Source organism: Polyodon spathula, chromosome 18, assembly GCF_017654505.1.
Source record: "Polyodon spathula isolate WHYD16114869_AA chromosome 18, ASM1765450v1, whole genome shotgun sequence".
Classification (NCBI taxonomy): domain Eukaryota; kingdom Metazoa; phylum Chordata; class Actinopteri; order Acipenseriformes; family Polyodontidae; genus Polyodon; species Polyodon spathula.
The window spans coordinates 20,100,030-20,242,805 of NC_054551.1; the positions used below are offsets into that span (position 1 = coordinate 20,100,030).

The 142,776-nt window shown below is 36.1% G+C and overlaps 1 protein-coding gene across 5 annotated transcripts; it reads right to left on the reverse strand.

Moving 5' to 3' along the window:
- Nucleotides 1-49,845: 49,845 nt before the first annotated feature.
- Nucleotides 49,846-120,749, reverse strand: adgrl2a (adhesion G protein-coupled receptor L2a). 5 transcript variants are annotated; one of them, XM_041277289.1, is made up of 24 exons: nt 120,270-120,742; nt 100,727-100,940; nt 87,602-87,711; nt 80,420-81,220; nt 75,454-75,750; nt 75,149-75,252; nt 74,367-74,552; nt 73,631-73,669; nt 71,622-71,805; nt 70,418-70,543; nt 69,558-69,763; nt 68,928-69,101; nt 67,980-68,189; nt 66,919-67,139; nt 66,215-66,281; nt 62,850-62,941; nt 60,759-60,803; nt 60,365-60,391; nt 59,709-59,877; nt 57,145-57,273; nt 56,901-56,997; nt 55,197-55,325; nt 54,329-54,346; nt 49,846-51,830 (listed from the first exon to the last, which is right to left on the reverse strand). In XM_041277289.1, exons 1-24 carry the CDS (start codon nt 120,343-120,345, stop codon nt 51,076-51,078), a joined length of 4,476 nt encoding a protein of 1,491 aa, XP_041133223.1. In that variant the 5' UTR covers nt 120,346-120,742; the 3' UTR covers nt 49,846-51,075. The 5 variants fall into 5 exon arrangements, with proteins under 5 accessions (XP_041133223.1, XP_041133218.1, XP_041133219.1 ...); XM_041277287.1 differs by lacking the exons at nt 54,329-54,346; nt 55,197-55,325; nt 60,365-60,391; nt 60,759-60,803 and adding an exon at nt 52,560-52,612 and having other exon boundaries at nt 51,742-51,830; nt 120,270-120,749; XM_041277286.1 differs by lacking the exons at nt 49,846-51,830; nt 60,365-60,391; nt 60,759-60,803 and having other exon boundaries at nt 53,881-54,346; nt 120,270-120,749.
- Between the last annotated feature and the right edge of the window lie 22,027 nt (nt 120,750-142,776).

The following is a 142,776-nucleotide window of genomic DNA, read 5'->3' on the forward strand; positions in this document are numbered from 1 at the left end:
GGTATTAAATTAAGAATACCACAGGAATCTTTCATTACTTTTTTTAATACCAATTACTTTAGTTGTAGACCACAGCATTGTATTGTCTACTAGATGTTTACTAGACTGTACCACTGATTTCATTAGCAAACTGTTGCAAGTCTCTTTTTTTTGGCAGTGAGACAAGAGCAGTGTGCGGTAGAAGTGAAATAATTAAACGGAACATTTAAATCAAGCAAAATTATTTAAGATTTGTTCACACAAAACAGAAGCAGGTGTAGTCATGGCAGCAGATACCACTAATCTAACAATTTCAAGCAATAGAAAAAGTAATGATAATAAAGAAAGAGCTTGCTCTTCAGAACCATCTGGCTAATAGTACAGCACAGTCGTAAAGGTTGTTATTTTTATGTTCGTAATGAATGCAGAATTATCATAGTTTGTGTTATTTTAAATATTAAGTTATCTAGCTAAGAAACTATTTTATAAAATACTCACATCGGCTAATGTGTAGGCATGTTTAATAACATTTTATAAGCACATACACTACTTAGATCTGTTCTAAACTTAGTCCGATTAGCTTTCCCCCCTACAAACACTAAAATCCTGCTATTAGTTCAGCCTCCCAGATCACAAAACTTCCTATTTTTTCTATCCTCACGCTGGTGTCTACTCGTAAATTCCTATTGATGTCCAATTAAACAATTCATCCTTCAGCTGTGGTCACACATGTTTACAGAAAATAACTGACTTTTATATAGTACAATAGATTTACATTAACAATATTCAAAGTACACATTATTAAAAGTAAACACTATAAGGGTTAGGTATTAGCATAGCCCTGGTACGCTGTGTTTCAGAACTCCCTTTATTTAGGTTATTAAAATGACCCAGTGCTGTGACTCTGAGCCACCAGACTCCTGTTATCTGCTCTGCATTGGTTAAAGAAAACATTCCTCCCCAATAGCTGTCTATACAACAGGTAAGCATAAATGACACAGATGCATGTGACTGTTACGGTATAAATAATCCTAAGTGGGGGCCGTTCAGAGCAGATTTAGGTAGTGACTGATTGCTCAAATTACTGGTCAAATAATATACATAAAGGGTACTTTTAGGACTGATTGTTGCTTGACTAGGAAAACAAATACAGGTTGCTACTATTCAATTTTTTTTTTGTCAAATCGACGATTAATATCGAGGCTTATTTCAGAAATAATTTATTGTTTTCTTTTTATTTGGCTGAAATCGACCTTTATACTTTAAAAAAATACTTTTTATGACATTAAAAACATCTCATTTAGTGAAACCCCTTTATCATTTTCAACATGCAACAAAAATAAGGTTACCAACATTGTAATTGAAAAATGTTTGGTCACAGCTGAGCTATACATTTAAAAATGGTCTCAAATAAACCATAGTAAATGCAATATTATAAAAGTGTATTACACAGACCTTTATAGCATAAATTTACAAGTAAAAATAATATGCACAGAACAAAACATTAGATAGCTGAAACTTATTATTTGGAGTCTGAGCTCCCCCTCTCCTGCTTCAGCACAGTCGGACTCAGAGTCACTGGAAGGCAAGGCAGACGGGCCCGCTTCGTCCTGACAGAGAGACTTCAGTCGTCGGCCAGGGTATGGTGCACAATATTCATTAAGTGTTTTTCTCTTGTGCCCCATTTTCAAATCAAACTAGTAACTGTCACCGTATACCTAAAGCAAAAGCTGATGTACACCTTAACCAGCTAATTTCAAAGTAGGCGCTTTGAATGACAGGCACTGCAGCTGGCAAATGAGAGCATTCTAGCACTGCTACAGTCAACAAGATCTGTCAGAACAGGGTGAAACTACAGTACTAACACACCACTGAGATGATTGACAGCCACCCCCCAGCCATTCAGAGAGGAATGGAGACGGGACAGACAGCAAATATAAAAACTACACAAACTAGAGAGGATTTCTAAATGATTATTTTTGGTAAGAAAATAAAAAGTAATGAGTGGTTTTGCCAATGTTTATCGTATATTAATTTATTTCAAACTCGTTTAACAAGCTTTATCGATTAATATTGGAAATAGTAGCAATATATATATATATATATATATATATATATATATATATATATATATATATATATATATATATATAGATATAGATATATACATTTTAGCAGTTCAAAACAGTATTGCAGCAGTAAATACATTTAAAATATTTACATTACAATAAGTGGCTAAAGATCTGGAACACATGTAAATCCTGACTAATTAAGCCAATAACTGGTTCAATTAAGTAACTGAGAAATTGGTTGGAATGAAAGCCAGACGACCCTGTGGCTCGCTAGGACCAGGGTTAGAGACCCTTGCAATAAGACATGTCATGTAGAATGACTTTAGTACTAAAATACATAGCTAGGCAGCACTGGCACTTCCAGTCCAGATCTTTGTTCCAACCATATCCTTAATTATTAAATGCAATCCCTGTCCGGCTCTAATGTACTTAATAATTGATTTGATATGTATTAAACCTGATCCGGAGTTGTATATCTCAGCTATAGTGTGTTGCTTTTAATTTAAGCTTTTAAAAATTCCCAATCCCATTGGAACATTGTACCATATACTTTGAATGTCCATATTGTGCTTATGGTATTTCATAGTTCCCAATAAAGTATAATTAAAGTAATATGCTCACTATTTTCACTGTCACTGCTTTACGTACACAGTAACCAAGGACGAATCATGTGCAATATCAACATATGCATTTAGATAGTGATTGGGAGAAAAAGATACTAATGAATCAGTTGCTGTTATTGTAAAGTTAAACTTAGAGAGAAAATTCTACTACTAATGAAACATTTTTATCAGTGTTTTATCAGTTGCCATGCTGATGAAATACATTTCTCCTTGGTTATTAATATAAAAGGATTTCAGGGTTTATTTTATATTGGTTTTGACAGATATAATTAGGGTTCTTCCTTTTTGTGTATTAATTTTTTCAGTATTTCCTGAGAATTTTTCTGTGTTTATTTTTGCAATGAAAACCCGGGAGAAAATCAGTGGAAAAATCTGTATTTATAATTCTCAACAATGATATAATGAATGCAGCCTCTCTCTTTCATTTTACAGTGCTTTGATACATTAACCAGTGAGCAGTAAATAAGTTGAAAACTTGCAGAAGTAAAAATGTGTGGCATGGCTGCAGCTCCTTGTCGCAAACCCACATCACATGCCAGACTCATAATTCATAACATAGGGCAGATACTTCAGATTCAATGAATCATTTCATCCTAAGATATTACCATTAGATCAGGTGTGTAGTCTTTTGCAATGCAATTCAGTTTTATAATTGGTAGGAGAGGAAAATGGTGCTGTGATGCCCAGGGCTACATCTCACATCTTCTCCATAGCTAGCGCCATTCTTGCAGGCTGCAGGAAAAACAGGAGCTGCAAAACTGTCAGAAAAATCTTTGCTTAGTATCTTGCACTTTTCAACTTTTATACAACTGCTTTGTAAATTATCTCACTGTTTTAAGCTTGCTTTTTTAACAAACAAAATGTTTACATGCATTGGCTTGTTTAATAACAGAAACAGGCCTACTAAAAATCTCTCAATCAACCAAAAAATCTGCTGCTGGTAAACTTTACTGATATGTTTTCCAACACATCTAAATATTTGAGTTGTGTTGCTCAATTGGTCTAAATAAGGGACTTACAAAAAGCACTGCTATAATTACCAAAAACAGTAAAGAACATGTGTTACTTAGTACTTCCTAACTATGCAGAAATATCTAAATGTATCATCTCAAGGGAAAGGAAACCACCTTGCTTATTCTGAGGCCTACTTCTGTGTTCAGAAATGTTCAGGCCTCATCCAAATAAATCCTCTGTGATTTACATCACCAAGCAATGAAAGAGGCCTGGTGCCACCACAGTTACATGTCATCCTTGATGACCCTGGAAGCCTTCTAAGACCATCGATTTGAGTGACACAGTGTATAGTTAAGAGGAACACGCTTCTGTCAGCACCCAGTCTCCTGGCAGTTGTGGGAAAGTGATATAGCTGACATTGGTGCCAAAGACTTATGAACTGCAGTACATGGAATACATTTTTAAATAGCTTGAGGCCTACATAAATACCTTTTGTATGGAACAAGTCACACTAAAATTGACTTTTGCCTTTAATTTCAAAAGTGATTTTCTGTCTGTACGCTGCCTAAATACTTTTGTAATGCACTGTAATTACCTGTGCTGTGAGTACTTTGTACTGGAATTGTGTTTATATGTGAAGTACTTCACTGGTCTCCTCAGCAATGCTCAATGAATAGTGTTCCATTTTTCACAATTTTTTTTTCAAGGATTTTTAGGGGAGTGCTATTGTGAAAAATACACTCAATACTTTCTGGTTTAAATAACTATAATGACTGGTAAAGTAGTAAGTTTATGTTATTTAACATTGGGTACTTAATAAATACATAAAATAAATAAAAGGCTTGTACTCTAACTTTAGTTTTGGATTTTGCATTTAGTTACATGCTGCAATAGACACAAAAAAAGAAGAGGCAGAGGTCGCCCTGCTCTGTTTTTGTTTTTATTCACAATACTGTTAATGCCCTTCTTTTTGGCATAATTATTTTCATCATATTACAGGAAATGTAGAGCAAATATAGCGACCCATGGACTTGCACACGTGTGTATAGAAAAAGCAAGGGGGTGTGTATATTTTTTTTCCATTGGTTTCTTCTCAGTTAACAATAAACTCCAAAACTTATTCAATATTATATATAACAATAAGCAGCAAAAAAGGGAAGCAAACCAGAGATTTCAGCCTGATTTTTTTACAATAATAAGCCAGATTTTACTGACATTTTAGAAAGACATTTTTGTAAAATACTACATAAAATGTAGAATTTGATGTTTGGATTTCAAATATTATCAACAACACTGTGGATTGAGTGCTTTATGGTGATTAGAAACTGGTAAACAATGGCTTTATTATTATTTTTTTTATTTTAAATATCTAGTTTTCAATGTTTTGCTTTCCCTTCGTATTGCTTTTTAAATAAATTATACTGTAATACAAGCATTTTGGTGTTTTAATAAAACAATAATTCAAAGGAAAAAAAAAAACTTCTTAAAAGGAATAATGCTAAACTTTAAACAAAAATGGTTAAAGGAATAAATTACTGTGAAAATGATGCGTCACTGTTATAAAACTTACTAGGCAATTTCACTGCCTTCATGTTTTATAAACAGTAAACTTGCATTATAAGGACACATCAATAATACAGTCATCAAAATGCATGACAAATTTTAAAATCATATGCATCTCTTCAAGAAATGTAATATAATTACATGCTTTGTTTTGATTCAGTGAAATAATTGGGTATGCTAATGCAGACAGCTCTGTCAGACTGCATACAGAGCATTAAGCAGAAAACTCGGTTTTAGATTCGTATTCATTTGATTTTACTAACATATTACATGAACCACAAAAAAGACAGCACTCTTACCACTAAAGTAATTTCTGAGATGTCCTGCAATTAACTACTACCCTTAATGTTATCATGGAAGGCATTGCCACAGAAGGAATCTTAAAAATTGCAGTCTGGCATAAAATGAAGTAACATTTAAATCAAAGGGAACATAGAACATGTGTAAATAATCAAGTCTCCAGAAAGAATTGCAGCGTGCATTTATCAGATATTAAACTGATATGGTATTGGTCTAGCTTTGATAATCCTCCAAGATGCAGGGTACTTGCTGCTTTCATGCCAACAGTCCCTATATGGTCGGGACAGTCCCATTTTAATAGCAAATGTCCTATATCCCGATGCATAGGAAGAAAGTCCTGATATTTACCTATAAAAAACTAAAATATTTATTCTCCAGGGCAGAGTTAGTGAAAACCACCACATGCTGTGCTCTTTGTGTGGCTAATATATCTGCTGATCACTAACTTATGCAAAGGTAAGAACACTTCATTATGTCTGTTTTTACTGTCATGATGGCCATGTGGTGCCGAGTTGGGGGTACGTCTATTATATGATGATGTTTTTTGTGTATGACCCCTCCTATGTGTATGATGCATATGACCCACCCCTCACCCCCCCAGGGACGAGCAGTTTCCAAATGTTGACAAGTATGCTTGCTGGCTGGTGCATTTTCCGCATTCCTAGATTTCCGGACAGACAAATTCAATTTCAAATAGCATTTAATCATTCAATGATAACAGACTTTCTCCAACACTCCAAACGGTCTGTGTTCACATTTAAATCTGCCAAAAATATGTTTGACAATATTTTCACTATTTACTCTTATAACCATACCAAGCTCCAATGCTGGAATGCAAAATGTTTCCTTAAAAAAAAAAAAACTATTATATTATGCTGCACCATAATCAAGGCCTATAAAATTGCACTGATGCTAGGGCCTCCTATATATGAGAACTTATTTTCTAATGGTCCTTTTCACACATTAAAGTCTTATTGGGTGCATCTGTAACTACTCTTTGCATGCAATGATTCTGTAATCATTATCAAACAGCCTAGTATCAACTGATATGATTTCTAAAGGGTATGTCATGCCATGCACATCAATGCACTGCACATAATTCCTGACCCGAACCCTGGTTCCCTGAAAGAGAAGACGACCACGAACATACTTATGGGATATGCCTGCCATAGGTAGGTATTCACTGAGCATTTTATATCAGAGCTGCCAATAGGCCCCTTCGCAGAGACCATTTTCTCTTTTGCATCAAGCCCGTGAGGGCGACCGATGCAACCTATATGGTTGGTGGTTGTCTTCTCTTTCAGGGAACCAGGGTTAGGGTAAGTAACCTAATGCTCCCTTTCAATTCGAAGACGACCACCAACATACTTATGGAAAGTATACTACAGCAGCTGCGAGGGAGAAGTAACAGCAGAATGTGAGGGATGCATCAGAACTGCATAACCCAAGGGTTAGCAGTGCGAGCTTGCAACTTCAAGGACCTTCGTGCCTAATGAAGGCAAGGAAGGATCTACCACATTAAGGCGGTAGAACCTGCAGAAAGTAAGCGGCATAGCCCCGATAGCCGCAGTACAAATATCGGACAGCGAGGCCCCTCTGAAGAGTGCCCAAGATGTATCCAATCCTCTGGTAGAGTGTGTGGCTACCTGCTCAGGTGGGGGCAAGCCGGCATTGTCATACACAGTTGAGACTGTGTCCATATTCCAGTATGACAGTCACTTCTTCGAGAGGGCCTGTCATAGGGTCTGTATAATGTGACAGACAAAGAGCTGGTCAGAATGATGCAGTTTTCTTGTCCTATCCACACAACACCTCAATGCCCATACCAGGCAGAGGAAGTTCAATCTCCTATCCTTCTCCGAGGAAAATGGAGGAGGATGGAAAGACTCCAGTTCCACAGACTGTTTAATGTAGAAGGCTGTGATCACCTTAAGGAAGAAAGCAGGGTTTGTACATAGTGACACCCTGCTTCCATCATCCCAAATGTGCATTCAGGAGCTGTGCACCGACAGTACCTGTACCTCACTGACCAGCTTTGCGGAGGTGATAGCCAAGAGGAAGGCTGTCTACACAGACAGATACTTCAACTCTATGGAATGTATGGGCTCAAGCAGGGCCTTCTTGAGATCCCCCAGTACAATATCAAGGCTTCAGGGAGAACATCCCTCTGTGGAGGGCGTAATCGCCAAGCACCCTTGAGAAAATGGTTTGCCAAGAAATGCGCACCCAGAGATACAGAATCAATGGGGGCATGGAACACAGAAATGGTCGCCACACACACCTTCAATGTAGAAGCTGACCTACCGGCTTCCAGCAGTTCTTATAAAAACTGCAAGATAACTGGCATAGGGAAATATACTGAGTCATGACCTCTAGTCAGACACCAGTTCTGAAAATATCTCCACTTATAGGCATATAACGACCCAGTGGAGCCTGCCCTAGTGTTGCCCAGCCTCGCCAGATGCTCTTTTACAATCATTGTGTGGGCCACTTCTACCTCTCATGCTTGCATCAACCAGTCGTCGAGGTAGTTCAATACTGTGATCCCCTGCAACTGCAAGAGGGCTAGGATAGTGTCCACACACTTTGAAAACCTACAAGGAGCTAAGGAGAGGCTGAACGGCACAACGGAAAACTCGTAAATGCTCCCCTGAAAGGTGAAGTGGAGGTACTTCCTATGCACGTGATGAATGGGAAGTACGCCTCCCATAAGTCCATGGTGGTAAACTAGTCGCCAGGCCGGACGGATTGGAAAATGTGACGGTGAGTCAGCATTTGGAACTTCCTCTCCTTTAGAAACTCATTGAGAAGTGTACCTGAAAGGAGGCGTAACTCGGAAGCCTCTGGAAAAGGGAGCAGGGCTTCTCAAGTATGCCATACATATAGGCAATCAGGATAACTGCTGTGTTCGCTAGGTGGGTCACCTGTGCCTTTACTGCATAAGCCTGCTTCAGGTGTGTCTCCGGGACCCTGCACTGTGGGTTTGGGCACGCAAGGTCCTTAGGTAACTGGCGGATCCTTGAACAAGGCCGCAAAGGTAGAATCTACTACAGGAAAACCCACCAGGTCCAGCTTCTCCGCACCTTCCAAGGAAGCAAACGGGGTCACTTGCTTCAGCACACATGACTCAGCTGCTGTTGTCCAAGGGACCTGCAAAAAAGTTGCAGTGTGTGCCATCAGTGCTGACATGGAGCTCGAAAGCGGGGGCACACTAAGCAACCTCGGAACTAGGCTCTGCCTCAGCAGAGAGCGCAGACTCCTTGCCTTCCTCCATCTTGGGGTGAAAGAGCAATCACCGCAAGAGGCACGCTATCGAAAGCAGATAATTAAAGTACAGATAATTCCCATTTACCCTGAGCTCCCCTGGGGGAGATAGGAGCTGGTACTGAAGCAGGCAATGGCGCAGCTGGAGCTGTGACCGGAGCAGCAGGAGCCTGCTGCCACGTCAATAACTCCAGGACCTGGGCCATCCATGCCTTGAGGTCCATTATGTCCCTTGTCTGCTTCGAGCACTTAACCTGCTTAGTTTGTGTAGATGGGGAGCGGCTACGAGGGGTTGACAACCAAAACTGTGTGCAGGGAATGTCCTGTGAGGGTCACGGGACAATTGGAGGAGCAGGGGGACTGGGGCCACCAGTGCCGCTGACGGCTCGGCCCCAGGGATGGAGCCTCCGCCTCTGTGGCCCTAGCCAGCCTATTGCAGAGCACCCGGGGCTGAAAAGCCACGCAAATGTCTCAATAAGTCTCATTCCTGGGTGCCAAATTGGCGTGCTTGACACCCAAACACCTCGCACACAGAGAGTGCACATACTCCTGGGGCATGTTCGCCATGCAGGACATGCAAGCATGGAACCACGTGTTTCCGTCACTTTTCAATACCGGCAGGTATTTTAGCCTTAGGCGCCGCACAATGCAGCTTGAGCACCGCATGCACCGAGGTACCAAAGCATCGAGGGCACTGAGACACTAGGTACCACATGCACCAAGTACCGCGTGTACCTAGTACCGAGGGCGCTATGCACACTGAAGTACTAGACATCATTCGTACTAAGCACCGTACACACTGAGTGTACCAAGTAGCGTGCGAGTAGCGTGCGCAGCGAGCACCATGCGCACCGAGTGTACCGAGTACCTTGCGCACCAAGTATCGTGTGCTCTGAGTGCACCGAGCACCATGTGTCGCGAGTGTACTGAGCACCGAGGGCACTATGCGCACCAAAGCGATACACACACCGAGGCACTAAGTACCAAGGCCTGAGCATCCACCGAGGTACCAAAGCACCAGGGGGCAGCTAATGTAGCGGTGCCTACCCTGACCACGTGTAGTCACACACCTGGTCAGCGCACATCATACACCAGGGAGATACACAGGCTGACCTCGGTAGGCGTCACCCCACAGAGGGACCTATCGGCAGCTCTGTTATAAAATGCTCAGTGAATACCTACCTCTGGCAGGCATATCCCATAAGTATGTTGGTAGTTGTCTTCAAATTGAAAGGAAACTAAAAAAAAAACTGCTGTTAAAAAAGGGCTTGTTAAACAGAAAAGTCTTTGTTGTATTTTTTTTAGAATGAGAGCCCATTTCTGATGTAATTAGGTAGGCACTTAGTTTCAAGGTCAAGGGGCATGACAACTGCTAGCTACCAGATGATTGAAGTCCAAACTTTGGAACTGCCAGTAATTTGTAAGAAGACAGCAACCCTCATCCAGGAACTACAGCGTGCCTTATATGTTAAGAACATTATCTAACAATACTTTCAAGATCACACTGGTAACCAGTTGCATAGCACAATATTCAGATGGTTAACCTGGATGACTAGTATTTGTTTGCACTGTGTCAGTTGTGTTCTTGACTGATTTAAAGCAGCAAATGAAACATTTAAAGAAGACCAGCAAAGCGGGAATTGCAGTAAACCACCTTGTAAGTAATAATGAGTATTAACTTTTTAGCTTCAGAGTAACCCAAACATATGCCTGAGGAGGTAGAAGGAAAGTCTAGAATTAGCTGCTAATGGTGTGACATGAGAGTTGAGGGTCCATTACGACATCTCTGGTTTGAACACAGCATACTGCAATGTCTGACATTAAGATTGATGCATATGGGGTGGATCAACTTCTACTGGCGGTGTTTAGATTCAACCACCAGCACCTTGGTATTATCAGGATGTCAGACAGTTCTTAAACATACAGGTATGAATGTCAGCTAATCACTCAGACAACAGCACCCGTTTTGCCTGTGGTGGTTCATTTCATCATGTTCCATATGATGGGTTTGCTACCATTGTAGTTTAGCAGTCAGTTTGATTTCACCTTTGCTTTATAAATGTGGAAATGGTATTGGTTCAACAAACTAACAGTCAACTCTGATTGTAAACTGAAAGTGTTTCTGCAGTCTAGAAACAATCACAGTTAGATATTTGGAAAGGCGTTTTTAAAAAAAAAAGTATTCCATTTGACATAATTTACTAACTTAAAATACTGTTTGTGTGAATGAATAGTATGAATAGGTTTTGATTTGTAATACAAATGTAGCTCCTAACAAGCATACCCCTGCCTTCCACACTAGTACACATTTTGCTCCTATAGCATCAATACATAAGAACATAATACCATGAAAACATAAGAACATAAGAACATAAGAAAGTTTACAAACGATCATTCCAGCCATTCGGCCCATCTTGCTCGTTTGGTTGTTAGCAGCTTATTGATCCCAGAATCTCATCAAGCAGCTTCTTGAAGGATCCCAGGGTGTCAGCTTCAATAACATTACTGGGGAGTTAATTCCAGACCCATTCGGTTCTCTATGTAAAAAAGTGCATCCTATTTTCTGTCTTTAATGCCCCTTTGTCTAATCTCCATTTGTAACCCCTGGTCCTTGTTTCTTTTTTCAGGTCGAAAAAGTCTCTTGCGTCGACATTGTCAATACCTTTTAGAATTTTGAATGCTTGAATTAGGTCGCTGCTTAGTCTTCTTTGTTCAAGACTGAATAGATTCAATTCTTTTAGCCTGTCTGCATATGACATGCCCTTTAAACCCAGAATAATTCTGGTCACTCTCCTTTGCACTCTTTCAAGAGCAGCAATATCCTTTTTGTAGCGAGGTGACCAGAACTGAACACAATATTCAAGAAGAGGTCTTACTAATGCATTGTACAGTTTTAACATTACTTCCCTTGATTTAAATTCAACACTTTTCACAATGTAGCCTTTTTTATAGCTTTCCCACATTGTCTAGACAAAGACATTTCTGAGTCAACAAAAACTCCTAGGTCTTTTTCATAGATTCCTTCTTTAATTTTAGTATCTCCCATATGATATTTATAATGCACATTTTTATTTCCTGCATGCAGTACCTTACACTTTTCTCTATTAAATGTCATTTGCCATGTGTCTGCCCAGTTCTGAATCTCGTCTAGATCATTTTGAATGACCTTTGCTGCTGCAACAGTGTTTGCCACTCCTCCTATTTTTGTGTTGTCTGCGAATTTAAGTTTGCTTACTATACCAGAATCTAAGTCATTAATGTAGATTAGGAATAGCAGAGGACCCAATACTGATCCCTGTGGTACTTCACTGGTTACCACACTCCATTCTGAGGTTTCTCCTCTAATCAGTACTTTCTGTTTTCTACATGTTAACCACTCCCTAATCCATGTACATGTGTTTCCTTGAATCCCTACTGCATTCAGTTTGAGAATTAATCTTTTATGCGGGACTTTGTCAAAAGCTTTCTGGAAATCTAAATAAACCATGCTTTGCAATTATCCATTATCGATGTTGCATCCTCAAAAAAATAAACCAGGTTAGTTAGACATGATCTCCCTTTCCTAAAACCATGTTGACTGTCTCCCAGGATACTGTTACCATATAGGTAATTTTCCATTTTGGATCTTATTATAGTTTCCATAAGTTTGCATATAATATATACAATATGTACAACCCCTGTGTCAAGAGACTGTTGCATGATCTTGGTTAGCGGTTTGTAAATAACTTCTTTCATTTCTTTGAGTACTATTGGGAGGATCTCATCCGACCCAGGGGATTTGTTTATTTTAAGAGCCCCTAGTCCCTTTAACACTTCTGCCTCAGTTATGCTAAAGTTATTTAAAACTGGATAGGAACTGGTTGACATGTGGGGCATGTTGTCCGTATAGGTTCTTGTTAAGACAGTACATCTGTATAATGTCACTGCTGACAACAGTCAGTGAAAGAGTCAGTGAATTATTACAAATAAATAAATAAATTCATGGGGCATGAGCTGGGGGTGTAAGGATAGGGCAGAAGAAGCAGAAAGGAGAAGTTAGTATGGCAGATGTCGGCTAGAAAGGACTGGACTTAGGATAGAGGAGCAGGCGAGGCCCTGACTCTAGGGGCAGACCAGCAGAGCCGGTCATGGAAATTAGGATAGAAAGTGGTCGCTGACTGAGGGCGACAATGCCAACACATCCCAGGGGCAAAGGACCCAGCAACTGAAACAGGATAGAAAGATGGTCACTGGCTGAGGGCGACGATGCCGACACATCCCAGGGGCAGAGGACCCAGCAACCGAAACAGGATAGAAAGATGGTCACTGACTGAGGGAGGCGATGCCGACACAATCCAGGGGCAAAGGACCCAGCAACCGAAACAGGATAGAAAGATGGACGCTGACTGAGGGCGATGATGCCGACACATCTCAGGGTCAAAGGACCCAGCGACTGGAGATAGGATACAAAAGTGGTCTCTGACTGAGGGCGGCGATGCCAACACAACCCAGGGGCAAAGGACCCAGCAACCGAAAACACATACAAGGGTTATGACTCGGGGAGCCGCCCCTCGGGAGGAAGACTGTCCTGGAAGACCGGGACATGAAAAGAGATAGAGAGAGAGAAGTACCCAGCATCTGAGACTTCTGTAAAGGGGAGCTCGTTAAACCCCCAATTGATTGAGTCGTCACGCTGCCTGGGACCTGAAATAAGGATAAGGCATAGAGGTTAATACGGAACTCGAGCACAGAGTAGCCACGTCCTGAAAATAAGGCAGAGTATAGAACAGAGCCTCGAGTGAGGTAAGATAAGCGCAGGAGCTGCAAAAGGACAGAGTGTGGCCGAGTGTCCGCTCTGGCTCACAGGGTGAGGACCCCCCTGAAGGTAATGGAGATGGATGCCTAGCCCTGAGGTCGGGGAAGTGAGACTCACTTGCCCCCCAGAGACGACTGATGCGAAGACATGTATGAGAAGGAGGAGAAGGGGAGGAGGAGGAAAACGAAACCCTTGACAGCAAAGGTGCAAGTGATCCGGTCTTAAATAGAAAATAGGTACTAATTGACATGAAATTAGAAGCCCCCTGCTGCACGGCCCCCGAACTACGCTGGCTAACATATAAATAAATGTAATTTGGATCAGATTACCCAAGTCCTTGTGAAGTAAAACATAACTAATATTTATTTTCAGCTAACATATTTTATCATATTTGAACTCTAACCTGACATGTGCTATAGGTTAAGTCGTACAGTTCCACATATAAATGAAGCTATATTGAAGTGATAGCAAAGCTTCTAGACACTAGTTTTATCTCTGCTAAAACAAGTAGAACTTCTGTGGCTTCTCTCTTGTATCACACAAACTGTCAGGTGAGCGGAACTCCTTTGATCTTTGCTTTAGTGTACATGATTCAGGTATCATGGGGAAACATAATCTGTTGCACAAACAGAAACCAAAGCTCCATGAGCTTTGAAAAAGATGCTGTTTTTGCTTTTTGAGAGGCTTACAATGAAAACACAGATTTGTCCAGAAGTTTCTCCTCATTCTTGCGTGGAAATGAATGACTGAACCAATGGTGTTGTTCGTCAGAGATTAGGAATTATGTTAGTTGGGAATAAATACTTTAATCTTCATTACCACGTGTAGTCTGGAGGTTCCCAGACAATGTGGTCATTTGTGTGGTGATGTCAGCCCTCTCATGTGACTGTAGCATTATTTACTGACAATTTAAAGACTTCATTTATTTTAAACTGTTATCCATGGAAAATGTCAGTGCTCATTTTGGTTATATTGAGTTATCGAGGGATAATTGAGCTAGAACATGTGATACAAAGAACTCAAATACCGGGCAAGGAGCTTGCAAATTAGGAGCAGGGAGCTAATTACTAGGATCATGGAACAAGCAAATTCAATTTTAAGAACTCTGTATGGGGAAGAAAGAAAAATGACTGTTAAAAACGGAATACTGTATTTCATTTTTTTTAAATGAAATAAATACATAGTGTGTTAAACTGAAGACCTATTAAAACAGAAAAACGATAGGATTTGAAGAAAGTCAATTTTGTATGATGTACATTATGTGTGTTTCTAACTGAAAACATACCATTTGGTGTATCAAATATTTAACTCCAAGTCCTGAGGGCATAGGTTACATAGCAATGTGTTAATGTTTTGTGTGCATAGTCAAATGTCATCTTAAATGTTAACCTTGCCTTCAAAATCAAGGTCAATGAATAATTCTCTATATTTATGGCAGTGATGGCAAGCATGCTACACATAATAAGCTGACTGCAGTCATACTAACACCAATGCTCAATTACGTTAGATTCCTATCACTAATTATGGCTCCTCTACAATAAAACAATAACTACATTTTTTTTTTTTTTGTTAACTGCCATGCAATAGATTGTTTTACATAGCCTGAGTTGTGTGGCTTCTTAATACACAATTATTATTAGATAATAATAATGATAAACCTGATATATCCAATAATCATAGAGGCTTATCAACTGAAAATATTTTGACAAATAGACATCTCAACCACAGGAGTAAAGAAGACATAATGCCACTGTATAATATAACAAAGATAAAACATTGCAGTGATTCTCTTGTGCTTTTGGAATCTAAAAAAATTAGTGCAGCCTTTGAGTAAAAAATGGCTGTAAAAAAAGGCATTTTACATGTAAAATGTAGTCATTGATTCATTTTTAATTCATGAACATGGTTGTACTTTCTCCTAAGTGTTTCTAAAGGGGTGTGTAAGTGTGTGTGTGTGTGTGTGTCTCTGTCTGTCTGTCTGTCTGTGTATGTGTGTGTGTGTCCGGGTTTAGATTTTTGTGTTGGTAAGGAGGCCAGTATTCAATATTCATATAAAAGTATCACTTTTTCTGGAACATTCAGAAAGCATCTTGTGTGTGTGTGTGAGAGAGAAATACAATGAGTTCTGGTTGTAAATCTCCCTCTCGACCTGTGAGGGTGCGAAATAGCGAAAGGAAAAGTATGTGGATGGGCTGCCTGACAGTTCGTTTCCGAGGTCGGGAAGTCAGTCAGCCTGGATGGAAGCGAGACTCTGTTCTTGTTTATTGTATCACTAGACGGCTAAACACGTTCCGGAGCTGTTGCTTTTGGGCCAGCACAAGCCGGAACTGCACTGCACGAACTGTCACCAAATAACCTGTTATCACCCACCACGAGCACTACTACACACACCCAGGACTGGTGACCGTGTTTTAGTATTGTGGGGCGGATAACGTTTATTGTTTGGGACTGTAAACCTGTTTGTTTGGCTTTGCGCATTACATATTGTTGTGTATTGCCGGAGCGTTTTTCTTTTGTTGGTCACCAGACCAGGATTGTAATTAAAACCCCCGTTTCCTACCGGATTACAATTGTTTGTGATTTCTTCTGCACTGCATCACCTCTATACCTTCTCACAATCACCTGCCAAATTGCCACAGTGTGCTAACAAGTTGCTCATAGAACATCAACAGAGATATTCTACAGTGTAAACAATGCAACTAATACAACACAGACTGCAGTTTGCTAATGAATGAATGGACCTCATGGCATATACATGACAGGGCACTTAACTGGAAGAGAAGTGAAAGAACATGAGGTAAAACTATATCAAACCAAGCAGACCAAGTACACCAAAGAAGGCACTAGCTAACTTGTTTGTCTATTTGATTGAGAACTACCATTGAGCGTTTTCAAGTTATGGATGAAGTGAAAAAAACATACTGAAGACTGGGAGTTGTATTTTAAAGAAAGACACATCGATCAAGGTAGAACTGGAACCTGACGGTCTAGTCTCCCTCCATACAACCAAGCGGCAGCTGGGGGCTGCAAATGGAGATTAAGTGGGAAATGCATTATTCAGGGCCACATTCCTTTTTAAGATGATAGATGTCAATTTTGTTGATTGTTTCCAGATACAGATTTCTTTACAAAAAATTACACTGATGTAATAAATTTCATATGCCGTAAATGACTACAAGGAGCACACCACCTGCATGGATAAGGCAGTCATGTGAGCACTGAGGAATAGACTCTCACCTGTACCATATATCTAACCCATCATCCTGAAGTTACATTGATCTTGAAAACATGTTATTCATTCTACTTTTGCTGCTAGAGGCCCAAGGAATATTTACATGTTACTATAATAACAATACATTTTTTCAGACTATTTTGTAACTGTGTTTCCTGTTCTTGAACAAACTCCTTAAACAACTGTAAAAGCTTTTACGAAATGTATGTTTTTGCTTTTTTTAAAATTTTAAATAGATAATTAAACTACTTTAAACAAACCAACACCTATCCCATTCGCAGCATCCCCCAAGGAAATGATGGCTCAGTATAAATTGATTATAACCAGGGTTATCAAGTCTCAACAAGGAAAAAAGTGAATCTGCACGTTAAAGAAAACACAGTTCAGAGCATATCTGTGGGTTGAGTTATTGTATTATACCGTGCTTCATATTGTAGCAGAGAAATAATTGGCTAGTGGCACCAAATGTGTGTTTTCATTCCTTCACGTTTCCTTCTTTGCATTATTCTATGGGGGTGTTGCATAGATAAGACATCACCAGCGCAGGCATTTTCTATGGTTGTCTCCGTGAAGGACTGATAAAATGAGGACTAATTTTTTAAACCTGTTTCCTGGAGCGCTACTCAGAATCACTTGTTGAGTAGAACTAAAAAGCATATTAGCCCACAGTATACATGCCACAAGCATTTGTGATATTAGTTAACAGAGGGCATACAAGGTTGTGTCATTGTTTTCAGCTAGGTTAACAACATAAGTTAACCACTGCTACCATATTTTCTAAATAGACAGTGTTTTTCATTTATCAGTACAGTCGCAATATAATTGTGTTTATACGTTTTTTAATTCAACTCTGTATGCAGTTTACATATTCATTTTTATAGTCTGTGTTTTCACACTAATTACCTGTCATGTGATACTTAGAGAGATAGCATTAACCTTACCCCTTGTGTAATTACATGTTTATTTATTTTTGTTATCCCCTCCAATTACAGTCATTTTGGGATGTGAGACTTCCTCAACATTTGAGCCATTTCAGAAAAACAAACCTGGATATAAACCTGAATATTAACTGGCTCCAAAGCTATGGATGATTATATATTCAATGAACAACATAACTGAGTAGGGGTGTGTGGAAAGCTTACAATGGAAGTCAGCAATTCAAGTACTTGACAAGTGCTGTTTTTGAGTCTGTAATGCATTTGACATTTCCGACAGACTGAATGTATAATAGAAGTTCCTGTTTGGCGGAGTTTCAAACCTTATATTCTTTACCTATCATTTAAAATGCTTACTTGCAAGACTCTGGTATTATGAGACAATATAATACCACACTTACAGTGTCTATTGTCTACATTGCCATGTGCTATGGAAAAATCCCATTTGAACAAAAGACAAACAATACATTCAGCAAAGATGCAGCCCGGCAACACATTTTGCTCTGCAGTAAAGTCATCGGTCAACACAGGCTTTATCTCTATGTACCAGTTTTGAAAATGTATTTAAATTCCATTTAAGCTCTTTTGAACTAGTGCATTATGTTTATAAAGTAATAGTTTGGTCCATTAAGGAGTGCCTACACTTTCAATAAGAGACTATATATATATATATATATATATATATATATATATATATATATATATATATATATATATATATATATATATATATAACAAGTAGCTTTCAAATCATTGAGAATAAAAGCAATGAAGAGAGAACACTGAGTAATTGGGAAATATGCAAAGTTCAGCATTACAAGAGAAAATCAAATCATGTAAAAGTTGTTTTAAAAGTCAAAGCACGATATCTGCACTACACTGATGAACCCAAAACAGGGCGAAACATATCACAGATACTCTGCTTTGACTTTTAAAACACTGTGAATGTAGAAGCCCTTCGGTAACTTTCACACGATTTGACTGGCTCTTGTAATGCTGAAATTATATTGTATATATATATAGTGTAGCACTGGCAGAGATTGGACCATAGAGCATAGCTGCAGCTTATAGCAGAAAAAAAACAATATTATTTGAACAGTGCAGCACTCAGTTGCCTGCTACTAAGCTTTGTGAGTTTAATAATAAAACATTTTTGAGGTCAACCCCCCCTGTATTCCTGTCTAGCTTCTTTCATTTCTGAGATCTCTACATTGGTGTTCTGAAGTGGGATATGGAACGTGAGATCTTGGATATGGAGGTGATAATAATGGAGATGAAGCCAGAACTTGTGCAGCGACAGAGTTGGATAGTGGCAGCAAGCACGGTTAGGAGAGGTCCAGAGGAGCCTGTACGCAACAGCCTTGAGCAAGGTGAGCTAGGGGAGGCCATGGGCGATGTTCTGTTATACATGTTATTATACTTACCTTTCCGTTGTTTTTGTCTCCCCCTGCCGACCACTCTAAATATGCTATCTAGTCATATCATGTAATCTTAGTTGTCATGTGACAAATCTGGAAGGTCATTGACGGTTACACACGTTTTTCATTGTCTGTACAGTTCAGTACTTCTACCTTCTCAATTCCTTAAACGTTTATGCCTTTGGTAGCATCGTCGGTATTTATTCCCTAAGTATTTAACTTGCAGTATCAATGATTCTTTTCTAAAAGTATGACTTAGATTAATAAGTATTACAGTGTTAATATGTTAGCATTGCTGTAGATACAGTTAAACAATACATGCTAGTATGTTTACTTTGTTATATTTCTAATTAAGTCAGTGCTAGCTTTGGTGAACATATAGTTGCTCATGGTTGCATTGTTGAGCAATTAACTTTGTAATTTACATTTATATTACTACATGCAGTTTTCCTTTATGCATATTGCTGTTACTATGCAATGCTATTTACATTCTAGTTACAATGTGCTGTAGCTGTATCAAGGCTATATTCCTTTGTGTAATTCATATAAGCAAGCTTATTTTATATTAAGTCAATCTTAGTTATTATTGTCTTTTAATTCTCAGTTTCACCTTTCTGTGTCAATAAATTCAAAACTGACATCAGTCTCCAGCGCGTTGATATGGGAAGGCATTTAGCTGCCTGTCAAATTGTACACAGACAGGTATAAGGTGGGCAGGACATATGGAGAAGATGAACATGGCCTGGGGGAGGGGGCAGTGCCACTGAATGAAAGGAGCACATGGCGCAATGCCATTTTGACCCTGGCATACTATAAGAAACAAGATGGCTATGTCTATAAGAAACAAGATGGAGGCCATGATGAATATGACACCACCCCTACTATACTACCTCTACAGCACTCTGGGGGCCGAGCGACACAAGAGGGAGGCCTCCAACCGAAGCTACTCCCACTGGGCAGCGATACGATGGTAAGGCCGAATGGCAACCTTATTCACTAAGGGACAATAATAAAGATGTGCCAATAGAGGGGTCATATGTTGCTAGCGGGAGGATAGAGGGATCCAGCAGCCACATTAAGATCCCCAGCTTCGATGATACCGGGAGCTGGGAGGCCTTTAAGGCCCAAACAGAGCTGATTGATGGACTCCAGGGCTAGAGTGAGAGGGACTGCCTGCTTAGGCTAGCAGCTAACAACCTCAGGCCGAGGTGCGTCAAGTTACTACTGAAGAGGGGACAACAACAACCCCACCCTCCCAGACACTAACAACAGAAGACATGCTTGCCCTCTTGCGCCCTGTGACTATGGGGGCCCATGGGCCCTGCTGTTCCTTCCCTCAACGTTGCTGGACCTGCGGCCAGGCTGGACAACTGCAATACCAGTATTCTGGGGCCAACACACCCCAGGCTCCAGGCCCCTGCCCCGGCTTTCCAACGTTGCCATATTGCTGTCCAGGTTGAAGGGGCCTCCTGCACAGCTCTAGTTGACAAAGGGTCGACCATCACGCTGGTACGACCAGATGTCCTCCCTGGATCCATCCGATTGGAACCCAACTCAGTGATAAGGGAACTCGCGACGATGAGTGGCAAGGACACCATGGCTATCCAGGCCGGTGACAAGCTGGTACACCACCCAGTGTGAGTAGCGGCCGCTCCCATCAAGCTGCAGCCTCACCACTTACCCCTGGCTAGACATGCCAACGCTGAAGAGCTACTTAAGGAGATGAAAGAAATTGGGTTGATCGAACCCTCTGACAGCCCCTGGGCAGCACTAGTGATGGTGCCGAATAAGGACAGGGCTTGGCGGCTGTGTGTCAACTGTGTCAACCAAGTCCGATGAGTCTCTGGACTTGGTGGCGGGCTTGTCTTGGTTCTCCTCCCCTAACCTCAAAAGCAGCTACTACCAGAGGGCCTTGACACCAGCCGTGCATCCCAAGACAGCTTTCCCCACTGGCAGAGGACTCTGGCAGTGTAAAGTAATGCTGTTTGGACTTTGCAACACATCTGCGATGTTTGAGCAGCTTAAGGAAAGGGTCTTGGTCGATGTGTCGCCGCAAGAGTGCCTGGTGTACTTGGACAATCTGCTGGTCCATGGGGTCGTGTTCCAGATAGCCCTTGCGGCCTTATGTCAGGTTCTCCTCAAAAGTGCCAGTTGTGCTGTCCAGAAGTGGCCTATACCAACAGACCCGCAGCAACTGCAGCCTCCTCTTACTGCCATTTTGCGCTGGGCTTAGCAAGCATCGCAGGCCCCTACAACAGTTGTTGAAGAAGGGAGAGACTTTTCTATGAACGGCCACAAAACAGACTGCCTTCGACTCTCTGAAGAAGGTTGTGAGCCAGTCCCCCCTGCCTTCTCCCCCAAAACCACGCCTGCCTTTCATATTATACACTGATGCCAGCAATGAGGGGATAGGAGCTGTGCTGTCCCAACAAGGAGAGAGTGGTGAGAAGGTAGTGGCTTACTACAGTCGGTCACTAATCATGATGGAGATGCGGTAGATATTGTGTCATGAGAGAGCTTGTGGTCATAGCGGTCCGTCACTTCTGCCATTACCTCCATGGGCTACCTTTTTCGGTCCAGACAGACCATACAGCACTGCAATGGCTCCTGAGCTTCAAGGAGCTGGAGGGACAGGTCGCCTGCTGGATTGAACTGCTCCAGTCTTTGACTTCAAGATCCAGCATAGAGCTGGAGTTCGCCACGCTAACGTGGATGCTCTGCCCCGCCACCTCTATGCAGCAGACAACTGCACACAGTCACAGGAGAGAAGGGAAAAAGGAGAAGCCATTAGAATAGGACAGGGAGAGAAGGATGGAGAGACAGGGCCAGTTACTTGCTGGGAGTTAGTCCCTGTGGAGATAGAGAAGTGGAGGACGCAACAGGAGGAGGACCCGGAACTGAAACCGGTGCTACAGTGGTTCCAGAGTCATCAGCGACCTACATGTGGCAAAGTAACAATGCAGGCACTGGGAACAAAGAGTCTGTGGTTGCAGTGGGCTGGACTTAGGATCCATGAAGGGATCCTGCAACAAAGGTAGAGAGAACCAGTGAAAGGGGAAGACCGATGGCAAGTTGTGGTCCCCTAGGTCTTGAGAGCCACTTTGAGGTGACCAAGATGTTGTGTTGGATCCATCAAAGATTCTACTGGAGCCTGTAATGACATGATGTTGAGGCACATTGCCACAGGTGTGATGACTGCACCACCCAGAAAAGACCCATGAATCGGTCCCACGCACCCCTCCAGCAGTTTTCAATCTGTGACCCCATAGAAAGGGTAGGTGTCGATGTCCTGAGCTCCTTTCCCCAATCACAAAAAGGAAACCGGATTCTTGGTGGCACTATATTACTTTACAAAGTGGCCAGAAGCATACACGATTCCCAACCAAGCAGCCAAGACAGTGGCAGAAGCACAGCTGGAGGGGTTCTTCAGCCAAGTTGGGGCCCCTGAAAAGCTCTATTCTGCTCAGGGGAGGAACTTTGAGTCCCGCGAATTTGCAGAGATGTGTCAACGTCTGGGGATGCCCAAGACTCGAAAGACTCCCCTTCACCCCCAGAGCAATGGACACTTTGAGTGGTTCAACCTCCCGTTTGCTGTCCAGCTGGCCATTAGCACAGAGGAACACCAGCACAATTGGGATGCCCAACTCCCACTTAATTTGCTGACCTACAGCTTTGCGGTCCACTGTCATCAGATCTGCCTCCCTCATGCTGGGACGTGATCTTCGCACTCCCCCGGAATTGTTTTTCAGCTGGCCGTCCACCAGAGCAAGTCACTGGATATAATATAATTATATATAATTATTGTGACGATCTGTTAAAAGGAGTACTAACTGAAATGGGACTTTCTCTCTGTAGCATGGGGAGCTATCATGAGCGAACATGAAGGAGAGTGCTGTTCTTTTGTATTGTACCTACAAATTTTGAAGAAAAAGTTCACAGAACAACAAGGGGAAGTGAAAATGGTATGGTACTGAAACAAAGAACACAATATTGAATGTAAAACATTAGAGACTATACCTTTAAATAAATTATACATAACACAGATTAGGTTAATACATTTGAGGATGTTATTTCATTTTTGGAGTGGTTGTTACATAAATAATGCATGACTATGAACCTATTCTGCTGTTTGGCAGTGCATTCTATTGATGCACATGGATAAAATTAAGCATCACTGCTACCAAGGGATGAGTAAAATACCCTAAAGGTGGCCTGGATAAAATCCTAGACAGCAAGCACAAGGTTATAATTGAAAATGCTTTTGGAACATGTTCTGCTTTCATTATATAGTATAATATAGTTTTCAAGACCATTGGTGCCTCTAGATGAGCCTGTCAATTTTATCTTGCCCATTTCTTAGTGTTGCTAGGCCCTGGTCTTTATAAACAAACCTCCTCTGTTGAGTCTCCAAGTTTCTGCATCACTACCTCTCTCATGGCTGTTTCTGCACTGCTGATGATAATTGGAATGGCTTGTGAGAGCTGCTGTTTTACAGTACATTGCTGTGTACGGAAGATGCTTGTTCTTTGTTAATGAGGGCCATAATAAGGATCTTTCTAGTGAAGCTAGTAGCAGTAATGGGATGCATTTCTCCCTATATGCTTTTTAACCAGTATACAAGGGCAGGGAAGAACCACATGTAATAAATATCTGCTACACACAGCAAGTTAATTTGGACAGAGCTGTCACTGTACTCCATGGAACGGGAATTGAATGCTAAATGATTTAGTGATTTAATTTAGAGATTTTACTTATATATTATTAGAAGTTAAATTGGGCACCTTGTGAACTTTCTCCTGTAATTATTGTTGGTTGTGTGATGCACTACTGTTACAGATTCTTATCCTGTTTGTGAGATGAGGAACTGTGAATACAGATAAGCCTGGTTATTTTGCATAGTTGTTAAGAGACTTGCTTGTGTGCATGGTTACCATGCCCAGACTCTGCAACAATTGATTCCAAAAGTGGATTATTAACTTTAAAGTTTGAAATGCTTAACAAGGAATTGTAACTCCCCAATATTCTCCAGATACTAATATCAGCCTTATGTGTTGAAAGAATACAACAGGATTCAGAAGTGCTAATTTCCCAGTGGTTTTTAGATGGCACTGTCAAGTCACAGTTAATCAGTTAAACGGTCACAGCAACTGGAGCTGAATTTTTGTCAGAGATGCGCTGGGAGTTGCTTTGGGCTGTGTTCAGTGTTTTATTGCTCACTGAAGAATTATAAAGAGCCTCTTTGTTCGTCAAGGGGTAAGCCCTAAGACATAGTAATTAGGGCTGAAACATGACATTCTACTTTTTTTATTTGGTAAAGGTTTATTAAGTACAACTCTTCTACTCATCTAACAAGAAAATTGTTTCCTTAATAACTAGATTTTGATTTACTTTACATTGTGGTATTTTGTTTGAAACTGTATACTTGGCCATTTAATGGTCGTAGTTTCCTGATCTGAGGCCTGTGTTATTTTCCAGCTTACAATTTCTATGTCTAATTTATGAGCTGCAACAACACCTGTGTCTTCCAGTTCTGTTGTCAATTCAACACTTGTCTTCTTTCTATTCCTTAAGGATATTATCTTTAAATATTGCTCATCCTTGTTAGACAGCTTTTTGGGTCTTCTAGTCTTGGGTTTGTCAATTACCCATGACGTTTCTCTGTATTTGTTGATTATGCTTCGGATACCACACATTGAAAATCGAGAGATGCGAGCTGTTTCACTCAATGTTTTTCCTTCTTTCTGCAAGTCAAGGTTGTTATATTAGTAGAGAACACTAGTGGAGGTTTTGAGTAAATTGTTGATGCTCATAATGCATCAGAGTAGAAAAATGCAACATGTAAAAGATTTTTGCACAGCAGTGTGTGTGTGTTTGTGTGTGTGTGTATATATATATAATCTCTTAAATTGCCAGGAAATAACAAACACATATTGAAAAAAACTGAAAAAATTTAGACTGTAACCATAACCATGTTTATTTTACTTAAATTAAAATGCTGAATTAGCAAAGTAGTTTTAAAATCAAGGCTTTGCCAGAATAAACTATGACAGTGCTCCTGTAATGTTGTGTAATATTGTTGCATTTTGACTGCACCTTGTACTAAAGGTAACCATTTGCCCTCTTACAGCTGAGAAACTGTGGAGTTGTATACATTCTATGAATTCATATAAATATTGTGGAGTCCAATTAGCCAGTTTACAAAATAGTACTTAGGTGCCGCTATATCTATCAATTAAAAATAATAATAAAACAGACAAATATATGATACTCTTTAGGGTGTATGGTAGTCAGGAATTACCTTGGCATGTCTTCTTAGCTCCTCTTGTTTGTTCTTGCCAAGGCACTCTATACAGTCTTGCCCACGCAACCAAGTACCACTCAGTGTATGCAAGGCAATTATGGCGAAATCCATAGATGACTATTCAAGGTACAGTACATATGTTGTGTAGAAGACTACCACAAGAAGTAATAATGTGTCTGTTGCATGTACAGTGCAGCCAATCACTCAGACTGAAAAAAAAACAACCTAATGTATTTCCTAGTGGAACATTATTGAAATACAAATCAAAATTCAATTGTGCTGTATTACAGGAACAAGTAATAAGAAACATGTATTATAAACTCAACACAACATGAGATAATATAATTAGGATTCAGCTCAAACTGATATAGATTCAGACAGTATATGCATGAACAATAAATGGTAAATCACTTTGCCAATGTGTAATTTGGGAAAAACAACACAAAGAGGGTTGTTAAATTATAATACAAAGTATTGTCAATATAAAATTCAACTAACACACGTCTCGTTTGCTGTATGTGAGTGTAGGTCTTATTTATCACTGAACTGCAATGAGAAGGTGTGGCTTATTTAATGCAGGTCAAAATTATGCTTTAATCACGCTTTCTGTAATAATGCCTTTACATTTTATTTTATTTTATTACATGTTTTCATAGTGCATATCCCTTAAACTGTGATAAACATGGATCAGTTTTTCAAATATTTAATGTATTATTGTGTGATACACATTTATTTTCTTTAATCTATAATTTGCATATAATTACTGAAGAATAAATTAAATATGAAACATAGTATTTGTCTGTGTAATGCAGATGTTAGGTTCAATACAATTTTATAGTATGTAGAATGTGGGTTTATTTTAGTCAGTATTGCACTTTACCTGGTTTGTTTCAATCTGCTGATTGAGTAGGAAAGTGACTTTAGTCATTACTGCATGATAGCTAATAGGCTTTTGTTGTTTTGTTATTGAAGAAATTAGTTCTTTTGCATCTGAATACTGCTTATTTCAGTGAATGAAATTAAACATTGCTCTTTTTTACATTCGCATTGGCCCTTTTTTTTTCAAAAGAACCCACGCAGGATAATCTAAATACAAAGCTCAAGTCTGTGTAATGTCACATTATGTTCGTTCTGCTGTATTCTCTATTGTTGTTGCTGCTTAGATCACTACTTTCCAAACAATGCTACTGAAAAGACTCATCATGTCAGCATGTGCTGTGCATTGTCCCATAAGTGAATCACTGTGCACTAAAGGCTGTGAAATACTTCTATGGATTAGCTGTCTTTTCTGAAGGAATTTTTGCTAGAATACAACTTAATAAGGGAAAGTTTGGAACACTACCATTTTAACTGGTTTAAATAAGAAACAGAGTCAAAGCTTAACCTCAATTCAGGAAGCAGTGACTTCAAAAAAGTCCATTACACAAAGGCGTGCTGAGAATGTGCATCTGTGGTTATGAATAGATTTGCTTGAGAGGTGTATTAGAACCACAGGCCACAGAAAAGTGGATTATAGGAAGGGAAGTTTTGTTTACACATCCTACTGAACTCTGACTTCATTACCCTAAACAAGTGTTCATATGGAATTATAGTTCCACTCTGGCTAGCTTTGTTAAGTGAATGTAAATCAGGGTGGCCAAAATGAGGTAAGAGTCCCAAAATGAGGTAACTTTCTATTTAATTGAGAATCAGGGACTTAACCAATATATATATATATATATATATATAATATAATATTATATAATATATATATACATCTTGAAAAACCATATTGTAGAACTTTTTGGTGATTCTTGATATATTCTATAATTAAAACTGTGATTGTAGAATAATCGCACAGAACCTGAAAGGTCTTTTTTTTAATCAAGAGCTTATCGGATTATAGCCAAATGCAATCCGAAAAGTCTACTGGAGGCTAGGAGTGTAAGATAGTTTGAGTGTATGCTAGTTTGATGAAGATAGGTGCAAGATCAATCTTGTTATCATGTTCTGTTTTTTTTAACCCTAATAACCTTGTAATAAAGACATGGAGCACGACTTTGAAAAGGGGTTTCATTTTCGGTGGAAACGGCAAAATCTGCAGAATTTTTCCACCTTTTAATCCATTAAAAAATATCCTCCTATTTTGTAAAATGACCTCCGTTTTACCCGCCAACGATCGCATTCCATGCATAATTTTCTGTGGGCCTTAGCTTCATGAATAAGTGATAAGCATTTAAATGGTGTAATTTGCCCCCCAAAAAAAGTGTTTCCGGTTCAAATCTGTTAGCAATATTATGTAAGCAAAACTGAAACATGTCCCAAAACAGCAGGGAATCAAAACGCAAATGCAAACATACATATTTCATTATTTTATTTTTGTATTATTCTTTTTCTTATTATTTTGTTATGTAGGCTACACTGTTAAGAAAATCTGTAAGACTGAGGACAATGCAACAGTGTAATATTAACAAATTGTTTGTAGTAAATGCAAATTGCCACATACAGGGGCATGCGCTGGATACAAATTTGACCACTATTGATGTGGGTGACACTAAATATATATATATATATATATATATATATATATATATATATATATATATATATATATATATATATATATATATAATGTGTGTGTGTGTGCGTGTGTGTGTGTGTGTGTTGATATGGCTATATAAATAAATAGAATTACACTTGCCATTTCAATGAAAGTCCATACGCTGTAGAGCTTTTTAACACTGAAACATCTTTCTTCAGTTGCAACTGTAATAGGTAGCGTGGCCAAATGCACCAATTGGTCGAACCCATCAGGATACTTAAGTCCCAGGTCGTATTCTTTACAGACCTTCATGAGTTCTGGCAAAGACATTGCATTGTCCTATTCCAGAGTTAAAATAATGTGGTGTATAAATAAATCAGACTGCATTTCAGGAACTCCACATTGGAATTCTTGATTCAGCTTCACAAGGGCTTTCCCTTTAGTATATTAACAGTTTTCATGTCTTCAGTTTAGCATAAAATAGCATCATTTAAAAAATATGTGGTTTTTCCACTAATTGTACAACTGCAGCTGGACTCAAACATTAAGGGGACACACGCGCCAATCCTTAACTGCACTTTATGTGGGAACATGTGCAAACCAAGTCAAGTGCGTCCATAACTGCACGTTGTGAGGAAATACGTTCAGTTTGTGAGTGTCAGTGACAGAAAGGGCAAACACAATACACTGATAAGCAGATATCAATATTTTGGAGATGACTATTGGAGGGCCAGTGTCCCTGTTTGCCCTCCCTTGTCCATGCCCCAGGTCACATATATGATATACTGGAAAATGTACTAACATTGACCAATGTGTGTGTGTGTGTGCGCGCATCAAGGGTGTCATTTCAGAAGAATTCTTGGGGGGAGGGGCAAAGTTGAGTCAACGTTGAACATTCTCTGTTCCAAATAGCATCATGAATGAGAATAAACAGGCAGCAATTGTGCTCGCTTGCAACAAGATAGCATGCTGCGCTTTGTCAACATCGTTCCTCTTAAAATAAATTATACAAAATTTGTAATGCAAGTATTTTTAAAGCATGGCACTTGTTAATAGCAAACTCGAAAATGTCATTCCACTAAGTCTCATTTTATAGTAATAAAGTGTGTAATGTTACGGTCGTCGTCTTCACTGAAACTTTATAGTGGGCAAAAGCTTTAACGTTAACCGACTGCTCTGTTGCCAGCTTTCGACATCCCAGTTTAGTAAACATTTCACAGTCACATACTGTAACTACTGCTACAATAAACAAATGACGATACAACATAATTTAAAAAAAAAATTGTTTTAGAGTAGCAGCTAGGGACATTTGGCTGCTCTAATAATTGGACACCATAAATAAAAGATGTCTCGCTTTCATCTAGGCATATTGTCAACACCATTCTGTAAGTCTAATGTTTTTGCCAAATAATAGCAACATTTGCATATGGCAAAAATATGTTAGAAAAATAAATCCATTAATTTTCATGAATGACATTGCCTCATAATTTTTTCCCATATAAAGGCACATGTCAAACTAGATTAGGCAAACATGCAGTGGGTTCTTGTTTCCACCAGGGGACCCAATATCTAATTGTGTTTAGGCCACTTGGGCCCTGTTACTAACACTAACCACTTCATTTTGATAGATGTTTGGTGGTATGTTATGCCAATTCTCCTTCAGAGCGTTTGACATTTCAGCAAGGGTTGGTGGTCTGATGCTTAAGGTTGTTTGATGGAGTTGAAGTTGTCAATCTGCCACTGCAAATTTTCAACATTATTGTCCATGAACCACTGTCTAACACCTGGAGTCTTCCGATGGTAAAACAGAATCTAGGATCACGTGGCTTGGAGTGGAACTCCTCAGGCTGACAGGAGGAAGCTCGACTAAGAGTCTGATGTACAAAGAATTAGGCACCACTAACTTTGCAAGTAAAACATTGCAATGGGCACACTAAATAAAAATAAATACATAAATAAATAAAAAAGGAGACTGCAGTGGCTGTTCTCCATCAGATGGAAGAAGTCATCTTACAGTCAGCGTCTTTGAGGGATGAAAATCATTCCAGCAAAAGAGAACAGACGCTCAACAGAAGGAAGAATAGTATTAGTGCACAAAGAGTTTTCTTTCTGAAAAGGTCATCCTCTAAAGATGCCACATCCTTCGTAGTGTCTTCAAAAATATGAAGGCTCTCCAACTCAGCTTTGTTGTTGCTTGTCGCTGAGGGAGTCATTATCTTGGAAACATCTTTGCTACCACAAAAAACAAGAAAGTCATCCTCTTCCTCTTCATTGGGTCTCCCAGAAGCAGACTCAGGTACAAGATCCAGCTCTTCAGCAGCATAACGTATACACTGATGGAATCGATTTGTTTCTCCAGCAAAACAGTATAGCAGCCAGAGCATCTTAAAAATGGATGGTTGATTGTGGCCAAAATTGATTCATTAACCTCAGTGCTCAGCTCAAGAAAACTGCTGAATCATTTCTGGAGTCCAGGTATAATGGTCTGCAGAAGATGGGAGCAGTGGTGTAGGTTAATGACCTGCAATAATTTTGACTCCACAGCAAAATGAGGGGATGAGATCACCATAGTAACAGGTTTTGTGACTGAAGGCGATCTTGTGCAGTGGCAATGGGCTTCAGCAACTGACAATGGCCAGAATTATTTCTGAAGATTTCGGACAAACCAATGAATTTCACTTGAGCTGTGCAGTGTTTTCTCTCCTTAAACCAAAATATGTATATGAACAAAGTATAGTATAATTTCTTTGAGCTTTTCTATTATTATTTATATATTTCTCTTTTTATATTCTTACCCACCTACTTCGATGAGAATGCAATTAGATGTGTTATTTTTAATAAAGAATTTGTTTGATTTTGGCCCTTGTTATTATTAGAATTTATTTAAAACTTCACTTCATTCCATTCTAGATAAAACCAAATACTACTAATAATAATAGCAAAAATAATAATACGACTACGACTATTACTAAGACTAATAATAATAATAATAATAATAATAATAATAATAATAATAAACTACTGTATATAACATATATATTTTTTTACCTGATGTGCTGATAAGTTAACAGTTTTCATTGGGCTGCTGATGGGAATTACTGACTGACAAGTTATATGTACACAAGAAAGAATTTCGGGGAAAATGTCACTTCAGATAATAGTTTACTTTTTCAGACACAAGCCATACAGGAACAGAAAAAGTACACATTTTTGTATACAAAACATTGTTTACAAACCTCTATTTTGTTGCGTTCTCACAGTGAAAAGGTTGTTTACATCTGAAATCCTACAATGAACTTAGCTCCAGCAATGTATTTTTGAGTATTTTGAAATTATAAAATACTCAGGCAATTATCAATACAAAATACAAAATACGTATGTACTTCGTTGCACTACAAATGACAAAAAATACAAATGTAATGAAAATACGTATTTCAATTACATGTATTTTCAATACTGCTTGACATTACAACACAGAATGAAGTATATGTTGATATAAAACAAGTAGTATTAATATTATTCTTTAATGAGTTTCCGTTTGGACAAAATGTAATAGATTACAGCATTGACATCAATTAAAATGAAATTCAATATACAAAGTTGCTTACTCCAAAATGCATGGTTGTTAATGTTGGCTTATGAATTACAATGCAAATGAAAAATCATTCCCAAATGCCTTTGACTATTTTGTAGCTTATTACAATTCTTCTACAAGTTTTACATGGCCCCTTATATGCCAGTTATACATAACTGTTTGTTACACTGCAGATAACTAGCAAAGACAGCATTTGTAATTATTATTATTATTATTATTATTATTATATTATTATTATTATTATTATTATTTTAGCAGTAGCCTACAATATTATTGAAATGACATATAACTACCATGAATGTATAGAAAAAAAATTTCTGTTGTCTAACAATTAAATTACGGTTTAAAAAGTTAGCATGCATTTTTCTTAATCATAAACGGCATAGAACAGGCAATGGGAGAAAATATATTAGCAACAGCAAAATAGATTTCAGCACCACTACTTTGAATCCTAATATAAATTACATTACTGAAGAGACAGTTAGAAAACATTTCAACCGTTGACTTCAGTATCTGGACTTTTTAAAAGCAATGCTTTCTTTTCATTAGGTGTTTCCAATTACACAGTACTTAGATAAATGGTTTTGCAGTTACAGTGGAAGTCTGTTTAATATGTAAGTCTTTTGTAAATACCCTGGACCAAAGTGTTTACTACAACCTGTAATTAAGTCCTATTTGTTATTAAGTTGTTTGTTCCTCTTTTTTTTATCACATAGGTGTTAATTAAAGACTGGAGTAAAGGTTTTGAAAATCTGGCCCCCTGTATTTGTATTTTCTTAATAGCAAGTGTTCCCAAATGCATGACAATATGTAGCGATGCTCAATTAAATGCTGTCTCAGGTATTTAACTTCATTGCAGCAACTCTCAAAAAGCAACATGGAAGACTGGGCCCACTTAATAAAACATGAACTTATCCCTGTGTTATTTAAGAATGCAGATAAACAAGAATGTTACTAGAATTAAAAGTGCCTTACACATTGAATAATGAAAGTCACACCGTGAAAGCATCATACGTGCTTTAAAAAGTACATACACAGGACATGTTTTATATCAGTCAAGGTTACTTAGTTTTTTTTCTCCCCTGTACAGTACAAGTTGCCCCATTACAATTGAAGTGATTTTCACTTTGCTCCATAGGGACCTCAGTGTTGGATGAGAGAAGGCTGGAGTCGCCTCAGGCTCCCTTGTAGCCAGTACCGATCTGATGATCACTGAGATGTCAGGTTAGTTCCTGAAGTATTCGGCAATGAATTCATTTTTTTTTTCTCCCCTTGAGGGAAGCTGCAGAACTCGTCTCTGAGGAAAGTAGCCCTCGCACCGAGATTCAATCTAGATTGGTGCAGCTCTACGTTCCACCCGTATGGAAAAAACCATATTTTTAATATAGGGTAGAAAAGTACGATCCTTATGTTTTTCATGTAGAGAAATTGGCCCCTTTTTTTATATTTTTAAAATATATGGGATAGATGGTAAATATATTAAATATATGGTGCACCATATATTTTCATTAGCCTGTAATCCATATAAAATAAATATATGTATTACAGACTAAAATATATTTAAAAAAATATATATATATATTTAAAAGGGGCCAATTCCTATATATGAAAATATAAGGGTCATACTTTTCTACCATATATTAAAAATATATGTTTGTTCCATAAGGGCAACTGGAGATGCGTGCTTTGCGCCTAAAACTTAAAACATACGCCAGTCAAAACCGCAACAGAAAGCAACATTAAAAATACCAGGTATGACAAAAAATGTATAATTGAATGTCTATATAATTTAACCTTATACTTCTTACATTCATATGTTTATTATGTGTTCATTGTTTCAGCTTGGAGCAGTATTCAGTTGGCAAGCATGGTCAATATTTGGCTAAAAAGAAATGATTGTAGAGAATGACAGAGGGCACACATAATAGAATTACAAAAATTGATAATTATTATATACTCTGGTTACTGAATGAATGAGGAGAGCTGAATAAGCCATGATGGCCTGCAGGTTTTGAGTGGGTTTTTTACCACTATCCTCATGAGGGAAATAACCACAGCACTATGAACATTAATGGTGTATTCTGTTTATATTACAAAAAAAAGTCTAAACATATGTTTAACAGAGAATTACTTTCCTTAGATCAAGCTCCGAATCTGAACCAAAAAGCAAATAATGTGTTGCCTTTGCAAAAGGACTCATTGGGGTCATTGCACCAATCTAACAAGGTGGAGACTGAGCACAAACCAACGACACTGCAAGCAAGCGTGTTAACCACTATGCAAAAGAGCCGGGCTCATCTTACAAACTTCATCTTACCGACAGGGGACACAATCCATAACCGCGGTGTAACATGTAACACTGCCTAATACGCCCCCATTTAACCTCAGATATCAGCTGCTCTCAATCTATGAGATCCAGGTCATGGCATCAGTGTAACAGGGCAGAGTCTGGACACAAACTGGTTAATGAGCATCTTAACAACAGTGGAAAAGAACTGGTCTTCTCTGCATTTGTGGTTTTAGAGCTTTTAACTTCATCTCATCTCACCAACAGAGGACAAAATCGGTAACTGCACTGCCTGTTACCGTTAGCAAAGTGGCTTAATTTGGAAAAGTGAAATTTGCCCGAATCATTCTGTCAGGGATTTGAATGAATGCAAGACAGATTCCAAATCAAGATCTGTTAAAAAATATTTCAGAATCAGACAACATAAAAATATCTCTTGGAAATTAAGCTTCGAAAACATGCAATGCTCTGGACTGTCAGAAGCACTCTGCTTGGGTGATTTGTGCGTGTGTATTTCTCGTGGGTGACAAATAACAGAACGCTAAAAGGTTTTCGTTTTGTCTGCCTTATCAAGAATTTACAAGCACAGGCCAGTGTTCTGTTTTTGAAATAATGATCATTACATGTACGAATCAGGTTCAGCTGTATCTAGGTTGTTTTTTTTGTTCTGTCATGTTTTATTTCATCAAGAAGGAAGAACATATTCAAAACAAATAATGTTTACATTTAATCTACCCTTAACTTAAATGATGCTGCTTTTACTTAAATTACTGAACTGGGTTAAGTTTCGCAATCAGTACAAAACTCCCACTAACACTGAAATCCATAGGCAGTATAGGCTGTCACAAGCATTTCACTATATATATACATAATAGAAAATGTTGTATAATGCTCAGACTTACCACCTTGCACATTTACATTGAAGTGGCAGGGGGCTGTCACAAGTCATTTAATTAAACTACTGTTTACAAAACACTTATCAGAGGTGAATACAAGCCCACTGCAGGGACTGAACCTAGTATCCTCAACACCAGAAATGAGATGAAGAGAGTTCTTTTAATTCAGGTCAGCTTTTCTCCTTTCAGCTTTAACCTGGATCTTCAGAGTGTGGTACATTATCAAGTAGACGTCTACTCTATGGATTAGAAGAAGGACTGCTAATTGGACAGTAAAGATAGTCGAATAGGTTGACTAGTTGCCACTTTGATATAATAAAACACATATTGGATAATGTACGGTGCTTTTTTTTAATGTACTGTTTCATAACACTTTATTTTCAAATGTCATTTTATGTCAACGAATTGAAATCGCACGGCTTCGCAATTACTTCACAATCATTTCACAACCAGTTTCTGAGGTCCACTGTCACTTTACCATTTAACTAGTCGTTTGGTCCCCACCCCATGAAAAAAACAGAAGTATTAAGACATGAAATCCCCTGATGAAGTGAGTGTTATTTTTAAGGTTCAAATTATAATTAAAAACACATTTCCGCCATGTTGAAATCAAATTAGTATTTATTTATTGTATTTGTATAATGCCTTTCATACCATGGTATCTCAAAGCACTTTACAGAAAGTATGCAGCATCATCATCATCATCATCAAAAAAAAAAACCCAGTAAAACCCCAAAATGAACAACATACAATTGTATTCATAATAGCAATAAATAATATAGTAAATATCTAGATAAGACATTTATAAAAACACAGGAAATGAGTAAAAAAAATACAAGGAAATAAATAAGAATGATAGATAAAATACAAAATTTAGCTGATAAAAATAGGTACCAGCAACTTTATATCTAGGTTAGGTTAAAAAAGCCAATCTATAAAAGTGAGTCTTTAATCTTAATTTAAAAATACTGACCGAAGCAGTGCCACTAATAGAGGGAGGGAAAGAGTTCCACAGTCTGGGTGCATTAAAGCTGAACACACTTTCTCCTCTCTGTTTCAATTTTCCAGCGTTAGCTGACCTTAATGTGCGCAGAGGTTTATATGGGGACAGAATCTCTGTTATGTAATCTGATGCTAAGTATAAGATTTTGTTCAAATGTGCTAAATTAATAGCATGTGTTTCCAGAAATGACAAACCACTGCTATGCTTTCAGACTTATCTGTGATTGGGCCCTTGACAGACAGCAAAGACATGCACCAAAATAAGTCTGGCAGCAGACAAATCTCTCAGATCAGTCAACCCTATGAAGGACTATGTTTGATGAATTTCATCTTTTTCCTTTTACTTTTTGTTACCAGTTATCCTTTTTTAAAGTTCACCATAGTAAACGTAAAGAAAGACATGATAAAGCACAGCAAAAAAAAAAAGGTACAACATGAAGAAAATAGTGAGGTATGGTAAAGCGTGTTAATAAACATGTAAAACCATGTTTAAACTATGGTAAATGTATAGTATAACCATGGGGAAATATCTGGAAAATAGCATGTAAAAACATTGTTTTAAGAGTTACCACACATTTTTTTCCTCAAAGCTTACTATAATTGTGGTCAATGTGTATTTTATTGCCTTGTTAAGGACCATATAATTTGAATTCTTTACAAGATGTCTTCAGATACACCATGCTGTCATTTATGTTTCTAATGTGTTAGTTGTGTAATGATAGCTCTATATGTTGTTTTATTGTATGTATGCCCAGGACTCACTTATAAATGAGTTTTACTTAGTGGGTTTCATTAAGGAATATTACACATAAATAAATTCCACTACCTTCTCTAATAAATGAGCAATCATTGAATTGTCTCTGCATTTTGCTGACACATTTCTTTTTTCTCTTTGAGAAACATATTTGGTTCACTGGGAGCAGCATCTCCCTAAGCCCCTAGACTTATGCCCTACTTCTAATCTAAATCAATGTTTGACAAAGAATCAGCCTCCCCTGCAGCTTAAGGGGCTATCAAGGAATTTGCCTGCCGAGAAGGCCATACACAAGGCTAGACACTGAGCCATATCTTGGTGTTTCAGAACCACATTGGTATCTGACAAGGGGAATAAACTCTTATTTTGATCAGGCATCCATTGGCTTGGTGGTCAAGGTTGCAGTAAACAAGGTGAAGAGGAGTTAATTTAACATCTTTTGCAAGGAATAGCTTTTAGGAGAGCAACTGTCTCATTTCAGAAAGGTCTGAACTGGAGAAAGAGACATACACAACCTGCATAGCATGATATTGCATCAGGTATGAATGCCTTATTACGTGAACGTGAATATAATTCCATTCTAATTATATAAATTATCTAATTATATAATTCTAATTATATAAAACAGAGCTATTAAATCATTCATTCTCCCGGATACCAAGAAAATTTGATCAGCAGATCCACCTTGACTTGTTTTATTGATGAATTTGGGCATACAGATGGTTTTAATAATAATAAACTGTGCTTTAACATATGAAGGTGTGTTACTAAATTGTGGGACAATGCATTCACTCCAGTATATTACAGCACAAAAGATCAGAAGGACCTCCTTCCTTTGTAAACAGATGCTCAGGAGCATGCTATTGTTCAAGTAAATGATGAGATTGGTAGACTTCACTACAGCTTATTTGATTTTATGGCTTTTCTTTTGAGCCGTAAAGGTAAACATTTTAATAGAGGTAGTAACTGAGCCACTCGACTCTAAAACATTTGGCTTGGCTCAGAAAGCAAGTTGGATTACCACTTAGCTAAATCGAAGTGTTCAGGGATTAGTTGAGTTAGGCATCTATAAATCTCATGTTTCTGTATACTGGTAGGGTATATGATAGTTAACGTCCCCTGAGGTGCACAATGGGAAAGCTACCTCGGGGGAGGGGTTCTTGTTTTTCTTGTGTAGTGAAAAGTAGAAAGAAGGTTTCATTCAGAGATCAAGAAAGCTCCGCCTTGCTTAAAAGGTGCCTTCTGCTTTTTATGCCAAACAACTATAAACACAGCATATCTACTTTCAGTGTCTAGCCTGAAGAGTATTTGTAAAAAAAAAAAAAAAAAAAAAAAAAAAAACAGCTCTTAGTTTAACTTTTTATTTTAAACTTCCCAGTTTCCCATTTAGAACCATGTTGGGCTAAGCAACTATCTGAGCTCTATAAAAACAGAGGGCTGCCTTTCCCTTAGGGTGACGTTGCCTGGAACATTTCAGACAGTATGTGTTCTCCATGTATTATGATAATTTTATAACTGTACACACAAATTGGTCAAAACCACGTCACATGAAGCCACACAAGAATTTGCAGTAGTCAGCACAAATAGAAAAAAGACAATGTGTATGTTCATTGTGTTTTTGTACAGGAGTCAATAGCTCAAGCTAATTAGAGCAAACATTTCTAAGACAGTTTTGTGGTGTAGCATTAAGATGACAAAAAACCATGCTTGAATTAGAGAAATGGATTTTAAGGTTAAAAAATAAACTGAGGTTAGCTGCCCTTCACAATTATGTTTACACCTTTCTATGTACTTTTTACTATTAGAATGTACATCTGCTGCATTATATAATATTGAGAATATGGTCCTGAATTTGGAGTCATACAGTTTAAATTACTAATGACAGTTTAAAATTGGACAAATAACAACAAAACAAATCTGCAATGGTTCACTTGAAGTAGCTGAGTCAGTACACGTCAGTTGTCACACCTTGTGTGGGGTGGCTGTATTTCCCATTTTTTGCCCAAAATTTACACTACATGTCTTTTTGAGTGGTTTTGGTAGTCAGGAGATAAATTAAACAGAGTGTGCTTCTCCCCAAGACAGTTTCAGTTGCAGTGACGCCCCTTGCCAGTACATCTCTCGAAGAGCCGCAAAGGTCCAGCTACCGTTCCCTGCAGTTTCACATTATATTGCTAAAATCTAAATGAAACAAGTGAGCCTACATCTAGGCCTACATTAGTATAGAGTGTTATAGCATCTGTAACAAAAACACGTTTGCGGTTAGACTAGTGTGCCATCATACATTGAATCATTATTTCAGTGTATCAAATTGAGGAATAAATAATGTAATCAGCATGGGCTGTCCTATTCAATTAATTAGCATACACAATGTGTCAGCTATGAGTTTTCACTTTCTCCCATTAAACTGTGTTGAAATTGCCCTTTAAGATAAAAAATCCTTGTATAAGAGATGAGTAATATGATTTGTTTTTTTATTTAAGAGTAAATGGAAAACGTGAACGTGTAACTACGGAACATGTCATTAGTCTATTATTTTTTCAATTTACTAAAGTATATAAGTGATGGCTTATGGTTACAGCACATGGCCCACCATCACAAGTAAACTTCTCCAAGGAGTGCCTCACTCTTAACCAGTTTTCCAGCTCTAAAACTGTATTATTACTGACATACAACATCTTAACAATTGTGTTAAATAGCAAATTTTGTTTTAGGGTTAAAGTTGTAATGTAACTTACTATACAGCCTTTAATTTACAACTGGCCCAGGTTTAATGAGTGGAGAAAAAAACATTATAGTTCTTTACAGTTTGTTAGTCATGGTAAAGTGCATTTTTTTTTTTTTTTAAATGTGTTTGATGTAAAAGCTAAAGTGCAGGTTTAAAATCTATTTTCTAGCACAAGCAATATTATCTCTAGCTGTTTCCCCTTTTGAAGATCTTTTGTTTCTTGACTTGTATATTGTATTCTTCAATTTGAAGTATGCAGATATTTCCAAGACCTTAATCAGACCTACAGCAAAGGTTCCCTGTATGCCATCAATTATTATCTATAGCATATCTGAAATATTTCCCTTACTTTTATTGCTTATAAAATACATCTTCAAGCACTGATAGAGCTCAAAAGCAAGACAGAAATTAGACCAGGATGCACTTTTATTATTGTGTTTTTATTGTACTGATAACATTTTACAGGAACCCTCTTAAATAGGCTATGCAAAACCTTTTTTTAAACCTTATGGGGCACAAGACATTTAAAATGTCACAATGGCCTATCTGTTCTCGACAGCTACAGGCTTAGTACGAGAGATCTGAAAGATCTTTCTTATGCATTCATATATTTTATGCATTTAAATTACACCATACAAGGAGAATAACATGCTCAGAGTGATGGCACAAGCCAGAGTATTGTACAGGATATGGCCCTCTGAAGTGCAGGGAATAGAAAGCTCATTTTAATATAGATAAGTCAGCCTCATTTAATTCAGTGCAAGCTCTTTGCCAAATACAGATGAGTTACTAAGCGGATGATTTAACACTGCAAAAGTAGTAAATATCCTCCCTGCTTTGCCTCTGAAAGAACATAATAGTAAAAATGATATACGATAGCAAGGATTCTCTGATTATTTCCATAGAGAGATCTGTACGTATTTATTACCACTATTCTTGTCATACTGTGAAAAGTATGGAAATTACTAATTTCTAATAACAATGTTTTAATTTAGAATATTCTTAAAATAAAGTGCTTGAACATCCTTGAGACAAGAATTAAAAAAAGAAAAATCAACTTTAGAAAGTAAATTATGCCGGGAACTTTTTTTTTTTTTTCCTTTAAATAGTCCAAAGCTGTACATCAGTCACACTGTTCCATTAAGCAAATTACAGTTAGGACTTTTAAATGGGTAATGACCATAAATCACAAAAAAAAAAAAAAAAAAAGAAAAAAAATCACTTTGAAAACATACACATATTAAGCCTTTATCACATCACTGTATGACAAGAAGCAATCAGGCTCCTAATATGAAGAACAGACTTAAAAGATCTGGAATAAAGCTTTTGGCGAAAAAAAAAAATGTAAAGCCTATTTTAAAGCAACATACAGTTGACGTTGTTTATATTAAGGTATGGCATTTCATAAACTGTTGGTCTGCCCAGTAGAGATTGCGAGCAGCTTGCTATCTACCTTTTTTCTATTATGAGTATAATGCACATTTTATTCATGTTTGGTACCTGGGGCTTAAGTTGAATTCCAGAAGCAGCCGGTAATCTTTAACATGGTTAGAACACATTTGGTAAAGACACAGTATGTGACAGAAGAAAACAAGATGATTCCCATGCCATTAGATTGCTATAGCCATTGATTAGAACATAGTGTAACCATCAAACAAGCAATGCATTGTTTCATCATTATATAAAATCTAACAGAAAGGATTCCCAATAAAAAGAGATCTTTTTTAGCCTTTCTTAAAACGTTCTCTGTATTGTTTTTGAAAAATAGGATTAATGCACATATTTGAGATGTGAACATCAGTTAATTCTCACAGTAGTGAACAACCAAATATTCTCTAAAATCATCTAAATGCTAAAGCACATAAGGAAGGTATTATATAAATATGTTTTATAGAAACACAAAGTATGTTCAATTTAAAATCTCATTGGTTTGTATACATTCTATCATTAGTATCATGCAATACAAATAACAGTAGTGATTTACGTTTATTTTGTGTAAGGCATGGAATTGATGTCTTAAATATGGGCTATTCATCCTCTCATACCTTTTTATAGCAATATGAAGTCATATAATGTATAGCATATTTATGTAACATTTCTTACAGAAACACTGCCTATGATAAAATGGTTACATTGCAGTCTTGCAGGTTTTGCTAAACCAACAGCGCTCTCTCTCTCTCCTCTCTCTCTCTCCCTCTCTCTCTCTCTCTCTCTTTTATTTTAATGCAACACATAATGTCTCTTCTGAGAATACTACAGCACATTATTTTCTTTATATAAAGAAAGGGCCACACTTGAGGGTTTTCATGTGACACCACATTCTCTCCCGCCGCCATATTGGCAGTCAAAAAGCATTACATATCAATGTGTCAATGGTGGAATAATTATTAAACGCGTAGCGCCCCAGGATTAAGTAAGAGAAATAATATTATATAATTAATTCAAATTGTGTTTAAACATCACTAAAAAAAAAATTATATAGCTGATATATTTTTTTTTTCATTAAAAATATACACTTAAACAGGATTACACTTAAGCGGGTTGGTGATTCTCGTCCTTTAAAAAAAAAAAAAACTCTTTCATCGTGAACAGAATCCTAAAGGCACTGCATTGTGAATGACAATTTACTAAGCGCAGTGGTACAATAATAATAATAATAATAATAATAATAATAATAATAATAATAATAATAATAATAATAATAATAATATACATAGATTTAATCCTTTTAATTGTATTAAATATTTCTTACAGATGCATTTCTACAGCAAAAAAGTAATGTATTTTAAGTGTGGAACGCTAATAATAATAATAATAATAATAATAATAATAATAATAATAATAATAATAATTAATCTGTGGATTTAAATTTAAATCAGCACAGTCATTAATTATTAGCTATACTGGGCTATGTTTTTAATAGTGTAGTTTTGAATTTTGCGATTATTATAGTTACAATTATTATTGTTACAGTAAGTGTTCCGTACGGGAGGCCCAGCCAAGGCCCACAGTCTGTTTATCATTTGAAGTTGCTGAGTTTTCATAGCTGAATATTTGCATTGTGAAAATGTTAATCGGTATTTCAACATTGAAAGAAAAACGAGTAAACGGCACAACTGTACTTAATGTCTGTTTTCATCTTTTTATAGGTAAAAACCATGTTTTGTCACGTTGTTTGAGCTAGCGATACAGTCGTGTTCCTAATAATAACATTATACCTACCTTGGCCTTGATAACATAGAACCTCTTCTTGTCTAAATGCCAGACAATAGGGTTGTTTACCCATCCTGAGATGAAGCACTTATAAATATCGGTATTTTTATATTTCTTCATCTGGGAAGCTGTGTAGGGAGAGGGGTCCTCAACTAAGCCCAAAGAAACTCTCTGAAGTTGAGGTCAGGGAGTTCATGGCTCTCTTTAAGTGCTGTAAATAACACAGGCAGTGCACAATAGGGATCACAAACTCCTAGAATCTGGCACTTCTGTCTATATCTTTTCAATTCCTGACACTGGAGGTGAGACGTGTGTTCTGTGGAAAATAACTCACACTGTAGTGTGGAAGATACCGAATTTGCATTAACTGCCATCGCTGTTTTGACAGCCAGTATGGTGCTGGGATCACGTGGGTGAAAACCCTCAATTGTATGTTTTTTTTCTCTTCATTTCTGTTTTTGATTCCATAAGAAAAAGACACTGGTAAGTCATAAGTGGCTTTTTATAGAATGTGATTGTATAAGCTGTTGTACCATTGCAAGCTATTTAAATAATTTTACTTGAAATTACAACTTTATAAAATAATGTTTTTTATAATATTAAAATGACAGACATCTACTATTATGTGTGTAAAGAATGGGGTTAACACAGACACATTTTTGCCTGAAAATCAGTTCACTTAAAACAATATGCCATTGTAGAACCTCCCCCGCTCATTGCGCACCTGCCCTCTCCTCCTGCAGCTGCACTAGCTCCCTGTCTATTATCGTTGTCTGTTCAAATTCTTTACCCTTGTGTACAAGTCTCTCCATGGTCTTGCCCGACCTTATCTGACTGCACTGATCACCTACTATGTTCCACCACGTCCCTCACGCTCCCAATCACTACTGTTCCTCTCTGTCCCACCCTTGCCCTGTGCACAATCCCATTTCCATTACTTTTCCCTTCTTGTTCCCCTTCATTGGAATAGACTCCCACTTGTCATAAAACAGTCACCCACACTGCGTAGTTTCCACTCCTCCCTCAAAACACATCTCTTCTCCTTAGCCTATCCTGATACTTCTGGCCTCTGACCTCCTGTTATGAATCTGCTTCCCTGACCATGACCTAGCCTCTGTCCGTCTGCTTTCATTTAAGCATCTAATCTGCACCTCTCCACCATAGCCCAATAAACGTACATTCTTTTTTCACCCATTTTTCTTGATTGTACCATTTTGTTTAAACTTGTAAAGTGCCTTGGCTAAAGACACTATAAAAATGTAAATAAATAAATATTGAATTATCATTTTGACATATACAAAAATGTACCTGGCTTGATAATGTCTTCTGTCACTTTGCAATGAGTGTGAGTTTGGAAACCTTTTAAAAATCAGATATTAACACTTTGTATGAATGCATTGTAAAAATGTTTGTGATGTTCAATGCATTTGCCTTTATCTTTAGAAATATATGCAAGGTAATATGGCAAGCCAAATTATTATTTAGAGATATCTCAAATTCATTTATATACCTTCAAATATTTAAAGATATCTCTAAATGATTTAAAGATATCTAAAATACATTTAGAGATATCTCTAAATGATTTACAGATATCTTTAAATGGAGCTTTAAATGAGATATCTAAAATGCATCTTTAAATTGTTTTAAGATATCTTCCTGTTCATTTGAAGGTACCTTCAAATGATTTAGAAATATCTCCAAATGAACAGGAAGATTTGGCAGATTTGGCTGGCATGGCGTGTCAAACTGTCATTTAGAGATATCCTAAAATGAGGGTTTTAAAGATATCTGTAAATCATTTTAAGATATCTTCAAGTAACTTCCTATTCATTTAAAGATATCTGTAAATAATAATTTTCCAATTTTTTTTACCCCGGTTTTCTCCCCTATTTAGTGTGCCCAATTATTATCTGTATCCTTGGCCCATCGCTCGCAATATATGTTCCCTTTCAATGTAGAAATTTCAACCATTACGAGTTGGGAAATGACCCTTGTGTCACATGAGCTGAGCAGATATTCAAAAAGCTGCCTGATAGGCCCGCTGTGACCATGTGTCTGTTGCATTTTGGAACAAACCTTCGCCATTTGATTCCTCACTCCAACCTGAGCAGACGTGTCTCCACTTTCTCTGTTTTTGTGAGAATCTCTTTCACTTCGAGACTGTTTTGACTAGGTATTACCTTGCATATTCCTCTTCGGAAGTTGGCTGGCCCCTTCCTTTGGAAGTTAGTTATTTTCTGTATTGATTGTATTTTTGAACTAAATCGCACGGCTGTTTGTTTTTAGTGAGGATTGCTGAGCAGCAGCGGCTGCTGTTTCCAGTTACGTTTAATGTTTCGGTTCCTGGCCCGCGTTTGCAAGTTGTGTCAGACCGAGTATATTTTTTTGTGTGTGTCTTTAAAAAAAAAAGAGGAGCCCGTGCTAAGAGGGCTGACCATGCTGAAGGTCGTTCCACCTCTTCTGGCTCTCCTGAGGCCTTTGTTGTCGCTTTTGAGGAGCCCGCTCATGAGCCTTTTGTGGGTCCTAGTGCTTGGTCTGTGTCCTGCTCCCTCGAGCCCAAGACCAAGAAGCCTAAAAAGCATAGGCACTCACCAAATGAAGACGTGCAAGCCATACGGGCACAAATGCCTCAGCTGGCAAGCACTGTTGCTAGAGCAGCTTGTTAATCTGGCAGCTCCCCCTGCACCCTGGTGTCCCTGGTCGCCTCCATGGAGGAATGGCGAATTTGAAGGGGGAACAGAGCCCTCCATCATGGAGGACTCCCTGTCAGAGGGTTATTTGGCTTATAGCGGTCCACTGGTTGATGAGCTAGCAGCTGTCGTGGGCAGAGCTGCTTCCCGAGTCCAGATTCCAGCATTTCCCACCCGTTGATTCCTCGGTGGTCACCTTGGTGCAGACACCGACAATATCAATGCTGTCCCATGACTTCTCCTGCCCAAATAAACAGTGCAGGGTCACGGAGACACATTTAAAGAAGGCGCACAATGCTGGCTGCAAGACTAGCAAACACCACTAGTCTGCTGACCATGTACCATCTGCTGCGGGACCTGTCTGCTCTGCCCTCACCTCATATCATTGATGAGCTGAGGCTAGTGAGTGACCAGCTGCTGCGCATAGCTAGGCACAATGGCCAAGCTATAGGACGCAACTTGGGGGCCCTTGTAGTTGCAGGGTGCCAGTTTGCCTGAACAAATTCCTGAAGGAAAGGAAGTTCAAGATGCATACTACCCATCACATTCTCCAGTCCGTCCGGCCAGGTGACTGGTTCGCGACCGTGGACCTTCAGGATGTGTACTTCCACATCCCGATAGTTCCGGGCCACAGAAAGTACCTCCACTTCGCCTTTTAGGGGAGCGTGTACGAGTTCTGTGTTCTGCCCTTCGGTCTGTCTCTGGCTCCCACGACCTTCTCCAATTGCATGGATGCAGTCTTGGCACCCCTGATGCTGCAGGTGGTCAGGGTTCTCAATTACTTGGACAACTAGCTGATTTGTGGCCAGTCGAGGGAGCAAGCCTTGTCTTAAACAACTCAGTTGATGGAGCATCTTACCCAGCTGGGGCTCAAGCTAAATTTTGAGAACAGCTGTCTGCAGCAGACGCAAGTGATGGTCTTCCTGGTTATCTGGCTGGATTCCTGCTCCACGCTTGCTTCCCTGTCAGACGACCGGGTAAGCACATTGCAAGCCTGTCTGTACCCGTTCCATCTCTGATAGATAGTGCAGATTGTTCTGTGCCAACAGTTAATAATAATAATAATAATAATAATAATAATAATAATAATAATAATAATAATAATAATATATTTTATTTATCTAGCACTTTTCATGTAAAAATCACAAAGCACTTAACAAAGCAGCATAAAAACAGACATTTCAATAGGCAAACATTAAGAATAACAAATCCTTTACAGAAAGCCAATCGAAAGAAGTAAGTTTAAAGATTAGATTTTATAACATCAACTGAGTCACAATTTTTCAAATAGCCCGGCAGGGCGTTCCATAGACGTGAGGGCTAAAGAGCAGAAAGCCTGATCACCCACAGTGCTCAAACGAGTCCTAGGCACAAACAAAAGAACATTGTTACCAGATCACAATTTTCGTTTAGGTATGTGGTACTGAAGGAGATCCCTAAAATAGACAGCGCCTTGAGATTGTAAGGATTTATAAGTTAGTAATAAAACCTTAAAAACAATCCTATGTTTGACTACCAGCCAGTGGAGAGAAGCAAGGACAGGAGATATATGCTCATATTTCTTGGTCTTAGTGAGAACCTTAGAGGAGATACCTGCAAAAAGAGCATTACAGTAATCCAACCTTGATGAAATAAAGGCATGTGTAAGCTTTTCTGCATCAGTCATAGATAATAAGGATCTAAGTCTAGCAATGTTCCTAAGATGGAAGAAAGACACTTTGCAGACATTCTTAATATGATCCTCAAATGATAACATAGGGTCAAGTCTCACACCAAGATTGGTAACCAATGAAGTGGGACTGATCTCATGTCCATCAATTTCAAAGCTAAAATCAGCTGCCGTTGACATCTGATGTGGCAAATCCACAAACATGACCTCAGTTTTGCTGCAATTGAGATGTAAGAAGTTTTGCTGCAACCAAGTCTTTATGTTGGCTAAACAATTATTCAATAGAGAGACAGCCACGATAATATCTGGTGTAGCAGTCATCTGCATAACAATGGAATTGAATACCATGTTGGCTGATTATTTATTTGACCAAGAGGGAGTAAATAAATATTAAATAACACTGGTCCCAAAATAGAGCTCTGTGGGACGCCAGTTTTCAATGGGCAAACATCAGATTTAGTCCCACCCAATGTAACAAACTGTGTTCTACCAGAGTGATAAGATGTGAACCACTGCAAAACTATACCTGAAAGACCAATCATAGATTTCAGATGGTGTAACAAAATTTTGTGATTTACAGTATCAAAAGCAACACTTAGATCTAAAAGAACCAGGATAGATGATGAACCAGAGTCTGCAGCCATCAGTAAATCATTAACCCTTTCCGACATCATCAAAAAGACATAAAGCACAAAACCTTTCAATGGCCGAGTGAGACCAATAGGAACCGAATGAAGCCGAAAAGTGTGAAAATAAATTGGACCTGATGCACTTGACATGCGCTAAATAAATGGACTGCAAAGGGTTAAATCTGGGTGGGCAATAGACATGTAAAATTACCAATGGCTGAGATGTTTTTAATTTAAAAGCCATGCACTCAAAAGAATGCAAATGAGGAACAGGTAATAAACTAAGTTGGATATCAGTATGATAAAATACAGCTAAGCCCACAACTGGACCTGAATTCCTAGCTTTTTCCAAGCAACTGTAACCAGGAGGCATTACCTCGTTCAATATGAAACAATCACGGTCATAATGCCAAGTTTCAGTTACACACAGAATATCAAGCTGATTATCGGAGATATAGTCATTGAGAATTAAAGTCTTATTTGTAAGAGACTGAGCATTAAAAAGTGCCAGTTTTACTTGTTTTACATTTACAGGTCTTGCCTTTGTACATTACACAAGAAATTCTGATCAGTACTGGGTACATACCAGAAGTATTGGGAAAATTGAAGATTTCATAAACATATGGGGATTCCAGGTGGTAGCCAGGATGGCGCTGTTCCTTTCCTTCCTAGAGAAGGTACGAAACAAAGGTGCAAGGGTCCTCCTGATGGCGCCACACTGGCCCAGGAGGATATGGTTCGCTGCCCTGAGCCAGCTCATTCAGGGTCAGCCATGGGAAATCCTGCTACGCAGTGACCTTCTCAGTCAAGTGTGGGATCACTTGTGGCACCTGGACCCCAGATCACTCAAGCTGTAGGTCTGGCCCCTGAACGGGAGCGTCTGAGTGCCCTCTGCCTCTCAGACTCCGTTATCGCCACACTTCAGAATGCTAGAGCCTCTTCAACAAGGTTTTGGTATTCATATAAATGGAAGATTTTCCAGGAGTGGGGCTTGGTGAGAGACCATGACCCCACCTCCTGCACCCATGCCGGTTATTTTGCAGTTTTTACAGGATCTCCTAGATGAGGGTAAGTCCCCCTCTATACTGAAGGTGTACCTGGAGGCTATATCCGTGTGCCACGTCAAAATTGACTCTGTCTCCTGGAGGTAATTTTTTGGCATGAAAGGGGCAAGGAGGCTCCGCTTTCCATTTAAACTGATGGATTCATCCTTGGTCCTAGAGGCCCTCACAAAGGCTCCTTTTGCATTCAGTGGACCCTAAATTCTTTTCCTAAAGATTGCATTTCTCCTGGCTGTCACGTCAGCAAAACGTGTCAGTGAGTTACAGGCCCTTTCAATATAGGGTTCCTATTTGCACTTTGCCAGTGGTGGTGATAAGGCTACTTTACACCCTAATCCAGCTTTTCTGCCTAAGGTTGTTTCGCAGTTTCACCCGAACCAGTCGGTGGAATTGGAGGTGTTCTATCCGCCCTCCTTTTGCTTCTGAAGATCAGACTTAACACACTCTGCTCTGTCAGGGTGCTGAGGTGTTACATAGATAGGTCTAAATCATGGCGATAAACAGTTACTGATGTTATGGGTCGCTGCTGTCTCATTTGATAGTAGATATGATTGAGTTGGCTTAGGAGCTGGCTAACTTACCCTGTCAGGGTAATATTACAGCTCATTCGACTAGTGGGAATATGACGTCTTGGGCAGTGCTTCATGGGGCATCCCTGCCAGACATATGTAACACTGCGGCATGGGCCACACCGCATATGTTTATGTTTATAAGGTTTTGCTGACTCGTTGTGGTTTCAGTGGCACATTCAGTGGAATCTAGTGTCCTTGAGGCAGCTTGCTTTATAGCGTGGAAGCCTGCCGGTTAGGCTAGTGCCAGGGCAAGGCTTGTGGCTGCTTTGGCTCACTGCGACAGATTGGCTATATATTTCCCAACTCGTAATGGTTGACATTTCGAGTTTGAAATGGCAACCGTTAATTTTGCAAGGTCTCTAGCTCGCCTTCATTTCCATTTCCGAATCAACTGGCGAAGGTTTGTTCCAGAATGCAGCAGATATGTGGTTATAGCAAGCCTATCAGGCAGCTTTTTGAATATGTGCTCAGGTCATGTGACACAAGTCTTTTCCCAGCTCTTGATAGTTGACATGTCTTTTTCAGGGAACCAGGGTTAGAACTCGTAATCTAATGTTTTTTTAGGAAGAAAAATAAATACATTTGACCATAGTTATAAAATGAATCTATTTTAAGACATAACTAGAGGGTAACTAGTTTTATATTAACAGATTCTTTCTCACAAATAAAGAACAGTATAATTCAATCTTACATATAAAATATATTTTACTAAAGGAAATACATTTGCGACATAAATTGCTGTTTTTTTTGTCATTGCAGTTATGAAATAAACATTCAATAAAACAAGTGGAGTATTTGAAAAAATCTCACATTTATTTACTGTCAAACAAGTGTTAAACTTTACATCAGCTATTAGTGATGGGCTCCTTATTAACAAGTTTACACAAAAGAATGAAGCATACCAGTGCTGAAAGAATTTACACACCTTGTTAGACCTTTTTTTTTTTTTTTGACAGAAATAAATTAGTTTCCAAATGTAGGAATCTGAAATATGGTATCGTAATAACCATGACTTTAATAAAAGAATGAAAACGTATAGATATTGAAGAGTTTGTTTCAAGTGCCTGTTGCCCATTTTCCTTTGTCATGTATTTTACAGTAAAACAAATTACCTAATTTACACCAAATTGTGCAAGGCATGGCATTATTGGCTTAAATATGGGGTATTTCTCCCCTTAGAATAAGTTCATTTGGCAATACAAAATTGATTTTTGAGGACAAGATTTATAATTTATATGTAAGCAAAACACTGTTTACAAGTGAAAAAAGTGAACATGGCTGATTTTTTTTTTCAAACATACTACAATGAACGAAGTGTAAGAAGAATAAACACATTTTATAACATATGTGAAACTTTTACACAATAATCTCTTAAATGTTTTTAAATGTTTGTTTTTTTTATATTTATGGTTGTCATGAATTAATTTTATTTTACACTAGCAATACAACAAAATATATTTTCTTTAGCCGTTATTCTTGAGAACAGTTCAATGTACAATTGAGAAAATATAAGGCCTGGGGCTTGATTGCTAGTGGTCATACATTCCCAATCTTCAACCTTGATGGACATGACTTGTAACTACCAAATGATCCAGGACCTTTCAATTCCTGATTTCAAAAAGTCTTCTCAGGAATATCTCACGACAGTTCAAATCACTCCACACCGGGTCCTAGCGCCTGCATGTGTATATAATACAACATGGGCTATTACAAGAAATAATGCAAATGTATGTACAACCTCAGTTCAAAAACTGCTGAATTGGAATTGCCAGTTATTCTCAAATTGTTCAGCAGCAGCACATCTAAATACACTGTTGGTTTGTCTTTAACAATTCTTTGTATTACTATATTCTGCATATTATATACAGAGTTTGTCGTAAAATTTCACCAAAAACCAAAAAAAAAAAAAAAAAAATGCAGATATTCAAATCAGACCGCAGTGTCCCATCTGTCCACAGAGATAAAAGGGAAGCAGGTCCATTCAAATTTCATAATACCTGCATCAAGAGTTTTAAAATACATTTAAAGACTTGTCACCAGCTGCATTTGTCCTTCTCTCACATCTCCTTCGGGAATACAGCCTTCTTTGTTAATGGGAATAATATATCCATCACTGTTACCTCTGCTGATTTGATAGTATGCCTGAAGCTGGTTCCCAGCTCCGAGATTGGGCATGCTTTTGTAGTAAATGTCCTCGTCGTCACTCCTCTTTGAAGGAGAGAGATCTTCCTCCACGTCGGGGCTGCTCTCTGGGTACAGAGAGTCTCTTAGGTTAGGCATACTAGTATAAAGGGAGTCTCTGTTTGGGGACTGCAGGGTGTCCTCAGCCTCTGCTGTTAGCTGTGAAACATAGCTGTCTGTTCCCTCGGTCTTCACTTTCTTCTGAGGGGGATACAGAAGCGAGTGAGTCCGTTGGGGGATTAGTGGGGCCTCCAGCTCTGTGTGGTGTAGCTCTAGTCCTGGGTTGTCACCGAGCACCAAAGATGAAGCGTCTGCCACTATGGCGTCATCTTCGCTGCTGCTCCCGCCCACGGTTACTTTGGCTGAAGGAGTTCTCTCAATGTTGTGGTTCTTGTTGCAGGCCCGAAGGTTGTTGTGCACCAGTTCAGAAATTATCATCTTTTCAAAGGCTGCGTCGTCAAGGCTGAGTCCACAATCCATGACCTGCACGCTGTCACTGTAGTCCCCATTGCGAAGTGAGTAGCTATTGTTAAAGTTACCATTTAGCGGTAGAGTATCCATTGCACTTGCATCCCTGGCGTTGTTCAGTGAGTGTCCTGGAATGAGAAAACACGACGAGATTTAACTTTAGGGAAACGTCACTTCCACTCCCAAAATGAAAGTAAATAAATAAATAAATATACATTTAATGCGGTTCAGGACAAAACTGTTTCTTTTAAACACTATATTTAAAGCAAATTATATTTCAATTCTAACAGTCATATTTGAACATCCTTATGGAACCACAATATTTGTACGCTGTCATTTTCATGAATACTGAGAACAGCATTCCAGATTGCCAAATAAAATATCTCAAATGCTGAAATGACTATTTGAAAACAAAGTAATCCATAAGGAATGTTGCAATCCATGCCATTGCATAATAAAAACGTTTCTAAACATTTACATCCCATACACATACCGAGAAATAAAAAATATTACTTTTGTCCTAAACAACACTAAAAATACATATATATATATATATATATATATATATATATATATATATATATATATATATATATATATATATATATATATGGGAGAGAGAGAGAGAGAGAGAGAGATCACATTCACAAAAATATAGGTAACTGTACAAATGTGTAGCCACAAACGGGCAAGCTACTACATTAACAACTCCTTATCTGGAGATGAGGAAAAATGAATGGGGAAAAAATAAACAAATACGAAAGAATTATGTTAAACAATGACAGCCATCTCTCGCACTACAGGGGGCCCACAAGCACCATCCGACATCACGATAGACAGCAGGTGGAATGACTCACTTTGGACAACTCACATCATGTCTGTCTGCTCAGTCTATCTGGCCTAAGAGTTGCTGATATACAAAAAAAAAAAAAAAAAAAAAAAAAAACAACAAAAAAAAAAAATATACATATTTAATGTAAAATGATTTATTGTAGCATGATGAACAATCACAAAAAAAAATCTTAGCAACTTAGTCAGAGCAAGGGTTCAACAAACTAAATTAACAAGCAATAACAGCTTTTTTTGTTCTGTTTTCCCCATTTAATAAATCTTTTTTGTTTATGTGTGTGCCTATATATGGTACTTTGTATGGCAGCCACTGTTCCGGGCCTAAAAAGATCAACATTTGTCTGCAGCCCTGCAGCCTACTTCAGCCACAGTGACAGTACTGAATGAACCTTATAGGCTATAAACAACTTGGCCATCAGATGTAGAAATGTTAGGAGTTTCTGGAAGCACAGGTCACATATATTAAGTCAAAGAATACATATTAGTTGTGGAATGGGAGGAAGGCATCAGCTGCCGCTGACATCTATTTACCACTGAAAGAATGACAGATTGCGCAGAACCTGCTGGAGATATGAAAGGGAGATTAAGAAAAATGGGCATTTTATGGTGACATGCTGTTATTGAGATAAGAAAGTCCTCTTTTGCAGACACACAAACATGTAAAATAGACATCACAGAGCGTATCAGGCAAAGAAAGAAAAAAAAATTATGAACAGTTGGTGATGTGGAGATCACTGTATTTGTTTATGCATTACTAAAAAATAAAAAAATAAAAAAATAACCATTTTCATCTAGACAGTCAGGTATGTCTGGAGAAAGGATGGATTGATGGGACTGGAATGGAAACTGACCACTGTGAGGCTGCTGCAATATAAGCAAGGCTTGGTGGGATTGCACTCGGAAGCTACTGAAAAAACATCAGTTCAGTTTTGACTTGTCTGTGAGACAACTAAAGCTGCAGTTTATTATAGAAAAAGAAACACAAGAAAAAGCAGAAATGAATTGCCAACCAGAAATAGATTATCAGAGTAAGCAAGTATAAAATGCAGATGTATTGGTCAAGTATTGAACTAAGAGTGCAGGTTTCAGGTAAAGGTTTATGAATTATTAAGGAATGGTGTTTTTTTTTTATTTCATTCTGAAGGAGAATATAGAAGAAAGGAGTCAACATAATAGCAAATACAAGCTAATAAATGTAATTTTGGTGTGTGTGTGTGTGTGTGTGTGTGTGTGTGTGTGCCCCCACAAGAATGTGGTGGGTGTGTTATATATATATATATATATAATATATATATATATATATATATATATATATATATATACAGCTTCTATATTACACTGCAGCTTTATACAATTGTACAGTTCTTTGTATCTGTCTTGATGAGCCACCCTTATGTTGATGTGCCTCTTGAAACTGGAATCAGGGACTTCTTCAGCCTTTAGCAAAACTGATAGAGTTTGAGTCAATGGAAGCACCATGTTAGTCACCCCCTTTCAAAAATATGTTTCTTTTTTTTTTTTTTTTTTTTTTGATACAGCAGAAAAAAACTGCACTGCATGCTAGATTATCTCAATTTAAATTTGGGCTAAAATAAAATTTGAAAACCAACTGAATGGTTTGGATTGGGAAAAAGAATGTGTAGATAAATTATCAAATATAAAATTGTGAACCACTTGCCCACTGAGTCTATTGCATAACGTTTGACTGTGCCTTGTTTTAGTAATCATGCTGAAAAAAATTACATTTGATAGGCAAAGTTAAGTTTTACTCCCATACTTGTCTCTCTGTAGGTCACTAGAGGAAAGCGTAAGGAAAAAGCAAGAAATAAGATAAAGACAATACAATATTCAAACAGTTAAAAAAAATGTTTGTTTGTTTTTGCCAAGGACTGTTTTACAATCACAAATGAATTAATTTTAACTTATAATTATAAATGAATTATTTAATACAACAAATATTAGGTGGAAGCCGATCAATTGGGAGGCAAAATACTTTTAATGTCCTAGAATTACTTATTTTATAACACCTGCTTTTAATGATATCAGTGTTCGTCTACATAATATTAAAGCTACACAAGAGAACTTGATCTATTGTTTTTGTACTTCAAGTGGCTATTGAAAGTGCATTCAATTTCTTTGGGCTGTAGTCTTATATGACTTAATGCAAGAAAACATGCCCCTCAGGAACTGTACAGGAAAGATGTATAGCAGATAACCTACGATACTACTTAAATTTGTTTTTAAATCACGGCAGAACAAATAATGGAAGAACTATTTTCAGGACTAAAACTGCTTTTACAATACTACAATACAGCTTTCAACAATATTATCAAGAAATTAAGTGTAGTATCTCTTTCCAAATGTAATGTCTAACAGAATAAATAGACAGTAAATACACCATCTCAGACTTTACGTCATCATTTTAGACCAATAAACTCATTACATTACAATTATTCTTGTAAACCATTTGTCTTTAAGTCAGTGACAGAAGGGTAAACTCTAAACCATTACAACGGCCACTGAAATGAAATTATATCGCTATGGTAAGTGATACCACGACTGCCATATCTTGATAGTATGATGAGGCCTTCGCACATGTGAACATTTTGTTTTCTTTTTTCTTTTGAAGTGGTAAGTAAGCACACCTGGTGAATTAAACACGGGAGCTGAAGGGGCATTACAAACAATCGTTTCAGCAAGTAAGGTGTTATAAGGGTTGTTAGTGCCGTGGGGTCGAAGAAGAGGGTTTGTTAGTAGACAATTGCCCGTCATCCCTAAAGCAATGAGAGACAGAAAAAGAGATATCAGTTTTCTACATCTACACCTAAAGTCTTAATCATACACCGTACATGCAGTATTGAGGAGCAGGTTAAAAAAGCCCACTTAAATTTGCCATGGTAGCTAAGATTATATTTGTACATCTAATAGAAGTCAGAGAAGACCATTAGAGTTTCATTGATTCAGAGATGTAGAACGGATCCCTTTATGTAAACACCTGCGGTGTATGACATTTGCTAATTCATTTAAAATTGCTGTTAAACTAAATTGGCAATTATAAACCCAAAGATGTTACATTTGCAAAATAAAACAGGACAGAGAAGAACAAGATCCTTGAGGTTTTCAAATATATCTTACAGCTGTAGTGTGTTAAGAAGTTTAAACACTGTCATATTTAGGTTGAAACCAGTTACAAAAGGATGAAACAAATACAGTATTTAGATTTTATATAGGGTTATGTAAAAGGAAATCTGAACTAAATATGAAAAAGTATGTCACACATCTCTAGTTCTAAAGACACTACTCGTGGTATTTTTAGACTTTTGTGACACTGAGTTGAATAGTAATGGTATTTAAAGCCAGGATACAATGACAGGTCAGCCAAAGCAATGTGCATTCCGAAACAGCCTGCAAGGGTCTTGCATTAATGCCAATCAATGAAAGACAAGGGGCTATATGGTACAAGTCCATGTGCTCAAAAACATCAGACAATTGAAAAATATATGCATCCAGTTTACTAGCTAAATATTCTGTTTTCATTTAACCGCACTTTAATGTTTTATTTAATTAATTAATTCATCTATGTATTTATTTTTATAGTACCCAGCCATTTAAAACAAATCAACCTATCTGTTTAAATTCAGCCTTCAATATTGTCGCTAGCATGTTAAAATATGTGCCACTTCAGACGTCCCTCTGCTATAAATGCTAGTCCATGGGTCTTGACTCAAATATGGCTCTTAACTCCCTACAGTACACAAAGCAACTGTATGTAATCAAAAAAACACTGCTTTTTTTAAAGTGCTCCAATTTTCTATTCTGTTAATTTCCAATTTCAGTTATCCACTAATTTCTGATATCACTCTTTCGCAGGCTGGTGTAAGAATCACTGAAATTAAATCCAGATGAGACACCCATTGAAACACGGTGCTCTGTTTGTGATAACCTTTTAAAATATGTATCAATTGGTTTTCTGTGTAAAAAAAAAAATATATAAAAACGTACACAGACTTAATACATGCTTGCCTTTAGGTTTGTTATTTTGCATACTTTGCAAACGATTTTCAAAGTATGCCATTGCTGTGTACGCTGAATAACATATTCCAGCCAGTTAAGGTGAATGAAAGTTTAACAATCTACTCCATCATCATATTTATGTACAAGTTAAAGAATATATGAAATCATTTTAAAAAACAATTCCTAGAAATAGAATAAGTCTCTTTGCATCCCACGCAAGCTGACTGATGTACCCTAACAAGGCTTTGAAGTTGAAGTTGGTCTTTTACTTGCTTTAAGAGTTCATGGTTAGACTAACAGATACTTGAAACAAATGTAAAAAGTTATAAACTGACCTTGGTTAAGGGTTGAAGTGCTGTTGATGTCACCTGAGATAAAAGAAGACTCGGATTGCTTTCTAACAGTGTCATTCCACATCCTCCTAATCCGGCTCTATTCAACAAACAAAGAATATTTAATGGGGCATCCATTATCTTTCTTGGTGATTTTATACAGTGTGTCTGCAGATCATTTACATTGATCTCAATATGCCTTCCTATAAAAAAACAGAATTAAAAGAAGCCTGTCCGTTTTCTTTACCTGAGTGCCAGAGGAATACCGAGCGCTAGTCCTTGTTGTCGATGCCTTCACTGCACTGTGCGAGTTCTCGGTTGGTAATCCACCACAACAGTATGTGTGTCGGAAACATTTGCTGTACTCTTTACGGACCTGCAGGTAAATAATGGGTGGAAATTAGTATCTGAGCTTTCATCTTAATAATGTATCAGCCCTCCCACGAGAAAACACCATGCACTGCATAGAAAATGAACTGAGTTTAAAGGATTCCCCAGTTTGCAGATTTCAGAAATATACTGTCTGTGCTAAAGAGCTGATGATCAGTGTATGAACAGTAGAGGAAACAAAGCTCTTCATCTTATAGATCTTTCTGAACCCATGGGAATACCCAGTAATAGCAAGAAACAAATAAAACAGAATGTTGCTCTGACTTATTCTAATTTTGTATGGGACTATGCCTGTAAATAAGGAGTTATTGCAATTGGGTGTGTATATCAGCAGTTGCTGGAGTCAGCAAACTGGCGATACTTTGTACTACAATGATATGTTTGTAGTGGAAGTATGTTCTTTCACAGCAGCATTTTTGTGAATATACTGGGGAAATCTGCAAAGTTTTTTTTTTATTCAGTAGAACGAGATGTAAAGGGCTGTACAGCAGGTTGTTATGTACTGTTCGCTTTATTGTTGTGGTACAGATATTGTTTTGTACATGACGAGATGCAGTGTCTGTTTAGTTTAACTACACCTGCTGCTGCTCTTGTATACCAAACAGCGCTGTAAATACTGGATGTAAACCTTTTGTAGATATTTATACACAACAACAATGCAGGCTCTGATATGGTGGCTGATCACCTTAATTCATTTTAGTATTTAGGATAAATTATCTCATGAAATTCATGCCCTAGTGTACCTAGTTAACAGGTAATACAGGCAGGCATTTACAGTGCTAAGAACCAAGCCTCCCACAATTCCTTCCATTAATATGTGGCAGTGTGGGACAGGCAGGAGGAGACCTGCGACTGGATTCATGTTTTTTAGTGTATTATTATTATTATTATTATTATTATTATTATATTATTATTATTATTATTATTATTATTTTATTTTTGCTAGGCAGTTCTTTAGTATTCTTACTCAACATGCATGTGAGATCTCTGTTTTGAGCTTCAGGCCTAGTCAACAATGGCCCTGTGTGAATGGGAGAGAAGGAATCTGAGCTGCAAATCTACCTCCCGACCAGGATGGGCGCTAAGTAAGGTTGGTGGTACATCTTCACATCTTGGGGAAATTCAAGTCATGCAGTTTTAAGTACTATAGTAAGGCGAGACAAGACAAATAATTTTTAAAAATTGGCTGCGATCATAGAAATCTAGTTGTCAAGAAAACTATTTTAATAAAATCAGGATTACTTAAGCATGACATCCAAAATGACATTAAATCAAAATATTGTTTTATCTAAATAAAACATTTCAGAGTTAGTTTGTCTTTTGTTCATATGGTAGGAAGAAATATTATCTGCATTATTGTGGCTTGACATACTCTGACAGAGGGTTAAGGTCTTTCACACCAGAAAGGTACTTTATTATCTCTTTAGCTGACTCAACTGAATATAAAAAAACTGAGTACAAATAAAAAGGTGTTTTCACTGTGCTTTACTTTATCATGAAGATAAGCTAATTGACATAGTCCACTCTCCAAAGTGGGAGCAGCAAAAATATGTCTTATTTTGTACCCAGCTGAACCATATGTTAATATGTTTATTATTTTTAGGGCTTGAAGTTTTCGGTTTTAACCGATAATAACGAAAAAAAAAAAAAAAAAAAAAACACCTCCAAAGACCAATTTAGAAAAGTTATTATTTTTTTAAATCTATCAACCTGGGTTTCAACAATATATTGTTTAATAATGACAATCATTCACTACTCTTTCTACATGAAGAAATATCTTTCAAAAGGCAGGCAGTGTGTAAAGACATTGCTACTCACCAGCTGACAATTTTTGTGGACCTATGTAACAGAATACACTCATTTGAGTGACTTTTTTTTAAATGTATTTTTTATAAATGCAGAATTTGCAATACAAACAAGGGACAAGGTGAAAATCCAATAGGAATTACCAGGGCTTGATACATTACATTCTGACTGCATTAATGACATGTTAGGGGTGGGCTGAAAAGAAAACAACTCATAACTCAAAAATATTTTGTTATTGTTTAAGACCAATACATTCAGGACCAGTAATTATTTTAACGTTAGGTTAACATTTAAATTTACCAAATTCATAATTTGTGTAATTATATTCAAAATTAATAAAACAACATCAGTATTACAATTAATTTGACCACCTTTTCAAAATGCAAAAACGGGACACCTGCCATTTCTTATGCGGGGGTATATTTACATATTTTTAAAAACACATTTTTTACTGTTTCTCCCAAACATGGTTTGACTGTGGCGCTGGAGTAATGTTTTTATGTATTTCATTTCATTCCAGAGCTTTATTATCAGAGGTTCACTGAACACAAGTTACCAAGTAAGGTCATTAAATTGTATATTACATATAAACACACATTCTTTTACAGTACTTACTTTCTTCTGGAGGATACAGAGGAATATTAGGAGGAACATCCCCTGAAATGCGTTGAATATTGTAAAGAGGTAAGCCATCACAACAGTGGACTCATTGATATACAGCAACCCAAATGACCAGGTCAATCCAAGAAGGCAAATAAGGCCAAAAGCACCAAGGACCCAGGATCTGAAAGAAACAAACAGGAAACAAAATACATCTGCATTACAAAAATGCAAACATTCAGAACATACAACACATAGGAGAAGAAAACTGCAGCATGTCCTACTTTTATGTCAAAACAGTTTTGCTATATGAAGTTGTGCTGCAAGTAAGATCATTTTAATCACAGCCAGTTATACCCATTGTTTGGTTGAGGGATTCTCAATAAAGGTGAGAGAAACTAAACAGATATGGAAAAGTTACAGGCGAGGGAAGAACGCAAAAGATGTCTGAAAGCAAACCTGGCCTTCGGATACCCTTTAGGATTACTTTGCACAACAATACACTGGGGTGGCTACAGACCGCTGAGATGCTAACGCATGACAAATAATGATGAACTGTCAAACAGAGTTAAAAGCAACAGGAAAAGAAGAATGGAAGGGAGGGGGGGTTGGGGGGGCTGGGGTAGGAGTAACTATGCTCAAAACACTGCAGATCTTGCGATTGATCTTACTTGATAAATGGTTTATTATCTTCATAGCTAGAAAGCATGACAAGCAGGAAAGAGAAACAAAAATTAGACCATTAGGATTAATATGAGAAAATTAGTTAGCATATTACAAGTAAGCATTTATCTCTTTGAAAACTTGTAAATTTAATTATATATGTTCTATATAATTATATATATATATATATATATATATATATATATATATATATATATATATATATATATATATATATATATTTTTTTTTTTTTTTTCTATTTAAAATGTATTGACAACATTTGTAAAAAAAAATAATACTTTAATGGCTTGTGAAATTGTAGTCTAATTGTTGATGAAACATTGCAAGAACAAACGGAATTTGTGAGTTGAATAAATTGTTAATGGACAGTTCAAGCTTACCCTGGTAAGTCTGTATTATAGTAGCCGTCACAAACACGGTAATTACTGGTGTAGATGAGAAGATAGGAAAAGGGAAAAAGAGAAGAGAGAGATGCGATAGATTATCTCTCTCCTGTCATGCAACATGCGATGATGCTGGTGTTAGACTAGGCAACACATTTTTAAATATAGTTCAGAAAAGTTTGTTTCTTAATAATTTGCCATCGTAAAAGCAAACAGAATTTTTTTTTTTGATAGTCTGTTATTTTCACCTAATTTAAATTGAGAGGTTTCTTTATTTGATGAAAAACTATTTTAAAAATAAACAAATAAATCAACAACATTTTTGGATGTATTTATTGATTGATTGTTGATGTTTTTTGTCTTTAAGTGCCAGTCCCAATTAAAGTGCACTTCCTCCCACAAAGGACAATGACCGTTCACTTAGGGCTCAAACTTTACAGAGATTTATTTAGCGTGCTTACATTAATTCATAGAACTAAAAATAAAGGTATAAATTAAAGTTAAAATCAAATAAAAAATTAATAATAATACAACAGCACACATTTGTATCATGGCGTGCTTGCAGTGATCTGTAACTAAGGCCCTGTCCACACTACATAACTTATCTCGAGTACTGTACTCAAAAACAATTAATCCAGCTCAAAGCGTCCACACTGAAGTACCATTTCATGTTTAGTCAGGCTTAATGTGTACAAGCACTATTAAAATAGTCTGGTCACAGTTCTTAGCAGTGCAATAGACCGTGGGACTTAATATGACATTATCCCACCATGCACTGGATTTTACGTTTACAACCCGGCAAATATGGCGCCCGTGCCAACAGAAGACACAGCGCGTTATGAACATTATGGCTTAGTTTCTTAAAAACACAAAGCACATTTTATTATGATTTGCACACTTCATTTTGAACTCTGAAGTTTTCCTAGACATACTGCATCGCTCACGTCGCTCTGTGATCCACCATTTTACAATAAACCTCAGAAATGATATACGGTACAGGAGTATTGATAGTCGTTCTCAACTCCTTCAGGCACCTGTTCTGAATACTATATTTGTAATGTCCACACGCCAAAACTTATCAGAAAGCATTTTGGGATATTTAGGACATTTAGGATACATAAAAAATGTAGTTTGGTATTACAGTGTCCAAGCATCTGACAAACCGCACTACTTAATGTGATCTAATTTAGAACTGGGCTAAGTCTGGCTCTCGAGTATGGTATTAAGTGCTGCATGGTGTAGACGCTAACCATATTTAGCATTTTACCAATAAGGGTTAAAAAGCACAGTGTGGACAGGGCCTAATATACGCTGAACAGTTTGAGCAGATCAAAAGTAGTCCTGAATGCACGCAGCTTGGTTCTAAATGGAATCAATGTTAGAATTCTCCTTTTAATATTGAAAAGTTAAAATTAAGAAAAAAAACTTCAAAAGGCTGGTTGTTAATGCTATTATACACATTATTAATGAATATGCAGCAGAGTAGAAAGTATTTGAAAAATACACTTGAAGAATTTGTAATATGTACAAGACTTGAGCCCTTAGTTAACTCAACAGGAGGGGCTGTGTTGCAAAGGGATGTGGAACTAAAGCGCTTAGGATAAAGCAAACATTTGCTCAATCAGCTGGAAAAAAACAAACAAACAAAACAATGCATAATGTAAGGGTTAACAGTGGTAAATGAGCTAACGCTCCAAAGAGAACAGGGATACAAAAAAGAGCCAGCTCAGAATCCCTAAATCAAAAAGTAATTTAACCAAACAAGCTAAACATAATCATACCAGCAATGCAAACTAGAAAATCATATTAAACTGCATTTTAAATGCAAATGAAATCCCAGCAGGTTTTTTTTTTTTTGTTTTGTTGTAGAGACATTTTAGAGGCAAGGTTCAAATCTTAAGAATGTATTAAAATAATCTTTTTTTTTTTTTTTTTTTTTTTTACCTAGAATCTGTGACCTTACAGCTATGATTTTGTTTTGTTCTTTTAATTGGTATTATCCGTTGCTAGGCAACCATGTCATTAACTCCCCATGGACAAGAGTCTTCAGTCTCGCAATCAGGACAACATTTTAAAGTCCTCACTTACTTAATATTTTCCAACCTGCTGGAGTCTGGTTTTAAGGATGTAGAGTGCTTCACCATTTTGTACATTGTAATAACCAGGAAGATAAGATTTAGCTGTCAAAACAGAAAAGGGCAATATTAGTATAGAAAAAAATAGACATAAAAAGATGACACAATTGGGATCAACACAGAGGGAAGAAAATAGTTCTCCTTCTGTGAAAGCTGAAGCAGACTGACGCCAAGTTCAGTGACATTCAATATCAATAACAGTATGAGGATGCATTTAAAACCAACAAAAGACATCTGACATATGACTTCTGAAGTCAAGCAATGAAACACTTGAAATTGGAGATCCTGGAATTATGCAACAATAAAGACAAGGCAGGGTTTCGGAATAACAATAGCGTTGACAAAACCAGATAAAGCATCCAGGAATTAAAAACATTTCTTTCACAGGGACCGATGGGCACTTTACCTCTGGGAACCAGAGGGGCTTTGCATCAGTTTGGCTATCAAGTTGATATCAAGTTCAGACAAGGTTACAGCTTGCTAAAATTGAGAGCATTTATTTGGCCTCTTAAAATCAATACAATGATTTAGAGATATAAAAGCTAGCTAGATGAACGGTGACTGCTGGGCACTTCTCTACATAATTTACTTAGCAACTGCTTGTTCTGAAATGCAACCGGTTACTGTGAATACTGTGAGTCAGTGAAAGCATACAATAAAAGGATGTACTCGAGCAGACTGCAGTCCTGATAAAGGCTTTATATGATGTTGACTTCAAGTAGCTGTGACAACAAAATGCAAGGCATTCTGGGACCATTTTGCTATGTGGTATGATATAATGACACTGAGGACTCCTAGTAACCATGCATATACAGAAAGCTATGCTGTTTAAGAGGATCATTGATTACACTTATTGGTGTTGTTTAGGCAATTAGAACAGACATATCAGGTTGTAATCATTCCAAAATAAAGAAATAACAACAATAATAATAACACATATTTTAACATGGCAAAAAATATATATTCTGCCAATTTCAACTTTCAAAACTTAATATAACATATATTTTCTTCTCAAACACAAATAAATAAATAAAAAAACAGCTAACTGGAATTGCTGTACTATGAATTAACAGAGGCAGTAATAAGATTCTTCACTAGCAGGGTTTTTTAGCTCATATATTACTGTGGTGCAGTTTGTTTTCGAGCCATCAGTCGACTCATCTTTATCATGTCTGTTTGAGTTTATGGCTTGAAATGCATTTCACACAGCCCACAGTGCAGACATGGATATGATGAGACAGAAGTGAAACACTACTCTAAAGTAACCTATCTGAACTGCACATTTTCCAACCCCTTCTTGGCCTCCCTGGAGCTTTAGTTACCTTGCGAAAGCAGCTCTAAAGCTGCACTTGTTTCTCCAAATCTTTGCTGTTAGCCATGCAGAAGCCTATTTCTCACTGGGGCTGCCAGGCAGAGCAATGCTCTCCAAAGAAGTCTTTCGAGCGAGTGTGTGAGTTGAACTTTAAACGAACTGAATTAAATATTTAAGGTGCAGATGGAGCTGTCCAAATGATAAGAACCACTGCTGACGTGTCATGATCCAAGCTTTCATTAAAGTATTTCAGGCATACTAATGGTTTTCCACAGTTCATTACTTACATGTTCCTTTTCATGGAGATAATAACCCTGGTGCCCAGAGGCATGGCACTCTTTGGTTGTGCTAAAACTGAAAATATTTGGCTTTTCTATTGTGTTTTTATATAAGGTATCATTTTTATCTGCCACACAGGACACCTTTGGCAGTAGCCGAAGATCAACATGGAATGTATGTTAGTTTTAGGATGACAGGACAAAAAAGATACCTTTTTGTAACATGGACAAGATCATGTGCTGAAGATTTTAGGTCACAACACAGGTTCTTCCATGAGATACTCAACTTTATTTCGAATGCTCTTTGAGCTACTAAATTGTGATATTATGGGTTTACATTTATTATTTGCTTCCCTTTAGAAGTAGCCTCTCTATAAACACATATATAGATTCTACCTGGTTTCTTAATTTATTTACAAACTGTACAACCTGGCAAACTGGAAGTCAGCTATTACAACACTAATAAATTGAGACAGCTGGCCAGCATTATGTGGGCACAGTAACTAAGCACATACAGAAACTACTGACCCCTTCCATTTACTGAACTGATGTTGAGTTATGTCAAAAAGTACTGCTGTCCAAGCACGTTTAAATAACTTGATGGCACCCAGCTAGGGAAGATTAATTAATGTTCACACCATTCAAAAAAGTTAAGAGATTACTGTATTTTTGGTAACAACCATAAAAAATGTAATGAACAAACTGCTGAGCAAATATTTCTCTTGCCACCTTCTATTTCGTACAAGATATTGCTTTTAACAGCTATGTTTCTGTCTGTTGGGAAGACTAGAGGGCAAAGCAATAGATGGTAGCAGAATTACTCTCCAGGACCTGTCCAATGATTGCGACCTGCCATTTCATTTTTTGAAGTAGGGAGTGCAACTCCCCAAGGCCCTTTAGTTCTAAGTCTAACCAATTTAGTCGAGAATAATAATGTCACAACCAGTAAATAATTGTGCACTCAGTCAGAATATAGTCAATATGATATAAAGAATGGCCTTCACCTATATCCTCCATGACCGGGTGTACAGTTGACACAAGTGCTTTGAAAACCATGCACGAAACCACCACACAGATAATTAAAAGTAGTTTTCTACTGACAATTGTTTCGCACATTTTAAGACAATTTCTGTGAAATATAAATGACAAGTTCCAGTCTTGGTTATATAGATTTAGCAAGCAGTGGTTACATGCAAATGTTGTAGTCTAATAGTGTAATTTACTGTACCTAATCAAAAAGAAATAATGTAATTAAAAAGCTTTGAGGAATTCATGTAACCAACAAAAAAAACTTGAATCATATTTAATTTTATCCATTGGAAAACAGCTGTGCAATTGTGTAATGTAAATCTTTGATAACGGGGAGACTTGACCTTTATTTTTCTTTGTTTCTTTAATTCCACAAGACCATTGTGTAGAGTTTTTTGCACATGCTATTTAGGACATATTTGCTCACATACAGGCATTGACAATATTTCCTAAGATTCATTATAGCTCTCCACCATTGTGGAATATTTGAATAATCAGACAAAAAACAAGGAAACATCACTTAACACTTCGTACAGTGAATTCCTAAATGCACTGCATCTGTTTTCCTGAAACCACCTTTCCTTTAAATCTGTGCTGGTAAATGCCGTCATCTGCAAACCCTGAGAACATTATTGTCTTGTGATTGTTCATGTACAAGAATATACAAAAAATATACAAAAAATAGGAAATAAATCTCACCATAATCATGCAAGTGACAGGTCCTACAAAACTCCAAACAAAGTGTGTATTCAACCTTAGCCAGCAACTGTGAATTAAAAAAAGAAAAAATACACAATCGGTTAATCACAGGATTAACAAAAACACATCTGGATGAACTATCCATACTCAAATTAGGGTCTTGCATTAGTGATGACATCGGTGCTATTTTGAGGTGCATTAAAACAAATCCAACAGGCTGAACTCATGTTAAAAGTTCAAGCAATTGCTATAAGTAATCAAGCTGGTTGATTTGTAACCACTAGCGTGTACATTTAATGAAAAGGACTAAAAAACTGTTTTAATGGACAAAGGCTTAACCCAAGCAGTATTAATAATCTGTGTAAAAGCTTTTATAGAATCCTGCGCTGCTTTCTTTGAAAACGGATTTACAAATATTAGGTTGCCAAAGGGTCTTTCAGCAAAGACATTAATGAAGCATTAGCTCAAACCACAAAGTGTGTCGGTATTTTGAGAACAAACGTAATGTGAATTTGGGGGTAAAGCTCTAGATGTTATTCACTTTTCAATTTGTTTCAGGTCTGGTTGGTAGATGATGATCCATAATTGCCACTGTGAAAACCATATGAATCTAGACAATAACAGATGGCTTCCTATTTTTATTTTACAGAGGTCTTTAGTGGCTTTTTCAGTGAGAATAAAGCTTTATGCTCAGAATTACTTACTATTTTTCTGTTCCATAGCCGTTATAGTCGACAGCTGCAGCTACACCCACCACAATGGCTGGAATGAGGTAGCCAGAAACGTAATAGTACTTTTTCCGAGAGTATTCGCTTTCGAAAACTTCAATCAGCATTAGATAGAGCTGAACCCCTTCTAGGCACATCCAAGCAATAGCGGTGAGGAAGAAAAAGTGTAAAAGGCCTGCAATTATTGAACAGCCAATCTGAAAGGAGAGAAAAAAATTAAAATTTAAAAACAAAATAACAGTTCTGCGTTTTAATACAAACAGCTCTGCTTTGAAGCAAGTGCAATGGAACAGTTTTCTACCACGCCAATGGTTTTAGTCCTCTAAGAAATGTTGCATTTCCTTTAAAATTAGGTCTTACATGCAATTATTTTTATTTGTTTTAATAAAAATTGTTGAAACTGCTTCAGAAGAACAAGATGGTAGATCCTATGTGTATTTTTTTTGTCAATATGGCACTTCACATAACACTCTTTCAATATGAAGAAAAATCACCTTAAATCTGACCCTTTAAACCTTACCACAGGCAGGTCTCACCCTGTTGTGTAAAGCCTGGTCATTGTAAGGGAATGGAAGAACAAAGAGTCCCAGGGTTAGTCTGTTTGCTTCTATTTTGATTTACATACTGACAATCATAAGCTTGAGTTTTTACTCAAAAACCAAGTATAACCTCTAAGTAGAGCATGATAAAAGGATGACATCTTTCTAGGGATATAAGTGAAGTGAAATGTTCCTCACGTACAGAACTGAGTACTCACATGAAAATAAATCTGACACCTTTGGTAAAAATAAATAAATAAATAAATAAAAAATAGCAAATTCTATTTTGGATAAAGGTGACTCCAAAATGTGTTGACGACATGCCTGCCTGTCTGTTAGTCTTTATTAATGCTCTGGCCTTAACCTTGGCGTGTCAATGTAATACACAGAGAGGTTGATGGCAGTGTCATGTTTAAACTCACATCCATTTCAGATTAAGTCATTTTCGAAGAGCAGGGAAACAGATCACAAAATCAATACCTAAGATCTTGGGCTTACCTTAGGTTCTGTCATATCAATGCCAATTAGGAAAATGAACTCGGCAATGAAGAGATTGATGCAGAGGTTTTTGTGGATTGTGTTCCGATCACTCTGCAGGCCACGGAAGAAGCAGAACGTAAAGATGCAGATGGCTAAGCAAATGAGCGAGACAACAATCCCCACCTTGGTGATGACATCGAGAAGTAACTCATGCACTCCATCTGTGTGCTGAAAATGAAGAATGGGACAAATTAATATGCCTGTTTATCAATACAAATAGAGGAACAAGGATGCTCCCATACATCATTCCAGCAGGTAGTGGCTGGAAAATTACTGTTTTATTTTATAGGTGACACACGGAAATAAATGCTCAATGGGCATCAATCACTGACTAAGCCCATTGGTAGAGCATGATTAATGTCTATAAGCAGGGCTATGCCTGTACATACCCTGCCTGAATTTTAAGCTAGACTGTGCTTTAGGTTTGAGAAATATTAATCTTCTTTTTTTTCTCTCCCTGTCAAACCTTTTTAAAAGGAAATTGCAGTATTGCTCTTGACAATTGTATTCTGAGGTTTAATAGTGGAGGCTGATTGTGGTCTTTTCTTTACTCGAAAAGCAAGACATTTCTACATGTGTGCATTTTGTAGGTCCCCAGTTCAAATCCCAGCTCAGCCACTGACTCACTGTGTGACCTTGAGCAAGTCCCTTAACCACCTTGTGTTCCGTCTTTCAGGTAAGATGTTGTTGTAAGTGACTCTGCAGCTGATGCATAGTTCACATACCCTAGTCTCGTATCTTGTAAAGCGCTTTGTGATGGTGGTCCACTATAAAAGGCGCTATATAAAAATAATAAATATTATTAAATATTATTACATTGTTGTCCAGGTTCATAAAACAAAGATGCGACAGATGTTCTCAATCAGCCCTATGTGCAGATACACAAAGAAAAAACAATAAACTCACCACTACTTCCTTGTGAGCCATAAGAATTGCAAAATTGGTTAGATGGCTACATGCACAGGTTGTGTGTGTTTTATTGGCTTCTACTCGTTTGCATCCCTGACTGGACCAGTGTCCCATCATGCTCCTTTCAGAATAGTTCCAGAACGAGCAGTTTGAGTTGAAGTACTTTTCAGCCTGACAATTATGAATAGCAAAGAGAAATAACAGTATATTAGCTTGGGCCCCTACAGTATTAAACACAGTCTAAGCTGTTGGGTTGCTTTTTTTTCAATCATTTTTTGGTATACTAGTCCCCTTGGGATTCATGGTGACTACATTAAAGAAGTTATAATTGGTCCACAAGCAATTGAAGATGGTATCATATGGCTAATCTAAGAGTTAATTTTCCTCTGTAAATGAGAATAGCATCATTTCCATCCTAATGTTGATTACAGAATTAGTTTTCATTAAGAATTCACTTAAGTTCTAACAGTCACTGAACCAAGTTTAGTTAATTTTATGTTCATTGACTTAAATAAACTCTTCCACGACCTACTGTGTCATTTACAATGCAAATGGGGATTTTTGCAGGCTTTAATGTTCTCTCCTGATTTCATGACCCCCTCTCATTAATTTTTCACGAGGACTTACATCGATATGCTCCAGGGTAAAAAGCACAGGTTCTGACAGGAACACGCGGTTCGACTCCTTGTTGATAGAGGCTGAGATAATGTCAGAATTAACAGCAACAGAATGGTTTCGGCCATTTGCTTCCTTTCCAAACTTAATAGTTGCATTTTCTGTGCTGAGGAACCTGCCCAACTGTTTGTACAGAATGAATACCAATTTGGCCACACCTGCAAAGCAAACAAGAGTGCCAAGATTAAGAACAAACAATAACAAAATTCCTATCGCTAACTGTTATGCTAGACAAAAACTCACGAACAACGCTAATGGTGGCCCTGCATCACTTGACCCAATAAAATTAATACTTAAAACTCCCATATGGAAAAGGATTATTTCAACACGAGAATGAGACCATTCCTCATGTAGCTGTATTTGGCACTTGTTCGAGGAGAAAGATCTCAGTTCCCAGATCTCAGTTTTACTGAGCTTCATTGTTGAACTGGAACGTCATCTTAAAGTCATTGTCCACATTTGACAACAACTTTGGACCAGCAGCCGCGCACTGACTAAGAAATAGCCTGTCATTCCAAAAGACATGCAATGACACCTTGTCAAGTAAATACATCACTGAGGAGCAGATGTGGGTCCCACTATGTGCTGATAACCCTCACACACTGTACAACATATTTAAAATATTACCTAAAAAAATATTTAATTGCACCCAAAAAAGAGGACAAAATTACATATAGATCAATGATGAAATAGTTTACTTGCCCACTTGATGACACAAGGAAACAAAAGGCAAAACTAAAACATACAACTTGAGAAAACATCTGCAGCCCTGCCTTCACTACAATGTCCAATTGTTTGTGCGTCTGTCTTACCATTGCGACTATTTAGTTTGACAGTGTTGGCAGACAGCTGAATGGAGATCCCTCCCTTGCTTAGCTGGGGAAATCTGAAGTCCTCCACTTGTACACCATCTGTACTGAGTACATAAACGTCCAGAACTGATTGGCCAGAGACGAGTTCAAGAGAGACAAGGAAAAACAATCCGTCATTAGTATGTGCTCAGATTACAAAGTGACAATTTGCTGAAAACTCCTTCCTGTGTTTGAATGCATGTGCTGCTTACCGATAAAGACATTATTAAAAAAGTGCCAGTTAGATTGTGACATTAAACACACAAGGCTTTACTGCCGTGGGGTTAGAAAGTCATTACGCTTATGTTTCTGGAAGAACAATATTGTCACTCAGTGGAACACTGATAGTTCTGTCACATTGTTTTCATTGGCCCTCCAAAATGTGCCTCATAGGTGTTTTTTTTTCAATTACAGTGTTTGAGATATCTTTCAACACGTCAACTCCTTGTAAAAATGTAATTAAGGTTTTAATGAAGCTATATACCTTTCTCCATTTATTATTAAAAAATAAACAAAATCATCCTGCCTCACAAGGTACAATATGTTGAATACTCATGTGCATTTGTTTTAAGGTGTCAATTTAAAACTAGTCTGCTGCTAATAAAAGAACATATGTGTTTGTGTTGCTGCAATATAACAGCAAGGTGCAACAGAAACAATACGTCAAATAGCACCAATGCAGAATTTTGTCCTAGTTCTCTGGAGTTCAGATCATATAGCTAACCAGGCTATGTAGAAGAGCAGACAATCTAAATACCTGAAGAACTTCATGGGATTACAATGCAAGGTTGAATTCTCTTTGATCTGTGAAATTACTTAGGCCAGAACTACCTATTTATCAACACATTTTCTTCCATCTCAGTGAAAAGTTGGCATCTATTCCCTTCTGATATATTTCACTTTTGACAGTGACAGATAGCCAATAGCGTCACCTTTTTCACCCCTTACACTCAGGCATTTAAGCCGCTTGTTTTATTTTTTACAGTATATCCAACAGGAAAAGTTAACCATATTAGACTGTGTTCCCACTTTAAACAAGTGAAAGTGTCTACATTTTTTTCTCAAAATAATTACCTTAGCAGACAATGAGAAACTGTAAATAATGCTGCAATCCTAGTTTACTAGAAATGCTTTTAATTTGTTTATCAGTTCTGGAATCACTTACTTATGTTCTCAGCGGGTACTTTCACTACAGCCGGTTCAATTAGATTGTCTGCCAGGACAAAAGCTCCCTCTTCCAGGGTATCAAGTAACATCGTTGCTGCGTGGGTTTGCTCTGTCGAGTTCATATCCTCCCAGGATTTCAGTGCCTCAGGTCTCAGTAAGTTGTCAACTGTGTCCACAATAGCCTATACCCATCAAAAAAAAAAAATATTTAAAAGTTCTTAGGATTACTATGTACCAAGCCATGTTAACACATAAAGGAAAACATTTGAATTAGCAGTTTGAAGATGGAGCAGTCCAAACCAGCCAGAATAAATTATATAAATCATTCATTAAAAAAAAAAAAAAAAAAAAAAAATAATTTGCATAGGTTTGGTGCAAAATTAACAATGTTTGATGCACAATGCGATAAGCTTAACGACACTGAGCTTTACTGCTGCATTCAAAGCAATTGGGACCTCCCAAGAATTCCACTCCCATTAACACATTACATTAAGTTTGCTTAAGTGTGTCCATGCGTTCAAGGAGAAAATTAAATATGCAAAAACAATTACAAAAAAGGGAAAGGAAGAAAAGGTTTATTGTCCCATGGGTTGATAGGTTGCTATGTATGTGTTCATGGAATGTCACTGTTTTCTTCCTGCTTAATTGATTCTGCTAATTAATATATCATTAGAACACTTTATCTGAAGGTATCCTATGGCCTACAGTAATAAAGCAGGGAGATGAACCTACTATTTTAATGTAAAATGTGAATACCTGAATCAATGCATGGTCATGCATCTTTGTAATTCACCATACTTAGTGAGGTATTCTATAAATTTGACATACATCTTAGTTGTTATTTAAATTATTATATCCCTGGAGCAGCCCAAAAAAAACACAAAACAAAACAAAAAACACAACAGAAATACATAAATAAATAAATCAGCCTTAGAAAAATGCCATGAAACTTACACATATTTTCAAAAATGATAATATTATGTTGAGAAAATAAACACGGCACTAAATGTAATATTAGTTAATAGAATTTTGTATTTAATTATATGTTGCTTGAACCAGGTTCATTACGCTGCTGCGCAGAGTTTCATTCTAGCAGTATAAAAAATAAGTAAATGCAGAAATTCAATGAGACATCATTAAAATCTCTTTAGAAAAGAATCAAATCAGTCAGACTAATCAGTTCATCAATTGCAGCCAGGCTCACACTATCAAAGAGATAATGTAGCCTTACATTAAATACATCAAATACCGCTGACTCAATGGTTTTGCTTGAATATATATATATAAAACCTGCCTGATAAATTTTAAAACATTTGTGCCAGAGAGCATGGTGCACTGTGCAAATAATACCATGTTTATTGAAAACACAACACTGTGCGAGCATGAATGATTAGAAAAAAACAGCTAAGGCTGCTATCAGAGTAAGATTAATTAGGCTAATCCATCTTCATATCCTCTTTCTATCTGGACTTTGAGTCACCACAACCTCCCTGGCAGGTGGAAGATTCTTCTGTGTGGCAGAAAAGCACTTTTCTCTCTCTAATCTCTAATCCCTAAACAGAATATTAAAATGCTCACACATATACTGCAGTGGCCATGAACTAAAGAGGGACATAAATTGGTCTGCCCAGACCAGCCTTATTAGTCACCAAGAACTATAGATGTGTGACTGCAATCTACGGTACAAATTATTCTCCATGTCATGAAGAGTGAGCCATCTTAATTTGAATAGTGTATCTTAGCATCTGGTCATAAATCACATTTATTCTATACACCAATTAAAAGGCTTAATCAAAATTATCAGTTAGAAAAACAAAGGACTCCCTTTGATTGAGCTCCGGATGTCAGATTTGAGGAGTAAATATGGTTGTGTGAATGCAATTACCAATGCAACGTACGATGCACATTAAAAGGAAAGTGGCTGCTTAGCAATACACTGTACAAAAGGGTCATGCTGCTGAGCAGAGTGGAGCGGGGAGAAGCAGGGTGAGAGCAAAGATGTGATACCTTCATGTATGCTCTGCATGTCCTTTCTCGTTTCTGAAGCTATTTTTATTATTAAAACAAAAAACAAGATCAAGCACAGAAAACAGAAGAAGAGTATTAGGATCCAGAGCTTACCAAATTATAAACACACATTTCTTTATGTATAATATATGTGTATAAATATTGCACATATTTTTGCCAATTAAACCTATTGTATTTTACCGTTTACATTTGTATTTAAGAGAAATGTAAACATTATACAACTGGAAAGTAATATTAATCAGTAGCTACAAGTAGGATTCATTAAATTACAACTGAATGAATATGACATACAAACACCTCACTTTCAAAACCACGAAAGTCTCTTGAGTAAGTCTACATTTATAGACAGGTGTTATTTTTTTACATTTGCACATCATAAGAATTTTAAAATACAAGAGTTTTTGCTGGAGTTTTTTTTGTCTTAGATTTTATTTGTACAACCTTTGTACCTAAACAAAAGAAGGGAAAATCTATCTTAGTACTATTGAGTATACATTTCACTTATATTCTACTGTGAATTAAAGACAATATATAACTTAAGAGAAAAGGGCTTAAAAATGTATCTATTGTGAGTTGGAAATAATATTAAAGGGATGTACAGTTTTTGAAGGCTGAAAGATTTGACAGGGAAAAACAGCAAAAAACAAAGCTTAATCAAATAGTATAAATAACAGGGGACGACAGACAAAATGTAATACAGGGTTTGAAGAATTACCTTGTTAAAACTCCGGCCTGCTGAATCCTTTTCACTAGGCCTCAGCTCTTGAAGCTGAGCATCTAAGATGTCAACCAGCTGTTCCATCAGTCTCACTGATGAACTCACGTCTCCAGCAAAGATGGGGCCTTTGGTATGCTTGGCCAGCTCATTTGCAAGGTTAGCAGCATTTTCTCCGCTTCTGATCTGTAGTGATATAAATTACAATCGTTAATATATATATATATATATATATATATATATATATATATATATATATATATATATATATATATATATATGATTTTAGATCGGTGATGAAATATTCTTTTAGACTATCATGTGTGGGAAATGTGTAACTAATTGAAGCTGATAACAATGTGCCTGTAGGATTTATTAGATAAGCTTTTTTGATGAAAATAAGTTAACAGACCAGTACCAAAGGTGAGGATTGTATAAGAATCTTCCAATGTACGGAAATAATTGCACGTTTTACCCTAACAAGCAAGCACTAAAATCTACTACACAAATCTTAAGAAGTATTACCAGATCACACAGCAGGATATTCTACTCAACAGTTCGGTTTTCGTATATTATGTACATTCAAATACTAAATTGCCCAATATATCATATTTTGCATGAAAGGAAAACAGGGAGATGCCTTCTTTGTGTTAATTGCAAGCAATGCTAATGAGAATAATAAATCGATTGCTTGGTTTCTGGCAGAAGTGTGTCTTATCCATTATTTAAAATTTTCATCATCTAATGACTTGTGGCTAGGATATAAAAATCTCACAACCAACCTTCTGTGCAACTTGATTCACCCAGTGAGAGGTGCAGTTGCTAAGATCAGGGCCCTTGGGGTTCCACGTTCCAGTAGAAAACATACAAAGATATGAGGCAGTGCCTGCAACAGACAAGACAGAATTAGGGAAACCAAATTTGTTTATCTGACACTTGCCTTCATCACTTCTGAGTTAGTTCAGGGGTTGCAGCGATAAGCCAGGTTGAATAATAATTGGACATTCCAAAATTGGGAGAACATTGGAAAAATAATACAAATAATAAAAATCTTGAAAAGTGAGACAATGGAAAAGTGTATAGCTACCTCTTGTTCCCTTGGGACACGGCCTTTCAACTAACATGCCTCTTTGTGTTTGAGGCCAGGCGATACCCCTTTTCTCTGCACTGTCACAGAACCTTTCTGGTAAGGGCAAGGAGTCGGGGGTTGGGGGTGCTTTTGTAACAGGAACCCCTGGTTGCGGTTTAGGCCCTCTGCTTCCTTCCTTTGTGTCACCGGTGGGCGTCGTAGTAACAAGGCCTTTTTGTGATGTGACAGTTGTGGTGGAAACTGTGGTTTTGGACAGTTCTGCTGGAGAACTGGTTGAAACTGCAGTCGTTGGCACTGGAACAGGTTGAAATAGGTAAAATTAGCATAGATTTCATATCAAATAATCCTATCATAGAGCACTCCGTTACACATCAATGGCCCCATCTCCAATAAGCGAATTAGAGGACAATGAATTTGGCTGCTTCAGCAGTACATTAAACAAAGTATACTATTTACAAGTATTGACATGTAGCAAAATAAAAAAAAAAAACGAATGCTCTGTGCAAATGAACCATCTTTCTTCTTTCTAAACTTGATCTTATTCCAATCACTCTGGCTACACCTTACAAGAAAATAATTACGAAAACATCTTCCTGCCTGGCAGTCATTTTTGCTTGAGAGAGTTTGGAGCATGCCTGATTAGATTTCAACAGATAAGGACATGCATGTGCTGTTTAAGCATTTTAGACTTATCATTATTATTATTATTATTATTATTATTATTATTATTATTATTATTATTATTATTATTATTAATTATTAATTATTTTCAATGTTTCCTTTTTAAATTAAAATACTAGGACTCAGAGAATATAACCAGACAAGAAACATAATTATATTCCATACCACAGAATACTATATTTGGGATTTATGGATTACTTTACAATATATATATGCCTTCTAATATTACATGAAACTGTAAGGTATAGCTCATTAAACTGCAACATTTATTCTCGACCAAAACCAAAGTGGTTCCGATGCCATTTAAAGGTTACGTTGACTTTTTCTTTTGTCCTTTCCAAGCCAGTGCTGATAAAGTCACTCTAATGTGGTTGCCTGTGGTGCTGTTATGGTTACTTAAAGTAGGAATGCTGCATATTTTTATTTAAACAGTGGCTTACTTGCTTGGTCAAAGTGACCTCAGTGTTGTTGCTTTTAATCCTGGCATCTAACCTGAGACCATTAACGCGAGATGGCCCTTTCATCTGTAAACCACTGAAAACCATCAGAAATTAAAAGCTAAAGGTATTAAAACAACCATGCATCTGTTCAGCTATTCCTGTCTAACTGGTTTTCATTGTGTGCTATTGGCCATCTCAGGACAACAAAGTCCTGCACACTGACTGTTTTTATTGATTGCTAGAGAGTTGTACAGTGTCTCTCATCCAGCTGGCACTTTGTGTCACTGACTGCCACAAACACTATTCTAACCTGCCTGTTGTCAATTTCATAAGAGTTTGCCAGATACTTTAACACCACCCCCCCACGCAACTGATTTTATTGTATTTTTTTATTACATCGCAAGCAATCTTTCAAGCTGGATAATCCAGTGCCAATTCAGTTTGTGTCCCAAACCACATTATCCAAAAGTTATTATTGTGAAATCACAAGTTCAGAGATAGCAAAGATGTAGGCAGTAGCTGTAAGAGATGCATTTATGTTGTTCTTAGCTAATCAGCACACACTTGATATATCAGCATATGTATTAAGATCACTGTAATTAGCACTTGGCAAAAAAAAAAAAAAGAAAAAAAATAGAAAGTTTTGTTTTATTTCTGAGACATAACAATCCTTGTCAGGAGAGAAGCGTATTGCACAAAACACAGCTGTCTTGTTTTCTCAACATGTTAACAGCTTTGATGGGACCTCAATAGCTTTCTCAACATTGCTCCCATTCTTAAAAAACAGGTGCTAACAGGCAAGTGTGTCTTTTATATTATTCCTAATGACTACAGTTATAGAAGTAATGCATGTTTAAAATGTTCTATATATGCCTGTGCGCTTTGAAAAATAACTTGATTTCTTTTGTGTTTTTATTTTATTCATGGAATGCAGTGCACTGACAAGATTGCTGTTTCAGATCATTTACCTGCTGAATTAAAAATTAAATTTGAGTTTATTTGTGCTGGTATTAGCTTGAATGCCTTGGTTAAGTAAATGAAACCACAGAGAGCACTATACAATATTACCTTATTTGTACTAATCTAAAGGAATACTTTACACTTGATTTTTACCAGTTGTGAAATGTATGTCCCAGGTGGTAATCACCTATTAATGGAAGGGTACTAGCTAACAGAATGAGTCAACAGCAGCTCAAACAATTAAACCCTGTTCCAAGATCAAAACGGACGAAGAAGAAAAACGAGTGGAAAAAATAAATGAATAAGCCATCTGCTTAAAAAATCACTGTCACTGTAAAGTTATCCATTTATTAGATTCAAATGTTTTAGAGAGAGCTAAATTCTGTTTTAAAATCTCTGGCGGGAATGGTTGTTTGTGTCTGTGGATGAGACTGTACACTGCTGTAAAATCATAGCTTAAATTAGATTACATATTACAAAGTGTTTACAAAGATAACTGTTTTTCCATAGAGGCCCTTGGATATGCAATTGCAGTGTGTAAACCAAAATAACATTAAAATGTGTTAGAAACAGAGTGATCTTAAACAGTTTGCTTTTTATGTTTATGGATCAAGCACATATTTTGATGACAGTGAGTTTACTTTTAATGCATAATACTTAAATGCATGAAACTAAACAGACTACTGGTCATTCAAGCTCATAGTGATCAAATTCATGGAAGCTGTCTCCTCTATTTGTAGTTGATGATACATAAACCCTCTGTTGATTGTGACAACAGTTCCAGAGCAAGTGTCATGTGCAAAAGAGTAGATACGTAAAAGTCTCTTCATGGTGGACAAGTGTGAGAAGGTGGTAAAAATGATTTTTTTTTTCCATGTGGGAGATGACCTAGACAACTAATGAAAGAAGAATTGTAAAACATGTTTCAAGGGCTTTCTAACACAGAATAATTAAGTGGTCAAATAACCCCCGTTGGTCAACTTTAGCTAGGATGACCTAGCCTCCAAGTATTGTTTTGACAAACATTGAGAGGGTTGTTTAAATTCTGTGCTGGTGGTCTGAAGTCCTTACATTTATGTCCCATGTATTCTTAAGTCTAGGTATATGGATGTCAGCAAATGCATAGCAGCCTCACAACTATCTTACCCAGGCTGTTAAATAAATCAGTTTCAACTGTGACAAATTGAACCTTATGTGTGCTCTGCCACTCAGAGGTGATTACTTACATGTGTTTGGTTTCAACCTATGATCAACAGTGTCCAGGTTCATTTAGTAAACACGAAATCAATGGTCCAATTTGGTCTCACTGCACTCAGTGTTTGAAAACAATATTTATGCCACAGGATGGGAATGACAAAATAAATAAAATCATATACAGCTAAGAACAAGTTTATTAAGTTTTTTGATAATCACTGCATTAAGTTGTGCAATAGTATATGGGTCAAAATAATTTGTGTGGGCTATGCACAGATAAAGTATGCTGAGTGAAGTCTGACAACTCATAAGAACTGAACAAGTGGGTTGTGGCTTTTCTCAAGGGCAAATTCCAGGCAAATAAACAGGCTAGTCACCAAGCATTGTTTTTGGTAGACATTTGCATGTTCAGTTCATTCTATGAACATGTTCCACATCTTAACTCTGAAATTCCTTAAATGTATGTTCCATGGGTAATCCACTCACACTTCTTGTGATTAATAGTGATCTATGCTTTTTTTTTTTGTTTGATTTTGATAATACTACGGCAATCGCGCCATAGTTATTGTGGTGGTGACTAAGGAATGTTTTGTCTCACGATGGCAATTTCACTTGAAAGAGAAAACTCAACACTGTCCAGTATATCTGTTTTATGATTGCCACATTCATGGAATACAAATGTTGTAAGTCTGCAGTTGTGAGAATATCTAATAAATGCATCGGAATTCCACTTTAAGCGCTGACAGGTAATGAGAGCTGACAGCCACACTGAGTTATAGCATATAAGAGTTATGCTGTCCAGCACCTCATGATGAAGACGGCTCACTGTTATACAAGCCATTAGACATTTTCTAGTTGTAAATGTGCTTTTTTTTCTCCTTTAAAGAAATGCTCAGTCAACATTTATAGGGGGCATATTGTTCAGGCGATGGTCAGGTTGAACGTCTGATATACAGTAGTAGGAAAATTACTGTTCTTTCATAGGCTAAAGCCTGAATGGCATTGGGGTATCCTTTCTAGTTCTAAGAGCCTTTATCATAGCAACATGGTGTCACCATACACCTCTGGTTACTCTTGGAGGTTGTCAAAATATGTGTCAGCTTTCTGTCCCTACAGTCCAGCTCAAGACTCTGGGTGGCAGACAGTTCAGCAATTACAGTAATTATGCAACCAGATTGGGATACTCCCTGACCAAAGATATTTAAGTTTGACTCAATAAATCTCTTCAAAATTAGACCTAAAGCCTCTATTTGTTTGACATGGCCTACTCATTAGTTTTGGACCTCTGCTCTGCCCTTTGAGAATCTGTTTTATTATGGTCATTGTACAACACATTTTGCAATGTACTGTATATAGAACAAACTATAATGTAGATGCATTGGGAGGGTGGGTCTGTGAGTCTTATCTTGAATAAGTACCCTGGAGCTGGTTGCTTTCGTGCTTGTCCAAGCAGGTACAATAAACCTTATGGGGTTAGAGATCAACTCTCATTTTTACCAGAAGTAGTAGTTCTTAGCTATGAAGGATAATGCAGAGGATATGGGTGCCACAGGCAGTATAAGATTGCACTTTGCTTATAAATGCATTAACTGCTGTCTACATCCACATTGAAAAAAAAAAAAAAATACAGTGACTTTCATATGCTGTAGAACAAAATATGAAGCATAAGATAAAGAAATAACTTTTACCTTGGGCTGGGTCAGGTGGTCCAAACTCCATGGTATACCTCAGTATGTAATAGTTATTCCACACGTATAGCTGGTTGTCTCTTGGGTTATAATCCACTGCAGCAATGTACTGGTATTGGTTGGGGAAGGGAATATCCACATACCCCCCTCTGTTTTGTTTGGTATTGTAAATATAATCAACTAGGTTTTTGCTCACTTCGCTCTCATTATCTTCATAAGTGGATCGAACCACATAAAGAACTCCACAGATCATGAAAGCATTGGAAGCTGACCGCTTGTCGTAATTGGTTTCCCAGGTTGCTTCAAAGCGGAGAGTGTAAGGGTTCAACTGGCTAATGACAATCATTCCATTGTTCTGCTCTGTGGCATAAATGACCCACAAACCATTCTCATCTACCGCCAGGTCAATGTCAGTTTTGCCTCCCCATTTGTAGGGCGAGGTGTCGTGGTAGTTGGCATTATTGATGATTGCTTCCCCGCTTTTGATTCTAGTCCTCAGGTCAAACTTTACGATGTTTCTGGTCCTCTCTTTGTTGAAAAATACAGCACCATCGTACACCACAAATCCAGTGCCGTCGACCCGGTGAGGGAGTTTGTACGTCGTTGTTTGACGTGCGCTTTGGAAGTCGTCCAGTGAAGCATACTCTATCAGAGTGTCAGTACGGTACGGGGTCCAGGGCATGAAGTAGATTTTGTCCCCTGCCTGAAGGGGGTCTTTACACCAGGCACCTGCTTGCTGTTCCGCCTCAAAGACAAAGGAAGAATCCCCAACTGCTTTCAGAGTCCCGGGGCAAACAAAAACTAATAATGGGGAGAGCAAAACAAAAAGCAGATTAAGTGAACAACATCGATTACAATGTACCAATGGATGTCTAAATATTACATTATTTCGTATTAAGGGTTGCCCAGGAAGAGTGGGGATACACCATATCAGTGGCAATCAACTACAGATACCAGATAATCAGCAGTTACAAGCAGATTGAACTGGGATAGTATTAATACAGTCTGTACATAAAAAAAGAAGAAAAAGATTGCACAGCCTACACAGGAATGATTATTGTATTGAGCATTTGAATATCTGCAACCACTGACTCCTTCCTTTTTGGACCTATATCTGTACAGCCAACACTATTTTGCCAATTGACACAATAAACGTAAAACTACTGAGCAATACAATGATATAGTTGGCTCAGCAAGTTTATCTGGTATCTGTGATACTCTTATTTATTTACTATTGTGCTGCTAATGTCATTTACTTTACTTGTAAGTATAAAAAAAGAGAAAAAGAAATAAAACTTGAAAAAGGGGGAAAATGAAAATAAATAAATGCATGTTGGTTCGCAAATGCTTGGTACTTGAGGAAGTGAAACTTGTTTTGGGTTATATATGTATTTTTTTTTTTTGGAAACACAAAAAAAGAATAAAAAGGTGGAGAAGGAAGTGGGAAGGGAAAAAGACAGTAGAAGCAGTAAGTTTAGAAGGCCGATAAACCCTGCTCCCATTGCATGCTATGGAGAGGGTTCTGGAAGCCAGGCAAGATGATATCTACTAACACAGGAAAGCACCCAGGGGTATGGAAAAGGAGCCCCAAAGGACACCAGCGACTACACCCCACCGTCTTGTTAAAGCTGCAAGTTCCCTTTACGTCTATTACAGTCTATTGACCTTTACAGTCACTATGTGTTCTTTGTTCTATTGCTTGCAGAACACCAGAGTGGGGTAGGAAGGTTTACAACCATATGGCACAAAACAAGGAGCTAGGGTTTGGATTGTGTAGGTTATTTACCTTTTTGCTCCACTTCTATTTTAAGCATTGGAAGAGAGAATGAAAAAGGGGTGCAAGGAAACAAGAAAAGAGATTAACATGAATTAACTGTCAGCTAGAATGTTATTTAAAGTAGCAACACACGTTATGAGACAAGGATTAAGGGAATGGTTCCTATTTGGAAGGGAAAAGAGAAAGAAAGTGAATATCAGAAACAGCAGGCGTACCTGACATGAAGAAAGACTTGGGTTAGATGAAAGCTTAAAGGGACAATACAAAATGCCATTAACACAGATTTAGGGTCATATTTAGAATAAACAGATAAAGGCTGTGACACACCTGGCCTTTAGTGGGTTTATACAGGATTACATATCTCTTTAACAAACGATTCAGACTACATTACTTATTCATTAAGTATGCATTGTCCCTTTAAACCGTCCTGATCAATGTATTTATTTATCAATGTTTGTATTATTAGTAGAAGTACTTTGCATAACTATAGTAGTTTTTTCTTCACATGTACTACAATAATTTGCATTGCAATGCGTTAATATTTTACAGAACTGAGGTTTTTTTTTTTTTTTTTTTTTAGTAATACACTGATCTCAAGAATAATTGGTACTAAAACAAACATGGACACAAAACGGTAGCTGTAATTGTATTAATTATGAAAATGATTATTGCCCTGCATTTGTTTATATAATTAAATATACTATATCTATTTTCTCTTACATTCGTGAACAATAAATTACTAAGTCCCAGTGTACAATCGAATAGTATTTGTAGATTTGACCAACTCAACATTAATGTCTTTCAGAAGATTCCTTCTTTTAACTTTTCTGCAGTACCTTATTCTCTAGCTAAGAAAAGTACTGTTCGTGCTTTGAATCCCTAATAAGAGTACAAGACAATAGAAACCAGTGGTGGCATACCTTCTTTAAATACATGGCATCTTTACATTTTTTACCATTTGAGTGGTGCTTTAAATGTGAACACATATGCTAAAGTCTAGCATATTTATGTAAAGGATAAACGACGGTAAGTGTTGAATCTGGGTAGGCCTGAGAAACTGTGGATTATTTTTTTTACCGATTCAACACTTTGAGTTGTTTATGCCACTTAATATTTCTTCCTAATTGACACTTGTTCGATAATGAGAATCAAATGTTAATTTGCTCTTTTGTTTAATTTTGCCAAAGCTAAAACAGGTGACGACCGAATATCATTGCCAGAGATCGGTTTTCAGAATGTATTCAGGCAAAATGTAAGTGGGCTGTAAGCTTCTTTGAACAATGGTTAAATGAAAAAAAAACAATGGTTAAAAGAAATGCAAAAACTGAGTTTACTAAGCTATGACGACATTGCTGTGGTTTCTGAACCTGTTTGGAAGAAATGTGAAATACAAATTTGAGGGGGGATGTTTATGTGGAAGTGAATTTGTAATTGTGATAACTTTAAAAATAAAAAAAAGTTAATGTATAATTGTATTACTTTTCTTTAACGATATTAAATGCTAAATTGAAATCACAAGCTCTTTTGTAAGTGTTACATTTGAAATGTGTAATACTATAATTAACTAATTGTTTAAATGATTGTTGCATAATAAAATGGTATTCACTGTGGATTCATAGAAAAAACAAACAAACTGTGGATTCGTTAATCAACAGTGTATCGGCCCCGCACTCCCCTTCTCTTCCAAGCTACACAGCCACTTTTAGTTAGAAGATTCGTCAAATTAATCAATCGAAACATCAAAGCGTGAAGTCACATAAATGTTCTAAACTCCAATTAAAATAAGGAGTTACTCGATAATTAGTAATATATATATCTAAATAAGGTGTAATTAATATTATAAAAATAATACAACGGTTGTCAAAATAATAATGATAACAATAATGATAGTTGGTGCAATGCAATAATAATTACTTTAATACAACATGAATATTTTAATATGGTTAACTATTATCTCATTTTATAAATGCCTAATACCACTTAACATTAACATGCTGTTAAAAACATAAAAGTAGGAACGGGCTTGTAATTTAATATAGTTAAACAAAAGTAATACAATTATACATTAAAATTATTTTTAAAAATCCTAATTACAAATTCACTTCCACATAAATATCCCCCCTTCAAATTTGTATTTCACATTTCTTCTGAACAGGTTCAAGAACAACAGCAATTTCATCATCACTTCGTAAATCAGCATCAATTACAATGAGGTTAAATGTAAACAAAGTTTTTGTATTTCTATAGTTGAGGATGCTTATCAATGGACTAGTGTCACCAACTATATGTAAATTAGGCCTAATTTTATTAAAGCAGATGAAAAAGGCGCTATTCTATTCAATACTTTTTTCTTCCTCAACGTAAGTGTAAAAATAAGACATTTTTTCTGTCAATCAAAATAGTTTTCCATTTCCCTACAGAGTAAGCATTATGACGCTTGCTAAACGGTCAACATGTAATGCAGTAACCTTAATCAATTCCTTGAAAAACACAAGAGCAAAATGGGTTCCAATACTATTATAATTGACGTGTCTTTCTCAAGCTCCTACTTCAACCATATGTATACTCGAGGTGTTGTTAATTGACACTGTGTTTGGTGAAAGAGTAGCAACAACTCCAGTATGTTTCTGATAGATATTCAGCAATACAAAGTGTTGTTAAGCATGACTAGTGAGTGGATTGGTACACAGTGAACGGCATTCTGTCTGCCTAAGAAATCAAACACAGAAAAACAAATTAAGAAAGCATAGATGCTGCAGAAGCAGTGAACAGAGGGTGAAGATCTGAAAGGAAAACAGACAATACGTTTGACCTGAGGCTTAAAGTTAAGAAGACTCAAATCAGTCCCAGTTCTAGACACAAGAGGTACAGTAAATAGATAGTCAGGGTTCGTAGAAGAAGGGTCCTGCAGATAGTACAAGGAAAGAGAAGAGTGAAAAAGATTTAAAGAACAACATCCATAAAACACCACTCAAAAAAGTATTTCCTAAAAATAAAAAACAAAATATTTTTTTTTTACACATCCTACCCATATATATATATATATATATATATATATATATATATATATATATATATATATATATATATATATATATAAATATATATACTATTATATATACAAAGTTTCGAAATATATGCGGGAGTTCAAGCTAGAAATAATATATTATTTCTAATTAAGTTTAAAGGCTTTCCATGCAGTTGCAGATTAAAATTATGTATTTGGAAATCAAGGGCCGGGATAGATGCTAGATATTGGTGAAGGTAATCTATCTATCTGTCTATGATATTATCAAACTACTATTTTGGGTATGTGTGTTTCTCTATATGTGTGCATGCTTGAGATGAATTTGGTCCACATTGGTGGCAAAAGTCCACTGCCCTCAAGATTAAAATTTTAGTCAGAAGTCAATAAATAATAATAATAATAATAATAATAATAATAATAATAATAATAATAATAATAATAATAATAATAATAAATTAGTAATATATAACTTTATATAAAAATAATCTTTATTTTTATATAGCGCCTTTCATAGTGAATCACCATCGCAAAGCACTTTAAAGAGGTAGGCTGTGAACTGTGCATTATATGCAGAGTCACTTACAATAGGACATTGATTTAACATCTCATCTGCAGGATGGAGCACAAGGAGGTTAAGTGACATGCTCACAGTCACACAGTGAGTCAGTCAGTGGCATAAGAACAGAAGAAAGCTAACAAATGAGAGGACGCCATTTGGCCCATCTTGCTTGTTTGGTTGTTAGTAGCTTATTGATCCCAGAATCTTATCAAGCAGCTTCTTGAAGGATCCCAGGGTGTCAGCTTCAACAACATTACTGGCGAGTTGGTTCCAGACTCTCCCAATTCTCAGTGTAAAAAAGTGCCTCCTATTTTCTGCTCTGACTGTCCCTTTATCTAATCTCCATTTGTGACCCCTGGTCCTTGTTTCTTTATTCAGGACAAAAAAGTCCCTTGGGTTGACATTGTCAATACCTTTTAGAATTCTGAATGCTTGAATCAGATCGCCGCGTAGTCTTCTTTGTTCAAGACTGAATAGATAAAATTATTTTAGCCTGTCTGCATATGATATGCCTTTTAAACTATATATCCTTTTTGTAGCTTGGTGACCAGAACTGTTCACTGTATACCCAAGCACCTTGTTGGCCTTTTTTTTATTGCTTCCCCACATTGTCTAGATGAAAACATTTCTGACTCAACATAAACTCCTAGGTCTTTTTCATAGATTCCTTCTTCAATTTCAGTATCTCCCATATGATATTTATAATGCACATTTTCATTGCCTGCGTGCAGTACCTTACACTTTTCTCTATTATATGTAATTTGCCATATGCTCATAAGAAAAGACCAATCATTGTAGCCAAGTTGCAAATACTGAATGTATAAAATGTAAACCAAACAGTGCTGCTAGCCTCTGAAAAAACATTATTTCACGAAGTAAGCATTCCACCTGAAAATAGCAAAAACCCTATACTAATGGCTGTGTGTACTAGAGGATTTTTGTCAGGTCTTGTGATACAGTATTGTTTCATAGGTTGCATATTGCACATGTAGATATACCAGTAGTAGACGAGTGTCTGTACTGTACAAGACAGGATGGACTACACTGGACTAGATGCTGCAGACAAGGAGTCAAATTAAATCTAAGGAAAAATTCTGTATATAAGATGTGCTTGGGAGAAGATGGCACAGTTCATTATCCTTTCAATTACATACCTCTGTACCCTGCCAGAGAAAAAGATTAGCTAGGGAAATAAGAAGGTGCTTTTCTTTTTAGCTCTGGCAGCTGTGTCACACAAGCGTAACCCTAGCAGCAGGTAGCTTTTCAACTTGCACATGATTACAATTAAGTTTGATTTGTCCTTTAAACTAAACGTAGGCCAAAACAATTTGTAAGCAGCTGGTACCAGGAATCAGTACAAGTTTCCATCCATCACCCTGAATAACAAATACAGGACTTCTGTAGAGGAATAAAAATACCAGGCTTAAAGATAGGGGAAACAAAAACTGATAATGTAAGCGAGCGCCCAACCAGCATCAAAGTTTGGCTCCTGTTCACAATTTAAAAATAAATAAATAACAGTAATAACTAAAATATTGACAGCAAATGGATACCCAAGAGCCAAAGTAATCCAAGTAACAGTTTTGGAGCTTTCTTTATGAATAACAGGGCTTGTAAACAGAAGTGCTTTAACTCGATAAGGGAAGCCAGCATCTTCATTCCCTTTCAATTTATACTGGGAAAGTGTGACACTTTCTGCATCTCTAACAATGGATCACGGGGGCTCCAGAGTAGCCAAATGTTCAGCTTGCATGATTTCATCAGGGAAATTCATCTTTTTTAGGCAGTATGCATCACTGAATGAAGGTCTATACTTACTGTAGGGAACACATTCATATTGGACTTCTAGGTATTTGTAAGTCCCAGGACAAGGGTCAGGAAACACATCAGATCCAGTAATCACAACACATTGTGTTCGATTGTTGCACCTGTAATAAGAAGGACAGAACAGCAAGATAAATAATTTAAACCTGGACTTTCATTTGGAAGTTAACATGTGCTTGCTATAAAACACTGCTGGCTCCTTTTCACACTTGGATGGCAACAATCAATAAAGTGACACAGGTAATTAATATTACATGAGTCAATATCAGAAAACAAACCAGTGCCAACCAAAACTGAGGCTTCATGAGAAGAACTACAAGGCATAGCAAGAAAAAAAAAAAAAAAAAAAAAAAAAAAGGCACTATGTTATATTTGAGTGTATTTTATATTATTTTTAGAAAAGCAATTAATGCACCCTTTGTGAATGCGCAGACCAGAATCAGTAACATTTTAGGCCACTTTCATGCTGACATTAGTGATTTGATTTGCTAGTAATTTAGTAATATATGTTCAGGAACAAATCCTTACCTTTTTTTATACCAACAGTGAGAGAGGTCTGTATTAATGATCTTATACTCCATTCAGGTCATCTCAGTTTGACAAGTTGCATAACACTAACCCTCTGCTGCAGTTGTTAAGGGAATTGTCCTTTACTTTATGCTTCAGAATGATCTTGGATACCAGTAACAAAAGTGTTAGAAAACAAAGTGTTAGAAAAAAAAAAAAAAATATATATATATATATATATATATATATATATATATATATATATATAAATATCGCATTTTGAACACTTCAGCCTTGCTTAAAGCTAAAGAATTGATGAGACCATCGCAGGGGGTACAGCTGTCCATCAAAATGAATATATCAGCAACTTCCACACCAATGATTAATATTTAAGAAGGTTAAATACAATGTCACGCAATCCATAATACCTACAAAACCTTAACACAGTAATAAATGTGTCATTTACAGGGAAAGACAGTAATTTGTGAGGGAATTATTACGCATGTAAATTAATTATTTCATTGTAACAGTCATGTCTGATTTAATTACAAATTGTACTCGAGCACAGGCTGACTGCAAGATTAGACGGCACTGTTTTGCAGTTTGTTTTTGTTTTTTTGGTTTTGTGTTTCTACCGTTAGGGGGGAATATTCCCACATGAGACCCGACACACAAGAGGTGTTAAATGAATCACCTGATGTTGTTCTAAAATGCAGTGAGGGTAAAGAGATGTGTTTTGCTGCAGAACTGCTGCAGTAAAAAAGAATGTGCCTTGAGATGTTTTCTAGTCTCACACAGATCATTTACAAGATTTAAGCTGCTGTGACTATGAGCTCTACGGTAGCTGATGTTCTGTTTTTGTTTTATTTTTCACCTTTGAGATTACAGATGCCTAAGGGATATCCAATCAAGCTCCGACACATTTGAAACTAGCTGGATACAAAGTGTTTAGAAAATAACAACCCCCCCCAAAAAATATGAAAATGCTGCATCACAGAAAAGGCAACTAGGTTCCTGCAGCATTTCCAGCTTTTGAACATAACAAACCCGTATTCTCAATATACAACTCTGCTTTTCTATACAACACCTTAACTGTGACCAATACCCATTCCTGCAAATGGTATATTCCATTCATCTGCCCCCTACACTTTCCGATAGTCATAATTATAATTTACAAAGTGCATCGTGTAGAGATAAGACTTTATGTGTAATCTATAGTGTGAGGTGTCCTAAATCAATAGCCTTGTTCTGCTGATTTAGCAGTGAGTTCTGTTTTGGCAAGATAACATTTGTTTCTCTTGTCATGCTCCACAAACCATTGGGGATCTTCAACAGATCATTAGATATGCAACAATAAAGGTCCAGTACATTTTTTTTTTCTACCTTAAATTACTTCATTCCTTGTCACTGCCAGCGCCACATTATTACTAGCGCTCCCCTGAAACTTGCACCAGAGCTATGTCTGCAAGCCACAGGATGCCATTTCCAATTGAGGCTTCAGTTTGAAAATATAAATTAAGAAAATTTCATTATCTCCTGCCAAGGGCCATTATTCAATACTGTTCTAAGGAAGATTAAAATGCAAACTCTACCGACTTGAACAAATACCCCTACATTAAAATGAAAAGCTCAGTATATCATGGCAGGAATGGACAACAGCAATGGCCTAGAGAATGTTTTTGACCAGAGCTTAAGGCAATCTTTTTTTTTTTCCCTTGAAAATCTTCAAGTAGTGGCGCAAAACATATGCAGTTTCCTCAGAATCATTAATTAACAGCTCTATAATTTTGGCAGGCATGCACTTTACAAACTGAATTTTAATTTTAATTATTTGATTAAATGTGACAGTTTCCTTCACACATTTGTACAGCATCTACATTGACACTGCGAATGCAAAAACATTGAGCGAGTCTGGAAAGTGGACTTTCCAATTTGAATTCACAAAAAGAAAAAAAAAAAAACCTCAAGGAAAAAAACTAATTTTAAAAGTGATATGAAACATAACTGCTGTTTCATTCCAAACACTGTGCTTCACTCCTCGTCATGTTGCAGCCTCCAAGGGCTTTCACAGAGGGAAGAGGGACAGCAGTGAGGGAGTTTACTTGATTAACATCCATCTTTTTTTAAGACAGGTGTGAATAAAAAAGTGGCTAGGAATAACAAATGCTTTACAGCTAAACAGGTGATTCCAGACAAGAAAGAGTCAAAGTTATGGATATAACGAAGTAATTTTCCTGCAATTGTTTTTTTTTTTTTTCTTGACTTAGTATTATTACATGTCTTGTAGCATATTTTTTAATGCATATTTGATGTCATTTACTGTAATAATACTCTACCGGCAGCCAAATGAAATCCTGTAAACATTGTCAGGTCTACTGTATTCCACATGGTTTGAATATAGTAACAAAAATATATTTTTAAAATTCAGAGTGCCCAATTATTTTAACCTGTTTTTCTCTCCAATTTAGAATGCACAATTATGTTTCCCCACTACAGCAGCTCCCCATAAACGCTCAGGAGAACTGAGAGACCTCTGATCCAACCACCATGTCAATTGCCTCTTTACACCCAAGAGCTCAATAAGCCCCTGCCCCCCAAAGGTGTCAGCTTCAACTTATTTGGCATCTGTAGGCATTGGTGCCAGTAGGGTCTGCTGTAGAGCGACGAAAAGAAAGAGTTTATACATAAATATTTGTTGATATCTCTGTACAATCAAGACTCTGCGTTTAAGGTAATTAACCAAACCTGTAGACATTTTATGTTTTACACACAAACATTTTTCAAATGCCAGGCGTAACTTTTAACATGATCTTTGATATTTCACTGGCCTTCATCATTCAGCAAACCTTTCGAGTAATAGACCATTCAAATGAAGCGTTTATTGCTTGCAGCTATATGTTTTGCTTTTAAAATGTAATTTCAAATGCATTTTATAAATAAACCACAACTTGTAATTGCCTGCTTTGCATAGAGGATTTGATACACACCACAGCAAATTGGTGCCAATGGGACGTTTTTTATAACATGGAGACATTAAAAAAATTTGAAACACTTCTTCATAACTGAATAAAACATTCTCTTTTTTTGTTAAAATCATTGAGACACCAATCAGAAATAGCGAAGGAACTTAATTTACTTATTTTCCGATTTTGCTAATTTCCAATTATCTGTACAGCAAAGCAAATTCTTTTGGCTGGTTATCTTTCATCGACCACCTACATTGTAAGCTTTTACATTTATTATCAAACTAGAAAATTATTTATGCAAGTTGCTTCGATTTTAGCTCCTTGTTTGTCCTAATTATTTTTAAACATACATCGGTCAACCAAGTTCTCGCTACCTGTAATTATTCCATAAAGATTATTCAGTGGTGAACTAGGTTTTGTGCCTGTGGCTTGTGTTGTGCAAAAACAGCTTTCTGGCTCAGAGGATTAGAGTTGGTGATAATGCAAAAGAATTTGCATCCAAGGTGGCTTTTGATGTCCTTATGATTTTCATACAAGTGAAGAGAAGCTTGTAGTGAAGCTCTGTAGTTAGATACCATTTAACTCTAGTGGGTCATGTTGTTGACTCATTTGTGTTGCTCATGCAATCTCCAGAGACCAAATGGAGAGCAACACACACAATTAATTCTGATGCCTACATGATTACTTTCTTCATATATCTCACAAATGTACATTATATGCACCAACAACTTGAGGATTGTCTTCTGATAAAATGTAGTTCAATTAAACATTGAAGAATTGAGTTTATTTGACTGGATACATGTTTTTAATACCCTGTTAGTATTTTAAATTGTATGCTGGTTTAAATATCCAAGTGGCTTTACCTAAATGGCAGATGCAAAATCCTTCATAACTTTGGCTGCCCTATGATGCAGATAATCTTTTAATCACACCGAAATATTCATAATCTAATCCTATCAAATAGCCTAACCTTTCAGGAGTCTCATATGCCTGCACAATTAAAATCACAGTGTTAGCGCAATATAACACTGCAGTAGATTTGATGTAAATCTTTTTCTATTGAAATAAGCACTAGGCTGACAGCAGGAAGTGTCTGATAAGAAAGCAACAAGGCATTTCAGATGGCATTCATGACAGCACGAACATGTGCCTCATATAAAAATTCTGCCCAGAACACTTCACTCAATGTATATGGCTGGGCAAGCTTGTTTGTTTTTGACCATCAGTTGCGTTAAGCTTGTTTGTTGTCATTTCAAAAACAACAGAATAATACTTGTATATCAGAATCAGCCATTTCTTATTATAGCTGTCAGTAGGACTCCTGCTGCACTGTCATTTGTAGGGCACCTTTTTCATTGTGCATATTTAGTTATCTGGCGCATGAACCAAGCAATTTACACTGTAATTAACACGCTGCTGAGAATTAGTAATGGGTGACAGCGATGACATATCAGTTTAATGTTACTTAAAGCTGTGCAATGGCCATAAGCCGTTTTATGTCATCAACACTCAATTGCTCTACCTTTTGTGATACAGTTACAATAACACAAAAAATCAATTAAAAATCTGAATTTTTAAACCAGTGCAATATAGTTTTGACACCACCAATTAGTTTACCATGTAGGTAAGTGTAAGACATTTGTTGTGTTCAAGATTCTAGGTTAATTTATTTTCAAATACCTGTGAATGGGTAGCACTCACTTGAGGATAAATAATGCCCGCATTCTATTAGCTGGAATACTTCTATAAAATAAATCCACTCTTTTTAGCTTCCATGGGTTTTCTTTCTGCATATTTTATTTTTTTATGTCTCCGCTTATAAGGTTTTAACAGGGTTAGAATACCAGGCATAAGCTCCATTACCATTGTGCGTGACAAGTGTGTGGCTGCTTATGTCACAGTACAGTAGTGAATCAAAAATGACACTAGTCACTAAACTTAAGACTTTTCCCAGTCCTAATGATATCAGTTTAAGGAAGTTATTTGGAAACCATGTCATCCTGAGCACATCAAGTTCAAGAAACAAACAAGACAGACAAAAGCTGTACTAGTCTTCTACATGGTCATAATGTATTTCAATTAGTATTCATCAATTTATTTTTTACCTGCTGGTAAACCCAATTTGAAGAAGCATCACATTTGAGTGACTTGCTGACAGCAGTAGCAATTGAACAATAATACTCATTAAGACAAAAGTACAAATCCAAATAAACTTAAACACTCATGGCTTTAAGTTTAGATCAATTTGTAGCTGTAGTAGAGGAAAATTTGAGGAAACAACCTCTTAATACTAAACGATTGTTTGCAAAAGCTGCTTTTTACTTTTTGGGCCTTGAAACTACCTTAGGCGAACATCCCCCTGTTAATTATTGTCATATGTTTCAATCAACTGAGCGATACGGTTGAGACAGATCCTCAAATGTTTTAAACTATGCTGCTTTTTTCCAGCTTAGGGTAATTCAAACATCATTTACCCAGTTGTCTTGGAACCTGATGTGGACAGCTCTGGATTAACGCATAAGCAAGCTAGGCACCTAGGGCCCAAAGTCAAAGTTTTAAACAGATATGGGAAGAAAAAGAATGCAAACAGCAAAGGGGGGCATTAGAAATATTTTTACAAGTCTGTGCTAAAAGCCCTGCACCACCGAAAACATTATCCACAACTGGAGAAAGAGCATATATTATATATGTAGCATGTTTTTGTTTTAAATTGGATAACAATCAACATGGTACTCTTGTCCATATTTGAACTCTTGTATTTTTATTCAATAAAACGTGAAAGGTGATTATCAAGCTCCGCTATGGGATTTGACGTAGGCTTCAGGTTTTTTCTAATTTATTTTGAAATGTATTTAGTACACTGCCTTCAATTATACTGTTTCTGGCAGAATCGGTCAGTCATTCAGTTCAGATCAGTGAGTGACATTTTCATCAGTTAATAACCATAATTGACTTTCTGACCAAAACCATGTATAATAGCTTAAAAACGAATTGGTGGAACATGTTATTATATATATATATATATATATATATATATATATATATATATATATATATATATATATATATATATATATACATATATATATATATATATATATATATATATATATATATATATATATATATATATATTTGTTAACTTGCAATATTAACCAGTCACAGACTATACTGGATATTGATTTCCTAATTCATTTTGAACAGCAACATGGAATATTCATGTTAATGCTAGAAGTACAGAAAATTAGAACCTTCAACCAATAGCGGCACTAAATTATTAAATAGGTTCAAAATGGTTGCTGTGTGTAGCGACTAAAGTAAACTGAATCTTGGTACACTTTATTCATAAACAGTCACTAAATTCAAGTCACTGCCTTATTTTGAGTTAATCATGGCCTATAAAATGTTAAAATGGAGTGCTTTAAATTATCTACTAACACCATATGTAAGGCTGGAAGTACAAGGCTGTGTGCTGTGAAGCGGCAGCAATTGAAATCTTCAGAGAATGTTGCACAGAATTCTGTCAATGATATAAATAGGGTAAGCATGATATATTATTCAGTAGCAAAGACATTAAAAAAAAAAAAAAAAAAAAAAAACATTTACCTTTATGCAATTTTCTGAACCACCTTTTCAATAATAAAAAAGGGGAGGTAACCTGAGTGGAAATATCATTAAAACACAAGGAATTATACTACTACAAATAAAAAATAAACTAATAATTAGCTTTATCTATATCAGTGTCTTGCTCACTGCTAATATAAAATATGCCATAATGTAGATAACATCAAACCAGTTAATAGTGTTTACCTCTTTCAAGACCCTTTCTTGTTTGTATATATTGATCCAGTTTTTAACTGGACCATGTGCATAGACTACACTACATTTCCACCAATCAATTCCAGTTGTATTGAGTAACTAGAGGTAACCTCATTAGTCAAACAAAATTGGTGAAAAATACATGTCAATGATTCTGCTTTTGTTCACCCTTAAATTGCTCAATTTCAACCAACTCATTAATATAAAATATCATAAAGTGGAAAGGCGTGCTCTGAAAATGTATTAGGCATTCTGCTTTAATAAACACATAGTGGATTGGGCTGAGTGCTATGCTAAATACACTCTTTCTTCCCTAGATACAGGTTTTTCTTTTTTAAATACGTTTTTTTTCCCCCGCTGACCTGTAGTTTCACGTCCACGCTTATGCAAACACTTGAGAGGTTCATTCTGATAAATTTCCTGTATAGATTATCACCCAATCTACAAGACTAATTGCTTACAGCTGAAAACTCTAATTGAGTCGCTGTGGCCCTTGGGGCTATTTGTATTAGAACTCTGGGTATATTTTAAGCTTGAAAGAAACCTTATATAAACATCAGGTTTATTACATCAAAGAATATAAATGAAAGAAACTGTATACGTGCCTACACTTAGCATTTTACTTGCTTTAGCAAAAGAACATGAACATTGCAGGACATTCAGTGTTGTTGCATGAAGCCATGTTTGATGAATGTTCTTTTTTAAATGTTTCATTACTGCAGAGCTACTTGCATGTCACATTTGTAAGTGAACTGCTATCACAATCTTATTTGAAACAATTGTCATTGGGAAACAATGTATTTATTGTATTGGCAATCTTTATGACATCTTTAAGTAGGTTTCAACAAGTGCAAGCCAATGATTAGCTCACAGTCCAATTGCTATTTTTGTAAGCGATGTTTAATTGCCTCACATAGGAAACCATATTATTGTCTATGAGATCTAAAGCTGAAGTGTAAAACTAAACTATCTCTTCATGAACTCTGGAGCAATTAGACCTCTTGGCTATTTGGCCAACTGTGCTTTCCGATACTCACTGCAGTTAATTATATTTTTTGATGTTAATAGTCTCCGGCAGTTTTGAGGATTACTTTTCTTTGATGAATATTTAAATTATATTTGAATAAAAACTTCCATCTCATTTTAATTTTCATTATTGCATACAGGTTTCATTCAGAGTGGTTTGGTCAAGATTTTATATTTCTACATGAATATATTTATAGAGTTGAAAACCCCAAATAATTACATATTGGAACCTTGCTACAGTACATAGTTAAAAGACTGCAGTGCTTGACTTGTGGGACGAAGCTGAACAGTTATAAACCAGATAGTGTTAAAAGCTTACAGCACGTGTTGAAAGTTAAATATAGAAACTCATCAAAATTAAAAATATTACACTTTTTCAACAACTGATAATTAGTTTCAAATACTTCAAAAGAGGGGTAAAATTCTATAGTGGTATTATTAAATTTGAGAACTGCAAGCTCCAGGTTACATCAGCATCAGCTGGACAGACAAAAGCCAGCACCATAAAGACTTCTACGACATTGACTGGTCTTAGTATTGCTTTGCGGACATTGATATATTGCACAGGGACAGTGAGCAATTCAGCCAAGGTGCGTAAAATCATTATTGTACCTTTCATTTCATAGCTGGAACTGAATCAATATTGGTTTAGATAATCTTTGTAGTGTTCAGAATAGAGAAAATGGAGCACAGTCTCAAAAGTTTTCTGTTGGGGATGCTTCAATATATGGAACAAACCACTGTGAAATTCATCAATGTAAAGCATTAGCTCAATTCCAGTTAAACTTTCTAGTTAAGGTAGTCATCTTTGTTTTCAACCTAGCTGTCACATGAAGGTCAATTTTCCAATGTCTGCAGGTGTAGGCAAAATGTGTGTGTATATAATCAAATTTAACTCCATCCTGAGGTTTTAGTTTATGTGACTTTGATTAACAGACTTGAATTGTAATACAACAACTGCATAGCTTTTCAGCAAGAATGCTCTTGATCAGTTTTGGGGTTGACAGAGCCTTACTGTGCTATAGCACAATTACAGTATATCAAGCCCTTCTAACTGGGCAATGCATTACTTGGATTTGTGTTCTCAAAGATGAAATAGCTTTCCATGAAAGTCGTACAGCCAAACCGATGGCTGTTTGTCAAATTGAAATCCATCATTGCCTTTAGATTATTTGACAATTAAAAATGCAATTTAATGTCAATATCATTTAATTTAAATAACTGTTTTAGTCCCTATGTAATACATATTTAATTTGCTTTCATTAATATATAACCTTCTCTCCATAATGCTAAAAGTATAATTGATACAAAATGTACATATTTATAGTAAACCCACCTTACAAGGTCATTTACGGGGCAGAATAGGATACTGAATCTTCAAGACAGCAATACGAAGTCAGCTATCTGACTTCACCAAGTAAGAGTTGACTAAACCCCTTGAATACATGTAATGTTGCTGCTGTGCAGTTTTTATTTCATTATTTCTTATTTCCCCAGACAGAGAGATTTGCTGACAGGCTCATATCCTCCTATTTCATAGTTTTTCCAGAAAACAGAAGAAAAAAAAACAAACAAAAAAAACACTTTGCTTAAACATGGCCACATTAAACATGATAATGACCTATAACATTACAGCAATTCTTTTTCACAACCTATCCATGCCAAGGTCTTTTCTAAACTGATAATGCATTGGAATAAATACATACAGTACACCCTCGCTATAACGCCCTTCATTATAATGAATCTTTGGCTATAATAAACCTGGCCCATGGACCCCAAATAAAAAATTTAAATAAAAACGATGATATAACACACACTGTCAACATCCTGGTCTGTACGCATGGGATGCCGCCTCCACAGTGAAGTCAGCTCTTGTGTTTAATAAAAAGCACACGCTGTGTAACTATGCATCTAAAACGAAAATAATTTTATGTTGCAACAAAGCTGGAAAGTATATTGATCGTTTGAAAAACAGTAGTAAAGCAGGCATCTCTGTGAATACAGGTTGTCAAAAAGCACTCTGTTTCTGGGCTTGTTGAGCAACGAAGTGGCTCAAAAAATTGAGGATCTGATGAACTTTTCATGTCGGGTTGATTTGGAATAAAAACTCTCTTGCCTGTTGGATTAAGATTTGGTGCACTTTGAAACGATTCATGTCAGATTGATTTTGAATATAAAAGCTTCAATTTGGGATTTTTGCTTTTTGTACTGCATTTTAATTATTTAATGAATAGGATAACGCCAAGTCAGAATACTGCATACATGAAATGAACAGGTACATGTAATTCTACTTTTATTCAAAATTTCATCTCATTAACTTAATCCAACAGTTTGTCGTTTATTTTGACTGTCCTTTCCTATAACAAACCCCTCGATATAACGAATGAAGCACTTGGACCTCGACAGGTTTGTTATGGCGAGGGTGTACTGTACTTATTAGGGGCCAATGCTGCATAGCGCTGCATGTTGACGCCCTGGTCATTGCTTGGATAGAATCCAGTCTTGACCAAAACCAGCCTGCTCTTATGGCTCTTCCACATCAAATAAATGGCACTAATTCAGCAAAGTTTAACCCCTTCATATAGGACTTCTCTAATTTTTGGAGCTTAAGCACGACACAATCTCTTTTCTGGGATTCTCACGGCAATAATATGCCGTGGGGCAATCAAATCAGTCTTTCTGAGCCTTGTTATTGAATAGGGCTGGGCACTAGGAACAAAAAAATGGTATCCCTACATGCCAATTTTGATGATACACTTCAAAAACACACACAGGAATCACGTATACCAGTGTGGATTTTGAAGTGGAAGAGGACAAGATCGTGAGGAGGGTGGTACTGTACAGTATGTAAACCACACTACATCACTGTTATTTATTTATTTGTTTGTTTGCTTACAGTGGTGGCCACATTTATTGCATCACCCCATTATCTTTACGATCACGGCCTTATGATCAACATATAGTTTGTTTTTCTATAGACTTTTTGTTATTGTTCATTTGCTCTTTGTGGTTATATTGAACTATAACTTTTGTATATAAATATGATTCTCTTCATTCAAAATTATTGAAAGTCAGGAAATATACAATACATTATGTTTATATGCCAAAAATAAGATGCATTTCTTTTGTCTGTTTGCTTTCAGTGGTGGCCACATTTATTGCATTACCCCAATATAGCTTTGTTGCCATTTCTAGATAGTTTTTCTATATATACTTTTTGTTGTTGTTATAGTTCATTTTTCTATAAATGTATTTATTGATTTTTTTTTTTTTTTGCTATTTGTGGTTATATTGAATTCCATAACGTTTGGATATAACTATGACTTTTCTCTTCATAATGCATAATTATTGCTTAATTTCACTTGTATTTATTCATATATTCCAAGGTTAAAAGGTTTTACATATGATTTGGTAATGTACTTTGTGATATTTTGCTTAGTTTGGACTACTTCCATAAAACAGTTGATCGTGTTTGTAAATAGGACTGTTTTGTCATGCAAACCATGGTGTAGAAAAAGCTCCTCAATAGCAGAAGATATTTGAAATCTGATTTTGTATTTGAAATCCTGATAGAGTTTTGCAAATGTATTGGTCTAAAATTGTTCTATATATAACTTTATTATAAAGATTGTTATGAGTTTTCTGGGATTGCATCTTATATTAAAAATAAATATATTCCACAGCAAAAGACATTACATAATTGGAAACAGCAAGGTAAGGCCTTTCTGTGGATATATTGGGTTTTAATTTGTGATTTAAGGTTGCCAAACTACAAGCGCTAAAACACAAAGTGAACATATTCGTGTCCGTATATGGTTATTCTATTTAGGCAGGAAAGGGTTAAAGCTTTTACTGAAAAGGGCCTGTGCTTAATATTCAAGAAGGCCTTTGGCAGGGTGTCCCGCCCCTTTGTGTATATATTTGTTTACGATTATTATTGTTATGATTTATGCATATATGACAGTGACAAGCCAGTGTTTATTTGGGTATTATTACTGTGTGGCAGGATGAGGAAGGTGTCGTCCGCCATGTTATTGTTTTGTTGTTTATATTTTAAATACCTCATGAGAATGCATTACTGATCAACTACTAAGTATATAATTAGCTGACAGTCACACATCCACAGTAAACCCATGCAAAAGATGACCGAGGGATAATACAATAATTGTTAGTTGTTGATCCCTCGGTCACCAATATAAAAGTGCTCCAGTTTGGCTGCTCGAGGAAAGGTTCAGAGTAGAGAACGGTAGTGGAGTTAGGCGGTAAAGTGATTTAAAATAAAAAGATAACAATTGCTATGTATGCTGGCTTTGCAACCAGCATACTTCTCGTTGCTAGTTATTGTTGATTTGTTTGACCAATGTGCCGTTTTCTTTTGTGTTTTGTTTAAACATTTATTTTCTGTTTAATAAATCCTGAATGCAGCCATAGCACTTCAGTTTCACCCTATATCCAGCATCCACGATTTCCTTGCCATAATGGATGGTGGTCTAACTGTGATCAAGCCTGCAAGAGAGAAGGGAGTCCTGGAACTCCAAATATAGCTTTTCTAAACTAATTAAAGTTAATCCCCCATCTTCCACAAGCAACAGATTCCCCAATATTGAAAAATGCTAAGGGCCGGATTCATAAACGTGAACATTTGATAAGCATATTTCTTACATTTTTTTGAGGTGGCTGCACCTGCTAAAATGTATAATGGCTGAGTTGTGACAAGCTGAAACACTAAATCATATTCTGAAAACGTGCAACAACATTGTTTTAGTTACTGCCTGTTCTGAAAATATTTGACATGATTTACCTGTGTGACATGATTTTGTAGGCATCTGGGAGGTAGCAGTTGATATTTTCCATCTGAAAGGGATCGGCATCACAGATCTTGTCATCTGTCCGGCCATAGTTAGCGCTTTCAATCATGATGACATCACTTCCGGGACAGCGCAGATCGATAGCATATCCCTCACAAGACAGCTCTCTCCTTACCAGACCAAATGGCAATGCTGCTCGGCTGAACCCTGAGGCAAAAGAACAAACCACTTCATCAGCACAGGCAGATAGTAAATCAAAGTTAAAAAGTAAACATTTCTGTCAGGGGGAGGGGTTAAGAAAGATTGAACTGATTATTTTTCTTAATGCACATCACAATACTATTCAAACATGCTGTTCAAATTTGTCCTCCGTACCCATTCATTAAAATTAAAACAATTTTCAGTGAGTCGTTGTAGTTTGTTCCCATTGTACTGTAGTAGCTGGTATTTTGATGGGATTCAACAAACTCTAGTGTTCTGTAGGTGGAGCTGAAATCAGTGAAGAACCCATTTCAAGCAGTGTCTAGATAATTAATGTGGCGCTGTTAACAACAAACCGCACTGAATGACCTTCCCTGTCACAAAGAGAGTACAATGAACTGGGCATTTTATGAACAAAGCACAACCTTACAGAGTTGAACCAAAAAGAGCTTTACTTTACACGTCAGTACAGTGAACCATCATATGCGACATGGGTCAGACAAATTGGGTTCAACGATAAGCATATAATAAATAAAAAGAAAATAAAAAGGCTAGTTTCACACTCCGATTAGTGCATGGACTTTTTAATGTTATCTTAGGTAAGTTTCCATTAATGACCGTCTAGTCGGGGTCTGTGAAACCAGCCAATTAATTAAAATACCTGTAAATGCATCTGACAAAAAGTTATTACTTTCTAGGTCACCTCAGATGGAGCAAAAAATAAAAAAATTATCATAAATGCTAGGACTAAAATGTTTAATATAAATATATTTGTATCTGAAGTCATCTATATGTAAACATAACATGAGACCAGAGCAGTTAGTGTGGTACAATGCTTACTAACATATCATTGGTATCTTTTGGGTGATTTGCAATCTTTTTCTATCAGTAAAGAAAAAAAAAAAAACAAGCATCTCAACAACATGAAGTGTAATTGAATCCATTTTACAGCCCTGACAATCAAAGAAAGAAGTGGCGGGAGGCTGAGCGAGGGAAAAATCAATAGCCTGGCTTTGTGCTCTGCAAATTTGAGCACTGCCAAATAGTAGTGCTTAGGGTAAAATGAACTATTTCTTTCCATTTTTCTCCTCTCTGAACAAACGATTTTGAAGACAGCTTTTTTTTCCCCTCAGCTATAAAATGTCAAGCAATAAGTCTCTGCTAGAGGCGAGTTATTTGAAAAAAAAAAAAAGAAAAAGAAAGAACCAACCTGTTAATTTACCATTTGTTTTTAAGTGGACTTTGGATATACAACACTTCGGCGAGAAGAATGGTATAGATTGAGATGACTGCAGATTTCTGCTTTGTTTAAGAGTACTGCTGCATTACATACAATGTCAATAATTGCTGTTGTTAGTGGCAACTTTCTGTCTTGGCTGTAGCCGTTTATGTTTACAGTGCTGCGCTTCCCTAATGAATCTCTGTTCACAGTCTGGTGCTTTGCAAAAAAAGTGTCATTACTCCTTTCATACTCTCATTTGTTTTGTAAGATTGGCACTTGAAAACACTGTCTTCTTCTCTTGTGCTATTCCTGCTAATTACTTTAAGACCCTGGCTGTCATGGATGACATTGTTTGCACTTCTTAAAGTTTAAGTGTACTCTGTTCTAACTGATTACCAGAGACCTTCACGGGGATAAGGCCATGATGCTGGGTACCAGCTTCACAGTTACTGCACAGACTGCGTCGCCCACCACTTTTGTACCTGGCAAGAATGTATCCACCATTTAAATACATGTTTACAGGTTGTTTGTTAGTTTTTACAATTGAATACTAGGCATCAAGAAATCGGCTATCATACTTACTGTACAACACAATCAACTTTTGAGTATTGTGTAAATACCCTGTAGCGATACAGTACAATGTCAAGTAAGTGAACAAATGGAGGATATAAGCTCCATTTAACTGATTTTCTGTTCAATTGAACCACACCTGAAAATAACAATGCTGCATTGCTAGAGCAAAAAAATAAATAAAAAATCTTTAAAAGCAGAGCTAGCAGTTATAAACCTTTGTACTGTAGCCCTAAAAACCCAAATGAATGTCTAACACTATTAAAGGATAAATGGACAATCTGTTTAATAAACTTCCAGATAATCAACTTTGCAACTTTAAGGTGTTCTGTTCTTCCCAGCTACAGTACAATGCACGATATGTGTCTTTATGGCATATGCAGACTGTACACCTTGTTTTTTGTATGACATACTGTAGCTAGCTTACAAGAATAAATTAAGACCAACTGACAGTTTGCACACCATAAATTTTCTTGACTGATGTTTTTTTAAACCAAACTCAATTTAGCAGCATATTATAACATGCATTTTTTTTTTTTTAAAGGTTTTTTTTTTTTAAAGGTTTTTTTTTTTTGCAACTGCAGAATGTCATGTTCTGCCCCATTTACCACATTTGTGTCTTAATGGAACTTTTGTAAGTAACTAAGAAAAAAAAAAAAATTCTCTAAAGTGATAATGCAAATTCAAAATGCTATGAAGTCAAGATTTACATTTGTGGTTACTGGCATTTTTGAGATGGTAGTACTCACTGGGTACATAAATGCCACTGGACAGAAGGACCATGTCACTGACCTCTAACCTATCCTCTTTCTCAAATAGGGCAGATGTCACGACTTCACTAGTTCATTATGTTTAATGGGCCAAGTAATTCAACTGAAAGCTACTGGATCCAAGATTGCTGATGCAAATGATTAGTTTTTTCCTTTATTGGCTCTTTAAATTTATTACAACTTGAAGGATATGACAGATATTAATTATTAGGTTAACTTTGTCTCTTTGCTATCTGCATATTTAAATAGGTTTCCACACTAATATTGCATGTCAATGAGAATCTGTTCCACAGGCAGTAAAATATTGTTTAAAACTGTATTTTATTTACTTTTACTGTTCAGTAGTATATGTTATTTTTCTGTAAAGCCTTGAAGTGTAGGTTGCTGGATCAGAATGCAAAAAAGCAAAAAGAAAAAAATAAAGAAAAAAATGAAAATACATGGTTACATGAACACTTTTGACAGCTGATCTCATTTTAATGCCATTGGATGAAAACAAATTCTCCACTATTCAGTCAACTGTCATTGATGGATTTGGAAAGAACTTATAACAATGTAAGACATCAATCAATCGATTAATTAAATATACTGTCTGATGCTCAGTTTTTATTACACTTTAATCAAGATAAGCACTTTTTTTCATTTCAGTTTTTTTAATGCAGATCTGTCAGATTGTTGACTCCCATTTTATCTGAGGAGAAAAACATTTTAACAAATTAGTTTTTTTTTTTTTTTGTCCTGTGGCCTACATTATTATTCCAGTGTCATCAGGTAGACAAGGTCACATGAACCAAGCACAAATCAATTGTGTTATAGTCTCATAAATATGACTGGTTATATTGGTTAGCATTTCCCTACTAAACGCAGTCTAAAACTCTGAGTGTTACAACACTGTACGAGGCTGTTTTGATACTTTATTACACAAAAGTCAAACCAGACTTCTGAAGATTTGAAAATTTCAAAAGGAACTAGTTATCCTTTTCAGCAATAAATCAAAAGTTTAGAAAGGAGTTATTTTTACTTGCCCCACAGTTTCTGTGTTATGCTGTACTGAGTCTGATTTAGGTTGATTTGAGTAGGATGCAAAAGCCAAAACATAGTGGTGTTCTATAAAACACTTTTTATAGTCAAACAGCAGTAAATTGGAAGTCAGTTAATTTTTTTAGGTAAAGGAGATTGGCAATAGACATAAAATAAAACAGATAGCATTTGTGTTTGCGTATGACACCAGAATATATTTTGCTTGTAAGATTCTCCTTTACTGTCACCACTCCAGAAAAAGTGAAAATATGCGTAGTTCATATATGACAAAGCCACTGCACACTGCACACTCCCAAACAAATGTCAGGGGTCTCTGGATTGATTAAGCCTGGGGCTGAACTACTTTCTCACCCCCATGTAGAATGATGTCCCTGGGCTAGTGTTGAGTGACACTGGCAAATCAATTTCAGGAAGGCAGTAACTGTGCTATACTGTCCCACAACTATCTGTGAACAAATGGCTTCAGTCACAACGGCTGTCACTCGAACCACCTTTTATCTCAGTAGGGTTTATCTAAAAAATACTTAGAAAATAGAGACACGCTGAATTTTACTTTGCAAATGCCTGATAAAGATTTATGAAGGGTTCAACCAAATTTTACTTTTTTAAAATTTTCATTATACAATAAAGCACCTCAAAGCACTTTACAGCACATTTTAACTACCTTCAAATGACTGCAGTAGAGCATGGGAGAAGCCATTTTGAGCTCAACATCAATTGTTCATGCACAGCCATAGTCAGTAATGCAATGTGGATTAAGACTGAGACCAGCAAAACTCAATTTAAATTACCTTGTCACTAAGTCATATTCAAGTCTGGACAGTGCTTTATACAAAGGCTATTTGGAATGTCTCCCACGCTCAAATACACACCAAATAAAGGTCATACAATATAAATGTGTTTTTATTTTTCTATTTAAACAACAAGGGATGAAAAAAAACAACAAAAAAAAAAAACAGACACACATATTTTAATACGGTAGGAAGGCCAGCCTCTATATTTGCATTTACCAGTATTCATTTACAAGCATGTCTCAGTATTTCTATGAAAGACAAATGTTATTTATGCACTTGATTTTTGCCTTGAAATAGTTGTATCATACTGTACACTATACAGAAGACACCGATTTTTTTTTTTTAAAGTGTCCAGATAAAGCAATTCCCTTACTAAAGCAATATAAACAATAACTTTAAAGCCAATAACCCTAGCTTTGTTTCAAATATAACAATTCCTTTTTCATGATGACGTCAGCATTTTCATATGCATCCTTTCTACTGAGCTGGTTTGAAAAGCAAATAAAAGAGAAATCAGCAATGCATTAGGACCTCAATGACAAGAATAGAATGTACTGTTTTGTTTGAAGATTTATTTAAAATGATTTAACTAGCCCATTACAATGATTTCATTTCTTAAAAATGTGAATGTGCTAATACTTTGTCTTTTGAACAATGATGTAATACCGGCAGACTTCTATAATGGAGCAAGAAAATACATTTTTAAATACATATTTCAGTGAATTGCATTTAAAAGAACAAAAAATATCACTAATGTATTACATACGTTCTTCTGTATGCTAGATTTTGATAACCCCTGCTCTATTATACTCAAGTAAAGGAAGGGAACAGCCGTTGGTTGTCTCTTCGTGGTTGGAATTTTGACTACTTCAGTCCAATATTTAGCTTTTAACAGGCTTTACTGGAATGCCTGAATTTTATTTATTTATTTATTTTTTATTTCATATGGGTATTTTAAAACAGTATTAATATTAATTATAATATGATTTCTTAAACAGACAAATGTCTAAACACCTCATGTGGCAGTGTGTTTCTACTTAAAGTACATGAAATAAAAGAGACCTTTACCTGTGTTGCATTATTTATGACACTCAGCAACCCTATGACAGCTTTCTTAGCAGTCCTGGCAGTACTTGTTGCTATATTTAGAGCAAAAGATATTTTGAAAGACTACTTCTGCTGGGCCCCATTGTAAACTAGGGAGAATAGGGGGCAGGAGTTTTAGGGTTGAAGCACAATGCGACAGCAACACACGGTAAATCTTCTACAAACACATTGGGAATGTTGAGTCAGTGCACTAAATACCAGCAGCTTTTGTTCCATCACATATTCTACCCTTTGTTGCCTTTCACAAATTTCACACTCAGTCCAAGACAGTCTTAATGGGCACTCTTTTAAAAAAATGAAATCAATAAATACATACGTAGTGCTACAGTGCTTCTATTTAAACATTAAAGTGACGGGCTCCAGATTTTCCTCCTTCTAATTAAATGATGGAGGATCTGAAGCAGTAAATAATAAATTACAAGGAATCCTCAATCATATCGCCATGGAAACCAGTACGCCAGTGCCATAATTGCTGTGATCCCAATCCTGCCCCTGTTGACACCGAGCCTTATCATGCATTCTGGTCAGCGGCTGAGAAAGTAGCTTTTCTATTCCTCTCAGACAGTCATGTAGCCGGCATTGAGCTCAAGTGAAGAGAGCCATGCTACAACACAATATGCTGTATTCAGGGACCTCCTTTTTCTGTCTGCCGACTGTAATTAACTGGTAAGCCCCGGTAAATAATACAGAGTATATTTCTATCAGGGCCCAAGATTAGAAATGGAACTGAACTACTTATAGCTGCATTGGAAAGGCCTAAGCAGCTGTGTTTACTGGCTAGGTCTCACTAATTTAGTGCTAAAACCCAGAGTCTCTAGGTTCTCCTGATTAGTGCTACTGTCTAGGAAATCATTGAATCTTGTGACTTCCCAGCAACTGTTTCTAAATCATTTCCCAAAGCTTTAAATATTTTTTTTTCTTTCTTGAAAGTGTATAATAGGCTTGGGATTTTATTTTGACACCAGCCCTCTCAGGCTGATACTGACGCATTCATCAGTGATTGTTGCCCGGCCCTTCGAGGGTTAAGAAACATCCCCAACACTGAATATTTGAAGTGGAAACCCCTAATTAAGACATTTGTCAGGAAATACAGCAATGCCACCCAAGCTGGGTTTTTTTGTGTGTTTTGGGTTTTAACATGGGTTTGTGGCATATAAAAGTAAGTCTGCTGTGCTGCAAAATGACAAACAGTGAAAAAGTAAATCTAAAAAAATGGCTCCATCGGTGCTGAAATCCAGTCCCTGCGTGCTATACACAGCCACAAACCATATGAGACACTATTTATTTGCAAATCCCCATGATGCTATTTACACTAGCTTTTAACCTTTTATGTGACATTGAGCTGTTTTACGAGCATAAAGTAGTCGAAAAAACGATCTGCTAATTTGAAAAGGACATATTACTGCATCTCTCCCTGGTGCTATAATATTTTAATTTCTTTTTCAAGGCAAACCAATTGGAAAGTGACCATCTGCTTGTATGTGACTACCATTCAAGCAGAGTAATGAACAAAATGTCCTCCTCAGTTTTGCAACCTGAGGATCATTAACATGGGCACCAGTGAGATACAAGTGGAGTTGGTAACAGATTGATGCATTTTTTTTCAAATTAATTAATACTTAACATTTTGAATTCAAGACTGCTGATAATAAAAGATTAATTGTGCTCTGAATTCTTTCAAGCAAGTGTTTTTAAGGCCTGCACACAGTTAAGAGATGCTAATCAATGCCCCTAGAAAAAGTTGTGGTACAAAGCTTCACTCTGGGAACAGTATACAGTACTTATAAATAGAAGGTCAATAACACCATGCACCTCCAATATTCTCTCCCCCTTACTTCAAACATTGTGACTTGAGGAGTGTAAATGCTTTCCAATGAGTTGAAAAATAAATATCAGCAACTCGTTCCTAATTTTTCTATAAGTGCTATTTTTTCAGATGAGTCTTGCATCCCTGTGTAACTTGTAAGCTTTCTTAAAAAGGTCATTTTAAAAGTTGAATACAAATCTGAAATTGTGCAATTCAAAACTGAATTCAGAATTAAATTCTAAGCATTGCCTTCAACATTATCACGTCTTTAAAATCATGCTGATAAATAAGACTGGAGGGAACAAGGATAAGGGGCACCATTTTATTTGATCTTAGAAACAAAATTAATGTAGCCTCTGACTAATCCGGACCAGGTAAGATTGAACCCTTTTTAGCTAAATGATTGATAGTAATCAGTTCCATACTAAAAATGCACTCTCTCGTCTTTGTTACTGAAATATCAGTAATAACCTTTTGAATAACTAGTAAAAAGTCAATTTAGACTTCCAGGCTTAGCTAGTCTACTGTTTATGTATTGACTGGAAACACTTACTACAATAATAATAATAATAATAATAATAATAATAAAATAATAATAATAATAATAATAATAATAATAATAATAATGTACAGGTATAACATTCATTTACAACACTCATCTTCACCAACAGGTATCTAATCAAGTGTAAATGAACAGGTTTTAATGCAAGTCAAATCCACCTGTTTCAGGATGAATCTGCCATCATGATGTTCATAATTTACATGTGTCTAGATTATATCTATTGGAAAACAGGTGATTCTGAAAGAGCAAGCTACAAGAAAGGGAGCAGAGGGGGCATAGCCCTCATGATGCTTGTCATCCTCCGTTAATACAGCTTTGATTTGCCTTTGTTCTGACAGTACCAAAGCTGCTTGTAAATGAGCTGCAGTCCCTGGGCTGCCTCCCATTATTCCACACTTTTGGTTGACAAGGTCACTTGCTATGGGGATTTGGGGGGGAAAGGAGAGTGCAGCCTATAGAATTAGATTTGAACCACAGGAAACTCAGCTTGGAGTTCTCTCATTTTGTTTCAGTAGCACCAGTAGAGGAAGTATATGGAGGAAAAGGAACTTTCAAGTCAAGATTCCTCCCCGCAGTGTTGATTCCATAATCCGCCAATATCCTTTAAAGAAACATGCTGTCTTAAGAAGTCAGGGTTTCATTGAAAAATGTGTATACATATTTGAATACAGCACCCTGAGAATACCAACAAGGTACTGCATTTTACCACCAGTTGCGACACCTTAGATTTGTATGTGTCCAAGTTTAGATGTAGCATAATAGAAATGTTATAAGCCCCAAATAAATGGCAGGGGTATAACATGCTTAATAAAGGCAAGATTTGATATTCTGCAATTGTTTTACAATGGGTCATCTAAGCTGATAATTACTGGATACAAGAAGTCATAAAATATGCTGCTCCACTGGTGATAGCACAGGTTTGAATTTTCTGTTAAGAAGCCATCAAGCACATCTGTTACGTGAAGGCATTAAATCCACATGTGTTACTACATTTAATAAACACAGCACCATGTGTTTTCCTCATTTGGCGCACATGTCATAATGACTTGTGTGAGCTCATTTGCTTCAGTCACTATACTGAAATAGGTTGGCCAAAACATGTTACTTGAATTATATAATGCATACACTTTCCTTGTACTGTATTTAACATGCCTGCAAATAGTACATATTTAGTCATGTGTTTGCTTATTTACGTTAAACATTTCTACAAAAAGAATTAAGCAGTGGAATTTACTCAGAAGAAAACACACACACACATTGTTAGGCTGTCTTTAGCCAAAATCCTGGTTTTCGATTATAGAGAAAAAAAGCATAATCCTGATTGACAGCCTTCAGACTTTACCCTCCACACAGCATTATCTCCGCAGTTCTTACTGAAAGTATAGGACGGTAGGTTCTAAACCTCATTTGTATTCAGATCCAGACAGCTTGCTCCACCTCATTTGCATTGTTTTCTTCCATAGCAACAACGGGCAGGCTATCAGTACCATCTTTGATATAGGTATATGCCTCTAAAAGACAGAACTTAGCATTTAATGTAGATAGGAATCATACAAAAAGCCCCCATGGTTTTGCCTTTGGCTTTCAGAAGGGTTTTCTTTGAAGAAAAGTTTTTATTGCCTAAGCAAATGTTTACATTCTATCAGCTAAAGAAACCCACAGACTGAAAAAACCCCCCACCAATTAAATAAATAAATAAATAAATAAATAAATAAACCCCATAGACGTGGGAAGAAGTGGGAAGCTGTTAAAACAGGAAAGACATGCCTACGTGATACAAGGAAGCATATAGTTCACCGTCTGTTAACCGTAAACATAATTATTTTATAGAACAAAGGCTTCTAAAAGATAAATTGAAGCTAAAAAATTACATGTAAATATGTAGGAGAAATACAATCCTATGCATTCACACATCATCCTGTATGCAAATTCACTTTTAAACATAATTAAAACCAATGTGCCTCACCAAGGACATAAATCATTGTACTATTCATTATTGACTAAGAGTCTACTCTAAATGTCGAGAGACTGAGTTGCAGATGAACAATGTCAGTGTCCAGTATCTGATAACCCAGGCACACTGAGACTGGGAATCAAGGACATCTCGACATGATGGGCAATCAGTCTACATACCTGTGACCACATATTCATAATGTTTAACCTGAGAAGAACAATCATGTACACTCTGTATTTAGAATACAGAATATGTAGGTTGAGAATATTCCAAACAGTTCATGCTGAGACAGATTAGTCCCGTATACAGAATACCCAATATGAATTCTGAAATCTGATAAAATATGATGACTATTATTTATCTTCTAAGCAAACAAAGGTTGTTTTGTAAAACATTCCAGTCTTTAGAAAACTCAGTTGTCTGGTAAGAAAAGGTACATACAGGCTGTAAGACACAAATATAATCAGATGGTGCAAACATTTTTCAACTGATATTTTAAAGCAGCTGGTTAGCAGTCCAAATTTACCAGAACTGTAAAGCACAGGTGGATGTTTTCTACACTAAATTTATTAAAAAACAAATATGATTATAAGAGTTGTAAATGAGCTGTTAATTATGAATAAACCAAGTACACTACATGTAAAATATCTCTTATAATGAATTAGCCTGCCGAACAAGACTGTTCAAATATTTGTGTAATTAACAAATATTACTTATGAAATAATGTAATTCAAACTGTACAACATGTTGAAGTAGGGATTATTTGTGATGTTTTTTAAGCAAATGAGAAAAGACATTCATTTTTTTTTTTGTTTTTACTTTTTGGAAGGACAACTTTTTTGGAAGGCATTAGAAAGATAAAAAATAAACCCGCACAAAATGGTTCCCTTTCAACAGCTGTGTCCACAGAGCTCACAGAACAACCCAGTGTTCTGCAGCAAGACTGCTTTGTGATATGGAAAAAATAAATAAATAAAAAAAAAAAAAATAACGTTTTTCTCCAATAAGTGATCTTTATAAATGCAATTTGCTCAGTTTGATTATGTTCCAAAATATCTCACTTTTATTACTCATTAGGAGCAAAGGCAAGACTCTCAGCCCTGCTTCAGGTTTGGTCCTTGGAGTACCCCACTCAGCCCCAGGATGACATCACTAAGCTCCCTGCTCATCACAGCTGAATTACTCACTTCAATGCAGTATATACCTTCAATTTAACAGACCAATTAATCACAGAGATGTGCTTACACAGAAAGACGACATCTTTTTTGATAATGAAGTAGACATTAGAAGATGTTTTAAGAACGGTGCTCTATGCACATAAAAAGAACATATTTTATGAACCATAAAAAAAAAAAAAAAACATTAGGGGTTTTAAAGAGGACCATTAATTGGTGCTGACCTGGGCTAAACTGATAGCCATTGTGAAAACATGACAGTTTGCACTACAGGCAAACAAGTGAAAATGTAAAGGTGCTATTATCTTTTATAATAACCAATTCAAACTAAAAATGTACTGGTTTGACCACTTCATTCTGAGAGACCTCTCCAAAATACAGACAGAAGCCGTTAAGACGGCAAATATACATTAAAAAAGGCCCCAGCGGTAACCATGGCAATCAAAACTGAACTGCCTGCAAAGAGCTTCTTCAGAAGGATTTTCTTTTTTAGAAATTGAAAAATGTTTTTATAAAATATGATACATGACATTTTCAATGTGACATCTACAAAAGCTCTTTTCTGTCTTTTGACTGACACTGCTGCTGACCTTGTTGATCTGTGACCCTCTTCCTCTGAAAGAAACAGGCCCAGTGATAAAAACAGATCTGGAGACCTTGGAAACACAAGGCTTCCTTTTTGCCCCCAATGACCAATTGTACGATTCGCTCCATAATGGAATATTCTACATGGGTCAATGATGGCAGTTCAGGCAAACACAACTCATCTTTATGCCCCATCTAGACTTCGCAAGGCACTTATTCAATTTCTTCTGCATCAGGAGCAATGTTCCTTACCTAATATGTATACATTTGTGGAGCGTTATTCAGCCTTTGTTGCATCTGACCCACACTTGGCATTTAATTCCCAGTCCACCAGGGTATTCAAGCTTGATGGCACTGATGCACATGCTGAATCCTTTATTTATGTAATTGTACACAGAATGAAGCTATATGTCCTGGTTAGGGGTTGCCGATAGTTTGTGTCACTCTTGACCTCAGCCTATATAGAAGCATACTGTGAAAGTCCCGGTCTATTGTTTCTCACTACACAACAACAAAACATGTTTGGTTTTCACGGCTCTACTGTATATTGGCTTCTTCTGATGGTATCATTTTCAATTTCCACTACTGCAGCTTCTACGACATAGACATAACAAGACTGAAACAGATATACATGATGTATCATGTTTTATAGAACCCATATGATTATTACTTCTTGACAAAGAAGAAAGATAAAAGTGACGATGCAGTACAATATATGCCTGTATTGATTTTAGATGTAAAAGGAAATCTTAACTTACTTTAAGGTTGTTCTTTGATAATCTTTTCTTTTCAATACTGAAGTACATACATTGGTAATAACGTGACTAGCAGGAGTGTTTGAAAAACAAGGTAGACAATTTATCTGATTGCTGACCTTCTGACATGTTCCATCTTCCTCAGTGAGCAGACAAGAATATAAAGAACAGGGAGACACTGTAACATGGCAGAAAATGTTTCAATTACTCTTGAAGTCTCAAATTTGTAGGTGCATGTGGGTTGCAAGTGTTTCCTGATGTTTATGAGATGTTTATGTGTGTGTGTGTGATATATATATATATATATATATATATATATATATATATATATATATATATATATATATATATATATATATATATATATATACACACACACACACACAGAGTATATCTTGGAGAAAGACTTTTGTATTTGAAATACAAAATTTGAACATTTACAATTGTAATTACTTGAAATGTTCATTGTTTAGATTAATTATAATATCCCTGCATAGATCTAATTAGGAAATGAATCACAATGACAAAACAGAACTGGGGTAGCTTTTTTTCAGCTCAGCACAAACTACATCTGCTCTATTATACTATTATCTTACTGGCTCCAGTTTACTGGGCCTTCCTCAAAAGAGAATATTACCTTTTCTAAATGCAGTGGGAAGACACCACATCTTAAATCCATTTTAAAAACAAAATGACAAGGATTTGTCTCTGTTTTTACAGAAAGAGTGTTTGATCCTAATCACACCACAATACCTCACTAGATCTTCTGTTATATTCAGAATATTTTCCTTCAATAATCTGCAATGCACGGTTTCAGAATTCAAATCAATCGCAGGTTTATTATAGTAATACAGTTAATTTGTGCTTCCACAATTGACAGTAAGTAGAAAATAAAACTGCAATCTTCCTCACTTGTGAATGCATCAGATGGCACTTCGCAAAGTGTGAGCAGATAATAACTAAGAGGTCCAATTTCACTACATTCAAATTCAGAGCACAAAACCAAGATGAGTAACATTTAAAATAGGACCCTTTCCAAAATAAGTAATTGATGTTAAATTATTTCAATGCACATAAAGGCGGCTTTATTAATCTTATTGTTTTGTATACATTGCCACTTTGACTTGACATACCGTAATATAAGGTAAATGCACACATCAATTGTATGAATTACTTTCTATTGAATTACAAAGAGAGCTGTGTGCATTGAAATATTTACAGTATGTAAACCTTTGGCAGTACTGCAGTAATCTGCATTTTCAATGCCAAAACAAGTTACTCTCCACAGTTGAGACATAAGGTTAGTATCCCGTATTTTCTCATGCTAGTTATCATTAAAGTTTTTACATCAAATTTGTCTGCTGCTTATTTTTATTTTTTTTATAACCCTGACAAACAAACATTTGGTATTCTGCTCCAACATCTTTAACGCTGATTACAGAATGACCAGAGAATTGTTTAGGGAATCTAACTGGCACTAAATTCTGGCGCTCAAATTTGGCTCTCAATTACAAGTCAGGGCATTTGGAGAAAGTTTAGATTGTTCTGGGTAGGGGTCTGAGGGTTCAGTTTGAGAGTTAAGGATTTTAATGTGTTTCTAGGACTAATTTTCTAGTGCCCTAGAACAAGTGAGCCAGCGGACACTCTCCTGTTATCTGACTACACGTTCTCGCAAAAAAAAAAAAAAAAAAGCATCTGGTAAAGCTTTTTGCTCACAAACTGCAAACTGGCTGAGATAAGGGGTAATTAGCTAATGGAACTGTTCCTGGTGTGGGCCGAAAGAGCGATGCAGCTTTTCTACCCATGCTCATACCAACCTGCCACCTGGAAACGAGAGCTGCTGGATATGATCAATCTAATTTACACATTCAGCACATCATTTGGCACGTCAAGATGTAAAATTCTCCTCTTTGGTGAGAACTGAAAAACAACAAAAGGCCTGCTTGGTGGAAACGCTGACATGAACATTTTATGTAAGGCCGTCTTCTCCAGACCAGATGCGATTCACTTATTTACCATGTAGCAGGGTGTTTTTGGGTCATGTCTGGCTTTTTTTTTAATTTTTCCACAAGGAATGCACAAGATCATGCCAGTCATGTGAAATGAATGCTACTGCTTTTAGCACTCTAATCCTCTGAAGCCTAATAACCTTAAGACTCAACAATATTAAGGCAGTTAAGAAAATACAAACCCATGGTCACAGCTGACCTTTATTACCATGTCTTGTTTTAAAGCTGTCCTTGTTTGAGGTGCATGTCTCGATTTAAAATGAATTTCATTGTGTTTTCTATCATTTAAATATACAATAGAATGGTAATTGTAATTCTACATATCTGCCAAGGCATTCTGCATGTGACTCCTGCATTCCCGCATGTATGCTGCTTTAATCTGGCACATTCTTCAGACAGATTACGCCCCTCCAGTATATTTTCTTGTTTTCCTTACAGAACACAATGCGTGGTGAAGGGTATCAAAGCCATGAACAATCCCAGCCATACAACAAGGCCATTCTCGCTGTAGAGTTACCTGCATGGTTGCCAGTTCACTGTATCACAACATTTTTGACTCATGTCCAATCAGTACTGTTATATATTATCTGACTGTGTAGTGTCTGTTAACTTGTGATATCATTGTCAGGGCTGGAAAGAAAGGAACACAACAAAAATATTTTTTTGGAGGATTCAGTAATAAAACTCAAAACAAAGAGCTCAATTCTGCATACACTGCAATACAAATAAATTGTATTAATTTACTAGAATAGGTTCAGGAAACTTGTTTATAAAGCACTATCATGCTGGTAGATCTTGTATCTGAGTGAAGAAAATAAATGTCTTTGGAACATGTTCTCAGTGTAGGGTTGCATTTTAATATAGCTATACATTTGGGAATGGGACTTGCATTTGTATAGTGCCTTTCATCCAGCACACAGGATTTCAAAGTGCCAACACTGAACTTTTAAATCATCAAGCAACCACTGCAGTCTTGCGTTCACATACACATTTGGTCTTCCTTAAGATACATTTAAGGTAACAGATGTAAACCTCTCAGATTACCTGAATTTTATGGAAAATGCTATATTTTCTTTTGTTTAACACATATAGGCATGGTGTTAAGTGACAGATGGGTGAAGCACTTATGTCTTTGCATACATTCATTGGCATTTGAATGAATGCCCATCACTAACCACCCTACAAGACAATGGCAAACATATGTGTAAAGACAGCTGTGAATGGTTGAAAAACACTTTAATTCTTCCTTCTCTAGCATACTCAGAGGGGATTAAACTACCATCATGGGGTGGGGACCAGTTTTTCAGTCACACCTTGCAACTGAAGGTTCTTAGCCTATTGTCACCTTATCTCCAGATCAGCAGATTGACAGCTGATGACAGACTAGAATGATGGCCTTTCAAACCTGGCTCCGTGGGCTATCAGACTGTGCCCCTAAGTGTGCTTTGAATTCCATCTGGACATTAGAAGAAGCAGGAGTCTGAAAGCTGATACGACTAAAAACTGTTTACTATAGCCTCTAAAACAAAGGGATTAAGAAGTTTCCTGTCATTAGCAGGCACATTAGAAGCAAGTACTTTCCAAAAAAAAAAAAAAAAAAAAAACATACAAGGCTTTGACAACCAAAAACAAAAGCTGTCTGGACAGTGTAATGAGATGCAAAATAAAACCCAGAACTAAGACAATAGGAATTGGGCATCCCAGAATAAACAAGTTGATAGTCTTGCCATCAAATAGAAATGATTCAATAAATCAGTGTTAATTAACTCCTTATAAAATAAACAATTCAAAAGATAAGAATGTAATGCACTGCAAAAAAAAAATAAAAAATGAATCCAGTTAATAGATTCAATAGATTCAGTTCATACTTTGTATTAGATTAACTGTGATATATACAAAAAACAGTTTTCAAGAGCTTGAAAGTCTCTTCTTAAGGTGCAAGTAGACATTGAGAAGAATAGAAAACCAGTGTTTGTATATCACAGTCAGTATGATCTCAATTATCAAGAATGTGGAAGTTAAAAGATCCTTATCAATTGGAGTGGATTTCACCAACTGTAAGTAGTTCAATATTTATTTGTCACTAGGCTTAGGAAAAAAAAAAAAAGGAACATATACTGATTAAATCATTGAGGCAAATTAATGTAACATTTTGCATACTTCAGTCTATTTTCTTGATATATACACATTATATTTTGTATGGCCCACTGTGAGCAGCACTGAAGGTCACCGTGTGTGGTAATTTAGTTGCAGGCTTGTTCACACATGTGTCTGACCTTTGACCGGAGTAAAGACAACAGTGTCTGATCAAATGCAACAGCAGTCAATCAGTAAGTTAGTATGAAGAAACTAATAACCCACTTAAAATAACAGCATATCCTGCATAAGCCCCAAAGAGGTCCTGGTGGTTGGTGAGCTCGCAAAAATTTTAAACGACCTGGACGAGCATAATCGTATGGGTGGGACCCCTTTGACATTATTATATATATATATATATATATATAATATATAATATTATATATATATATATATATATATATATGGACAGTCTACAGTGATAGGAAAAAAGCTAAAAACAAAGGAATACCAAGTCACAAAGAATAACAGCAATATCTTAGCGATGATTTTACAGACTCACTGACAACTGTCAGTCTGCTTTTTTATACTCTTAATAGACTGCTTTCCCTGTATCATTTACCTCTGTCTATAGCTGCGGGAAGTATTTGTAACTGCCTGTGAGGAGTACATGTTTTATACAGACAGGTTATTAATTACCTTCTGCTACACCTTCTAAATTGTAGCTGTCGTGGTAACCAAAGGGGAACAGTAAAGCATAGCCTCAGTGACACTGTATGATGTCAACATTTTGCAAGGCAGTTTGCTTTTCCTGTTTATTTGCTATTTAGGAGTCTGAATTAGCAGACACTGAGGTTAAGAAGTTAGAAAATGGCATGTTTTATGCTGTGTGAAAATAAATGTTAATAGGTATGACAGTTTATGAATGTTTTGCTTGCCTTTGTTTTGTGTACGTTTCTACTTTTCCCAGATGTATTGTTCAATTATTTATTTATTTATTTTTTAAATAGCTCTTTTGATATTGTAACTTTTATTAAATATATTGAAGGTCATTAATAAGGTGAATATTACTATACATGGAAAATGATTTTAAGGAGTCCTTTCAAACCAGCTAAGTGGCCTTTTCTTTAAAGAATAATGGAAAAAAATAATAAGAATTAAAATGCTGGCTGACAAAAAGCTATTAAAATGATAAACCTGAAACACTGCCTAAAGTCAGAGAAGCACAGAAGTAATTTAGAATCCAACCCATCATTTTACTGTAAATAGACAGAGACTGCAGGACATGCCCTGTCTGCAATGTCTTGTGTTAATCATCTTTAATGCCACTGAAATGTCTCTCTCGTTCAATCAATAGCTTTTACTTCTTGAATAAAATCATAAATATGGTATACTAGATAATGAAAGCTATTTTTTTTTTTAAAACCCATGTCCTCTCCGCATGATGAGAATAATTTGTTTCTGAACAACACTTGAGAGAGGATTTCAATTATACAGGAAATTCAATTAAGAAGAAATTAAGCAAATTATGCTCACTAATTCAACCACTAATCTCAGCCGCAAAATCTGAAATAATTTATGACTTTCTTGTGGAAACAGTAAGATGCTGGCATTCAGTAAAATTCTGTGACATGTTGTTTTTAGAAAACAATTTACATTATACAGGCCTAATCATCACTTTGTGCAAAATCAGAAAAGGCAAACTATTTTAGAGTTAAAATAACATACGATCTTGTGATTTCTTAGTATGCACATCACACATGAAACAATGTTAAAAATTCAAGTGATCAAAAACAGTAAGACATGAGCCAATTAAAAACACAAATCAAGCATACATTGTTTGTAATCATGTGCAGCAGTAAATAAAATTATTTTGCTTTAAGCTACTCACTTTATATCATTTTGAAAAAAAAAAAAAAAATTTTATAATCTTATACGACCGTAATATATAATATAATATATATATATATGATATATATATAGATATATATTATATTATATAATATATATTCGAGTTTTATACAGTATGGTTAAATAAAATATGGTAAAATAACTTAATACATTTATGTGATTTTAATTCAAGACACAATTAAGTATGCAAGTCAAAGATAACATATTCTAATTAACACATTTCAGTCTTACAGGTTCCAGAACCCAGCTTCACCTTTCATATTTTGAGACTTGACTATAATGCAAGAATAAGAATCTATATAGCCTCCAGGGGCAAGGTACACAGACACAAGCATACAATCTCTAACGAATCACAATTTACTGTCTAATGAAACCACATAAGATTAGTTTTCTGTCCTTGGAGAGACCCCTCTTCAAAACTACACCCTCTGCTCCATAAAAAAAAAAAAAAATTATATATATATATATAAATATATAATATATAATATATATATATATATATAAATATATATATATATATATATATATATGACTTAAAAATTCGAATTTTCACAAAACTAAAACCCCCACATTTTGGGGGTGTCTCCTTGTTTGGGGGTTCCTTTAAACATTCTAGACCAAAGTAAGAACCCATGTTCGTGTCAAAAAATGTTTTTGTTTTGTTTATATATATATATATATATATATATATATATATATATATATATATATATATATATATATATATACACACACACACACACAAATGATTCAAAAGCATTAATCCAAAAAAAAAATAAAAAAAAAAACAGTACCATTAATAATATGGTAATATAAATCTTAGTATTCATTAGGGTTAAAATAATTTACATTTACACATTTTAATAAATTGCATTAAAAAACAGGGAAGCCTAAACATTACCCCATATTTACATAATGTGTAATATTATTTTGTTAAAATGTAGATTTGCAAATACTGAGCAAAAGCCATTTCATCCGGAATAGAGAGCGGACTTACCTTCTGTATACTGCAAGGGAGCCACTATGAAAATCAGACACCACAGAGTTGGAAGTTTCCAAACAGAAGATGCCATTGTGCTTCTCAAAGATTTTACACAAAAGTAAGAATGAGATTTGTAGTTATACAAGTCCAGCCTTGCTGATGTTAATGATCTTCATTGCCTTCTTGCTTCTTGCCTAAAAACAATCAAAAGGATCAGTCATTCATAATGTATCAATGATAGACCAAAGTAAACAATTTCTCCTCGTTCTTTTTTCAAAATGTACTTTTCCACAATTTTTTTCAGAATGTACCAAAACTGCTTTTTTAATGGAATCCTGTTCTTTTTGTAAAATGAAAGTCTTTAATTTATTTATTTATATATATGTATTGAAATTTGGAGATAACCACAATCTCCTCTTGTTTTTAGTCAGCAGCTGTTTAAATGATGACAATCCTTCAGTCAGTCAGAAGGAATGTAATCCTGGAAAAGGGAGATCCTTCACGGAAAATAACTATTTGCCCTAAGTGAGTTACTACTAGAAGCAAACCTACCACTGCTCAAAGGCCCGCCTCCAAACCACACAACTGACAACGGAATGGCTACAAAAACACCACTTGCATCACATAAACAAACAAACAAATAGCCAAACAGTATAAAGTTCTCCCTAAGTAAACTGAAGAGGTAACTGGTAGGCCCACCTCCTTTCAAACCAACATCTATTGGCAGGCTTTTAATTCTTTTTAGAGCTGCCAAAAAATTGCAGGCAGTGTACTAATTTAGATAAGGCAGCTGCTGAAGAAGCTTTGGTTGAAACATGATACCTACCTGTGTATTTAGTCAGATATTTGTCCTCCTCTAACTGCCTTGTTTTCCCAACTGTTTAAACTCACTGCACCAAACTCTTTACCCAACCACACACTTACTGGGGAGAGACAAGGGGAATGCTGACAACAGCTTGTAAGTCCCCATTACAGACAGATGTTTTTTTTTTTTTTTAGGAAATATGATTAAAGATATGACTTTCTAACACAGCACTGGGAAATCCTTTTAGTTTAGATCCGTTCATAAATGTTTTAAATGCTTGTCAAATATTGAAAAAGACAGCATGCCAAAAATGCCACTAGTCATTGCTTCAGACAAACAAGCCACACTACTTTCTGTTTCCTTATTTTCCCAGTATACCTCAATGGTTTCTAACAATGAAAAGCACACCTTCTTTTTTAGTTTTCAAAGCAGCTGCATAAAATAAAATGATCAACCCTTCAAGTGACACAAACTGGTACAGCATGTTTTCATTTTGTATTTCAACTGCTGATTTGTAGATTTCTTAAGTCTACATCCCACTATAATTGTTTTAGAATGAACAGTTAAATTTATGAACCATACTCTTAAAGCAAACCTTTAAGTATGACATGTCTATGAAAATGTCACACACTACTGAAGTTGAATTCAACATTTACAATGCACATATTCTTAAAAGAAACTGCATTAAACATATTATATAAAATTAAAGAACCAGTTTAATATCAATTTCTAACCAGCAGTATACTCACTACTTCATACATGGAATGTACAAGAACATGAGCCGATTGTGATTTGTGAGCAAGATTTGAAACAACATGGGGCACATAGGCCTGTATACAGTACATGTATTATGAATCTAAACAGAAAATCGGAGATCACAACCCAACACAATCCCTATAGATCAAATCCTCTGTTTGCCTCAGCTGAGCGGTTTAGTCACTAGACACATCCAGTCAGCTTATAATGAAAAGAACAAAAACACTGCAGGAACCACTCTTTTTGTATTACACATGTATAGAGAGAATGTAACAGCAGGTAAGAATAAGCCTTAAAAAATCCTCATCATTTTAAGAGATACATAAAATCTGAAGGGATTACATTTTTTTCTTTTAATAGGTTACAATCTACAGACTCAATTCTACCTTTTGTACAATAACTAAATTCACCTTGAAGCAAGTTTGGATGCTGATGATATATGGCTTGGAAGCAATAATAATAATAATAATAATAATAATAATAATAATAATAATAATAATATCCAGTACATTTGATATGGAATTGTTCTCCTTTTCTGAGCATTTCCTACTTGGGAAAAGAAAGAAAGACCTCAGAACTTGGAGGTTGATGGCTTCGGGCTTATTCCTTTCACCGGTTTTTACCTTGTCTTCTTTCTGACCCTGTTTAATCTTCAGAAACTACCAGGGTCACTTCCTCCTGGCTACATTAGTCCTTGGTTTCATTTCACTCGGCACTGTTGCACTAATTCTCACATGCAAGTTCTCAACAGTCCAGCAAAATACCTACAGTCCCACTATGTACAACTGTGGCAAAGAAACAGTTGGTACCACCCCCCCCCCCCCCCCCCCCCCCCCCCCCCCCCCCCCCCAAAAAAAAAAAAAAAACTGTTTCATGAAGATGGGTGTTCTGTAAATCAATAATCATTATAAGCTGTAATATCTTTTTATCATGCTGAGAATGTTTAACATGCTGATCGTTTTAGACACCAAAGGCAAAGTCTGAGGCAGTCTGCTTGACTGCCATTCTCCTCATTAAACATTGTTAGGTCTCCCTTCTCAGTTGGATAGTTTTTTTTTCTAAGGCAGCAAAGCTCCTGATGATCATCTAAACATTTTTCTTTACAGGATTTGATCAGCCTAAAAGTTAAGGCGAAACAATTTCAAGATGTTTTGCAATATTATGACGTATGTATTGTAGTTTTGCATCCATGCATGTATTGTGTAGCACTATTACATTATGTACAGTTCCACTAAAACACTTACCATCCCTAAATGTGTATACCGCTTCACACTTTGGAGGTTATTAGAGAGTGCTCGGAAATGCTTATCTTCTATATCAGCCCTATATAATAGGGACATTCCAAACAAAATTCATTTTATTCTATTTCCACCTGAATTAAATTCAAATAAACATACATTCCTGACAGTCATATCCCAAAACGTCTTTTTTAAAGGCACCTGAGGTGAATATGCAGATTATAGATGGGAAAGTGCCCCCATTTCTACTAATCTCAGCGTGACTTTTACTGCACACCCTGTCACTCTAATATCAACCCAAGGACCCTGCCTTGCAGCTGAGGCATATTATATAATGACAGCCCTGACAAGGCTTTAAGAAGATCTATTTTCCTGTAGGATGGTATGTCATTTCCACAGCTTTTCAAAAGTTAAAAAAATGTGAGCAGCTCGCAGAGAATTAATTTTTTACTTCTGATGGCAGCCGCAAGTGATCAGATGTGCCTGTTCTGTGGGGACAGATACAGCACTGAACTGCGGGCAGTTGACTTGCTATGCTTTTACTACTGACATGTTGTATGACCTTTCTTCACTTGGCATAGGCGTAGAGAACAACAGAGAACAGAATGGTACAGTAAAGGAGGTGAAGGCTCACTTGCTGCTGACAAACTGATCCAGTCTTGAGTACAGCACATGACCAGGACCATAGGTCATCACCAATCTGGAGAACTCAGAGAAGTGGCACACTCTGTTCTAGCCCTTCCATTTTAAGCAGGATACAAAATGGGTGACCACGTTAAAGTTTAAGCAACCAATATTCTTCCTGACACCTTCAAAAAGAATACTGGTAAAAATACAGCTGATAATCATTAGATTCAATATATATATAGAAACTTACAGTTTGATACAAACATCAAATTAGCAATATATTTTTTGCTAAAGATCTTAGATTTATTTATTTATTTTTTTAACATCCAATTTACAAACCAGAAAGTGACTACATTTAAACAAAATATATTTTGCTCACTTCTCAAAATACACTCCTCATAAATCACTGCTACTAGCCATTTAATTAATCGATACGCACATTCCCTCTTGGACCAAACATATGGCTACTAAATAAAACAATAATGACCCCCGATCTGTCATACACTCGGCCATCAATAAGGGGTGGGTAAAGGTTAAAGACAGGTTTTTGGGAGACTATGTTAATTAAGCTTTCAAAGAAAACTGGGAGAATTGAAGCTAAATAAATACACTGCAAGTTGACCAAGCACTAAATACAAACGCTTAACTGACACTTCTAGTAACCTTCCAAAATGAAAGCATGAACAAGGGATATTCCTGAAACAGGTTAATTATGAAATAGTTGGACTGTACAGGATCTACCCACTCCAAAAGATCAGAGCAATATGTTCTAATTTTTTTTACTGTATAAAGACTTTTTTTTGTTTTAAAAGGTTGTTTGCCATTTATCAGAATAATACAGGATCTTCCGACAAACAGGAAAGTACTGTCACCTCTTTCCCTTTCCTAAGAATAATTAAATACTTAAATGGTGAAAAAAAACAATGATTACCTTTAGAAATCACTTATCTTCAAGCTTGAGAGGGCTAAATTCTGTGTGAAAACTGGTGAAAAAATTACATAAAGCATTCATAAATAAATGAACAATAATAATATACAAGTGGTGAAAAAATTACATAATGTGTGCATAAAACCTGGACAGTATTTTAGTTGATAAAACTAAAATCATGTGACTTGCTTACCTTTTATGACATGATTCTATCCCTGAATACAGTACATGGCTAATTTTTAGCTGTGAAAATTGGTAACAAAGAGACACATAGCCAGACCATAAGACTGATTCAAGAGTATTTATTACTTTGTTTTACACACAAACCTACAGTATATCCCAGTATTCATTTATGAAAATAATTCTTTACCCTGACTGAGTGAATAAACTGAAATGAAGGATTCACAGAATAATTGAAAAACATCTATCACTCACAACATAAATCTGACATAAAATGAAGCTCTGAAATAATTTTCTTAGACAAAGTCCCACTCACAAATATTTAGCTTTTCATGAATGCAAGCCCTAGCTCAGTCCTGAACTTATTAGGAATTATTCCATAAATCAGTTTAGGCCAGCCAAGGTTTCAAAGTCAAAGAAAGCCAGCATTAAAAATGTATGGTGAGTAAATCAGAGATGTCCCACCCTCACCCACAAAGTATATGACATTTTGTATATCTTTTAATACAAGCAATGGCTATGTATATAAATTCTTAATGAGACGAGAAAAAACAGGTTCTGTGTTAAAAATGTCATTTTGAAGATGGGCAGAAATTCCTAGGAATAGCTTAGACCGCGCAGTAGAAATCCTGTTAAACTGTTAGAGGACTAGACCTGTCTATCTACATTTCTTATAACAGGAATGATTTATAAAGGTTACAAAGTTTGAATACAGGTGTTATGCAATTTTAGCAATAATCCTGATGTTTCAGTAGAAGTGAAGTGGATTATCGTAAATGACATTTTAAAATGTCTTTTCCATTTACAGATAACACAAAATGATTCCTTTCAGGTCTTGAAAGATAAGGGTAATTTTACCACAGATTTAAATGGTGTCTTCACCCAGTCCATCCCAGGAATTAATAATGGTCTGACATTAATACAAACAGATACATAAGAAGTTTAAAAAAAGGAACAGATTGCATAGGCAGCTCTAAAAGAGAGATAACACCTGTCAATCAATTACAGCTAACTTTTATATTAGTCCTTGAGATTTAGTAAATTTGCACACCACATAAACCGATACAATGCAAAATATATATTTTTACCATACAGCTATGTTTCATTTATTTATGTAAGAATCTATGACATATAAATAAAACAGAATGTGTTTGATTATGGAAAACTCTGTACTTCGTTTTGTTGTACTGAATCAAACAAATTAAAAGAATTGTATTTAGTTTTTGCAATCGCTCTTTGCATAAAAAGGAAAGCAGAATTATTATACAAAATTAATATGAAAAACAATTAGGGTTGTAAACCTATTTTTGTGAAGAATTATGTACAATAGCAGTTATCTACTGTTAGAGACAAACTATTGGGACACATTTATGCTGCTGAGCCATTCAACAGATGAGACCAATTCAGCTGTTGTTAAGCTTCAAAAAAGAATAAAGATATGCTGGAGTGTTTGCTTCAAATTATGCAAACTGTTATGCTAAACATCTAGTATATGAAGCTTTTAATGACATGCAAATATACCCCTATTCATTCTGCATTGCTATGCACACTGATCACATACCATTCAAGGATGCAAGAACTAAAACATAACAGAGTAAATGTGCTTACAGAAACTTCAGTTACATTAACATCTACACGGTTTACTGTGTAACTATTCTTAATATTTAACATTTTATATATATATATATATATGTGTGTGTGTGTGTGTGTGTGTGTGTGTGTGTATATATATATTCACACTAGTATAGAAAAAATAACCTTTTTTAATGTACTTCAGGCTTTTTTTTTAAATCACTATGTTAAAAAAGCAAATAAAAATGAGTGGTTACTTAGGTGTAGCATTTGGAAATGTCAATCTAATTAAACTTATTAGATACAATAAATGCAAGCTTGACAACAAAAGCAGCTGGTTTTTCCTTTATACACAAATAAACATTAAAAGATAAAGTTCAACAGGCCGTTCCAACAAGCCATGTAAACCATTTAATATATCTGTCATACTTAATTTAATGAGATTGGTTGTTCTGTGCAAAACATTTATCAACATTTAATGCAGAACTATCCTGACATCCAGATAAAATAAGACAAATAATCTTGTAAACAGCTATACAAAAAAAAGGCTTTACCAAACATTAAACACTCACGCCAAGAGACTGAAACAGGCATTGCATCTCTTTCATGTCATACGTGAGGGATCACTGAAGAAATCACTACCGTAAAATCATTCAAATGACCGGATGGAAATTTGTTATTGTTGTTATTGATTTTGAATGCTGTAGCAGCCACTGACAAAACCAAGACTTTAATCCAACTATCTTTGTAACATAAAAAAAGACATATTAAGAAAGATTCTGCAGAAGTACTCAATTAGTCAGAAACCGTAAAACCCTGTTGGTCTGACAAGTTCACTAAAGCTCGTCTTGATTTCTGCAGAATGCATCAGTGTTGCTTTGTTTCAGCCGATGCACACAACGCAACTGCGACTATGCGAGCAAATGCTTTACCAGGAGACCAGTTTCCAAAGAGTTGTCTTTTCAATAGCGCAAGTAGAATCTGTGTATTACATGATTATTTAAAAGCCACAATTTGGAATGCTGTTTAGTAAATAGTTTCAGCGGGTTGCTGTGTAAATGTGTACGTCTCATTAAAACAGAATAAAACTAGCAGCTGTAAGAATGAAGAGCTTGCTCTGTCCCTCTACCAAGAACCAGGACATCAATAATTCAGTGTGATTGGGAAGCATTATTCAACAGGGTGATTCATTTTTAAGATGACATGTGGTAGCACATACCAAGAAGCAGAGCACCACAGAACAATAAGCGTAACAACAGTTTGTGACAGAGCCGCGGCAGAAAATAAATAAACCACGGTGCTATTGACATATCTAGGCCCCTATTCAGAAACAATAATAACAGAGATATGAATTGCAGTAGTCTGTCAGACAATTGAAAGGCGGTATATTGTATATATAGTAAAACATTTACTTTGGTGAAGAACCGATTTTGTTGCCATTTCCGAAAGACTGCTACTGAAAGTAAATGTATAAAGTACAGACAATTATTATGTGTTTGATTATATATATTATATATATATATAATATAGACATATATATACTAGTTATATCATATAATATATATATATATATATATATAAATATATTCTGACCTTATCACAGTAGGATCAACATAGATATCTATGTTTAACTCCAAACACTTTATATCCCCTGGTGGGTTAGAGGCCTGAAGAAACCAGCACCCTCTTTTAACAGTCAGAATTGTATTTACGACATTTAAAATACACCATGACAAAATAAAAACATTAAAGCACTGGATTATATTTCTGATCCCTGCCTTGTTTTTTATTATTATTATTATTATTATTATTTTTTTTTTTTTTTTACCACTTGTGAAACTAGTTTATGGAATGAGTAACTGTAATTTCTCAGAAGTCCATCCAATGTGTCATTAAACAGTCACCCCCTATTCCTGGCCATAGAATGAAACAAACACTTACTATTCAGTTACACTACTTTGGTTTAGCAAACCAAACCATCCCTTTATCAGCATAAAAACTTATTGGCACACATACAGAAACAGCAATGCTATTTAGGCCAAAAGTAAGGTATAGCAACGAGGAAAAACACTGTCCCCTAAACCAAGTTAAATTAGATCCTGTTTTATGCATCTGATGCTGCAGTCTCTCAGATGCTTAGGGCTCAGTCAGCATCATTACTTGTCCATTAACACGTGCTAAAGACCAACATTATCAGAATTATTGTGATGTGAATGTATTTGAATTGCTTCATTTAGCAAGCCTGTTAAGCTTAAGAAAAGGGGCACTGGGATGAATTACTGCCGCAACCGGCTTCATTTGTTGACAGTGATGAAAAGCAGTCATTATATGATTCAAATGTGCACTGTAATAAGACATACTATCTTGTCTTTTGTTAAAAGAAGTACAGGAAGATGTTAGGACAGATTGTTATGCTTCAGTAACCGACTGAAAAAACAGCCTGTACTGAATACATATTTTTTAGATAAAAGCAAAACATTTGCCTAATTAAATGAAGAGTGTTATGAGATATGACTTCAAAAAAAAAAAAAAAAAAAAAACATCTGGAAATTAGAAAACATTTGAAAGGCTTGCACTTTAAGTATAAGGTGTTGTAAATTCTGTGCAAATCAAATACAAAAACTATTTGTCTGTCTGTGATTTTTTTTCTTTCCTTTTCTCTTGCAAGGCGTGATGTTATTTCCAAACCAATTTCAATTTCCAGGCTTAATATTTTGCAAGGTTAGAGAGAGGGGACATTTTAGTTTAAAAAAATCAATTCTGGCACAATGGTAGTCATGCAGGATGCAACTCATACACCGATGCAACTTATACACCGTTTTTTACTGTATTTTTTTTTTCCATTCAGGAAATACAACCCTGGTGCTAATTCTGAAAGGTGGCTGTCTGGATATTTTGAAAACATACATTAAAACTCTGAGCAAGATTTCCATGTAAATCTGCACCTAGTAATCCTATGAAGTGTAATTGCTGAGGCTTACGTTCTTATCGTTATAAACATGCTTCATATCAATATGCATCTAAGTAGTTAAGATAATACATGGACATGCTGTGAGAAGATCATTCTTAGACAATAGCCATTGCCAGTAAAGTAAATCTCTGTGTTAGACATCAGTCTCTTCCAAAGATATCTACTTAACTGTTTCTTGACTTGAAAAGCTATTTAGTGTCACAAAAGCATACTCAACTTCCAGACTAGCTGGGATTATCCTGTTTAAAGACGTGAGTGTCTTTAGCAAAGGCAATTTGTTAAATGAGTTCGACTTAATCAAGGTTTCTGAAGAGCCACAGCTAATAAGTAGCAATAATACTTAAACAAACATAGTCAAATTCTTTAAAACAATGTTGAATACATAGAGAAGCACTTCTAATTCAAAACCATTGCACAATGATATTTTAGTTTAACTACATAATTTACATTGAGTATTAAACAGTTACATATGAACCACTGTTGATGTACTTTGGGTTATTGTACAAATCAAATTGAAGGCAACTATTAATAATAATAATAATAATAATAATAATAATAATAATAATAATAATAATAATAATAATAATAATTAGTAATAATTATTATAGGCCTTAATGATTTAAATTATAAAATAACGTTGCAAGGCAAAAAGTATATTTAATAATATGCATTTAAAATCCTATAAATATAAATTAAAACTACCACACACTTTCCTTTTTTCTTTATCTTCTGAATTTTTAACCAGCTTACATACCAATGAAATAGGTATATCTGAAGCTGCTTATTGATTTTTTAAATGCAAAATCCCTACAATGAGTTTTGAATAACAGAGCTCCTATTTAATTATCGGTTTACAGATACGATAAAAAAATATTTTATTATTCAATTAAAAATTATACTTTGATAAGTCAAAACTGTACGTATACACAACATAATATAACAAAACATAGTATCTTCGTCAAGTCTGTAAACCTGGGCAAAATATGGCCTTACATTCATTTCAAAGGCTCCCCCTACAGGCCTAGACTGGTGGAAAGGTTAAGAAAATCAATAGGCTTGTGTGAATCCATGACATTCAAAAAGGATAGCCACCACCATATATATATATATATATATATTTATCCCCAGCTTCTGATACTCTCAATAATGTGTGCTAAAGGATGTCTTAGCCAAGTATCGTCAAAACTGGATGAGTAGATGCCTCCACTATATTCTGTTGCAGGATAAAAAATAGAATGTCATTCTTATGTTTTATATAAATTCCGTATGTCATCCAATACAGACATTTGTCACACTTAGCCAAGGGAATGTTTCACATTCCAGCAGTACAGAAAAAGACACCTTACCACATGCTATACCAACTGACGGAAAGGAAAGACCACCCAAAGCAACATATCACATATTGCTAATCTGATTCATCTATCCAGCTCAAAAGTAAACAAATTATCCCAGCACTGAAGCTGGATTTACTGTAGAAATTAAACGGCGTGTTTTTTCCCCTTGGGGAACAACCTTTTCAGTTACACAATCAATTAAAAACAACAATAAATGCACATGTGTTAGCTGTTCTGGCAAAACAGTTCAACTGTAAGCAAGTGGTGTAAATAAAGTAAACCCAGAGTACATGCATTGCACAACGAGATCCATATTCCAGAAGCACTGCTTCTCTAACAGGGAACGTTATCTGATGTTTGCGCAACTGCCTCGGTCTATACTAATTGAACTAGAGCTATGGGGCAAATAACAGGAAGATATTTTGTGTGCAAGTAAAAAAAAAAAAAGTGCCTGAGAGTTATTATCAGACACAACAAAGAACAACTATTAGGAGCTTAAAACAAAGTTTAAGGAGGGTGATGGGTGCTGGGTAGTATCCTGTTAGCTGCGACCTGACAAACTAGCAATCAATGTCAGATGTTGGATAATTTTCAATACCATAAATCCCCAAATCAGCCATGCAGGACCAAAAATGCTCAACAATTTTTGCATCGACTCATGTATTAGCTGGCATCACCAACATATTCACATTTTCTTTGGGTTTGCATAAAGAACAAAATAATATTTTTTTACACTGATTTGAGAGAAACCATTTGCATTTTAATTTAAACAATATTATAACTTTAAATAGTGCAAATACAACTAGTCAATAAACCTCAAAGAAATCTTTGAAATACATTTATATTATATCAATGGCACACTCGTACTTCTTTTGTCTGGGTTGCATATTCCATAAAAACAGACTGGCGCTCCTAAATAATATTGATTCTACCCCGAATAAAGCATGCGGAACAATTTAGATAAAGTTGAAAAAGGGTTTAGGAAACTATTATGAAACTCTCTTTAGTCTGTGACCTTGAGGACAAAAAAAAAAAAAAAAAGATTAGACAGACATGCCAGCGCTACACCTGTCATCCAAGTTATTTTAAAGATATTTTCTCCCAAGCAGTTCCCTAGAGTGAGGCGTGTAAAGCTGAGCAGTTTAGAAAAAACAGGTCTTAGACTTTAGATTGTTATTTACACAATTACCTGAGGTAAATGAACAGCAATTTGGAAGGGAAGCATCCTTTCACATGGTATAGTGAAGCAACCAGTGCGGACAGATACCCCTGTAGACCTTTAAGACGAAGCAGACAATTTCTGAGATACCTACTCTCAGCTTTGAAATAAAGAGGGCAAGCCTGAGTCCCTAAGTGTGAATTTTACTGTTAATAATGTACTCCTAACAGATTGCGAAAATCAATGACAAGACCAACAGGGGCCTGTTTTGTTCGGCACGCGTTCTCTTGTCAGGCCGTGATTAATGCTGTGCTCTGTAGAGGGAGACATTACATCCAACTCCAACAGAACTAAATTTCACCCCAAGGGCAGGATTCTGATTTAAACGTCTCTATTTGGAGTGACATTTGTCCTTTGTTTTCAAGCAGTTTCCCCAGAAATTCCTGTAAGTTGACTCCGTGACCCACGAACGGCCCATTGCTTTTGGCTTGTCATATTTCCGATCCTCTTGGCTGAGTCAGTGGGACTGACTGTATTGAGTATGATGCTGCTGAATGTTTCGGGGAAGCACACTTGCAGAGACAGCAGCAGGTGCTGAGCCCCCAGTTGCGTTGTTGATACCGGCCTTCTCAGTAGTCGAGATTAAATCACAGATGTGGTAATACAAGTTAATGGTTTATATACTGACTACAACAATGCTTCTTTTGTGTTAACAACCTTTTTTTTCAGATTACAAACCACTGGTAAAATTATTGCACAACGAACAGAAGCCAGACAGATAAAGAGGTCAGCTTGTTTGTTATATCACTTACATTCTTAAACAGTTGCCTAACAAGTTATTAAGAAAATATTCATGTCAGTTGGCCTAAACCTCCTTATCTTTAGATAGAAAGCACATTCCAAGGATCTTGAATGATCTTAATAACAAGTCTTACTGATTTTTTTTTTTTTTTAATTATATTAAAATACTATGTTGTTGTTTTTCCTTAAGCAACCCAAGTAATTAAACAAATCCACAGAGACTGACATAATCACTACTCTTCACATAAACCTAGCTACGAACATAGGATGCATTAGTTTATCAAACCGCATTTCTTTGTAATTATAAGCAAATTGTATTTAAGTCTGCTATGGGCCTCCATAGAAATCAATGGAGTTTGGCTGCAGGCTGCACTTTACCTGCATGTGGTAGTCATTGTGAGCATTTCTAATAGTGTGTATCGTTCTTTATTATTATGCATTGGAAATAATTATTTTGTCAATAACAGACTAGTGTGGATTCTGCTTCCAGACTCAAAGCAATAAACCTTGATGAAAAAACAAAATAGCCCAACTGGCCATCATTATTTGTTAAGCAGCATGTCACCGCTTCTAATTTGTTTCTTTTTTTTTTTAACATACACAGATGTATTTCTGGGGACACCTATCATATTGCATTATTCACATAGTGGTAATGAAGGATATATTTAAGAGACAGACGCAGGCCTCACAGTCTGACTTCAGGGAACCTGAGCAGGTTATTAGGATCACAGTCAAGCAGGGAAAGAAAAGAAGCTACACTCAAATGTAAATGCGTTTTCAGGAAATTAACTGTTTTTGTTAGTTAGTAGAAAACAATATTCTTCAGTGTCTAGGTAATAATACATTTATCACATGACCAGTGAACTGCATAACAGTGTACTGTATAAACAAAATTATAAAATATTTCCTATTTATAAAGGGCCAGATGATATATATATCTCTCTCTCTCTCTCTCTCTCTCTCTCTCTCTCTCTCTCTCTCTCTCTCTCTCTCTCTCTCTCTCTCTCTCTCTCTCTCTCTCTCTCTATATATATATATATATATATATATATATATATATATATATATATATATATATATATATATTATGGACTGGAGAGGAGGCTTATAGTGGGAAACTATGACCCGTTGAGGAAAGAACTATAGTCAGGGGTCTATAATGCCAGAAGCCGAAACCCTGGAGGCAACTATAGTTCTTCCCAAGGGGCCTTTAGTTTCACACTATGAGCCGAGGTCTGCAGTCCATATTTGTTTTAGTCAAGAAAGTAAGTGAGGGAAGGTTGTGTACTAAATATGGTTTTATACATTTTGTTTAAACATAGCTGTTACAGAACAAATAAAGAAATAACTTTCTCACTGCGGCATTGAATCTCTGAGAAGTCTGTTGAGTTTGTAAACGTCGTATTTACATCAACGAGTTGGATTTGTTACCTTATAGAGTCAAGGGTTCCTATTAAATAAAGCTACTAATTAATAGTTAAAACAAACAAATTAAGAAATCGGTGTAACCTACTGAGTATCAGGCATATAATATGTTAATACTAATTATAAAAAAATAATAACAACAATAAATAACACATAAAAAAAAAAAGAATAAATAAATAGTTTGCCCAGTCCATGTATTTTCATTAATTCATATTTTAAGTGTCAACTTCCTCTTGGTTTTCAATCCTTTCCAAGAGAAATACAGCACACCATTTCTACTTGCTTCCCACTTTTGATAAACTGCCAACGATGTGGGTTGGAGAAAAAAAAAAAAAAACTTTTAGATTTTTCCCTCTTAGTCTGCCTTGCAATTATTTTGCCAAGGACAGTGACCTTTACAACCAAGAGGAGTCAAAAACTAAAATCTCACTGCACCGTCCGTAAATGACTCTCCTGCATGTTTTAAAATAGAGACGAGGTGCAAGTTGTCTGAACGACAGACAGAAGGAGCTCACATTTAGCTTTGCAACGATCATGCTATATTTCCTTGGCAGGCTGCTGCAGGCTTCGTATCTGAGAGCCAGGCTACACTTTCGGCAGTCATGACTGGTGCCCAGTAACAAGTGTTTATTTTAAGCTCTGCCTTGCAGGCTTACTTATGTGACACTTCAATGGAAAATGTTTCACAACACAGATGCAGCTCAACAGTGAGAATCCATATCTTGTTTATCAAAAAATCTGAATGTATTGTGGCACAGCAGACATGAGTATTGTCTAATGAATAAACATTATCCATTCCCACCGCCACATGAAGGCAACTTAGTGCCTTTAATGCTCAGGTATTGTCAAATATATTTCACATACTTCTAGCTGATTTCTTTTGGAGGGAAGAGCATCTACCGTAAAGGCATATAGGATTGTACAGCAGATTTATTCTGGCTATTGAGATGCTTTTCATGTATCTTGGCAAACTTCATTCTAACTCCTCATAACATTGTGTTACATAGTGTTGATATTGGCGCAGTGCGTCATAACAGAAGGAAATACTTGAAAATGTCAATCATTTTTCTTAACATGAATGAATAAATGAATATGTAATAAATAAATAAATAAATAAATACAGATCAGTGTTATTTTTCCAGGTATGAGGAGATGTAAATTAACCTATTTGGTGTATTAAATTCTTCCACAAGTTAACCATAAAAACTTACTATACTGTTCTATTTGTGATAATCATAGTTGACATGTAAGCCAATAACTAGTTATTTATTATGTTTATATACCACACACAGTTATTTTAGTATGATTCATTCAATTATTTTAATTGTTCAAATGCTGTGAAGTTGGCAGGCTGAACCTGACAGAGATCTAAAAAGACTTCAGGCCTAAACGTAAAATACCAGACTGTGAGTCATTGAAACACACCTGATACATAATCAAAGAAATACATCCAAGTAGTGGAAAATATGTCAAAAAATAACCTCTGAATCAGTGTAGTCTAAATAGTATTGGCGATTTAATATTACACACAGCAGTCAGTGGTTTACAGGATTACAGCTTGGGGTACATTTACAGGATCTTTTGTTTGTAGCGTCTTTGTTTATCGGGTATGATTTCCTTGAAAAAGAGTGCCTTCCATCTGCCTTTGTTGTTAATGCTGAACATTAAACTCCTACAGTGAATAGCTACCTTCCTTATGAAAGAGACGTGGCTAGATACAACAGATGATAATGACAGTCATCTGCTGCTAAACATGGTTTGAGGGGATTCTGGAAATTTCATAATTGAATCTTAATCTTCTAAAATATGTAAACTATCCACCAGATGAGATTAATGTCCTTGCCAATGCTTCACCTGGCTCTGCAAGCGATATTTACCACCATTTACCACGGTAACCTATTATAAATGAAGTCTGCTTTTCTGATAATGAAACTTATACGAATCTGCACAACCAACGCTTGTACCGGGTACTATTTGTTGTTTTGGTTAACTTCCAACAAAATGTTTCCAGTTAAATTGACGTAAAATTTAGGTTTGCATTAATGCTTGTGTCTTGAATGTCACACGGTATGTATTTAAAACAGAGTGCTCACATTTCCACTGGCTGTAATATTGCACTGTTTATTTAAATAGACACCTCTAACTTATATACATAAAAAAGTGTGCTCTTGGAAATATGTTTCTTCCATACACTACCATTTCATTTTTTTTTTTTAAATAATAAAAATAAAGGCTAGTTTTAAATTAAATTGTGCTGCAATGAAAAATACTAACTAAATAATGTATACAATGGGCCCTTCAGCTACATGAAATGATTTTGTCTGCCTGCCACACACCAAATAACCCCCTGGGTTGCAATTGTTTGCCACACAACCCAAAGACTAACCTCTTTTATCCCTGTCTCAGGGCATTAATGTTGCAATTGGAGAGTAATAAAGCATGCAGGAAGATTTAGGTAGTTTGATAGGGGTGGTGATCTCCCTACTGCTGAGGAATGATTTGGCAATGGAATGGAAACACATGTTTGATGAAAAGGCTCTTGTGGTCCAATTCAAGAGTGAGGAAACATCCAACCCCCCTGTGTTTACTGATTGCTAATTGTGAAAGTCATAAAAAAGACATTCTGGAGCAAGCTCAACACGGAGGATGTGTTGCCTCAAATTTGCCGTCGCTACTTTAAAAGGCTTGTTTTCTCGCTGTGATGGCGGGCAGTTATCTACACAGCGTGGCTCCCAAAGTTGCTGTAAAAGAGGAAAGCATCTAGACTGCAGACTTTGTCTACTAAAACAGAAATCATTGATTTACATTTCCCCCGCCTAACCACAAAATCCTTCTCTCCAGCCAGACCTATCTGCACCTCCCAGTTTGTTTCCTGTTGTTGAGAAAAACACAGCTGACAAATTAACCTGCTGTGATTGAAAATATTAGAAGCACCAACTGCAACACTTAAATTTTTCTTTAAGTGGTCCAATGTTGTCTACATGCAAAAAATAGTTGATTCACCTCATTATATACCTTCCTTTTTTGTGCCAAATTCATGTCCTGCATGTTGTGAATATAACTGCTACACTTCCAAGGCATCTACAGATTATCCCTAATAGCACAATGGCTAATGTGCTTTTTTACAGCACTCTGAATTCAGAACAGCCTAGTTAACAGCGACCTAAGTGTGATAATGGCAATTACGCTGATATGTGGTCCTTTGACACCACAAAAAGCATCTTATTTAGACTACTGATGACACTGGTAAAATAAAGTCCTGGGAAATAACTTAAAGCTATAGTATTCTGAATTAGGCAGCCGGTCGTCAGAAAAAAAAAAAAAAAAAAAAAGAAACTGAATCCATCACCATAATTCAAGTTCTGAAGTCCCTTACACGTGTCCTTAGTTGCAAGATACTTATATAGTAAATAATTAAATAATACTACCTCATGTGTCAGTCAAAATCTAGACAATTTCAGACAATGACTGCTAGAATATATTATTAAACTTCCACAGACACTGAACATACTGTAGGATGCGCCATCTGCTTATTAACACCCACATTATTAAAGAATATCTTCATTAATTGGTAAATCCTACCCAAGCCAGATTGGAGTATTGATGTTTAAAAGGAATAAAAATAGATATCCTTCTTACCCAAAGATATTCAGCAGCTGCAGTTTGAGGCAAATAAATGCGTTATCAATCTGCATTCAAAAGCTTATGGCTAAAGGTAATATATGTGGCTGAACCAAATAACAAAAAAATCATATATGTGTCTACAGGAATACACATTGTTAACTCATAGAAACAGGTTCAAAAGCACTGCTTTATTCAAACCGGATTGAGTTTAGGTCGGGAATGCAAGAATCACAGCAGGGCTACAAAAACTGCATGGAATGTCATTTTGGATCCCTGTTTTATTTGAAACCTTTGACTAAAATAAAAGTCATTCCCTGGTGAAAATTTGCAGTGGTTTATCTGTACCTAACTACAGAATATATATATATTTTTTAAAGTTAATCAGTTAAGACCTCTAATCCTCTGAAAAAAAAAAACACAAACCCACACCCAGGATCTTGTTGTACTAGTAGGAAAAGAAAAGACTGTTTTTTCTGAAAATGATGAGCAATTTTAAGATGACTGTCACACAGTTCAAGATCTTGAAAATAAAAGAAGACACATTAGACTTCTTTAGCTAAACCACTTCAAATGGACTTAATATGTTTTTCTTTTCAACATTTCAACGACAAAGTGTACAAATTACTGTAACTCTGTTAATTATTTGCTTTCCCACAAAGTCAAAGTAAAAAAATAAAAATACAACCCACACTAATTAAAAAAAGTCACACATTTTCAAAAAACTGCTTATAAGGGATCCTCAGCATAAATTAAATAAGGAACCCTCAGCATAAATTAATTGTCCCCACACATTATTACAAAATAGTTAAAGTGTAGAAACAGAGCCAGTCTACCTCCCTATTTTATCTTTTTACAATCTCCCTTGCCCTTTCGGCCTAAGCTTCATTGCAAATGGAAGACAGGCTGAAGTCTTCTCAATTGAGCTGGATCTGTGACTACTTTGATATGCTAATCGATTCCTTCAAACAGTAAGAATTCGCACTTGCATTAATTCAAACAATTTGCGCAGAATGATGTGAAATGGCACCTCTTTTTAAGGGAAACAGAACAAAGGGAGTGAATCACAGTGTGGCCAAAGAAATCAAACAACAGAACATTTGTTCTGCTGAATTCCTCCCTTCAATCAAATACTGCACTGTTTTTTTCTTTCTTTTCTTTTAAATGTCTGTTGTGCTGCACAAATTTAAAATAAATGTGCCACCATTTTATCTGGGAGCCACAGAACCTCAAAATCTTTTATTTTATCAAGTCATCTGTGGAGTACAATTATGAAAGCAACTGTAACATTTGATAAAAGAACAAATAAAAACGTTTCACGGCAAGTCACGTTTTAAAATGTTATTTTTTTTTTTAATTCTGCTATTTAAAAAATGCAGACACTGTGCTCTGTAAAAAATATATAACAAATAAAGAAAAAAGATACAAAGTTCGAAGAAATTTTACAAATAGGAGTTTTGTTTTAGAGTAAGCTAATGTATATTAAACCCATTATATTTAGCAAATGTGTTGCTTTTAAGGTAATTTTAAATTGTTTTAAAATATCAGTGCTTTATCCTTTTTATTTTATTAAAAAAAAAAAAAAATAACATTTTAAGGTTATACAAACTATGTTATTCCAGCTCTAGTTAACACAACTTAATTATATATATATTTTCTATACTCTTCATATTTAAACAACAATGGGCTGTGTAGTTTCTATCAATTGCAAATCCAAATCTTTACTTTGTTTTGGACTTTCTTTAAATTTATCTTAACTAAAAATGGATATACGTATGGATTGTTTTACTGATAATCATTAAATTTGTGAAACACAACATTTAAAAGAAATATTACATTATTTGGTAAATTTACAGAAAATCAGTTACCCTTGGATATAACAATGTAAGTCTAATAAACCTAAAACGTATATGCAGCTGCTTTCATCCAGAATGAATGTCGAAAGTATACCTGACTGTTTTCACATCAACTAGTACATATTACACAGGCCTAAGTGTCATTGTGTGCATTTATGCCACAAGGCGTAAAGGAATATATGGATTTGAGCTGGACTTTTACATCAAAATCAGCAGTTTCGCTACTAAATTTACAATCATGTACACTTCAAGATAGCATTTTCATAAATAATATGCCTCTGCATCGGTTTACACATCGCTGCCGTGAAGTATTTGCATATTTGTAAACAATACATGTCCAGTGACAAGATCTAATTTGTACTACTGCTCTGCGTTACTGTATATTATAGCTCTTTCATGCGCTGACCTATGTGTTATTTAGACCGCGTATTTAAAAGGTGGATGGGGAACTGCTCATTTTAAACACCAAGCTTAGCAGACACAAAAAAATGAAAAAAAAACACACACCATATAGCTGGTGATATATCATATGCAGAGTTTCCCTTAGAGTATATAATATTTAGGTATAGGCCTTGGATAGTCAGATGATCTCAAATAGCTGGCCTTTTGAGCTATTTTTCTCTTTTAAACATACACACAGACAAACACAGTGTCTCCTGCATCTTCCCCTGACACACTATAATATTTAGAAAATCAACAATTATTCCACAGACCTTTTCTTGCCATAACTTTAAAAGCATGAATTCCAATTAAATGGTGCTTTACTTATTCTGGTTCATATGAAAGTGATATCCCCCCCATCCTAATCGTTTCCATTCATTCAGACTCTGTGAAAGAGGGCTGCCTACCAAATCAGTCCACATCTGGTTGTGTTTTGATTAACCATTTTTTCAATTAAGCATGGCACCCCTTGGATCATTTTAATTACTTGGAACAGTCCGGTTCTGTTCTTTTTTAAAACATAATTCATGTTGAAACATGCTTATTGTTTCTTTTTTTATCTGTTAGAATCCTTAAAGTTGTCCAGTGCCTGTCTGACTTGTTTAGTACCAGGACTATTTCCACATATACCTTCAGAAAATGATGAATGGTTTAAAGACTACAAATGTCAGTAAAAAGGAGCTTGCAGCTATCTAAACTGAGCAAGAAATTCGACAGTATTCCTCAGTTTTTAAGTCTCCCACAAAGTTAGGTTCCAATACCACGGCTAGACCCCTTCACTTGGTTAAAGCATTTTAGACACACACAAAAGCTAACCAAAAAAAAAAAAAAAAAAAGACAACCACCACCACCACAAAAAAAAAAATAAATAAATACATGCTCTTGTTTTGATTCTTACCTTTTTGAAAATGGTAAAAAATAAAAAAAAAAAAATAAAAAAAAAATATGAAAGGCAGATTCAGTCAGACAATCAAGCAAAGTAGAAGGCAGGCAAGCTTGTAATAGGAACTCCAATGCAGCTCAATACACAGCATGAAGTATGAAAGCGAAGCTCTGCAGCTCTGTTGCATGCTCCAGTTATCTGGGACAGATAGTGCTTTTATCAGGCAGCAGGTTTCTCTTCAAGTCCACACATTCCCGCAGTTTGAATACAGTGCTCCAGGTACTAGTGAATCTAGAACGAAGAACAGTCCTTATTCTGGCTTTCTCTTACTGCCAAATGAAAAAAAAAAACTGCTGGAGAAACAGCAGCGAAAAGGAGCTACGATAAGCTCAATTTGTTAAATGAAAGCCCTTTCCCCTGCCTTTCACTCTGCTGTTGTGAATCCAGTCTGTACTTCCCTGGATGACAGTGAGGCCTTAAGCATGATAGTTTCAACTCCTAACATTTAAGAAGCCCCTCTTCACAAGGATCTGAGAATGGCTAGAGACGAAGCAAGCGGCCGGTAAACAGTGCCAGTGCAGAACAAAAAAAAAAGCTGAGTGAATTGTATGCAGGCTCCCCTTCTGCATGAGTGAGCTTTGAATGAGTTGCAGCCAAGACCTGACAGAGATCTCCCACCAGCACTGGACTGGAGTCTCCCTTCTCAAGCTCCAAAAGCAACTAATCATATAAACATCACCATGTACATCAAGACTAAATCTTAGCTGCTTTTTAGCTCAGGCTGTCGCAAAAAGAAGATTACAGACAACAGAGCACAAAAGCGAAGCAGATTATCTATAAATATATGCCACTACTGGCCATTTCCCACTCCATTTCAACTGCCACATGCCCTGATTTTTGGGCTTGAGCGGCTCAATCTCTCTCACAGTAGGCAGTCCACCCTGCTCAACCAATGATTGAAGACCTATTCTTACAGTAACACTAGAGTGCTACAGAAGAAAAAAAAAAACAGAGCAAATCCCTTTTTTCTCCAGCTGGACTCAATAAATACTGAAAAGGCATTGCAGCAATGCTGAGAGGAAAACTGAGCCAACTGCCACAGAGCTGTGGCTCAGACAATCACTGACTGATGAATTTGTCAAAATTCATTCCAGGCACAGATATTCATTTATTTGAATGTACTCTCAAACATGTCAGAAAAGTACTGTATATCTCACAGCCCTTGTACTGTAACAAAGTTTGGTCACACTTTATTTTAAGCAGCAACTTTTGTTTATTAATTGTTCACAACAACTTACAACAGTGTTGCTCATTTTTTGTTACCTGTTAGTTAATATATGGTAACCTATTTAAGAATTAATAAAACAGTTTAGCAAACATCAGATCCAGACAATATTAATCAAAAAGGGTTCAGATACATTTGCTTGACTGGGACTTTTAAAAATGTTACTGCAGTAACGTTTTGATCAGGTTTAATTTCATTACACCCTTTTTATAGGTTAAAAATAAACATTTGCTAATATTTAATAACATAAAAAGTGTGCAGTAAAATAAAACCTCCTGTAAGTCATCTACTGAAGCACAGCATTATGTGAGTATTGTCATCAAAATGCAAATAACATTACAAAAAAACACATTTAATTTGAATTCTAATTTGCTGGTTTTAGCAATCGCAAATGATGATTCACAATTATTTTGTGCTGGAATTCACAAACTGGATCTTAAATTTTATTTTAAGAATTATCTCTACATTTGTGTGTTCCATAGGCTGGCCCACAAATCACACATTTCCTTTTTAATTCCCTGAAAAAGAGCTAATTTGTAACATGTTATACATATGTATAACAATATATATATATATATATATATATATTATATATTAATATATATATATATATTATTTGTTTTGTCGTCATTTCACACTG

Coding starts and splice junctions, on each gene's coding strand:
- adgrl2a (XM_041277289.1), bottom strand. CDS start 120,345: ATGGCATCTTCTGTTTGGAAACTTCCAACTCTGTGGTGTCTGATTTTC. Junction 75,751..80,419: donor ACCACCTGACCCAGCCCAAG/GTAAAAGTTATT, acceptor AACCTGTTCCAG/TGCCAACGACTGCAGTTTCA. Junction 60,392..60,758: donor TATAATACAGACTTACCAGG/GTAAGCTTGAAC, acceptor CATGCTTTCTAG/CTATGAAGATAATAAACCAT.